This window comes from Aedes aegypti, chromosome 2, assembly GCF_002204515.2.
Source record: "Aedes aegypti strain LVP_AGWG chromosome 2, AaegL5.0 Primary Assembly, whole genome shotgun sequence".
NCBI classification, from domain to species: domain Eukaryota; kingdom Metazoa; phylum Arthropoda; class Insecta; order Diptera; family Culicidae; genus Aedes; species Aedes aegypti.
This window is the reverse complement of record NC_035108.1, coordinates 178,857,651-178,988,039: the sequence shown is the minus strand read 5'-3', so window position 1 is coordinate 178,988,039 and position 130,389 is coordinate 178,857,651. Positions and strand designations below refer to the sequence as shown.

Below are 130,389 nucleotides of genomic sequence, written 5' to 3'. Positions count from 1 at the left end.
CGTTCTGGAGGAGGATTGGCCGCATAAGTCGCGTGGCGCAGTACGGAATCCTCAAGCTGGATGGATTGGCCGCAACGAAGGACGGGATCTATCGGGAACGTAGGCGATACAGGACACTGGATGGCAGCTGGCTGGTCAAAGGAGCTCGTGGACAGGATCGAAGTCAGGAGGAGCTCGGATGGATGACGGAGCATGTACGAAGTTCGGAACGAGGAGGAGTTTCGAGACAGGAAGAGACGATCGGGAGTCGAGGTTGCGACCCTAAGGAGGAGTGTTGGAATAGAGGTAGTGTCGCACCTCAGGTAGAAGAATCGTCGGTTGAGAAGCATGCGTCGTCGTAGGTAAAAGTGTGGATGTTCGTTGAGAGAGGTATGATATTTGTGTAGGATATTGAATTGTAAATGTATACCTGGTTTGAATAAAGAGAGTTGCAGCTGATTGAGGTATCAGTCAGTTAGCTGCCCAGTTGAAGGAGACATCTACTGTATTGTATTTCTTTATGATTTGCAATCGGATGTGGATGGGCTAGCCTCGCTAGGATCTGCGTGGTCTTAGCGGACTAGCTCTTCAACAAAGAATAGTGGGAGAATGAAAGAGAGAACTAGTGGCACGCATCAATGATCTGCGCCACCTGAGTAAAATCCATCTCATTGGGTTAAGATGACACGGGAGACCGTGTTATTTTCCCTATCTTTTTGTCTCACTCTAACAATTATCATCTAAAATTGCAGAAGCAAATCTCTATAGTTTTAGTGAACCGATTTAAATGAAAATTTAATGGGTTGTGCACTATATACATACAATTATAGTGATAAATTTTTCGCATCGATATATTGAGTACACGCAAACAAATTTTGTTGTACAATCTACCGAATCCATGGTAGAATTAAAAACTGCACCAACGATTTTTAACCGACTTCAAAAATCTGTTAAGGGCTTATTCACAAATTTCATAACGCTGAAGGGGGTGGGTGGGTGTCCTCCCGATGTTACGGCTCATACAAAATTTGTAGAATATTCATACAAAAAGCGTTACGAAGGGGTGGGTGGGTGTCTAAAATGGTCATTTTCAGCGTTATGAAATAAATGAATGAGCCCTAAGTTTACTATAATCTGGTGAAAAACACTGAGCAGTGCAGTAAATTTGACTATGTTCATAGTAGCATCCACTACAAAGCATTGTATTTCAATCCGTGACACCCACCGTACAACACAGTGTGGTAAAAAGCATGATGCTAAACTTCTCAAATCAAGAATGTTTTTAGTCAAAAATACTACAACTCTGGTTAAATCAACAGAAGAAATTTTCTTGTGTAGTGATGTTGACTATGTTTTGGTAAAGTTAACAGATTAATGTAGTCGGTTGGAAATCGTTGGTGCAGCTCTTAATTTTACCATGGATTCAGTAGTTTCTACAATAAAATTCATTTCAGTGTAGTACTTGAGATTTGCTTCTACAAATGGAGAGGGTGAATAAAACACCGTCCCGTGCGGCCTTAAGCGAAGTATGCACTTCAACAGAAAAGTAATCGCCTATCTCGATGCGTGGGACATTTCTTGCAAGAAAAGGTCAAGAAAAGCATTTTTCTTTGATCGCAGTACGCTGTTGAAAAGAAATGTCAATTCAAATGGAGCTCACTGTAGGAAATTTCTTGAGCAGAAATTTTTACTTTTCTTGAGCGGAACAGCATACCTAGCTTTAAAGGTTGGTTTGCTATTGACAAGAAAAGGAATCGCCTATCTCGATGCGTGGGAAATTTCTTCCAAGAAATGGTCCAGAAAATCACATTTTTCTGATCGCAGTATGCAGTTGAGAAGAAAAAATGTCATTTCAAATAGGGCTCTCTGTAGAAAATTTCTTGACCCATTCAAGAAATTTCTTTGCTTTTCTTGAGCAAAACAGCATATTGCGGCGCTTATATTAAATTCACATCCAGCGGCGGCGGTAACGCGCAGAAGATATGCGCGCAATTCAAACGCAACGTCAAAACTCAAGTAGGCTTGTATTTTTTCGTTCTTCATGGACGCAAATGTTTCAAATTTGCTAAATCTGAAACATTTGGTGATTTTCATTATCATTGCGACGGTATATCGACATTTTCAGATAATCACATTACGTGGATTTATCATGCAGAGCACAATTCTTAGCTTAAGGCTAATACAGTGGAGATTCGCTCGTTGGGGGTCCGTAACACCCAACTAACATTCACTCATTTAACAAACACCATTATGGCAGTTTTATCCAGCATCATGTTTTATAACATTTTAATAATTTCCATGGCCAACCTTTGTTAAAGCATTGTTCACACAAATTTGGAGAAACTTTAGAGCATGTCGTTGAATACCAACTTTATTTTTCAGCTTTAAAAACGTTTCAGAAGCATTTAGTTCAGCTTTTATACGGCTGGTCTAAAAATAATTAAAGACTAATAAAAACAAAAAAAATATTTTTCTAGGCACTTTATAAATGTAGTGTACACTATTATTATAATAGTACAACAATCTTATTTAAAAATCGCCTGTATGCTGGATTCGAACTCGAGACCTTCCAATCGTCATCGGTATGCCTTGCCATCTGCGCCATCCTAGAATTGATGATAATACCGTCCAGTGCAAAATATAAACTTCCCATAGCTGAATATTGACCATGTTCGAGCTTCTATTCGACAACGTCTAATCAACACATGGTACGCTAATCTACAACTGAACAAGCATATTATTCAGCTGCTGTTTAGTGCTGATCCAAGCTGAGTTCAGTCGGCTATTTTTAGCGCACAGTGAGAAAATTTATGTCGATGTTGGTCAAAATAATGTTTATTTACACAAACTAAAAACAGTCTGAAATGATTAATCTAATTTCATAATAAGTTTTAGTTTGTTCAAAAATGATTAATTAACTTAAATTATTTTATAAATTATAGTTTGATTATTTTTTTATTTGTATTTTTCATAAACCTATTACATATGCATTGAAATAAAAGTTCTCTGTATGAATATATTTGAATCTTTGAAGGGTTAGTCCTCAGAACCCACCTGAATAGAAAAATAATCGAATATATATGCGATATTTATTTTCGGAAATGGCCAAGTAAATCATTTTTCTTAGAGCGCAGTATTTATTCAGTTGTGAAGAGAAGTCATTTCAAATGTAGCTGGCTATAGAAATTTATTTAATCAATTCTGTCAAAGAAATTTCCATTTTTCTTGTACGGAAAAACATCCCGAGCAGGCGAAAAAAGCTTAGCAATAGAAAATATAATGTGGATAGCTTAAAGTGATATTAACTTCATAGATATATGATATAAAATATCTGGAAATGATATCTAAAATAAACTACTAGAACAAAATTGGCATGTCATATTTAGATTCTGCAAGATTTTACCAATAGCTGCGAGCTATTCATTAGATCTGCGTACATCAAATTTTTCATAGGTTTAGAAGTTCCAGGAACAACATTTTGATATTGTCTTCAGATATTTTATCTCTTATGTCAATCAAGTCAATATCACGCTTTGTTTGCAAGTACTTTGCTCCTACTCGGGATACGTAGCTTAAATGTTTATTTTTTTTTTTTTATCTTATCATTTATTTAGCGGGCTCAAGCGCTCTTAGGCATTACGGAGCCGGATTCTATTGATTTATTTTACAAAATCATATTTGCTTCTTATTATCTAGGTTAGTTTTGGGGAACCGTAAAACTCGCGGTTTGGTCGAGGTTAAGGAGAACAATCATTTTTGGAAGGGATGGGAATTTTGGGTTTACTTGTTGATCTTCAACAGCAGCATATTGTAGTGGCGTTATTGGTGCTGATCAACGCAGAGTGGACATGACGACAACCTGTAACGGTACAAACAAACGGGTTTCGAGGGAAACAAGGTGGACATCCAAAAAACGGGAAGGGGTAAACGAGGTGGACAAGCGGAACAAAAAGCATATTATCAAACAAAAACGTCGATTTGCTTCAGAAACTTGTAAACAAGTAACATGTAGTCAAAGTCCAGTCTACCCAACACATCTCTAATGTCTTCCTTGTCTGGTTTTCCTCGGGCCCTGAGAGATATACATAGATTTGATCTGGCAATTCCGTATTCGGGACAGTACCAGACAACATGGTTGATGTCTTGGTAACCAGCTCCACAACCACATCGATTGTTATCTGCGAGCCCTATTCGATAGAGATGCGAGCCTAACGAGTAGTGGTTGGACATCAGCCGACACATTATCTTGATAAAGTCGCGACTCATGTTCATCCCTTTAAACCACGACTTCTTTGACACCTGCGGGAGAATGGAATGTATCATGTTTATTTTTGTTTTTCACAATAATTCTGCATTTCTGGAGACTGACTATGTTTATTTTCTGAACAGCTATTTCAAAAGTTTTAAGAAAGCATAATTTATGAGCTTTGAAATGCATTCGGAACTCAACACGAATTTCGGATATTTTGTCCATTTTATGAAATTGAGCTATAGAGTGATCGCTTTTACAAGGCTTATTTATTGCTGAACAATGTGTTTGTTAATCGTCATTTTGGCCTCTATTGGATCAACTGTTCTTAGGGCTTATTCACAAATTTCATAACGCTGAAGGGGGTGGGTGGGTGTCCTCCCGATGTTACGGCTCATACAAAATTTGTAGAATATTCATACAAAAAGCGTTACGAAGGGGTGGGTGGGTGTCTAAAATGGTCATTTTCAGCGTTATGAAATAAATGAATGAGCCCTTATAATATACTGAAGCTGAATTAGGATTTTATAAGATACTTATTTAGCTCTTATTCATGCTTATGTTAAACATGTGGGAATAGCTGAAGTGCGACGCAAGTAAAACGTTAGTTCGTCTTCTGAATATCCTTTTATACATATACATTTGTTTAGTGGAATATTGGCTTTTTAATTGGGGGAAACATGTCTTGTTCAGCTCATTTGTAGAACAATCTTGACTAGTCGAATGAGAATCTTTGGAAACGTTTAATAAGTGGCGATTCAACTTTTGTTCATTCTAATGCATAACGTTGAACATTGATCAAAGTTTGTGTGGAAAAAGCACCTCAGCTCTTTATAGAGCAAATTTTTTATTCAGCTGCCATTACCATTATTGAACAATAATTAAACATGCATCACAGACAAACAGACGTAACACTTAGAACAAATCTCGATCAAAATCATAGTCACGAGGACATGTACGCCCAATGCTAAAATCAGCATGTTTGGCCGACGGGCCAACAGATGGTGGTAGTGTGTAAACGTCAAACACGAACAAAAACGAAGCAAGCGCTGCGGGTGGTGGATTGGCCACCTAACATAATTTTAATCGACCGTTAAAAAGGTGGCCGATGGACAATGATGAGAGTGTGACGTCTGTTTGTCTGTGCATGCATGCTTGTTTGTGGCTCTGAATTGTTAAGCCCCACGCACAATGTGAGCGGCAGCGCGGCACAGCGGCATGACGGCGGGCCCATATTGAGCTACACTCTGCTTGTCAAGTCAATGTTGAGAAGGATTTAGTCAACATGGGATTGATAAGTGGGGTGTGGATCAAGATGGGCGTGCCGTCATGCCGCTGTACCGCGCTGCCGCTCACATTGTGCGTGGGGCTTTAGTTGGGCATGGAATGACTCGATGGATGGATGTTCGCTGGTTGGCAAATATTCCAACTATAAAGCACTCGAATGTCAAGAGTATATGTCAAACTGACTTTGACGTCTGAGCAGCGTCGCATTGAAGTCTCCATATACAGAACAAATGTATATGTATATGTGCGAATCGTGACGTTTTGCTCTCCCGATGCGTGAGTCTGCAACATTTTCACCAGCTGTCAGTCGTTCCAACTAACGAGTCGGATTCGCTAGCTGGAAGGCAGTCGTGTTCCAAACAGCGAATCCCCGCTGTAGTGAGCCGTGTGCAAAAAAAATGTTCATATGAGCCAAATTTCCATCGAAATAAATAAAATGGATAATAAATCACTAAAAATCGATGAAATCCGAAAAAAATCTGTAATAATTCATCGAATCGATAAAAATCGATGGACATCCCTAAAACTCGAATGTCAATTTTTTCCATTTTGGCGTTTGTTTTGTTACACTTTATTTTTTATTTGTGACCGGCATTTCTGTTGAAGAAAATTCGATTGCCGGACTCCGCAAAGTGACTACAAATTGATAAGTGTCCAACTGATTGTGTGAAGTGAGTTTTGTTGAGAATCGAAATAGAAGAATCATTAAGAACCATGTCTGCTAAATTGCAGGAAAACGAGAAGCCTGCTCGACTGGAGACGATCAGTCGAGCCTGTTGCCACATCTGGAATCGTGGGACCGTACACTGAGCCAGAAATTGCGTACGAATTTCATAAGAGAACGCTTGTGAATTGATTTCTTGACTGGTTTTCTCTCTTTCATAAGATTCTTATGAAACACAAAACGTCCGATATTCACAAGAAATTCTTGTCGTTATCATTAGAGATCTTATGAATATCTTTATTTTCCTAAATTCAAAGAGCGATTCTCTAAATTCATAATGGTCCTAAAGAATTCCATAATTGATATCTATGATCCTTCATAAGAGTATCTTACACAGCAAAAAAAGTTGTTGAATATTACATCGAAACCGCTGCAACCAAGTCGTTCCCTCGGTTGTGTAATATTACACAGCTCGACGTACTCGCGGGCTATTGGTGTAATAAACGCGACCGATGTAATTTTCCCGATGTAATATATTCAATGTACACAATTCGATGTAATCGATGCGATGTAATAGGAAAGCTATGTAATCTAAGGGATTTAAGCAAAAAAAAAAAACGATCGCAAATTCTGTTCAATGGCTGATTGAAATGCTTTTTTATCCTTTTACGCTCATAAATTTAATCTTCAGGTTTTAAAACATTGTTTACTTTAATAAAACAGTATCTTAATAACTTTCATTAGAAATAAAAGGATAAATAGCATTTCATTCAGCCATTGAATAGAATTCTTATGTAACCAGATACATAATAATTGAGAAGAAGAAAATGCGTTGATTTATCATATTCTCTTTATTTTTTACTATTTATTATTAACATGATTTTACACGACAGATCGACGGCCACCTGGGTCATATTTCCAAATGGATGGATATAGGCCTGAAGGACAAATACAAAATATACTTGTTCCCTTAAAGCAGACAATGGAACGGGCAGTACAATTCGATCAGGAATTCCAAACTCGTTAACCTGTCAAAAAAAAAATAAAAGAAATATTAGATGAATATAGAACCTAACATTTACGTGTTTGAAGATAAGTAAGCTGATAACAAAAAATATTATATTTAAGTACTTCCATTTTCTTGTAGAAATGCTAATAAAAAGTTCTGGAAGTGTTCCTACAAGAACTCAACCAAGATTCTTTTCGCATTTTTATGAGGATTTGTTTAGGAACTCTAGCATTCATTAGAAATTCTATAATACTTCTTATAGCCTGTTTAACATTAAAAAAATGTCTTGAACGTTTTATTAACCCCTCTACCGACAGCTTCCTTATTTTACCACAAAAAATATTCGATAACTTTTTTATTTTTCGATATTTTTTCACACGCCCTCAAAAAACGCTTCTATTTTTATAATCTGTGTCAATATTGATTATTGGTCATATGCTTTTGAAGATATTTAGATGTTTAGGGGATCGACATTCGCCATATAAAAATTGTTTCCCCATATAAAATTTATTTATTTATAATTAAAATGTGGGCTATAGTGTGATCGAAGTATTTTGGACAGACCGTTACACCAAAGACAAATTAAAGACCACCATGTCCCTTGCAGTTGCTCAAAATTTTATGGCTCATAAGGTAATCTAGAATGCCGTGAAAAGTGTACTGCGATCTGTCAAACTTGGGTACCTTTTGTACTACCGAGGGACGAAATGCAGTACTAGAAGTGGTACCCAATCTGAGCCCGAGTGTGACGGACCTGTTACACGTACATAATTTGACCATTTGCGGTAAAACCAAATGGAGGTGGCCAAATTATACACTCGTAACGTTCAGTCCAAAATACATAAAACACCCTACAATGTCAGGTTATAAGGAACTTCTACGAAAATATCATGGAAATCGGTTGAGTTGTCTTCAAGAAATCTAAAAATTACAAAATTATGTTTTTTTGAAGATTTCAAGATTTTTATACGGCTAGAACGGTACCAGAAACAAATATTTTCATTACTCCAAAACTGTTGCACCAATTTACTTATTTTTTCACATCAGTCTCTCATTGAAGTATTGTTTCGAGTATCGAATGATCGAACATGAGAAAAATTCGGTAGCCTGAGATATTTACGTTGGTTATGGATAAACGTCGGTCCCCCAAAAAATTTCGGAATTTCTCCGAAACCAGATGACCAATGATCAATATCGACACAGATTCTTAAAATAGAAAAGTTTTTTGAGGGCTTGTTAAAATAGAAAAGTTTTTTGAGTGAAGCTGCCGATAGAGGGGTTAAAAAAAAACAGAACGCACCGTAAGATTTTGAAATACGTAATTAGGACCTTGCGCATGAAACATTTATTTTGTTTGCTTTAACGCCGGTTTTCTAAATAACGCATAGTAATTGCTCAAGATATTTTCCTGGAAAGTTCTTAGTAAACTTTTCCGGTCATCCAGGATTTCACTGGATTTTATATATTACAGGGTGTCCGCAAATTATCCGTACAAACTTTAAAGACATGGCTCTATACAATCAAGCATTATAAACTCAATATTCTTGCTTGGTTTTCAACATTGGCTTATTATATTCTTAAGAAGTAAGTTTGACACATTTCCGATTTCAAATAATTGCAAAACCAACCCAAATGTATTGAGGTGTCTTAAAGGGAGCTGTTTTCAGAGCTTTATTACGGAAGAGAAATGTCCATAGAACTCACTGGATTTGAACCGTACATTTTTTTTATTTTCAGTCTAACTTGAAGTCACTAACCTGTAGATTACTCCAAATAATAATAGGACATTTGGATTCATCTCTTTTAGGTGTTAGGGATAACACATCTCCAGTATGACTAGCGGCCCTCAGGATAAACGTCTCCGAAAAATTTAAATTTGCCTATTTCAGTAACAAGCAATCATTTCGATTTTTTTTAAAGTTGTATTTTGTGTTAACATATAGATGTATTATAAAAGGTACATGGAGATTGCTTTTTCATTGCTTTCAATGCGAGATCATCTTTCCAAAATTTTGCTGTTCGGATAATTTGCGGACACCCTGTACATTTATTATTACATTATTTAATATTACACAACTAACTCGTGAATGCAAGAAATATTGTCAGTGAAGACAGAATCAAGTTTTCTTATATTTCAATATTTCTTTATTTCTTCCAATCACGAAAAAAATCGCTCAAATAATCATCACACGACGAAAAGCTAGCTGAACACTGGTCATTTTTACGTGTTGGTGTTCGAGCGACACAGGCAATTTCAATACGTCGCTGGACTGCTCTTCCACGCCTAATTGTCCCATGTTCTCTGTAAATCTTATAGACAAATATGAGGAGAACGGCAGTAGAGCACTAAACGGCGAAGCGTTCGCCAGTCCAATGACGCGATTATTGAGCGATGTTGCAGCATTACTTGGATGTACTAATCCCAACAAAGTTTTTTGTTGCGGACTCACAGAAGTACCATCTGGATTATTTTCTCATCATCATATTCCGCCAATTGCCGCAAAAATTCTGTACGGAAAATTTCAGCGAACTCTTCACGGAGCTTCTTTACAAATTCCTCCGGGCTAATTCATTTAGAACCTGCAATATTAGATGAAATATCAGTTACAAATACTTTATTATTTTTAATATCTATTCAAGAGTTGTAGATTTTGAGATTCGTATGTACATAAATATTGAGAGAAAAACATATATAAAATTTAAGATAGAATTTGTTTAAATAAACACCTAGGTTTAGCGGATACTTAACTATTACTTTCATACAAGATTATGGTTTTCGAAATTTACAAGCATTCTTTTTTTAAGATTTCAAATGGATTTTTAAAAATTTAACCACAGCTAAGGAGCTATCAATAGGAAAATGTCTAAAAATTTACATATTTCTCAGATAATTTCAAGTAAACACTTTGCATTCTGTTCAGAGTTCCTCTGAACTTTTCGCACGATTTTTTCCTATCAAAAAAAAAACTTTTATAATTTCACCCTTAAGCGAAGTATGCACTTCAACAGAAAAGTAATCGCCTATCTCGATGCGTGGGAAATTTCTTGCAAGAAATGCTCAAGAAAGGCATTTTTCTTTGATCGCAGTACGCAGTTGAAAAAAAAATTTCAATTCAAATGGAGCTCAATGCAGAAAATTTCTTGGCCATTTCTTGGGCAGAAATTTTTACTTTTCTTGAGCGGAACAGCATACCTAGCTTTGAGCCTGATTTGCTACTGAAAAGGAATCGCTAAAGAAATTTCCCGCCGATTCCTTGCAGAAATTTTCTACAGCGACTCCCATTTGAACTGACCGAAAAAAAGCGCATTCTTGATCGATTCCTTGCAGAAATTTCCCATGCATCAAGATAGGCCTAGAAATTACTTGTCAGCAGCGAATCAGGCTTTAAGCTAAGTATACTAAGTAGCTATGCTGTTTCGCTCAAGAAAAGTAAAACAAAATCTTGACTCAAGAAATATCCTAAAGAAAGCCCCCTTTGAAATGACATTTTTTCTAAACTGCGTACTGCGACCAGAAAAACGTGATTTTCTGCACCATTTCTGGGAAAAAAAATTCCACACATCGAGATAGGAGATTCCTTTTCTTGTCAGTAACAAACCAGCCTTAAGCCTTTTGGTATAACAAGCCTACTTGAATTTTGACGTTGCGTTTGAATTGCGCGCATATCTTCTGCTGGATGTAGATTTAAAATAAGAGCCGAAATAAATTCTTACATAGGAAAGTTTATAAAAATCTGGAAAAAAAATCCTACAATACATAACGATTATAAATTATACCAAGGTTCGTCAAACATTCAAAAAAATCTTTAACCTTCACAAGAATGTTTGTTTTTTTTTTCAACTTTCAAGAGTGTTCAAGAATTTTTAAACAATCGACTAAAGGCTGTTTTTTAACTAAGGTATCTTAGTAAGTTATACATCTTTGAAAGAAACGAGAGAAGTTTCAATAGAAATTTGATATTGATTTCTGGTGTATCTTCTTTTTTTGGCATTACGTCCTCACTGGGACAGAGCTGGCTTCTCAGCTTAAATGAGCACTTCCACAGTTATTAACTTAGAGCTTTCTTCGCCTAAGTTGCCATTTTCGCACTCATTTATCGTGTGGCAGGTACGATGATACTCTGTGCCCATGGAAATAAATTAAATTTCTATTACGAAGAGACCCTGGACCGACCGGGAATAGAACCCAGACACATTCAGCATGGCTAATTTCAATAGTAATTTCCAGAAAAGAAATGCGTGGAGTATTTTGAGCGGAATTTGTTTTCTATTGTTTTGGACAGTTGCTATCAGAACCCATGAATTTCTAGAATTGGTACAGAGACTTACTTGTGACGTAGTTTGGGGACGAAGCTCTCCAAAACTGAACAAAATGCAATGTGTTCCGAGCAAATGCGCTTTTTTTCACTTGTGACTTAGTTGGTGCGTATGTCAGGTATTTCTAGGAAAATCTCTATTTTAACCCTTTTGCTTTAACGCTCATGTTGTATGTAGAGCACTATCACTTTTCGACGAATTGAACAAAAACGAAAGCAGTTAAATATTATAAAGTAGGGTAATTTTCCTATTATTGCGGTATGAAAATTTAACGCTCATTATAAATTCAAAACTCTATTTTCTATGAATATTATAGATGGTGGTGATAAAGCTAATAATGAAAAGCTTGTATTTTTAACCGGTCCCTCTTTCTGCGGAACTAATATCATAATACAAACAAATACAAATAAGCGTGAATTTTTAAGTTAAAAACCAAAACATTCATATGCTGCGGATATATTAGTTTACGATGGATATAGTTACATGATAGACGTTGAATTTAAAAAAAATGTATATGTTTTTGAATAAGCATATACTCTAATAATAGGACAATGAAAATAGCTTTTTGCCTATTATTGCGGTATATGTAGATTATATTAAAAAAGTCGAAATTTCAATAGTCAAAATGACTGTTATTGATAAAAACATTTTTTATATTATTAGGATACTATTTTGTGACATTGTGTTATTTATAAATTTATACATAAAAAAATCTGTAATATTTACCCTGTCGTTTCTCCTATTTACAAATGTATTTCAAATAAACACAATATTTTACCGAAAAATTACGAACACTGAATGTAAATCGATACACATGCCAAAAATGCGTTGAAAAACTAAGATACAAAATGATTACAGAGAAGCAATATTTTAAAATTGCATTAATCAGAATCAGAAAGAAAACCTGCTGGTTTAGACATAACTTTTTCTTCTTCTTCTTGGCATTTACGTCCTCACTGGGACAAAGCCTGCTTCTCAGCTTAGTGTTCAATGAGCACTTCCACAGTTATTATCTGAGAGCTTTCTTTGCCAATTTTGCCATTTTTGCATTCGTATATCGTGTGGCAGGTACCCCAAGCAACACACATGTTATAATTGAGCATTATCAACTCATATATGACCTGATCTGGTCATATAGCAGTCGAAAATGCTCAAATATAACATGTTTGCTGCTCGGGACGATGATACTTTGTGTCCAGAAAAGTCAAGGAAATTTCCATTACGAAAAGATCTTGGACCGACCCGGAATCGAACCCAGACACTTTCAGCATGGCTTTGCTTTGTAGCTGTTGACTCTAACCACTCGGCTAAGGAGGGCCCCTGGTTTAGACAATATGAAAAAAAAAACTCCAGGAACTCTTCGAACAATTCTGTCTGCTGATTGTCACTGGTTGAAAATAGGAACATTAGAGACCTTTTGCTCTGAAAAAGGGACCGAACGATGACCGTAAAAGAGACCCATTAGAAACCACAGAATCAAAAAGAAACATAACAAAAAAAAAAACAAAGTTTGATTCCTCATTGAATCCGATCTGATTTTTTTTTAATATTTCTCAGACTTTTTTGGAAATCCCTCGTGACATTACAAATATCACTGGATTTCTCAAAATTTACTGTTAATTTCATCAACAATTATATCAGATATCTAAATCTTCACATATCTTCAGAAGTAGATTGTTCTACCGATTCCCTAAAGGAATTCATTCAAAAATTTTGTTTCACAAACTTTCAAGAATTTAACATGAAATCAAAGATGTTGTCCTAGAAATCACACAAATTTTCGTAAGGAATTTCTTCAAAGATTTTTATTATTGCAAAAATTGATAACCAGAAGAGACTTCAATAAAAATGGAAAAGAACAGAGACGTTCAAACATAAATATCAAAATAATCAAAAACCAAAATTCATGAATTCGCGTAAAAATAAATCCTTGCCGAATGCAAGAAATGATATTTGGATTGAATATAAAAAATATGTATGTTCTGTCAAAAATAGAGACTTTTTCGAGACCTACATCTCAAAATAATGACCAGTAGGAGAATTCCGGCGCGTATTTTCTTCGAAGAAAAGAAAATTTTATTGTTGGTACCTAATGGACGAAAATTTCTTCTCTTCGAAGAAATTGTTCGCTGGAATTCACCTACAGGTCTATGAAGAAGATCTTCTACCCGCCTTTTTGAGATTCCTTAAGGAAGTTTGTTGCCGAAGAAAATTTCAAAGATTTTATCCTGCATTTTTTGCGGGAATGTCTACAAGCAATAGGGTAACGACTGTTTTTTTCGTTCTTAAATACTAGCAGTTGGCGCCAGCGGCAAAAAGTACAGGCAACAACCTTTCGAACAATCAATTTCTCTCACTGGCCGCCAAGCAGCGACAGTGATGTTTGTATTCCACTCACTGATCGCGATACGCTGGAATCTCAAATTTCTCGAACTACCAATTGAATTCTACTTAAGAAATTACTCAACAAATGTGTAGAAAAACTGCAGAAGTAATCCCAAACGAATTTCTCTAAAAACTGTGCGAGTATTTTTAGAAAGAAGTCTTGCAGGAATCACTGGAATATCTGCTAGAGTAACTACCTGACATATTGGCGAAATAATTAGTGGAAAATCTGTGGAGGAAATCCTGGGAAACTTTCAAAGTAGTCCTTGGGATAATTATAGGAAATAGAATTTCTTAAGCTTTTTCTCGACATTTTTGGAGAACCTATGGAATAATCGCGTATTGAGAATTGTATGGAGCTTGCAAAATATCGGACTAGGATTCACTGCAAAGAGAAAAAAGGAAACAAGTGACTAGTATATTAAGCTACTTGTATCAGTATTTTTTAGATACTTGCATCAAAAGTGATTAAAACTGTAAGAAGATACCTGTACCAGCCATAGCTTACACTTTGAGAGCTTCTTCAAGGCTTGAATTCTTAATTTAATCGGGAGACCTTCATTCCCTGATTAATGAAAAACTGGTTTTATACGAAAGTCTTAGGCTTCTTCCAAAGATCTCACTAGAAAACATTAGAAGGTTTCGTCAAGAATTCATAATGGACCTTCAAAAGAATCTGCCAAACAATATTATTATGAAATTTCCCAAAACATTGCCAGCAGAACTCAAAATAAAATTATTTTTAAGCGATGAATTCATCAAATAATCTCCAAATAAGTTATCCTTTGTTAATAACTCTCTAAGATCCAACCCCGCCTTAAGACGAAGTATTCTTTCAGATTTTTTGTAAATATTTATTTAGTAGTTTTGAATTGGAAATAATTATTTTTCTGATTAATAGGTTGGACTTTAACATGCATATCAGGAAAGTTTTTTTTATGATTTTAGAAACATTTTTGTATGCTCGAAAATATTTGAAAAATTGTAATATTTCATAAACTTTAAATGCCTGATTGTGATTTAAAGTGTAATATAAAAATTAGTACAATTAAGATTCTTCCACAATCAATCTAACAAAGAAAGAAAACCTGGTGGAATTAAATTTAAAGGCCGATTTGCTGCTGAAAAGTAGTCACTTATGAAATTTCTCACCGATTCCTTGCAAAATGTTTTTACAGCGACTCTCGTTTTAACCCTCTAATACCCAAATTTTTAATTTCAATCTAAATATAATTTTTCGTTATCTAAAATCGTTCTAAACACGTTTTGGACAATGATTTATTTTTATTCGCGAATTTATGATTTTTGGTTTTTCATTTTTATAATGTTTGTTTTTGAACATCCCTATCCTTTTTCACTTTTTCTTAAAGCCTCTTCTGGTTACTGATTTTTGGCAAACAATAAAAATTCCAGTTTTTAAAAAACTTTTGAAAATATTATTTTTTGATTTTTTTTTTTCTGGAACATATTTCATTTTCCGTGTAACTAACGGAAAAACAGATTTGAAATTATTTTAGTATCACCAAGCTCTTATGTGATCGGTTGATTGTAGAAAAATATAAAAGGTACGATTTTTTTATATTCCACGTCACATGAACCCCAGGCCTTTGTAGGTTACATAAAAATACAATTTTTCATTTTTTTAAATACAAAATAGTTTCAAAAGTCATAAAACACTTTCCTTATATGTGTTATGAGCCAAAGTTTAAGCCAAAAATAAAATCATTTTGATTTCCGAGCTACGAAATAAAAAAACACAAATTCCTTGCATAAATTTTCTACAACGATTCCCGTTTAAAGCTAAGTATGCTGTTCCACTCAAGAAAAGTAAAAATTTCTGCGGAAGAAATGGTCAAGAAATTTTCTACAGCAAGCTCCATTCGAAATGACATTTCTTTTCAATTGCGTACTGCGATCAAAGAAAAATGCTTTTCTTGACCATTTCTTGCAAGAAATTTTCCACGCATCGAGATAGGCTATTACTTTTCTGTTGAAGTGCATACTTCGCTTAAAGCCTGATTCGCTGCTGACAAGTAGTTTCTCGTCCTATCTTGATGCATGGAAAATTTCTGCAAGGAAACGATCAAGAAAGCGCTTTTTTCTGATCGCAGTACGCAGTTCTAAAGAAATGTCAGTTCAAATGGGAGTCGCTGTAGAAAATTTCTGCAAGGAATCGGCGAGAAATTTCTTTAGCGATTTCAGTAGCAAATCAGGCTTAAAGTGACATTTATTTTTAACTGCGTACTGCGATCCGAAAAAGCGTTTTCTTGGGCGGTTCCTCAAAGGAATTGCCCATGCTTTAAGATAGGGTGAGAAATAACTTGTCAGCCGCAAACCAGGTTTAAAACTGTTCTTCCGTTAGGTACACGAAAAATAAAACATGTCTTAGAAAAAAAAAAATATATAAAATCATATTTCTTAAAGCACCGTAAAGCCTAATTTTGTTTCTGTCAAAAACCGGTAACCAGAGGAGGCTTCAAGAAAAAAATAAGAATTGATAGCGATGTTGAAAAATAAAAATTAGAAAAATCATAAACAAAACTCATTAATTCGCGAATAAAAATAAATTATTGCCCAAAGCGAAAAATAACGTTTAGATCAAAAATAAAACTTTGAGTATCAAAGAAATATTCCAAGATTTTTCCCGAGCACTCAACATTAAAGAAGTCTGCAAGTCGCAGACGCAATGAAATAATTTACTGGTTTTACCTACTAGTGAATTTTAAGAATTTTCCTGTTTTTCTTTTTGCAAAGTGCTCTTAAATATTCTGTTACTACCAAAAGTGAATGATTATTGCTAAAATGTTCTTATAAAAGTCCTAAACTGCCCCGTTCTCATAATTGTCCCATGTTCAATGTGTTTATATACACATGGGACACATGCAAACACTCATTAATAAATCATTAATAGTTTTCTGTGTTTTTATAAATCACAAACAGTTAACATATATTTTTTTCAAGTATTCTCGCGGAGAAGCTAAGCACTCATCAATCATTTAGAATGATTCTAGTAATTTCATATATTTTGTAAACATTTTAGATTGTGAGAAATCGATTTGAGATTTAGATATTTTGATTCCCTTTATTTTACATTTGCTAATTACCTATATTTTCCCGAAGTGAAAGTAATTTTGAAGGGTTATACTGCCGTGAATCGCAAGTCAGTCCCATCTGCATTTTCGTCAAAATTGAGTTCAGTTTTAAACATATATTCCAATGCCGTTTTAGCTGTACTAATGAAATAAAATAATTTGTTCGGAAAAATGAGGAAAAAACAGCAAGTCAAATTGTCCCATAATGAAAAGTAACCGCATATCAGTCCCACTACAGACTTTCGCACCGTGGAACACAAAAATGTAACTTGTTTTGATCATCTTTATATTTTTCTCGGAAAGATATTGTAGTGAAAAGCAAGTTGTGAAAGTTTCATTAAGATTGGAACATGTGCCAATTCTCAGGATTTTTTTGAATATTTGTATGAAAAACGAGGTTGCAAACTTCACAACCCATTTTATCAATGCCTACTTTTTACAGATGGGACTGACTTGCGATTCACGGCAGTATAGCCGTACTATGCAATAGTTTAACCAGAATCATTAGGTCAGAAGATAATATCTAAATTTTGAAATAAAAAGGTTGACATTGCTTTGAAATTTACCCAATATCTAATCAAAACTACTAACGACAGCGATCAATTATCAAAACTCATCGCTCCTTGGAAAATATAATCCAAAGCCCAAGGTATTAAGAGACTTGCTTTGAAATAGAGACAAAGTCTCCAAAAAGACTTGCTGCCAGCCTGGAACTATTGAAAATTAAGTTATTGAGGTATTAAGTTGAAGATTCATCGAAGCCAAAACACGAATTTTCAAGAGCACAAATGCAGAAAACCAGACAACAGTTTGCGCTGAAAATTTAACTCACTGTTCACCACCAGCGCGTGACAAATGAGTTAAATTTTCAGCACAAAGGGTTGTAAGATTCTTTAGATTAGTTCTTCTTCTTCTTCTTCTTCTTTCTGGCGTTACGTCTCTACTGGGACAAAGCCTGCTTCTCGGATTAGTGTTCTTATGAGCACTTTCACAGTTATTAACTGAGAGCTTTCTTTGCCGATTGACCATTTTTGCATATGTATATCGTGTGGCAGATACTCTATGCCCTGGGAATCGAGAAAATTCGAACCCACGACCCTCAGCATGGTCATGCTGAATAGCTGCGCGTTTACCGCTACGGATATCTGGGCCCCTATATTTAGATTAGTAGTGCTCTTGAAAATTCAAGGATTGGCCCCGATACATTTTCCACCGAAATGCTGTTAACAAAAGTTGTATTTGAATCATTATATTTGCAATCTGAGGCAACTAATAGTCAAGCAAGGATTGACGGCAATATCTATCTATAATTTAATACAAGTATCATTCAAAATTTAAGAGAACACCTAGCTTTTGTCAAAAATTCACTTTCAATGTTCAAAAGAACTGAAAGTTTTTTTTTCGAAAATTGAAGGTATTTCCCTGCTGACTACCTTACATGATATGCAAAAACATACAGACGCTGCCACCCACTTTCCTCCTAACGCAATTTCCCAGCAGTTTCCAATTGAGTGAAGCTGATTTTTCGTTTGTGATTGAGGCATATATAGTATCAACTTATCACCTACCAAATATCACTAGAATAAATTAAACGACAGCTGAGAAATCGCGGTGGGCGTAAAATGGGTGGCAGCGTCTAATAGGAGACTTCCTAATCTTCTTGGCATTACGTCCTCACTGGGACAGAGCCTGCTTCTCAGCTTAGTGTTTTTATTAGCACTTCCACATTTATTAACTGAGAGCTTTCTTTGTCAAAGTCGCCATTTTCGCATTTATATATCATTTGGCAATACTACCAGGGAAGTCAAGTAAATTTCCATTACGAAAATATCCTGGACCGACCGGAAATTGAACCCAGACACCTTCTGCATGGCTTTGCTTTTGATGGCAGCCCTGCGTCATTCAGCATCGCGCGCCAATCGAGTGTAAAAGGAGCTGACTGAATGAAGCTCAAAAGCAGGGATGCCAGGTTGGAAGACATGTCTTCCATTGGAAGACATTTGAGTAGTGTGGAAGACATTTGGAAGACGGAAGATTTTTGGAAGACTTTTCACAATTTGTGAAGACATTTGGAAGACAATTTTAAGTTATTGGCATTTTAACAATTCCTAGATTTAAAAAAATATGTGAGGTTGAAAATTAAAGAGATGCTCTATCTTTAGCTATCCCTCTCCGAATTCCATTGATTTCTTTAGATATTTATCTGACAATTCGGTCAAGTATTCTTCCAGAATTTCTTCTATTAACTCTTGCAGAGATTTGTAAAAACATTTTAGTAATGACTTTAAATATTATTCCAGAGGTTCATCAAAGGTATTCAGGGATTCCTACAATCATTTTTTCTTTGATCTGTCTCAGTGATACAAATTCATAAAAAATGTACAAATATGATTTTTTCTGAGATTGCTACAATCGTTGCTTCTTAAATTATCCCAAGGGCTTTCGGGATAACTGTCAAGATTTTTTCCACTGGTTTCTTCGGAAACTCCTTAAGAATTCCTTCACCAATTGTTTCACAATATTTCAAAAAATATCTGCAAAAATATCCTTAATAAATTTCAGTGATATTATTTCAGATTTGTTTGGGAATACCCTTAGGTATGTTTCAAAGGAATCTGTGGAGTACTCTAGATACTTTGGAATGAACCTAATTGTAACCATCCTAGTAAAAATCCCGCAGAAATCTTTTTGCTAATTAATCAGGAGATTTCCTCCAGGAATGCCACAGGGGACTTCTCCCAGGAACTCCTCTAGAGTTTTTTTTTTCCTCTGGCGATTTGCTTTTTTGCTTCCTCCGGGGCTTTCTCCTGAAATTCATTCGGAGATTTTTTCCGGGGTATTTCATCCAGTAATTCTTCCGGAGATATCCTTCAGAGTTTCCTACTGAGATTTCGTCCAGGAATTCCTTCGAAAATTATCTCCCGGATTTCCTCTAGTGATTCCTCTAGCAAGAATTCCAATATCAATTCCTTCATGGATTTCGTCCAGCACTTTCTCCGGAGATTTCATTAAGAAATTCATCAGGGTATTTCCTCCAGAAATTCCCTCAAAGGTTTTTTTTTAAAGAATTAATCCGGAGATTTACTCCAGAAATTCCTCAGGAGATTTGCACCACCGGAGACGTCTTCAGAATTTCTTCGTAGTTTCTTCAGAATTAACTTCGCAGTTTCTCTAGGAAAGAGCCCTCAGGATTTTTTTTTTCAGAATACTTGGCGGGAATTCCTTCGGAGGTCCATCTGAAACTTCTTCAAAGTTTGTCCGAGAATTCTATAGTAGTTACTACGGGAATTCTTTCGAAGCTCCACCGATAACTCCTATGGGTTTTTCCATGGATTCTCATAGAATTCTTTCAGTGTTCCTTCAGAAATTCATAGGATTTTCTGCATACATTTCTTGGAGCTCTTTCAGGATTTCCTTCAGAGATCCTCCAGGGTATTTTCCAGAGTTTTTCCGAGATTATCTCCATAGTTCCTTTAGGAATTTTTCGAAGTTTTTCTATATGCGGAATATTTCGTAATTCCTCCAGGAATTGCTTCGAAGCCTCTGCAGGAATTTCTTTGGAGGCCCTCCAGAAATTTCTTCAGAATTCCTCATGGATTTTTTTTTCGGAGTTCTTCATTGAATTTCTTTGAAGCTCCTCTGGGAGTTCCTACAGATTTCATTCGGGAATTCTTTTGGAACGGGAATTTCTTCGGATTTCCTCTGTATTTCTTCCTAGATTTTTTTCCGAAATTCTACAGGAATTATTCATAGTTCCTCTAGTAGTCCACTTCGAATTATCCTGAAGTTACTTCAGAAAATTCACTACATTGCCTCCGAGAAATTCTCCAGAGTTCTTCAAAAAAATTTCAAAAGTTTCTTTGGGGATTCTCTGGGGATTTCATTATGAAACTTTTGCAGAAATTCCTTAGAGGATTTTTAGGAGAATTTGACGGACATTTCCACCAGGAATTTCTCCGGGGATTTTCTCCAGAAATTGCTACCAAGATTTCCACCGGGGATCATCAAGATCTGCTCCGGGTATGTTCTCCAGGAATTCTTCAGGGGATTTCCAATAACAATTCCTTCGGGGATTTTGTCCAGCAATTCATTTATAAATTCCTCCGAAGATTATCTCTAAAAATTCCTTCTGCGATTTTTTCAGAAGATTTATCCGGAGATTTCCTTCAGTTTTTTCTCTGGGGATTTGCACCAGGAATTTCTCCGGAAATTTCCTCCAGGAATTCCTCCTCGGATTTTCTCCAGGGATTTCCTCAGGAGATTGCCTCTAGGGATTCCTTCGGGGATATAGCCCTAGAGCTCCTCAGTGGATTTTCAATAGCATTTTCTCCGAGGATTTCGTCCAATATTTCCTCTTAGGATTTTTCAATGAAATTCTCCAGTGTTTCCTCCAAGAACTTCTCCGAGGATTTCCTCCAGGGATTTCCCACAGAAAACCTTCGGGGATTTTTTCCAATAATTCCTCCAGGGATTTCCCACAGAAAACCTTCGGGGATTCTCTCCAAAAATTCCTCTGGGAATTTTGCCCAGAAATTCTTTCGGGGATTTTATTGAGAAATTCGTTCGGGAATTTTCTTCAGAAAATTCCGCTGGGGATATACACTAGGAATTTCTCCAGAGATTTCCTCCAAGAATTTTTCCGGATGTTTCAACAATTCTTCCGGGAAAATCCTCAAGCACTTCTCCGGGGATTTTCGCCAGGAATTCCTCAGGGGAATTCCCATAGCAATTCCTCCGGGGATTTCGTCCAAGAATTCTTCCGAAGGTTTCAAAAATTTCTCTGGAGATATCTCCAAGAACTCCTCCGGTGACTTTCTCCAGGAATTTCTCAGGGGCTTTCCAACAGCAATACATTCGAGGATTTTGTCCAGAAATTCGTCTGCAAATTTTATTAAGAAATTTATTCGGCATTTCCTCCAGAAATTCCTCCGAGGATTTCCCTCGCGAATTTCCCCAGGAAATTTCGCCCGGGAATTTCACCCGGGAATTTTCCCCCCGAGAATTTCAAAGATTCCTCCGAAGATGTCCCCCAAGAACTCCTCCGGGTATTTTATCCATTAATTCCTCAGGGGAATTCCAATAGCAATAGCTCCTGGGATTGCGTTCAGAACTCCGCCTGGAATTCCTTCGGAGCTACAATTTCGCTTCTTCCAAGCATCACCAACATGTTTGTTTTTGTGATCACGTTTGAAATTGATCAGATAAAAAAAACACCGCATGCGCGGGCGGTTTGGTTTATGTTTACTGGTCTAATTAATTTTGACGTATTTGGAATAAATTGGGACCAAAAAATGGTCCACCGTTTAAGTTGCCCTTAAGTTACCATGATAATTGAAAACTTCAAAGTGGAAGACATTGGAAGACATTTTTCCGTGCAATTGGAAGACATTGGAAAAAATCACCTGGCATCCCTGCTCAAAAGTGAATGAAAGAAGGAAATGAATAAAGCTCATTCAAGTATTTTGCCTCGACCTGTAAAGACGTGTTTTACTGTTCTCTCTGCTAATTTACCCCTCCAATAGGTTATGGGCCTGTGAAGTAGCCATTTTGTTTTTGTGCAAAGTGAACACGTTCAGACAAGTCGTGGCGCGTTTGTTGGAATTTTTCCGGAAGTGTTAAATTCAACAAAAATGGAGAAAATTGGTATCGCGAAGTTAACGAACGATAATTACGATTCGTGGAAATTGGAAGTCGAGTTTTTGTTAGTGAGAGAAGGACTTTGGAAGTATGTCTCGCCGGGAGTGAAGCCGGAAGTGGCTGCTTCGGGTTCGAACGTCGCGGAACTGGCTGCCTGGGACGAGGGAGACCAGAGAGCGCGCGCGACGATCGGTTTATTGCTGACAAAAAGTCAACACGGGCATATCCGGAATACGAATTCCGCGAAAGCAGTGTGGGACAATTTGGAAAAGCAGCACCAGAAGAAGACGCTTACGACCAAAGTGCATTTGCTCAAGCGAATCTGCGACATGGAGTACCACGACGGGGACAACATCGAAGAACACCTGATGGAGTTTGAGGATTTGTTCGAGAAGCTGGCTAATGCTGGAACAAAACTAGACGAAGATCTCCAGGTGGTTTTAGTGTTTCGAAGTTTGCCTGGTTCGTTCGATGCCTTGACGACGACGCTAGAGAACCGAGCCGATGATGAGCTAACGATGCATCTTGTGAAAGGGAAGATCATAAACGAAGTGCACAAGCGTCGTGATCCGGCGGTAGTGGATTCGGTTGTTCTCAAAGCGGAAGACAAGAAGAAAAACTCAGTGTGTTTTTTCTGCGAGAAGCCCGGTCATAAGAAAGCAAACTGCAGCTTGTGGCTGAGGCAGAAGAAAGAAGAAGGTGACAGTAGCTCAGCAGTGAGCAGGCACAGCGAAGTGAGAAAAGTGTCGAAAAAGCTCGCGAAGGCGAAGCTTGCGACGTCGCGATCGGAAGAATTTACTTTTCTTGCCAGAGAGTGCGTGACGAATGGTTGTGTCGTCAATTCCGATGTGAACGTAGAACCGAGAAATAGTGCGTTTGTTGCCAGTGAGTGCGCGGCGAAAGACTGGATCGTCGATTCCGGTGCGAGTTCGCATATGTGCGCAAATCGGAAGTTTTTCGTGTCGTTCAATGAACCGCGGATGGACACTCCGAAATCGGTTACGGTTGCCGACGGTAAACACGCAGCGGTGAAAGGCGTCGGATTGTGCCAGATTTTTTGCATCGGAGGTGGTGGCGCAGAAACGCGAATTTTGTTGAGTGAAGTGCTTTTCGTCCCTGATCTCGACATGAATCTCGTGTCCGTTGGCAGGCTCGTTCAGAAGGGAGCGAGCGTAATCTTCGACAAGAACGGATGTAGAATTGCGAACGGTGATAAGGTTGCTGCTATTGCGCCGTCAAGCAAGGGTCTGTTCCATCTTCAAATGGTTGAACGTGCTAGTGCAGTTTCGGATCAGTGTCATACGAAAAACTGCATACACGAGTGGCACAGGAAGCTGGGACATCGTGATACTCAAGCTATCCTGGATCTGGAGCGGAAAGCTTTGGCAACAGGCATCAAGGTATGTCACTGCTCTGTTCGTTATTCTTGTGAACCCTGTTTGGAGGGAAAGATGGCAAGGCGACCATTTCCTAAGAAAGTGAGGCGTAAGTCGAAAGCGGTGTTGGATTTGATCCACAGTGACTTGTGTGGGCCGATGAAAACGGCCACACCTGGAGGTCGTCGGTATTTTCTTTCGCTGATCGACGACTACAGCCGCTTTACCACTCTATACATTCTTAGGAAGAAGTCGGATACCGTAGACGTTATCCGAGATTTCGTACGTTTGATGAAAACGCAGTTTGGTAGACCCCCGAAGATCATCAGATCGGATCAAGGAGGAGAGTACCGCAGCGCAGAGTTGGTCAAGTTTCTCAAGCAGGAAGGAATTCAGCAGCAGTTTACGACAGCATACACGCCACAGCAGAACGGAGTTGCGGAGCGCAAAAATCGTTCGCTGGTGGAGATGGCACGGTGTATGATCATCGATTCTGGGTTGCATTATCGTTACTGGGCCGAGGCGGTTAACACGGCCAATCATCTGCAGAATATGTTGCCAACGAAACCGGTGCAGCAGACGCCTTACGAGATTTGGCACGGTACGAAGCCGGACATGAGCATGATCCAGATTTTTGGTTCGGAAGCTTATGTGCACATCCCGAAGGAAAAGCGGACGAAGCTGCAATCGAAGGCGACAAAATTGACGTTTGTTGGGTACTCCCAGCAGCATAAAGCGTGGCGTTTCATCGACTTGAAGACAAACGAAATCGTTTTCAGTCGTGATGCTCGTTTCTTGCCGTCAAGTGATCGAGAGATTCCGGATGCAGTCGATGACGAAATTTTCGTGGTGCCTCCGGTGAAACCGTCCAGCAACATGGAGCATGAAGAGTCGGACGAGTCCGATGAAGATTCCGAAGATGAGCCGGACGCAGATAGTGACGATGAGGAAGAATTCCGTGGTTTTGAAGAAGAATCTTGCGACAATTTGGATATTGGTTTTGAAAATCCAGCAGATCGGAGTTTATATGAAGATGCCAATGGCAGTGTTGTCTCTCGACAGGACGACGAACTAGTTTCGATCCAGAGGCATTTGCAGGAGGAGCAATTCGCCGTTACACCTCGTCGGTCTGGAAGGTCAACGAAAGGTATTCCACCTGAACGTTACGTGGCGGATGGTAAACTGGCTCGGAGTCAGCAGTGTGAACCCCGAAGCTACCAAGAGGCAGTGAGTGATCCTGAGAATGGCCATTGGAAGGCTGCCATGAACGACGAGCTGAAGTCATTGCGGGAGTGCAAGGCCTGGGACTTGACGTCGTTGCCGCCAGGAAGCAAGACCATCGGATGCCGCTGGATCTATAAGAAGAAGCAGGATGAGCAAGGTAAACTAGTACGATATAAAGCGAGATTAGTAGCGCAAGGTTTCACGCAACGATATGGCCTGGACTACGACGAGGTATTCGCCCCAGTCGCGAAGCAAGTCACGCTTCGTACACTGCTGACCATCGCTGGACGAGATGAGATGCAGGTCAGGCACGTTGACGTGAAAACTGCATATTTGAATGGCGATCTCAAGGAGACCATTTATATGCGGGTACCACCCGGACTACGAGTTGAAAAAGGACAGGTGTGTCGTTTGCGTAAGAGCCTATATGGTTTGAAGCAATCAGCCAGGGTTTGGAACCAAAAGCTGAATGATGTTATGAAGCGACTGGGATTCCGGCAGGCGGATGCTGACCCGTGCTTATATGTGCGGAAGACGAGCGGCGGCACAGTGTATATCCTGGTGTATGTGGATGATATGCTAATCGCTACATCACGTGATGAAGACTACGAAGGAGTTGTGAAGGCTTTAGCTAGCGAGTTCCAGATTACAACACTTGGTGAAGTGAAACATTTTTTGGGAATAAGAGTGACGCGGAAGAACAACGCCTACTGCTTGGACCAAAAGGCTTATATCGACAAGTTGGTTGCACAGTTCGGACTTGCGGATGCTAAGGGATCAAGGATTCCTATGGACGTCGGATACCTACAGCAAAAGGAGGAGCTGGAGAGTCTACCAAACAATGAGAAGTTCCAGAGCCTTGTCGGTGGTTTGCTGTATCTATCAGTAAATACCCGGCCAGACATCGCTATTAGTACATCCATTCTTGGAAGGCAGGTAAGCAAGCCAACGAATGCGGATTGGACGGAAGCAAAACGGGTTCTGCGCTACCTGAAGTCTACGAGTGATTTGAAGTTGGAATTGGCTGTAAACAGACAAGAACTTCGAGGATACGCGGACGCAGACTGGGCCGGAAATGTTAAGGACCGAAAATCGAATTCGGGCTACCTGTTTCAACTGGGTGGTGGCCCGATTTCATGGTGTGCCAGAAAGCAATCGTGTGTGGCACTTTCATCGACGGAAGCGGAGTACATTTCGTTAGCTGAAAGTTGTCGGGAGCTGCTTTGGCTGAAAAAACTATTGAAGGACTTCGGGGAGCCTGTACAGGAACCAGTACAGATCTTCGAAGACAACCAAAGTTGCATCAAGATGTTGGAGCAGAATGCAGGACTGAAGCGTTCGAAGCACGTGGACACCAAATACCACTTCGTGAAGGATTTGGCTGAAAACGACAACGTAAATGTAACTTATTGCCCATCGGCGGATATGTTGGCGGACATTTTTACGAAACCGCTGAACAGGGTAAAATTGGAGGACATACGCGAGAGGATTGGATTGCGATCTCTGCGCGATGAGGAGGAGTGATGGCAGCCCTGCGTCATTCAGCATCGCGCGCCAATCGAGTGTAAAAGGAGCTGACTGAATGAAGCTCAAAAGTGAATGAAAGAAGGAAATGAATAAAGCTCATTCAAGTATTTTGCCTCGACCTGTAAAGACGTGTTTTACTGTTCTCTCTGCTAATTTACCCCTCCAATAGCTTTGTAGCCGCTGACTCTAACCACTCGGCTAAGGAAGGCCACAAATAGTCTAATAGGAGACCTGACTAATAATTAACAAGGAATGTAGAGCCCATAGCACACTAAGCTGAGAAGTAGGGTAAGACCTAAATTGATCGTAACGCTAGATAAAAGTAGATGTTAAGGGAGAGATTAACATGAATAATTACCCTCATCGCTGGAATTAGGTTCATTAGGTTGCACATAGGCAACGCACTAAATCGTTATGTGGAACGCCTACCCCGGGTAGAACCATCCGTTCCGGCCTGTGATTTTCCAGCTCCTTGAAATTGCGACATCCTTCTGCTTCTCGCCAAAAAATATACGTCGATTGCAAGGCCAGCTTCACTAGAAAGCCATCGTGTAGCGCGGATCGGAAGCGATCACCACACCGACGGTGCAAAACAGGTCGAACAGATTCTCCGACGCAATCCGCAATCGATTCGTAGATAATGTCACCTGCATATAGTTGCCCCTGGCCAGACTTATTGCACTGGCGGAAGATCCTGAATGGGCTGTGAAAGCGGTGGCATCATAATGAATATGTACTCCGGGGACACATGTGTGGTTAATCTGTCCGGATTGCTGGCACGGCTCCCTTCCAACTGTGTTGTTGCCGCTGGTGCTAACGTAGATGGTCAGCCTAGCACCGGATGAATGCAGCTTCTTCCTGGTCCTGTTAAAATTTAATGTAAGAAAAAAAATCATGTTAGTTTTTGGTGCATTTCGCTCCAACGACCGCTGGGTTATTTCATTTTAACCACCGGACGATCGAAATTCTGATCCCGTCGTATGGTTTACTTTTTCACTGAAACCCATACTTACCACAATTAATACACGTAATCATGGCCTGAGTCACTATTTTTTCAATTTTATTATCAAATTTTTGTGATAAAACCACTTAAACACAGATTTAAACGCGAACAGCTCCAAAAAACAAATGGCGCCGTCGTTTCTCGACTATCAAACAACAACATGCGGACAGTGTTGCGAGATTTATTATCGCATTGAGATGGAATGTGAAATAACATCGGTTTTGTGTAATATCACTAAACCATGTCGGAATGATGTGGTTGCAGCTGTTTATGTGTAATATTGTTCGTGTTTCATATGTAAATATTACACAAGACCAACGTACTGCTGAGTGATGATGTCATTTCAATGTAATTTAAGGGCAATGTGATATCACACCGCAGTTGATGTTATTATGCATCTGAAATTTGTGATTACATTGATTTTTCATTACGTCGGCATTATTACATCGAGTCATATTACATATTTTTTTGCTGTGTATGATATTATACCTATTTGTATTATGAACGCAATGATCGATGGAAGTTCACAAGTTTTTCTTATGAGTCTCATTAGATGCTTCTTATGTCTTTATTCCAAAAGAATTTCGTATGAAATTCTTACGTGGTTTTTGATAGGAAGTCGACTGTTTTTCACAAGTGTTATTAATCATTGTCATACGCGCGCTTATGAATCTCAATCGTGAATATTTTGTTATTAGCATCTCTCCACGTAATCCATAAGATTTCCGTATGAAATTGTTAAGAAAATCGTACTCCATTAGATTGTCTTATGAATGCCAATGATCAATGCGTTTGATATCCGAAAAGAGTTTCTTATGGAATTATATCTGTCTATGTAATGAGTGTTATTTCATAAGTCTGTTGTGGAATGTTATAAGATTCTCGAATGAAGAACAAAATACTTCTTATGTCGTTATTCCATAAGAAATTCTTATGTACCTCATACGTCCCGTTTCCTCAGTGTATGCTCAAACTGCCCACTATGGACGTTACTTCGCAGAAAACGCAAAATGTCTACGGACGCGTGAAAAACTACAATCCCTTTCTGAGCTGGGCCTTCGGAACGACCGAGGATGTGGTCCACCGTGCCAGCATCTCCACCCGCTAGTGCACAAGTTCGACCGCCCAAGGTCCTCGGCAAGGTCAAACACCGAGAAGGTGTGTGAACTGCAACAGGCCTCCCAGCAGAAGCCCGCCTCTCTGAATGAGCTCTCCTGGAAGAAAGCCAACGAAGTACTAGCCTCCCAGTACGGAAGCATCACCGGGAACGGCGTGGACATCACCGCTCAGCTGGACTACTACTTCCCGAAGTGCGAAGGCGACGATGAAGATGATGACCTGAGACGAGACTCGCGGAGACGGTCTTATTTTTCTGTGATTGCTGAGTTTTTTTTCTTCTTCCACTCTGTGTTTTCATCGTTTTCATCAATCACGCGATTCAGATGATGACGCTCCAATCTCGGTTAAGAATATCCAGCCCTGCACACCGTTCAGAGCGTAGGACGCCTTTCCAACAAAGTTGCCTGCCGCGTCTACCGCACTGTGTCCAAGCAGGTGAAATCCGCAATGAAGATGTCAAGGAGTACTTCGTCACGTTGATTACCGTCCTCCGCCTGACCCAGTACCTCAACTTCTTGAACGACAAACGGCAACAGCAGACCGTGGAAAATCAGTCCGCCCCTGCTGCTAGTTATAACGGAATGGATGTGCCATCGAACAAATAGGTAGTTTTCAAACAAGAGTCTCAAGCATAGCCCGAATGTGTTTCCTTCTTCTTCTTTCTGGCGTTACGTCCCCACTGGGATAGAGCCTGCTTCTAAGCTTAGTGTTCTTATGAGCACTTCCACAGTTATTAACTGAGAGCTCTATGCCAATGACCATTTTTGCATGCGTATATCGTGTGGCAGGTACGATGATACTCTATGCCCTGGGAAGTCGAGAAAATTTCCAACCCGAAAAGATCCTCCACCGGTGGGATTCGAACCCACGACCCTCAGCTTGGTTTTGCTCTGAGAGAGACTCGCGAAGAGGAAAAATATCAACGTCATATGCAGCCCAGATTCCCCTCTCACGAAACGTCAAATGCAGCCCACCGTTTTTATGGCTGAAAAAGTGGAAAGTATTGTGTTCAAAGTAAACTGTTATTAAAACCCTCAGTCGGCGGAGCAGTTTTTTCCAAAGTTACTGATAAATCTAAGCAGAAGATTAATTATTTCAAATGTCTGCTACGTTTGCTGGCATGAAATTTCACTCAAACGGCTATTTATGATTCGATGTGTTGCAAACTCAATCATATTTTGCTGAGAGGTTCATGTGAGGATTTGAACAGCATGCGCATAATTGGTATAAACACAAAGTGGAATAAGAAAAAAACTCAGCAATCACAGAAAAAGAAGACCGTCTTCGCGAGTCTCGTATCAGGTCTTGCTGAATCCAGCTTTTTAAAACCGCTAATGGCTGCCATAACGAGGCTCACTTTCTGGTAGGGATGGGGCTTTTTGACGTTTGGCTTGGGTCATTTCTATTGAACGGATCCAAGCCAAATGTCATATCGTTTGACCCCTACCAGAAAGCGAGGCTATTTGCGGCAGCCATTGGCGCTCGTAAAAAGCTGGATAGCTGCGCGTTTACTGCAACGGCTATCTGGGCCCCTTATCAATGATGATTTTTTGAGAGTTGTTCTGGACGCTAGTCGCTATGAGGAATCCAGCTTTTTACGAGCGTTAATGGCTGCCGCAAGAAGGCTCTCTTTCTGGTAGGGATCAGTCGATTTGACGTTTGGCTTGGGTCCGTTCAATATAAAACGACCCAAGCCAAACGTCAAATCGAATGATACCTGCCAGAAAGAGAGCCTATTTGCGCCAGCCATTAGCGCTTTTAAAAAGCTGGATATAAATGTTAGTAGTAGAACGCTAGTAGCGTTGTTGTCACAAAACTGATTTTAATTATTCTTACCTTTAATTATGGTTTTCCATTGTTTGTTCAATGCCTTGTCGTTGTTTTTGTTTTTATAATTAATTTGACACTTTGATGCCCGGTACTCAGGCTGTCAGTTCGTGGCAAACTAGATGTTGGTAACACGAACAGCAGCGACATTAGCATTCTTAGGTTAATGCTTCTACTCTATGAGGTTAGCGGTATAAGTTGCTAGTAATGGTAGAAAAAAGCCTTGGTTCTGAATTCTCTTCCAAATAGTGGATTCTGCGCTCGTGTACATACACGGTACATGCCACCAACACTACTTAAAAATTGCTGGTGGAAAATATAAACAAAGATCAGCTGTTCCCAGCAAAATCAAATGGCAGCATTTTCAACCAGCAGATTTGCGCATGTGTTCGTGACACCGCTCAGCGAGAGCTCATAAGGGCCTGTTCACAAATTTCATAACGCTGAAAGGGGTGGGTGGGAGTACTAGGAATGTTCCTGGCCACAAAATTCGTGGAATATTCATACAAAATAACGTTACGAGGGGGTGGTTGGGTGTCCAATATGGTAATTTTTGGTGTTCTGAAATTTGTGAATGTACCCTAAAAATAACAAAGATGTGCTTTGAAATATTGGTTTGCTGTGGAACTTTTCTCTACGGGTCTTGTACCCTTTTCAGAAGCTACCTGGCAAGAAAAAATTACATGCATATAAGTAATGCATTTGATACTGCGATAGAGCAGTTTTTCCTAAAGGGGGCGTATTATACCTCTTCTTCTTCTTTTTCTTCTTGGCATTACGTGCTCACTGGGACAGAGCATGCTTCTCAGCTTAGTGTTCAATGAGCACTTCCACAGTTATAAACTGAGAGCTCTCTTTGCCAAAGTTGCCATTTTCGCATTCGTATATCGTATGGCAGGTACGATGATACTCTATGCCCAGGGAACTCAAGGAAATTTCCATTGCGAAAAGATCCTGGACCGACCGGGAATCGAACCCAGTCACCTTCAGCATAGCTTTGCTATGTAGCCGCGGACTCTAACCACTCGGCTTAGGAAGACCCCGTATTATACCTGTTTACCCCATATCAAAATCTGTTTTAGCAAGCTCTGCTTGTCGTAGCATGCCCCCAAGTTACACTAGAGAGTAATCTCACTTCCGCTTCATACAACAACTTGAAGTCCGGATCTACTAGAACGTTGTGGTAACCAGGACTAGGAATAAAGTTGTGATCTGAATCGGCGAAGTTTTGCATATTGCCAGGCTAGCATACCAACAAAGGGTTTTCGTGCTACGCTGCGACTGCAGCGGCCACTGGCACTTGTTTACTATCGTGGGGGAAAAAACGTCAATTTTCACGACTGATGCGAAGACGCCGACACAGACAAAGCAAAGATTTTGATTTTCAATCGCATGTAGCTCATTATTGAGATTTTTGGGATAATTTCGGATTTTATCGATTATTATCAATTTACTGTGAAAATTACTCAGCAGAATACACAAAATGAATAAAAATTATTAAAAACCTTGAAAATCGATAAAATCTAATAAAATGGATTTAATCTGTGGATAACCTGGGAAATCAAATGAAATAGGGTCGTATCGCACGAAAATTTAAACGAAATTGATTAGTGTCGTTCCCCTAGGTTTAGCGTTGAAACAACTCAGATTTGAGTAGATCCGCGTTGCCTTGTAAATTTCCTCTCATAATAAAATACCCATAACTGGGTATTGTAAGTTTACCTATTTATGAGTAGAGCCTAGTTTACCCATAAAATGAGTGTTTGCACTTTTCGGCGATTATGGGTAAACTGTCTTACCGTGTAAATAGTATTTTTCATATTTTAACCGTGCACCGTTCACCATTCCCAAAATGGGTATTTTTTCACCCATTTTTCAGTGCGGTCGCGTTTTTTACAAAGGGTAAAAATTTACGCACCCTAGTGAATAGGCCTTTTCATGTGACAGATCTGTCTATGCATTTGTTTACATCGGTGAAGGACCGGTGATAACACGGGCCTATCATTTTCATAGAAGAAATGTCAAAGTGCTTCCCCATCAGCTGATTTGAGACGTCATGTGTATAGGCCTATAGGCCATTTTTTGATGTTTGTTCAGGTTTGGGCTCATTCATTTATTTCATAACGCTGAAATTGGCCATTTTGGGCACCCACCCACCTCCTTGTAACGCTTTTTGTATGAATATTATTAAATTTTTGTATGGGCCGTAACATCGTGAGGACACCCACCCAAGATTGATTGAAGGGAGGTTCAGTGATCTAAGCAGTCAGTGGGTATGAAGTGAGGTCAGCTACAGGGGAGGTGAAAGTGACAGCTGGTGACCTGGCTTGCTGGCGAGTATGTTTTCATGTATCGTTTCTATGGAAATGTTAGGGACTGTTTACCACAGAAAACAAATCCTACTGGTAAGTGAAAATTTTCTCCCGCATTTCTGAGTAACGTTTACCTTCTTCGTGTGTTTTAGAGGATGTAAAATTGCAAGTGTTTTATTTATTAAAGTGAGGAAAAGCTAGTAGAATGCTACATTTCTTCTATGACTAGTGAAATGAAAAGCCGAACGAAACGAGATGGAGTGTGGCTGTGAAAAATGTTTGGAGGTACGTCTTGAGTTAACACCCTCAAACCAAAACAAACTCGCCAGCTGTCACCTGGTATTTCAAAATGGCGAATTCAACATTCTGACACATTGAAGTACCTCCCTTATAGATACCTTGCACCCACCCACCCCCTCTACACGCTAAAAAAAATATAAGCTAGATAGCTTAAATACCATTCTAAAACCATATTCGGTCTATTCACTCATTGCGGTGCATTTTGGCGCATTAAGCTTGGCTAGTATAAACGAATTGTATATAAGATAATGATTTTTTGGGAATTATGCCATTTAATGCATAAAAGTTTAAAATCCATCACACGGGATAATTAGCCATTTTTGAATACTATAAACAAAAGCAAAACAATATGTGAGAAGGTGTTGTTTTGTGCGTAACTCATCTATATATTTATTTCAATTTTATATTATATATATCTATAGACAACTGCCTCTGTTGCTCATCGTCAATTCATCTTCCAGCTTCGTTCAAGATCAATATTGTCCATATTCTTGTCGCATTCGTTTCCGACTTGCTCACAACGAACCGGGTGGTGCTCTGCTACAAAATAAGTTGAATAAGTTTCATGTATTGATTACTAAACACATGCAACAAACGAACTTACCTCATAGCTGCTATATTTCACCGCTTCCTGTGGCATCTTCTCTGGAATGGAAGTTCGAATGGATTTTCAGAGGATGGCTGGACACGATTCGCGAATATAATGGAATAAGGCGGTGACTGGTGATCCATTCCGAAATATGATGTTTTATAGAAAATGGTTCACGTTCCTGCTTACTTCTAACAATTTTCACTTGAAAAACTGCAGACTATCACAAAAAAATTGGGATTAAACAACACTTATTGACTTCGCAGCACCAATCTGGAGTTCGCCGGTTGGACTTCCGAAGCGAAGTTTTGAACGAACTAACTGTCATTGCTCTGCCGGCTTTGCTTTTATCTCGACTGTTTTAGAAAACTATCCAACATCACGTCGACGGAAGAAGTTTCACCACAACGGAGGATTTGTCAGTTCGAGCGCGCCAAAATCCTTCCGATTGAAAATGTGTTGGCGGTGCTTAAGGTGCAACTGTTTGCTATCCATAAATGATGATCAATTTTGTAGTTTTGGGGATGTGATATCGGTTCTACCGGACATAGATGAACTGAAAGTGTATCAACATGCCTGTTGTTAGCAAGCATATGATCCGGATAGATCACCGAATGATCGATATGATATAAAACAGAAATATTTTCTTTTCAACGATAGTTTGAACATAGATTGTTCATGGATGCCACGATGAGTCTATCGTGTGTTACCTTAAGTTCGTTGATAAAGAAGAGGAAATTGAGCGAAGTTCTTTTTCTGAATTTTATCGGGATGCACAATACTATTTATAGAAGGCCGCGAAGACATTTTCAGCCGAACGAAAAGAGATTCTATTTTGGATAAGTATTAAGAGTAGCGTGTTTCTTTTCATAAGCACAACAAAAATTAAATCATGAATATGCATGATGAAGTATAAAATAAAATATTTCGATGATTAATTTTTAGAATTCTCAATGATTAGAAGAGGATTATATTAGAAAAATAATATATCAAATACTAACTAGTATTTTCAATTTTCTCCGTGTAGCGTTATGAAATTTGTGAATGGGCCCTTTGGGATATTTTGTTTCCAGTGTGGTCAGTGTTTGACATTTCTGAAGATGTCAAAACCCCGCGGTGCCTCGATGCGACCCTGTTCAATTTCTGTCAACAAAGATCGTCGTTGTCAAAAACAAAAAAAAAATTCTCCGTCGCCAAAACGATAAAACGCCATTTTGCATGTGCCGCAAAAGTTTGATGAAAATGTTTTCGTGTTCGAGAAAATAGTGATTTACTGTGAAAACCGATCGCATATCATTCTTTAGAGTTGCTTCTCGAGTGAACTATGGTCTAACCGGTGGATGTACATCGGATTTGAACAAAATACAGTGTTATTATCAGCAGCAAGTGAGCGCGAAGCAGTAGAAGAGAACCGAACGAAGATTTTTCGTTTTTTATAACAACTCGATGGAAATTAAGGAGAAGAAAGTTTGAAGTTTAGTTTAGCTACAAAGTACATCCTAAAATAACCAAAATGATGTTCACGGTAAGTCGAAATTGCACTGTTTTTCTTAGCGGTTTTAGTAAAACACAAAGTAAAAGGGGGTATAGGGTAAAACAAACATTTCCAATAAATCAGTCTGACTTCTGTCAGAAAATTGGGAAACATCCATAAATTACGTCTCGATTTAAAAGAGGTGGGAGAATTGTGGATTACGCTTGGAATCATCTATAGATATACGGTTTCCATCCATACACAAATAGTTACATAAGGGGAGGAGGCTTTAAAAATTGTATTACTCAAATTTGACGTGACATGTTTTTCTTTAATTTTCGACTTAAAAATAATTGACTGCTTACTAATTACTTCCCTGACTCGAATAATGATTGTTAGTAATAAGTTTACGTGACGTTAAGGTGAAGATGAATCGAAGCCAAACTTCAAATTTTCAGGAGCACAAATCTGGAGAACCGAATCCGTTTAAGGTGAAACTCCTTTGAATCCACTTCTTCTTCTTTCTGGCGTTACGTCCCAACTGGGACAAAGCCTGCTTCTCAGATTAGTGTTCTTATGAGCACTTCCACAGTTATTAACTGAGAGCTTTCTTTGCCGATTGACCATTTTTGCATGTGTATATCGTGTGGCAGGTACGAAGATACTCTATGCCCTGGGAATCGAGAAAATTTCCTTTACGAAAAGATCCTCGACCAGCGGGATTCGAACCCACGACCCTCAGCATGGTCATGCTGAATAGCTGCGCGTTTACCGCTACGGCTATCTGGGCCCCTTTGAATACTATATAAAAGTAGTGGTACACCAAAAATATTCTCCTATTTGTTGGTAATAGTGAAATCATAATTGATAAGACGTTGTTGCCAGTAACCGCTACTTCAATTTGAGTCTTTTCCCCTTCGACTAAATCAGATTGCTTGATGTCGTACGTAACCATCAACGTATCTGACAGCCCTGCAAGCGAGCAGCCGGCGTAAAATTAGAAAAATAAAAAAAGCGAAATGCTGTGATCACCAGCTTGTGACCAATCGATTAAGTTTTCAGCTTAAACGGATGTTAAAAATTAAATTTATTTGGAAATTACACTCAAAATAATCCAAACGTCATTGTTACGTGAAAACATACGTGGTTTTTTTTCCCATCGCACTTTCCACGTAGCTCTTACGTGCCCAGAATGAACGCATGAACTTTTGAACTTCGTCCATTCCACCGGCGCTACACGTATGAGCTACGTGGATTTTCCGGTAGCCTTTACGAAGCGTTTCAATAAGACCTAGATGGTTTTGCATTAAATTTAACTGGAATAAAGACCAACCTTATCTCTAATAGGCTTTGGAAGAAAACTAATTCCCAATTGGAAAATGTAAACAAATCTAAAAGAATGTGATATTTTTATATTCAATCTGAGCATTTTGAATCCTGTTTCCCTAATGTTGTGAGTATGTTCTGTCTTGTTGTAGCTTTCGCGTGCTATAATTGATAGAGGATATAAATCAGGTATAAACTATGAAGTATTGCAGGGATTCTTCGGTATTCAAAGCATATTTACTTTGAAATAAATCTAACACAGGGTTTAAAGTTCAGCAGCTTCTGAAGTTCTTCAAAAATCAAGCGGGCGCCGTCTTAGGATTTGCGCTCAACACCGAATGTACGTACAATATGCAGATGTCAAAATGAACTTAGGCACCTACGAATTTCACGTAAGTGCGATAGGTAACTTCAGTGACAATTACCGAGTCACTATTTGGTGGTTATGAATGGCTCAGTGATCTTTATCTTAGTCAGATGAAGTGGAGGCAAAATGATTTTTTAATGATTTTTCACGTAGCAATGACGTTTGGATTTTTTTGAGTGTAGTAATATTTCATATCCAAACTAGTAATCCTTTATAAGAGAGATTCGCAGAAGCTGACATTTCTGTCAAAGTGTGAGCCAATCGAGCAGCGAGAGCTGTCAAAGTGTGAGCCAAACGAACATGCGTTATGTTTGTTTTGAACTTTTCTTGAGGAGTAATGTAATCCGCTTGAAATTATTTCGATAAAAGTAATTTTGCATGAATCAAAAATATGAAATATTTTTCATTCTTAAATTTTTGTCAATGCGATTTTCATTTGTTCGTTTTTTTCGACTGTTTAGATCTATAACAAAACAAAATACACTTTTTAGCAATGAGGAAGTCATGTTCGTGTTACAATATTATTCTCGACGTTGAGCAAAATCAGCACTGCTAGTCTGTTGCCAAATCATTCCATTTTACTTCCGCTTATCTCTCTATAAAGGATCACTAATTGTGCATCTGTATCCTTGGAAAAGGGATCAACTGGGGCCAATGATTAACTTCAAGCAGTACTGTTGCTTATTCGTGTGAACACTATCAAGTCTGAAAAGGGAGAGGGACTGTTTCTTTGGTGCGATGTTGGTCACAGCCTACTTATGTGATATTTGAATGTCTGTTGGGTCAAATTACCATGTGCGTAGACTACGCTCGGAGGGCATGGTTAATAAAGCAGAAGCCTTTATATTCAGCGGTCTACACACAGTCAAACGATCTATGTAAATGAATGCTGCACAATTATGATGATTCCTAACGTAGACAATTCAATTCTTGAAAGTCAATCTTATCAAAATTGTATATTAATCTTTGTTCTTTGAATGATCTTGAGTAAAAATCTCAAACTGTTAAATGATGACATTGAAAGGGGTTGATATAATTTCACCCTTTTCATTAAAATCATGTAGAAAAAAAGGGTAGAAACAACTAATCTTCGTTTCATTTCAAACAAAATCTTTGGTTGAAATTTGCACAAACATGTTCTTATTTTGATTTTACTTTGTGCCGTGGTAGAATAAAATTCTAGGTGGTTTTTGACGTTTGATTTCCAAACAACAAAAAAAATTGAAATACAGTGATACCTCCATGAGTCGATGTTCCATGACTCGATATCGACTCATGGAACCATACTAAAAAGAAAATTTCATGGTTACTATGATGGTCCCTTGAAGCAGCTTTCCAAAGGATTGCTGTTCCATTGCTCGATATTTCCATGAGTCGATGGTCCCTTCAATATCGACTCATGGAGGTTTCACTGTATGTTGTTCGATTTGACAGCAGTAAAAACAATCAATATTTTAGATTGTTTTAAACTTAGAAAAGCGGTTTGAAGGACCACAATTTCATTTTGGAACAAAGTTATCTCTTATTTGTTTTCAGCAATGTTTTTGTATGAAATCCTGCTTTGCTTTCATTTTAAATATTTTAATACAAAAAAAAGGAATTGAAGAACATAAATTTATTGTTTTTACTAGTTGAAAAACGCTATGGATCGTCCCAAATGACAGTTCCGTTCACGCTCGTATTACCGACTTTCCCGGTGAATACCCTGGATATTTTATACACACAAACCCGTCGGAACACTTGATGAACAAAACGGATAAATAATCATTCAAATCGGTTGCCCCGTTCGGAAGCCATTCCGTGACATACAAACACCGCTCCATTTTTATTTATACATAGATAGATATTGCTACATACTGCTGCAATCATTAACAAATTAGTAATTCATTTTATAGGCAGCTTTCAATGTAGTCCGTTTAAACAATCCTTTGACCCATTCGTCATTTGCGTGATATCGATGGGAAACGTTAAATTTTCCGGAAAACATTATCTGCAAAATAAATAAACCTTTGATATTGTATAACAATATGTAAATTTCACAGATGAATCAAACTTCTTCCTGGGGAACTTGAACAAAAGGAATCTGAGATATTATGAGAAGTAGCGTAAAAGTCACTATTTCTGGAAGCGGTTGTGAGATTAAAGGTTGAACAATACTCCGATAAATAAGTTATACTTACCCAATTATACACACATGTGACAATATCGTCCCTGTGATGCTACAATTAGACAACTCGAAATTTGAAAATTACTTGACTTCAATATGTCATAGCATCATTCTTAATTATATCTGCAAAACATCCACAACTCAAAAGCATGTGACTCAGAATACACAAGGTGAAATTTATTTTCATTCATATTCTCTGAGATTAACCATCAACTTGTAAAACGGTCGTGTTTTCAAAGTGGTACATCTCCAAAAATTGATTTTCAAGTTATCTAGTTGTAGCACTAAGGAGACGATATAACACCATACATAAACTAGTAGATATCAATAATATTGTTCAGTATATCACAATAAATAAGCTTTAACGGTTTACTTTTTAGGTGTCTCTGGCAGTAGATCGCTGCAAACACGAAGAACAAATCAAACTAAATATTTAGTTAATCTTCTATATAAATAAAAATGGAATGGTGTTTGTATGTCACGAAATGGCTCGAGAATGGGCTATAGGATATTAAAAAATCGCTCATACTTATATTCCTGAAGTGTTCCGACGTGTTTGTGTGTATAAAAAGTTTAGGATATTCAGCGGGAATGGTGAAAAAACGGGAGTGAACGGAACTGTCATTTTGTATGGGACGTTCACAGCGTTTTTCGGCAGCCTACTTGATGGCAGGACGAAGTTTGCCGGGACCACTAGTTTCAAAAAAAAAAAAAAAAATTGGTTAACTCCTCCAAACTAAAAAATTGGTTTGATTCAAACTTCTATTCTGCTTTGAATTTTCTGAAATCTCTACAAATACAGAAAACCTAGTTTATGGCAAAAGTAAACTAGGCTTTGGTTAGAAATACACTAATATTTTAAATTGAAACAACTTCGACCTATTTCAAATCAAAATGAAAATCCAGTTTAAAACTTCACAACTTGTTAGGTTGATTCAAATAGAACTATGACTTTGTAGCAACAGATTCAGAACAACCAAATTTCTAGTTTGAAAAACAAAAAAAAAAATATTTCAAATAAGCTTGATTTTTCTCCGGGAAAATCTTCTGGACAATCGGAATTTTGTTGGTAGGGATTTAGCAAGGTGTCTACTACCTGGAAAAACCTGGAAAACCTGGAATTTTATTCAACCTGGAAAAAACCTGGAATTCTCAGGGAATTTCGATCACAATCAGGGAAATTATGTTGAGGCAGTAATTCATGATAGAATATGTTCACGCCAAAGTATTTTTGCGTCATAACTCAGAGCTATCATTAATTGCCAGAAAACTCTCTTCATTCGAAAAAAATTCGGCTGCGCCGCTCTCCAAATACTATATCAGCTGTTTAGTGAGGATACATTCGAGTAAGAAATTTCATCAGCTTATCAAAACATGATCTAAATTTATTCGGTGAAGAATTAACATGTCTAGGGCTGGTAGCAGGTTTCTAAAAAGTCTCTATTTTTGATAAAGGTGTCTGAAGTCTCTATTATGACCAAAATAGTCTCTAAAGTTTCTCTTTTTCCTTAACTTGCTTGCAGATAACTGATATGCAAAATTTCTTCTCGTATTTCTCGAGAACAGATTCAGGAAATATCCTTATGGTTCCTCCAGAGATTTTACCAGGAATTCTTCAAGAAATTCCTTTAGCATTTTTTTCAAGGCATGCTTATAGAAGTTCCTCCATAATTTGCTTTAAGAAATCCTTGAACATTTCAACGTAACTACCTCTAGTAATTTTCTCAGGGAGTACTTTGAACAAAGACTATCCTGGGACTTCCTCCAGATATTTTTCACTAACTATTCAACGAGTTCTACAGTCGCTAATCTAAGAGATATCCAAAGTTTCCGACAGAATTTCTCCCAAGAAAACCCGACAAGAATTTCAACGCCATTTCATCTACGGTTATTTCAAAGAAAAGATCCAAAAACTTCTCCAGGGGTTATTCGAGTGAATATATTAAGAAAATTTCAAATAATTCCCTCCATTAGACCTGTGTTTCATTATTAAGTTTCTTTACATTTTTTTCTAGGAATTTCTCCAACATTTCATCCAAGGATTACTGGAGTTCATCCAAACATTTTTCAATGTTTTTCTCAAAAAATTCCCATGGAATATTGAAAAGCTCATTTAAGGTTTTACACAATTTAATACCACAGCATTTTTTCCAAATCCTTCGATTGTAGAAATGATTATTCCTAAACAATTTTCTAGTAATTTCATCCTGAGTTCCAGGAGATCCTTTGCAATATCCCGCGAGATATTATGATGGTTCTTTTTTTAATTATCTTAGTAATAATCTTGGAAATCTTCTAAAAGTTCTTCAAGAGTAAGTCTTCCTGAAAATCCTCTTTCATGTGGGGGCCCAGATAGCCGTAGCGGTAAACGCGCAGCTATTCAGCAAGACCAAGCTGAGGGTCGTGGGTTCGAATCCCACCGGTCGAGGATCTTTTCGGGTTGGAAATTTTCTCGACTTCCCAGGGCATAGAGTATCTTCGTACCTGCCACACGATATACACATGCAAAAAAATGGTCAATTGGCATGGAAAGCTCTCAGTTAATAACTGTGGAAGTGGTCATAAGAACACTAAGCTGAGAAGCAGGCTTCGTCCCAGTTGGGACGTAACGCCAGAAAGAAGAAGAAGAATGTAGGGTGACCTAAGAAATTAAGAAACTGTAACAAAAGATACCCGTAAATTTGCCTTAGGAATGCGTCACGAATTTTCTCAACAATTTCTTAGCTTTCTGAGAAATTTCTTTCAAATTTCCTTGGATAAAACTCCTGGAACAATGCTTGAGAAAAAAAGTTTTGAAAACTTCCTTTAGAAATCTCTAGAACTAATAGAGGAATTTCCGAAGAAATCCTAGGAGTAATCTCTGAAGTAATTCCTGAAGGTATCCTCAGAGTCAAAATCTTATGAAAATTCTGAAGAACAATTTTGAAGAAAATTCTGAGAAATCCGTGGAGACATCTGGAGAAGTTTCTGGTTGAATATTACAACATGTTTTAAACGGGAGTCTTGGAGGATGTTCTAGAAAATCTGATTGAAGAATCACCGGATAAAATTCTCGAGGAAAAGAGCTTTTTCAAAAAGTATCTGAAATGATATGTGAATGAAAGCCTTGAGGAATTTTTTGTGATATTTTTTGGAGGAATTCCTTAGGAAAATTTTTGAAGAGTGAAATATATATCAATCAAATATAGATATATAGATATCAATCCATCCTTCTCTCGTAATGTCGTCGCAATACATCAATGAATGTTTGTCTTTTACTGGCATATACCAGATGTGCTTGTATGTCGTCGTAATGTCACAAAAAAAATGAAAAAAAAAAAGTTTTAAAGATAGGGGAACTTACGTATTCTCGGCAGTCTTAGTCGATGCCGCGCTTCTTTTGTAATTTTCTCCGACATCAGTAGATAAATTCCGTGTTTGTCTGTTTACATTTATGCGTTGCTCAATCATTCCATACCTGCCAGTAGTGTTGGTTTGGATGCTTAATAATTGTTTTGCGCTGAAAAAACGAGCTACACACGAGGTTACCAATGCGGCTTCTAGGGCGTTATCTCATGTTATGTGAGAGTTAAATGTTATACGGTCGAAAGTGATTACCCAGGGGCTTGATAATCCGTATTTCTAGTATATAAAAAAAGATCCGACATCCAAAAGTTTTACGAATTGTTTTGTGTTAATTTAGATGGGTATATGTCAACTTAAATATGTAGCAGATGATCATTAACACGATCGATTCAATTTGAGATATTTTAATGAATTTGGCATTTTTGATGTTATCATATTTTGTTGCTAATACATCGGTAAACTTAGTATTTATTGTAAAATATTGCCACGTATCCAAATAAGGTTTAATTTTGCGAACATGCAACTGTCTTAGTTATCCAAACGACCGATGGAAATGCATGGTACATAATTTGTACTAAAAACACTTTAAAGAAGACACATACTGATGCTCTTGAATGTTCCGTTCAGTTCACAGAGCTCTTACAAACGGAATAAAAGACATCATCCTTGGCAAATACGATTCATTTGAATAAAACTTAGCTTTTGTATTGTTATCATCTTCACATTGTAATATTGGATATTTTGGATAGTTTTAGCATGCTTTACATAATGTTTAGAAGTGTATAAATAGCTATTAAATCGAAAACACTTTAAAATTTGTCATTAATTTGTTTTAGACAAAATTAGAGTATTTCTTGAACCTGGAATTATTTTTATAAAACCTGGAAAAACCTGAAAATATCAGGGAATTTCATTTCGGTGAACGAGTAGACACCCTGTTTAGGCAAGGATTTAGGCAGCTGTGAACGACGAGTATACAACGTGTAGCGGTCGCTCATTGATTGTTATTTTGCTCTGATCACATTCAATATCCATAAATAAATGCCTCCTGGCGAAATAAAGAAAACTGAATTGAGTAAATTGTTTGAAAAATTACTGTACTTACTCATTTTTTATATAAGAAATTCCACAGGAATCTCTTATATAACCGATTGTTTTATGACGTTTTCTGTATTTTTTCGGCTCCAAAATTCAATTTCAAGTAGAAAAATATGCCACAAGTTCAAAACTACAGATATTTTCTGTAAACAACATCGTTACTGATTATTCTTCGCGACGATGGGTTTTAGTGAATAAACAACCAAGCATTGAAGTTTTGGATTATTTTGAGTGTATAACGAAAAATGCCGCCGGCAATACACTAAAGTTTTTATGTGGTTTTTTCTATGTTTTTATCATGTAAAAAACCGCCTAATTAAAAAAGCGACTTACGTGATTTTTCACGTAGCATTGAGGTTTAGATTATTTTGAGTGTATCACGAAAAATCCCGCTGGCAATGCACTAAAGTATTTTACGCGTTTTTTTTACGTAAAAAACCGCGTTAATAAAAAAAACAGGTTTTGCGTCGTTTTATGAATTAACGCGGGGACATCGATCGAGGTAAAAAACGAAGTTATTCACGGAGAAAAAATAAACACAATCAAATTTTAGCGATTTTCAAACTAAAGTTTAGGTTGAATTTTGCGCAAACAAAATTTTAGTTTGATTCAGCCTTCTACGCTGGTTAAAAAAAAAAACAATATTTTAGTTGGTTTTAAATGGTTTTATATTTGAAAGCAACAAGCAACCACAATTTGTTCTGAACAAACAAGAAATTGGTTGCTTATTTTGACATTTGTAAAAGAACCAACACTTTAGGTTGTTAATTATATTTTGAAATTACTAATTGTTTGAAATAAACAAATCGTTGCTTGAAGGTAGGTTTACTGTTTTTCGTTCCATATTTGTTTATATTAAATAGGTTTAATGATAATGAAATTAATAAACGCTGCATTAAAAAATGTATTTTTTTAAAATTACATTGCATATTTGTACAAACATGTAATGATTTTGATCCACATTTACGTTTACATCCCGCGACCTTGGTTTCGTACAACGATCCTGCTTATTTGCGTAAATATTGGATATTGAAGCCATATCAATGTGTTTCTGTGAATGAAACATAAGTTTTAATGTTTCTGTATCAAATTCCAAATACTTAATGCATAAATAGCTTTCTGCATCTTGAGTAGTGATTGAGTGATCTTTAAAATGGTGGTTCAGATCGTGTTGCTTCGTTGACAGCGTACTATGATATTAAACTTTAATCCTGTTAATTAATACGTTGTTTGATTTTAGAATCCAAATTCAAAATGTTATTTCTTTGAGCAATTAAAACAAAAAGCAATCTATTATAGTTTAGCATTGCCTAATTTCATCTGCATATTGAAAAGAAAAACAATCACCTACAACACAATGCACCGAATTCCGTTGATACTGAGCACACAAAGCAATATTCAATTTTGACGGCAGTGAAAAACAACAACCTACACTTTGTTAAAAAGGAAGTAAACATTGGTTAGAAACATGTAAAGCAGTGATTCCCAAAGTGGGCGAATTCGCCCCCCTGGGGGCGATTTTCAGGTCCAGGGAGGCGAAAATTTGTAAAATGGAATTTGGGGGGCGAAAATACTAGAAGGGGGGCGAAAGTGGAAGAAACTGAAAACTTCGATTAATTTAGAGAAGAGATTAAATTTATTAGGAGATTGATTTCTAATAATCTGATGATTCCACATCTAAATCTTTCCCTCTATTTGTTTGTATCTTTCAACATTTTCGTTAAAATCAGGATAGACAAAACTTGGACACACATTGTCAAAGACAAAATATGTTTGTAAAACATCTAGTTTTTTAGCATAAGTGTTAAAATTCGCTATAAATTATGAATTGGAAACTGAATTTTCCCAAAACATAACGTATTAATACTATATTGTATATTTGTAGTCGGAGATGGTATGAAAGAGTTCTTAAAGTGATCAATTTAATTTAACTATTTATTTTTTTTAGATATTGGTTCAAGTATCTAAATTTAATAAATAAATGTTTTATGTATAAAAGAGCTTCAAAATTGGGCAACTAGTGTTACGATTATTGACAGGTCCTCACAGGAAAAGTTTTCGACAAAACTTGTTACTTATAGCACAAACTATTAAATAAATACAGAAAATTGTGTTTGCATAAATCAGGTGCCAATGATGAAACTAATAATGACCGAGGACGTAAATCATGCAACTAAAAACATATTTGAAGAATTATCGGATAAAAACCTTTAAGATTTAAAAAACAAAATCTATTTTTTAACAAGAAATGTTCTTACATTGTAGTTAACAAGGCAATGAAAAGTTTTTTTTGAAAAACCAATGTTCTTTTTAAGGTTATGGAGTTTTTAAATGGTCAAACATGTATTTCTTAAAATTTCTATATTTTGTTTTACAATTTCAAAAACAACATATTTAATAAATCAAATTACTAAGTTTCGAAATTTAGAAAGTCAGTCTTATTTATTTAGTGCAGTGGGGCAGTAGCATGTAATACACTTAGGTTGTTTGCTGTTATGAATTACTTATCAGCACACCAATAAAAAACGTCGTTTATTGAAATTTAAGAAAATCTATCATGATGATATTATGCAGATCTTCAGATAGTTTTAATGATACAAGAATATCAATGAATATGATATGTTTATTAAGCTTCAAAACCACATATGTTCGAAATTTTGACATCAATAAACTTGATAACTAAACCAATTTTTGATATCTTATGATATTGCTGTGTGCGTTTGAAAAGCAAATATTAAATGCGGGAGCACCAAACGCGGTAAGATTTTCTACAAGAAATGCGATGGCAAAGAAAGATTTTCTTGCTAGGTCGGCCTTGATTTTGATAATCGTTGCTAGGTGTGCTTTGATTGATTTGTGTTACCGCATTTGGAGTACATTTGGTGAAGATTTGCACCTCGAAGGCAAACAGCAATAATATATTGGTCTGAATTTTAGCAAAGTAGAGCGTCTAATATAAATATTTCGAAAACATATCAGGGGGGTGATTCCAAAAATATATTGGCCTCAGGCGGGCGAAAGTCAAAAAAGTTTGGGAAGCACTGATGTAAAGTATCAGTTTGAAACAAATAAAATTTTATGGAACACAACATAATTTCTTAGTTTGCCATCAACCATAAATCTATTTTGTTTCAATAAAAAATTGGGATTTGCATCAACAAAAATGCAGTTGAAAACAACCAAAATTCTATATTGAATTTCAACTAACGAAATGGTTGTTTCAAACTAAGGCCGTTTTTCTCCGTGTTCCCTGAAGTTTATTGAAGATTGTTTCGGGAAGAATACTTGGATAATTTCACAAGAATCAAAAGATTTGCTCAAGTATCCACCAAGGTTTACACTGAAAACTGATAATAACCTCAAAAAACATTTTTTCAAGAGTATTGTCACGTATCCAGGTTAGGTGAGGTCTAGGGCTGTTCAAAATGAAAAAAAATGTTTGAAAATCCAATCTCCCATATCTTTCTTACAATCCTTAGCATAAAAATAGTGTTCTGTGAAATTTTCAGCTTCCTAGGTGGTGATTTAAAGGTGGCCCAAAAACGGTGTAGGTTTATATGGAAATTACTATAGAGAAATTTTGAAAAAAGTTCCATACACGTTAGTACTGGAATGTAAGGACGAATGTATCATCCCAAAGTAAAAACTCATTCTTCAAACCATAATAAAGAATTTGCTGAAGAGAGCAATTTAATCCGACGGATAGGAGAAGAGATATTCATGAGTTTGTTAGCTATTATTTAGCTTTATCTGGTATTATAGCCCTACATACAGTGCTGTTCTGAATAATAGCAGCGCATGTCGATTTTCATACAAAATGCTCAACTTTGACATGCTGTAGTTTTGTTCCCTTTCAAGCAATCGAGTTGAAATTTTCTCCACAGAACTACAAATATGCCCAATTTTGTAAACACAAAATTTCAAAATTTTCTAAGCCCCTGCCGGAAAGTGAGATACTAGGTGAAATTGTTCGAAAAAATAGCAGTTTTAAAAATTTGAATTTCTGCTTGACATTATAGTTTAAAATTGTATATCACTTACCATTGGAACAATCTCCTCCTACTTATCAAACTTACACCTATACCGAAAATGTTTAAAATATTTGTAGAAGAAAAATTTTAAAATGAAAAACTGCTATTTTTTTGAAAAATTTCGCCTAGTGTCTCACTTTTCGGCAGGGACTCAGAAAAAACTGAAATTTTGTAGTTACAAAATTGATCATATTTGTAGTTCTGTGGAGAAAATTTCAGCTCGATTGCTTGAAAGGGAACAAAACTACAGCATGTCAAAGTTGAGCATTTTGTATGAAAATCGACATGCGCTGCTATTATTCAGAACAGCACTGTACATCTATAAAAATCCCAAACAAAATTAGCTCAAAATGGATTTGTTTCTTCAGCAACTTCCTTCATTAACCCTAGATCGGTCGCATGCGAGTACTGAGTACACACACCTTGAAAAAAGCTCGCTTTTCATACACAGCTCAAGCGAGGTGGCGCTGGCGATGGTTAAATGTGCGACCGCTCTTGAGTTAAGACTTGAAAAATGAGTTTTCACTATGGGTTGATCAGTTTGTACTTTGCATAGTAATTTCCATATAAACCTATACCGTCGTTGGGCCACCTTTAAATCACCACCTAAAAAGCTGACAATTTCACCGAACACTATTTTTATGGTAAGGATTGTAAGAAAGATATGGGAGATTGGATTTTCAAAAGTTTTTAAATGTGAATCGCCCTAGTGAGATCGTCTGGAAGCAACTATATTGTAAGAGATTTGCTAATGGGCTTAAGTCATGGAAAGCATTGGAGCAAAATTTTTCCTTTGTCTCTCCGAAAAACCCGGTGAGATATCATTCAAGAAACAAAAGATCGGAATTATAGATCCAAAAGATCTACAGATCAGTACAGTTTATTCATACATTTAAGTGGATTCAGCGACTGGTTTGAATGAGAACTTCTTCAAATATCTTTAATCCAGCCGATAACTCATAGATTCCCGAGGTGTTTATTGCGATTCTCCTCAAAAATATGCGGTCTATCATGACAACTTAAAGTAGAGATGTCATTTCCAAGTGGTTTAAAACAATTATGGATATAAATGAATTAAATGGTCTACAATTGTAGCAATAAAAACTTGTATTTCCAATTTCAGGGCACAAATCAACAGCAAGATACACGCTTCAGCGATAAAGAGAAAAAATTGTTGAAGCAGATGAAATTCGGAGATAATCTGAACAAGCGTGTTGATATGTCCAAGGTTAAACTGGATGTACTGCGCCCATGGATCAGCAAGAAAATTACTGAAATGCTGAATATAGAGGACGACGTCATCGTAGAGTTCGTCTATAATCAGTTAGAAGAAGAGAAGTACCCATGCCCCAAAAAGATGCAAATCAATATGACCGGATTTTTGAACGGGAAGAATGCAAGAGTTTTTATGGAGGATCTTTGGGCATTGCTGCTGTCCGCCCAGGAATCAGAAACAGGTATTCCTGCGGAATTCATAGAGCAGAAAAAAGATGAAATAATGAAACGAGAAGAGGATTCCAAGCATCTGGAAGACACACGATCTCGGCGGTCCCGCAGCAGAGGAGGCAGTCGGGATAGAGACGATCACAAAAGATCCAAGAAAGAAGTTCGTCCCATGTACAAACCGGAACCGGAAGAATACATGGATGAGGAAGAAAAAATGATTGAAGATTTCATTGAAGCTGAAGTTCCTATTTCCAAGGAGAAAGAACCTAAAAAACTAGTGGAAGAAGCTAACGCTCCTGTCGAGAAAGATCCTTCACCGGAGAAGAACGTTAAGAAATCGCCTGAAAAATCGAAAGAAATTACCAAATCGGAAAATCCTTCCGATAAAAACCGTCGCAAGTCCCGTGATCGTTCACGATCACGTGATCGACGTCGATCGCGAGACCGTCGCTCGTCACGAGATCATAAATCATCCAGGGATAGAAAATCATCCAGGGATCGAAAGCCATCGCGAGATAGACGACGATCGCGTTCAGCTCGTCGATCATCAGATCGTATGAAGAAGCGAAGCCGCTCACCAAGGGATAAACGAGACCGTGACGGACGGTAAGTTGTATACTGAAATAAGCTCTCTTATGCCTTGACTTATGTTAAGATGATACTATTTTCATAAAACAAGATTTGGGTCTGAAAATTGCACTCATCCTTAGTGATCAAAGGAAGCAATTCTTTTGAAACAAATAAAATAAAATAGGGTAAATGTTCCAATGGTGAAAGTAATAAGCACGATCAAACCGCAGTGCCGGGACGAACCTAAAATTTTCAAAATGCTTGTTCTCAGCAATGCTCCAACCGATTTGCGAGATTGGCTTGTAATGAAGCAGAATAGTTGTTCTAACTCTCAGCGTTAGTGCCGTCCTGCCGAAATTCTTCCGGTCTTTTGAAGATGCAAATATGTCTGTGTTTTTCCCCGTTTTTCACGCTGAGCTGACCAAATAGCTCTAGTTCTTAAATGGATTCGTCTCCCAGTTAGCCAAACCTTATCAGAGAGGTTACGTTCAGTGAGGGGATGATTACACACATCTTGGGAATAACTTGGCTCCGATGTTTAACAACCTGGTTTTCCGGAAAATCCGGAATAGCCTTGAAAATGGTCAATTCGTAAAAGTCGTCCTAGCCAGCTGCGGTTTTTTGCACTTTATCTGAATTCATTATCAAAGCGGATCATGTCAGTTATTCATGGACACAAGTGGCCACTGTAATGACCTCCATAAGATCCGAAACATACTTAAAAATGGTAATTTCGTGAAAATCATCCTAGATCAACGAGAATTCATAATTATAGAACTCAACGGAATATTTGAATTGTTTATGGGCATAAGTGGCCACTATGATAGCCTTCAAAAGAATATGACCATGGTTACCTTTAAACGTTCGTACTATTGCTCCTGTCCAGCACATCTCCTGCATCGCTACGATGCCGAAACCGTGGGTCTTCAGTACATCGGAAAGTATGCGAGTACTTCCTATGAAGTTGAGAGATTTGCAGTTCCACGTACCGAGTTTTCAATCGCTATTCCCCGGATAGCTGCAATACTCACGCAGTTCACTCACATTTTGCTGCTCATAAGCCAGAAGTTCAACACATGTTTATTGAAAGTTCTATAAGTAGCTATCCATATTTATTAGCGCTAGGGAACAACTCTAGCTTCGGTTCTCATTTCTCAAGTTCTTTCGGATATCCTACTATAAGTAGGTCATTTAAAAATTTAAATGTTTAACACTTCGGATTTTTTTTTCCTTTTTGCCTCAGGGCGCAATTGGTAATCTTGTATCCTGCGTCTGGCTTCGTACACCAATTACGTAACACTATAAAGATATGGACGGGTTTTTCCTGAGTGTTACGAAGACCATTGTAACAATAAGTGTAGACTTTCCACGCTAATGTAACGTTACTGAAAACCCAAATTTTCATTGGAGTTCACTTTTTTTTCTGGTATATTATTCTATTGTAGCAACCGGGACAACGATCGTAAGCGTTCACGAAGTACATCGCGTATCAAGAAGCCCTCTATAAAGGAGAAATCTACTGGTAAGAAATAATCGGTACTACTTTTAAGCCTGATGTTGTAACTATTTTTTCGTATATCAGACAACGGATCTATTTCAAAACTTCAATCGAAGTTGATGAATATGGCCGAGGGGAAGAAAATTTCTCCGGCAGCCAAACGCCGCAGTCGTAGCCGATCCACGTCAAGATCCAGATCTAAATCACGTTCTGTCAGCAAGAAAAAGAGCGTGAGTCGTTCTCGTTCGAGATCTAGATCCAGGTCAAAATCTAAGTATGTACAACATGACGTAAATGATAGTGTAAAATGTTGATTGTATGTTTTTTGTTAGGCCTAAAAAGGGTAGAAAATCGCGTTCTCGTTCGCGACGTTCTCGGAGCTCGGATTCATCACGTTCATCTTCCAGCAGCCGTAGTGGAGATAGAAAGAAAAAGTCCAAAAGTGGCAACAAAAAACGCAATGGTAAAAGCAGAAGCCGCAGCCGGAGCAGCCGGAGCCGCAGTCGCCGTGATACGTCACGATCGCGTTCCAGATCACGTAGCAGCCGATCATCATCACGCCCTACCAAGAAAGATGATTTCGAGATACAGAAGAAGGAAAACAGTATCCAGAAAAAGCGTCACTACCGTTCGAACAAGGATTCTTCGGACTCGGAATCAGATCGTGGCGGACGCGCTCCAGCCAGGAAGGATCGCGGTGGGAGAGATCGACGATCACGCTCGCGAGGCCGACGTGATGGGTCACGAGGCCGGAAAGACCGATCACGTTCACGACATCGTTCGAGATCTCGCAACAGATCTCGATCAAGGAATCGGTCGCGTTCTCCAAAACGCTGGTCTCGATCACCTCGCGGAGGGAGAGGACGAAGCAATCGGTACGTAGTTGAATACTTACTTTTTTATAGTTTGTTCATAAAAATATGCATATTTGAGACATTTACTGCTACTGGCTCTCCGTAACTTATTTTATGTTTTATATTTTCAAATGAACCATCATTTGATCTTGCTCCTCGTTTTTCTTTCTCTTGAAAGTGTTTCCTTAAATATGCGTACCCCCCAATTCCTTCAGTTAGAAAAGAAAATGCAGAATTCTGATGATGCATTGAAGGGACCGATCGTGTTCGGTTTCCTGAACCGATTCGTAACCGTTGCTGGCCATTCGGGTGTTCACCTATCTGCAGTATTGGTACGATGCCGTACGAATACTTTATGTTCATCATTGCTCGCAGCCGGTTTGGCCTTCAGCGGTGGATGAAGCCGGAAGCTGGTTATCCGAAAGAAAGATCTTGAGCAATCCGAAACGACGCCTATATGAAGTAGACATGCGTTTTATCACACGTAAAAATATATTTGGAGCATCATTCATCGGGACGACCTTCAACCTCATCTTGGATTACGGAACCTTCTGGCCATTGATGACATCACAATGAAAAACTACATTATATCACTTAATGGCGTCATCGCTGGCTGGTTGATCCACATTCTACGACTCAGACTGACATCGGATTCACTATGGACATTGCAGATATTATCCGAAACGGTATCATCAGCGAAGCCGATCGTTTAACCGAGGTGCAGGCAGCAACTCCCGAGACACTTAATTCTGTTTGGTTTGATGCCCGCACGCATTCTGATTATCCTCCGTTTCAATGACATGATGATGAAAATGAAGATGATTTGAATAAGGAAGAGGTAGGCCTGTAAGTTGGGCTCGTTTGAGCGATACCAATTAATCGAATAACCAAATAAAGATTTAAACAATTTAATAAAATATGAAACTCAATTGATATATCTAGCAAAAGATGTATTTTTGCCATCTAGGAAAACCATCGTTTATCGTCGTTCAGGTCTTTGGGATTAATGAGCTGAAGGACCAGCGGACATCGTAAAACAAGTTGCAGAATCATAAAATGAATCACGTGAATCTATTCCTATATCTACTTGACGTTGCAATTTATTTCTAAATTTAAACATGAATTTTATTCTCCGTATTGCATCGACTAAAATTCTAAACCAGGGGCATTACAACAATTCCTATAATGAGCACTAACAAAATTTTGACAGAAACAAATTTTTAAAATCAATGAAACTTTCATTCAAAATTTGGGTCACCCATGTCAAATCGGTCAGTCACAGAACTCGACCATCGTTCGTTGCAGTAAATTTTGCAAATGTTTTCGGTATGGTAGAGTAAGTATTCTCCATAGATAAATCGATCATATTGACTCAAAAATAACTTTTGAAAATGGCCTATGCATGCAATTTTTTCCAAACATTCTGGTTCCGAAACTGTTGGTTTTAGAGGAAAATGTTCTATGGATAAGTTTTAGCCGTTTGGGCTAAAAGAGAAATATATAAGGTACCGCGGGTAAGTGGGTAAATGGGGTAAGTGAAAATAATTGGTATATTTTACTGAATATGTGAATTGACGTTTTGAACTCATGCGTAAATCTATGAGGCCATACAGAACGTTACGATAGGTAAGAGATTCCTGAAATTTTTCAACTATTATTGCATAATAGAGCGAAAGATTGTTAACCTAACAAATTGTAACATATTATCGGCGTGCAGTCTTATTTTAATATTTTCAGTGGAAAAAAGTTGCGGAAAAAAAATCTATTCTACTTCTAAGCTGTCCTCCCTGACAGTTTCAAAATGCAATAAAAAAAGTTTTAAAATTAATTCGACGTAGACCTAAAAATAACTAAATTGAATCACTATCAATTTTCTTATCACGTGGGGCAAGTGACAAGTTGCTCATTAGAGATTGAGTTTGTGTTTTCTTTTTAGGTATCTATAAGTAAACAAGGTCCGCAATCATCATAGAAAAACAGAACGTGCTGATAATGCAAAAAAAACACTATACACAAAGCGTTAAAATCAGAGAACTTCTCTAAAAGAGGTTGCCAAACATTACGATATTAATATGTCTACTTCGGACAGCCGCTGAAAAGGAAGACGTTGATTGAAAAGTTCAAATATAAGAGAACGCACGAAATCTCGAGTAAGGTCTATATAAAGCTAGTTCAAAGTATAAAAATGGGGTATACTTAATTGAAGGATTCCGTTTAATTTCTCCCGAAGAGTTATCCGACGTCATATTCAACTTTCTTAAAAACAAATAACTTCTTCTTTCTGGCGTTATCCCTCCCCTTGGTTATGCGACCTTGCCGCGATGGGAGGGCATAATCCATTAGCCCATATGATGGAAACCAAAGGCGTAACCTGTAGTGGTGGTATCACATTTTGGCATTTTTTGCTTAAAGCCGCGTCATAATTCATATGGCATAGACGCAATAATATCTCGGATGTGATCCAACGGACATTCTGCGTCATTGATAGAATTGATGCCCATTTCAAATAATTAATCTATTCGAAGTGGACATTAATACTATTAGTGACGTTCAGTTTGCCTTTTGCTAACCAGAATGATCCGTAGCCACTCTTACTATTAGCTAGCTAGATACATCGTTATCATATACGACGTACTTAGGAACTCTTAGGAAAATGACTAGTAGATTCACTGAGTAGAAATAAGTGGCGACAATCTTATTTTAATATGGTTTTTACATTGCCATAATAAGAAATACCTCTTTTGTAACAGCGGTATAAATAATCTAATTCCAGCTTCATTTTCGCAAAATTTACAAGTAGAAAGTAGGCGTTGTGAAGCATTGCATTTGCCACCGAAAAGTGAATCTTGTAGGAGACTGTAATAGAAGCCTAAGGTAACTTTATTCTTCAATATTCACTATAAAAATGTCTATGGAAAGTAAGACGCTGAGATAGATCATTAGGGTACACTTGCTAGTTTCGAAAAATTGTTGAACAGACAAGGAAAGCGACTTTTTTCTTTAAGGATATATGAACGTTATGCCCAATAAATACTTTTAACAACAAAAAAATGAAATTAACTAGAACTACTACTAAACAGCCTAATTTTGTTAAGACACTTGACATTTAAGACTCTAATCTTACGTAAAAGACAATAGTAATCAGAATAGCACTTGAATGACAAATTATTCAAAACCATTTCGACTAGACAGTATTAGTAATGCACTACTATTTCAAACAAATTCTACACTACTATTTCAAACAAATTCTAATGAAGCTGCTGATTTTCATAATGCTTCCTTTACTCAGAAGCAAGGGAATATGGGTACTTTTCAAAAACTACCACGTCACAATACTAATAAAAAACAGTGTTCATGTGGGCGCCATTGCCTAGTCCGTCTGAGTATTGGTCCTGGTAGAGGGGAAACTTGGCAAAAGCCAGACCGAGGGTTCAGCCTTGACAAGTTAAGCTGTCAGGCAGCTCCAACTGAATACCATACAAAAAAAAAAAAAAAAAAAAAAAAAAAAAAAAAAAAAAAAAAAAAAAAAAAAAAAAAAAAAAAAAAAAAAAAAAAACTTCTTCTTTCTGGCGTTACGTCCCAGCTGGGACAAAGCCTGCTTCTCAGATTAGTGTTCTTATGAGCACTTCCACAGTTAGTAACTAAGAGCTTCCTTTGCCGATTGACCATTTGTGCATGTGTATATCGTGTGACAGGTACGAAGATACTCTATGCTCTGGGAATCGAGAAAATTTCCTTTACGAAAAGATCCTCGACCAGCGGGACTCGAACCCACGACCCTCAGCATTGTCTTGCTGAATAGCTGCGCGTTTACCGCTACGGCTATCTGAGCCCCAAAAAAAAAACAAATAACGAGCGGAGTAAATTTTACAGAGCAGAAATGTAATTGCTGTCCCATGATGTAATAACTAACATTGAAAATGTTGTCTAATCATTTCTACTTAGAAAATTGAAATAACAAGAATTAAATTTACTTTGTTTACATGTTACTTATGTTAAAGTTCATTGAGACGCCTTAACAAATGTTAAAGTTAATATAAATCGTGAATATAACTGTTTTTGAATTTACCGTGCCAGTACCATATTATAGACAGCGCCATATTCAGAACGGTCCGTTCCTTATGTTGAACATTCATTGTTTTTGTATCCAAAATAGTAAACTGTCAGTTCGAAACATGATTCATTGTAATATTTCAAAACTAAAATACCGTTTTGACTCATATTCCGAACACTTAAGGCCAACAGTGACTTCAAATGCAGCTGATTGGCATAAGTTGGCTAATATTTGTGTAAAATCCAATCTCCTCACAAAGTCTAACTATTAGCTGTTGGGTGACCAATAAAAATGTTTATTTAAATAGTTTTAGTATTATTTTTACGTGAAAGTATGAAACAACATTTTGATTCGAATGCCGAACACTGTGTTCATTCTGTCTCATATTCCGATCACCTTGATTCAAATTTCGAACAGCACGAATAAATTGCATTCAAATGAATAATTTCGCAAATAAATTTATCTGAGCTTGTTCTACTAGTCTCAAACTAAAGAATCATCACTACTCCCACGGTATAAATTATATTGGAAACGTTTGAATTGAATTGCAATTGACTATCATTTCCATGTTATTTGGTGACATATTTCAGCGAAACATTTCAATCAAATCGCTATACAAAAACTGAGTGTTCGGAATATAAGTCTGTTCGGAATTTGAGACAAAACGGTACATGGTTAAGTTGTTTTTTCAACAAATATTATACGTAAAGTTCGTTTGCTGTCCATACTAAGAAACAATGTGTGTTCATAATTAGGACCTTTGATGTATATGGCGTCCATAATTATTAGGAACATGCTCGATTTTTCAATGTTGGTAGCCCTGAATTTCTAGGGGCCCAGATAGCCGTAGCGGTAAACGCGCAGCTATCCAGCAATACCAAGCTGAGGGTCGTGGGTTCGAATCCCACCGGTCGAGGATCTTTTCGTAAAGGAAATTTTCTCGACTTCCCAGGGCATAGAGTATCTTCGTACCTGCCACACGATATACACATGCAAAAATGGTCAATTGGCACAGAAAGCTCTCAGTTAATAACTGTGGAAGTGCTCATAAGAACACTAAGCTGAGAAGCAGGCTCTGCCCCAGTTGGGACGTAACGCCAGAAAGAAGAAGAAGAGCCCTGAATTTCTATAGTTTTCAATATTTTGACATCTAAAAACTCAGCCCGATTAGTGAAAGTCTTTCACTAGGTGGGCTACAGGTTTAGTGCAACGAACGAAAGGTGACTTTACAACTTGATGATAAAATAAGAATCTTGAATATATTGTAAACCATAATGTTTATCATTTTTAGAGTTACAGTCAACTTTCCCTTACTCGACGTTTTGTTTCTCGATAGTAACAGTTGAGAACCATAATAAAAGTTGTTTTTCATGGCTACCTGAAGGCCCCTAGGATCTCAGTTGTACTGGTTTTGTGTTGATGTATAATCAAAACGTATTTATCTTGACAAAAAAAAGACAGAATTCTTAGAAAAAACTTTTTTTACAAATGTGTCTTTCATGAAACATATTGCCATACTGCCTGTCGCATAAAGTTGAGGACATCATTGGGGATAACATTTCTGATTATACTGCTACCTTGTCCACGTTCCGGGTCAAAATAAGAATCGCTCACCCAAGTCAGATGTCGGATCGTCCAACAGTGTCCCTCTAGTGGTCAGTGTAGAATCAGAAGCTTGTTGATAGATTCATTGTCAAATCCCTAGAAATAGGACGGAGAGTCTCGGATGTTTAATTGATGACTCTAAACACAGTATTAAAAAGTTTTACTTTTCAGCATCAATTGCAATGGATTACATGCGTGCCCTGATTCGCTACTCGTCACATAGTAACGCACTTGCGCTAGTGTCTATGCACGAAAAATCGCTAAAAGTTAACGCGAAAAATATCTGTATGGCGAAATGCATCTAACGAACTATTTCTCAAAATTGGGACTATTTTCGAAAAAAATATTTGGTACCGGTTGTGCATGATGATGATGGCTATCACGGCTATCAAATATTTATTCGATTAAAGCTTTCATTTAAGAGTAATTTGAAGTTAGATGCCTTTCCTCATACAAAATGAAACGAGAAAACTTCTGCTGATCAGCTGTGGGCAAGAGCAAAGCAGGTAATCCATTGCAATTGCTAGGCAAAACAGTAGTTTACGGTACTAGTTGCAGAATGATGATATTTACAGCACGAGTCGTAAATTTATCCTAGGAGGCTTGCCGAGTACACTCAAAATAATCCAAACGTCATTGTTACGTGAAAACATATCATATCATAGGTAGCCCAGAATGAACGCATGAACTTTTGAACTTCGTCCATTCCACCGGCGCTACACGTATGAGCTACGTGGATTTTCCGGTAGCCTTTACGAAACGTTTCAATAGGATCTAGATGGTTTTGCATTAAATTTAAGTGTAATAAAGACCAACCTTATTTCTAATAGGCTTTGGAAGACAACTAATTCCCAATTGGAAAATATAAACAAACTTAAAAGATTTTGATATTATTATATTCAATCTGAGCTTTTTGATTCCTGTTTCGCAATTTTTGTGAGTTAGGTCTGTCTTGTTGTAGCCTTCGCGTGCTATAATTGATAGAGGTTATAAATCAGGTATAAAATATCAAGTAATGCAGGGATTCTTCGGTATTCAAAGCATATTTACCTTGAAATCAATCTTACGCAGTATTTAAAGTTCAGCAGCTTCTGAAGTTCTTTAAAAATCAAGCGGGCGCCATCTTAGGATTTGAGCTCAACACCGAATGTACGTACAATATGCAGAAGACCACTTGAGGGTACCGTGACATGCTCTAATTCCGTGTGTTGCTTAATACCGTGTATTTGGGAATTATGTGGATTTCTAGCATATTATATTATTTATTTTTCTAAATGATTGTCACAAACGCTAGCACATTAAGTAGTATTTAGAAAGCCATGACAAACTTGAACTAAAGTTGCACACACAAACAAGCAAAAATAATGTTAGAATGTAATCGCCTGGTGTCAATACACGGTATTAGGGCACGGTTGCTTATGTGTTCCAAATACCGTGTTTCAGTTATAATTCCAAAATGGCGAAGTGAAATATATATTTTATTTCCCGAATCAATATAGAATATAATATAGAAACTTGGGGTCTTCATTAAAGTTATTCTGGAGGTGAAGCGCTATCTGATGGTACCTTATTTAATTCGGAATTCGACCGTTAGGTGGTACTAGTGGGCATGTAAGTTTTACTTTTGTTTTGCATATATTTCAGGATCCTGGCTATTTAGAAAGATGTCGTCTTCGGCAAAGTTGTTTAGTATGTTAAGGACTATCATTTTTCGAGCTAGTTGATTCAAAATTTTGCCACTAGGCGGCGCTAGTGAGCATGAAACTTTTGTTTGCAGATATCTCAGGAGCCTGACCACTTAGAAAGATAGTGTCTTCGGCAAAGTAGTTCAGTAGCTCTTGGGCTTTCATTATTTGAGCCAGAAAATAGGGTATTTTGCCACCAGACGGCGCTAGTGAGCATGAAATTTTTGTTTTGCGGATACTGCAGGATCTCGACTTTTTAGACAGGCACCTTCGGCAAAGTTGTTCAGAAGCTATCAGGGACTATCATTATTTTGCAAAATCTCGAACTTTAAGGATTAAACAAAGAAATAATTTGAGCTACTGAGCAACTCTGCCGAAGACACCATCTTTCTAAGTGATCAGGCTCCTGAGATATTTACGGAACAATTATTTTATGCTCACTAGCGCCGCCTAGTGGTAAAATTTTGAATCAACTAGCTCAAACAATGATAGTCCTTGAGTTACCGAACAACTTTGCCGAAGACGTCATCTTTCTAAATGGTCAGACTCCTGGGATATTCGCAAAACCAAAGGTGTTGTACAAAGTACAACGCGCGACTATTCGCGTTACAAAAATTCGCGCGACGACCGAAAGGTTAACAACATCAACTGTAACTATGGTTAAAATTTTCAAAATGGTTCAAATCATATTTTTTATGCAAAGTATATAAAACGGTCTACTATATAAAACATAAAAGACTTGAAAATAATCATACGTTATTTTTTTCTGATCGATTGAAACTTGATTTTTTTTAACCTCACGGTAATAGAGCATGTCACGTCAGAAATTATATCGGAATGCATTCACCATTATTTTACAATTTCTGAAAAAAAATGTTGTGTAATGATTCATTACCCAACTCAAACCAGTTGCGTAATGAATCATTACAGCACTGGCTTCAGTTGCGTAATGACTGATGCATACTTCAGTGCAGGAAAGTAGACCGTTTCATGACAGATTGGCGTGATGAAAAACAGCCTATTACGATGAGAAGTTGCAAAAACTACCTTTTACAACTTTGAAATGCTTTAGTAAATGCAAATACAAATATTGGTCTATAATTCATAAAAAAACACATTCCAAAAAACTTTATATCAAAATTTAATATACAAATTTATGTGTGTTTTTGAGCTAGACACTGATTTCGAACATAAAAAATCTTACACATAGACTAGTTTAGTAGAACTTTAATGGTTCATTTACTATTAAATTTATTGGGCAATTTACTGCTAAATTTAGTTTCTGTACATACATTTTAACGTTAATTATTTCGCAAATCCTAAGCAATAAAATTGGTTTGTATTATTCTCAGGTACATTCAACTTTCGTTCGTTTCACTAAAACTGTAGCCAATCTGGTGACAGACTTTCGCAAATCGCGCTGAGTTTTGAGCTGTAACATGACTATAAAAAGTTCAGAGAAACCAATATTGATGAATTGCATCTTCAGAAAGCAACATTAGCATTCGCTTTAGGTAGCTTTGGCACACCAATTAAAACATAGCCTATATGAAGATAGTGTAACGTACAAAATTTTACAGTTTGTATTACATTAACAAACTCAAGATTTTATCAACATATTTTGTTATTATTTGTTTTACAAATTTTGTTTGAAGCTGAAAATAAAATACTCATGAATATCAAGACTTGTTCCAACAAGAATTCAATTAGCTTTTTGTTTTCGATTTGTCATTCATCTCTAACGATGTTTTTTATATAAAATGGAAACGAGTCTGTTTATGAGGTTCATAAATAAATTGTTAGGCGGATTGCCCTGCAATCGAATTAACAATACCCACAGACATACAGACGTGACACTGAACAATTTTTCATCACTTATGCTTTCAACCATCATTTCAATTTTATGATGTTCCATAACTAACAACTAGATGTATACTTTTCCTTTGTGTTTAACTTTTCACACTAGCGCCTTCTGCAGGCTTGTAGCACATATTTCATGCAACATAGCTCTAGGTACCAGATGAGGATGTGTGAAATCGATGATGAGTGTTGAAAGAAATCGTCCCAAGTGTCATGTCTGTTTGTCTATGCTATATTTTTTATAAAAGCGAAAAATTCTATTCATTGATCTAATTATATAAATATTTCCAGACTTTCCGAATCTTAATTAAATCACACAATAATTTTATCAATTTTTCCGCAGTTTTTTTGTTTAGCTAATTAGCATTTTGATCTGCAATCTCTTTACAGCGGCAAATATAGTGGCAGTGGAACTGGTAGCGGCGGTCGGAATACCAGTGGAAATGACAGCGGTACCAATCGGCGCCGTTCGCCCATCCGTGGCGGAAGAGGCGGCGGTGGAGGTGGGAGTAACAGTACAGGCAGCTTCGCATCACAGTCTAGACGCGGCGAAAGCTCTCCATCCCGTGAGTACAACCACGGAAACCGTCGCCCTTCAAGAGAGCGCCAAAACAACCAATGGCGGCGATCAGACGAACAACCGGTTCCTTCAAGGGCACCGATGGGTCCGCCAGCTTCTAGGTTCGATGATAGAAGAGCTAACAATAGTCGACCTGCTACTAATAATAGCAACAGTAATAGTAATAGGGACATTAGCCGTGAGCAATCAGATGCTAGACGAAGACCAGGCGACCGTAATAATTGGGATGATGATCGAAAAGGATCGATGAACAAGTCTGACGGGGATATGACTTTGGATTCGGGTGAATTCTGGGATGATGGTGGTAGTGCACCTATTATTTCAGAAACCAAACCAATAAAGGAGAAGAAACCTACTGTTGATGTTGAAGAGAGCAGAAAATCATCTAAGAAGCACGAAGCTCCTAGACGGGTTGAACCAGTTAAGAAGGAAGTTGTCAAAGTTGAAGAAAAGAAACCGATTATTAAAGCGAGGTATAGTAAGAGTCTATCAAGAACTCCTTCGCCATTCCTCAAACCACATGAACGAGTCGCTGTGGCAAGCTCTAATGTTGGCAGCACTTCAAACAATACCACTGCAGTCGCCACGGTTTCGACTCAAAAAGAGGAGAAACTCGTACCAAAACCAGCAGTGACAGCCAAGGTAAAAGTAAAAGCTAGTAGCAGCAAGAAAGATTCCAGCGATAGTGAAACCTCCGAAAGTAGCAGTGAATCCGAAGAAGAAGAGGAGAAGAATTCGCGGAAGAAAAAAATTAAAAAGAAGCAATCTAAAAAACGTAGACATTCGTCATCTTCCAGCGATGAAGAATCCTCGGAAGACAGCGAAAAAGATGAAGAACCTCCGAAGAAACCCACAAAACAGGACCTGGCTGCTGCAGCTCTTCAAGAAGAGCGCAGGAAGAACGCATTGAAGTTGGAAAAAGAAAAAGAAGCCGCTGCAACAGCAGCTGCCGCTGCCGCCGCAGCTACGGCCGCAGCAGCTGCTGCAGCAGCAGCAAAAGCCAGAGAAGATAGTAGAAAGCGAAAACGAACGATTAGTTCTGAATCTAAACCTACCGAAGAGAAAAAGATGATATTGAAGGAAGTTAAAGCAAAGAAAATTGAGAAACCATCTTCATCATCATCGAGCGATTCAGAATCTGAACGTTTGAAAAAGAAGCGGAGGAAGGACAAGAAAAAACGCGATGCTTCTGATGATAGCTCATCTGATTCCGACAGTGTGAAGAAGAAAAAACATAAGAAACACAAGAAACACGCCAAAAAGCATAAGAAACACAAGAAACATAAGAAGAACAAAAGCAAACAGCGTGACAGCAGCTCCTCCTCCTCTGAAGATGAGGGAGACTTACGCGGCTCTGGGGGCCCCATAATAAATGATGATTTAGAAAAACAGTTACGGGAAAGAGCTCTCAAATCGATGAAAAAACAGCAAAGTATTTCCGATTAAGGCTTATTTAATGACATCTCTAATGGTATGGTAAAGTTTTACGAGTATATTGCGTAAATTTTAAGATACACACTTAAACGTAATTGTTTCTTAATTCTGTATCATATTAGGGAGAGCAAATACAACTCAATTGTAATATTCTTAAAAAAAAACAATGAGAAAACTTTGATTCATATAAAAATGTTGTAGTTTTATAAGGACATCTTCCCTAGTTTTCAAGATAAATAACAATTGATTTTATGGGTGACAAAAATAAATATCTCTTGATATTTACCTAACTGTGTTTATTATCATACAAATGGAAATTAACTTTCTTTAAATTCTCTAACTTTGGTGAGGATAGTATTCGAGGCAGAGCGCATCGCGTATAGAGTTTATACATCTACGGTAAAATCAAATAAGAGTTTCCAAAAAATACACTACCCGCCAAAAGTATGGACTCGTTTCACCGAGTATTGCAATAGACATCTTGAATATTGTAACACCTCCAGAAAAGTTTAGAAACAGAACAACAGCAATTACAAGTTATTCTAAACTTTTGATAGTGTTGCAATATTCAAGGCAAACACTCGGTAAAGCGATTCTATGCGTTTAGCGGGTAGTATATGTATACGCATAACGAACTGCCCAAGAGATATAAGCTACTCTGCCTCTGTGTGGTCTATTCTGCAATCTTAACCAAGTGTATTTACTGCGGAGCAACCAGGCCGATTTGCAAAATTGTTCAACATGCTTTGGAAATATTTATAAAACAATCTAAAACATCTTCAGAAGGAAACCATCTAGATTTAAACATAAACTAAATATTGCTTACAAATAATCTATTGTAAAACTTCAGCATAATAACACATACCTACGGAGAAGTCAAGTAAATAAAAATTTACATGGAGCAGCCGTTTTTCATTTATTTATATCTGAAACTCTTCTATTGATTACACTCACTCAAGCCGATTTTCCTGCATAAGCTATGTGGATTCTCATAGGGTGATCCAGACTTGTATAAAAAAAATTGATTCTTCATTTTTCTGGAAAACTAGCGCCAGTTTTGTTAACCCTCTCTTTCCCATCATACTCCACACTCAAAATAATCCAAACGTCAAGGCTACGTGAAAACACGTAGTTTTTCTCCAGCGCACTTTTCAGGTACATAATAGCTACGTGAATGATGAGTGCCGGAACTCAATTCCGCGAACCTCGAGGTCATTAAGATTTCACGTAACAGCTACGGTATTGTTTCGATAGTTTTCATGGGCATGCAATAATGGTTTAGATATACTGCTTCGCGTTAGAAAATGTATTAACCAAGGTGCGAACTTTGATTTTTGACCAACTTCGCCGCGTCGCAACTCGATTTTCAATAGCGCACATGATGCACACGGCGGAGGGCATAGATGCGCACTATAGCGAAGTGACTCGCGACGCGGCGAAGTTGGTCAAAAATCGAACTTCGCACGTTGGTTCATGCATTTTTAGTCGCGAAGCAGTATATTAGATAATATCCAGTCGATCAAAAACGACTCGACTGGAGTCATTGTCGACCAAAAATTTCGCTCGACTTGGCTCTGTCACTCGAGTTTATCGACAGTGGACCTTTGCACGGGTTCATTATTTGACGTTTTAGCGGTGCCGTGTTATTTATGTGACCATGGAAACCAGTGAATTCGGCACCGCTCAAACGTCAAATTAGTGAACTCGTGCATCGGTCCGTTGTCACTCTATGTGACTGGATTACTATGGACCAATGCACGAGTTCACTAATTTGAAGTTTGAGCGGTGCCGAACTCACTAGTTTCCATGGTCACGTAAATAACACGGCACCGCTCAAACGTCAAATAGTGAACTCGTGCATAGGTCCATGGACCGACGCACGAGTTCATTAATTTGACGTCTGAGCGGTGCCGAATTCACTCGTTGCCATGGCCACGTAAATAACACGGCACCGCTCAAACGTCAAATAGTGAACGCGTGCATTGGTCCATGGGAGTCGACGGGTGACGTCTGAAATATGCATGCTTACTTTGATCGACAATGACTTCAGATGAGTCACATGATTTCGCTCGAATTACAAAATAGACCCCATAATATAAAAGCACACGTTTATTGATTTGATCCCGTTTGTGATCAATTTATACTAAAATGTGTTGTTGCCTCAACGATACGTTCCACGCCGGCTGCCTGAAATCAATGGAATGTTAATAAACTAAAACAAAAGTACAATAGAAGATCTTACCTTAATTGTTGAACCATAGAAATTCGATTTATTCACTTCTTTTAAATAAAAACAAAATGCACTAAACTGGAATGCTATAATTTCTACTCGATGTTAAGGTGATTATAGAATGATGCCACATCTCAAATTTTCAAGAGCACAAGACTTGAGAACCAAACAGCGCTCTACGTTGAAAATGTATCCCATTGGTGACCACCAGCAAGCAAGCAATTTGATTGATTTTCATCGCGAACTGTTGTCAGATTCTCCAGTCTTGTGCACTTAAACATTTAAGGTGTGGCTTCGTTTTATAATCACCTTAATCACCTGCACCAACTGTCAGAGGGAAACTGCGGGCAATACTCGGCGTGACGCCTACGTCTAGGAATTTCTTAAGTGTATGATAAAAAAAAGTTTTTAATTTTCGTTTTTTATTTTGTTTTAATTTTATTTTGATAAAATACAAACATTATTTTATGACACATTTATCACATTAAAATCATGCGTTTTCCATTGAAATGAAACAAATACTTGCTGTTCGTTGTTTTCCTGGCATTCTGACATAGAAGTCGATGATGGTGATTTTAAAGGTAATGACTCAATAAAGATTATAGAAGCGAACAAATGGATAGATGTAGGTAGGTAAAAGATTTTCGATAGAAATTAGTATTTACAACATGTAGAAAAATAAATTGAAACTATAACCGAAAAAGTAACTATTGGAACGATGAAACTAAACAGTGAATTAAAAAGTTCTTCGTCATTCTTTCTCTTGCTAATAGCTGGCATATTACTTCGATCAATAAATAATTTGCATGGGCACTTTTTCGTAACTTATTTCCTAACAACTAACAAATCATCTATACACATTTTTGTCATGGTTCAGAGGTGGCACTCATTGATTCACGTTTACGCTTTCACTACGGCACGCTTACCCAGCACTTTGGTCGCATGTACTTGGTCTCGGCTGTTGGTTACGGTAGCGTGGAAACCGGTGGCCCAATCCGCGTAGTAGTCGACAGTGCGCACGTTACCATCAGGTTCGACCAATGAGTACTGTCCACGAACGACATCTCCGTCACGTTCTTCCCGCTGGTGCTTGTTATCACCCGTCAATGGATCGTTAACTCCGTACTCGAAAGCATATCGAGGATGGTCATCCTAGAATGGACAAAAAAAAGTTAGTTTTGCAGTTCTTGAAACGTAGGTTCGCATTTGTTTACGTAATATTCCACATGTTTCTCGGCAACAGTTTTCACGATAGTTGCTGGTACAGCGGACTTAATGATTGTGGCAGCTGGTGCAGCGGCATAGGAGGTGGTGATAGCAGGCACTGCAGCAGCATAACGGATACCTCCGTAGTGAGCAGCGGAAACGGCTGATCCAGCATAGTATCCATGGGCGGCGCCGGGAGATGAGTATGCTGCAACAGCAGGCCCGGCAGCGTATTTTGTAATAGCTGGGCTCACAGAGTAGGCAGAATATGCTGGCGAAGCACTGTACGCAGCTACTGCTGGAGTAGCAACGACTTTCGAAACGGCTGGAGCGCTAACATAGCTGGAATACGCAGGTGCTGAAACTAGCTTAGAGAATGCAGCTCCGGTACTGTAGGAAGAAACAGCAGGTCCAACAGCCAGTTTGGAAACTGCTGGCCCAGCGCTATAAGCAGCATATGCTGGGCCGGCGCTGTATGCAGAGTAAGCTGGACTGGTGGTATATTTAGCAATGGCTGGAGATGACACGTACGCGCTTGAAACTGCAGGAGCAGCTGCATATTTAGCTACAGTGGGGGTGACATAGGCAGTAGAAATTGCTGGAACAGCAGCAACCTTCGCAATAGCTGGAGCTGAGACATATGAAGCAGAATAGGCTGGAGCAGCAGCGAATTTTGTGACAGCTTGAGAAGCATATGCAGCCGAGTAGGCAGGAACAGTAGCAATTTTGCTAACGGCTGGAGCAACATACGAGGCCGAATAAGCAGGTACAGCAACCTTGGTAATAGCTGGAGCAGCATATGAAGTCGAGTAGGCTGGAACGGTTGCAACCTTGGCAATGGCTGGAGCTACATACGATGCAGAGTAAGAAGGTACAGTGGCAACTTTAGCAATGGTTGGAACAGCATACGAAGACGAGTAAGCAGGTACGGCAGCAACCTTTGCTACGGCTGGAGCAACATAAGAAGTCGAATAAGCAGGAACAGCTGCAACCTTGGTAACTGCTGGGCTTGACACGTATGACGAATATGCGGGAGAAGACACTACCTTGGATATAGCGGGCGAAGAATAGTAAGACGATACGGCTGGAGTAGCAGAATATGCAGAAATCGCTGGAGTTGATACATATTTGGTAACGGTGGGAGAAGCATAACCAATTTTGGAAACAACAGGAGTCGAAACGTACGAAGATGAAACAGCTGGACTATAGGCATGGGCTGAATAAGGAGCATATTGAGTAACGGCAGGAGCTGCATACGTGGCAACCTTAGCAACGGCTGGAGCAGAGATATAAGATGCAGATACAGCAGGAGCGGCAGCATATTTGGTAACAGCAGGAGTAGCATAGTATGATGAAACTGCAGGAGTTGAAACGTATTTCGCCACCGTGGGTGCTGAAGCAGCGTAAGAGACTGCTGGAGATGCATACGCTACTTTTGCTGCTGGAGCATAGCTGGCATATGTGGCTGGAGCAGCATAACTAGCATATTTGGTTACTGGAGCAGCATAAGCTAGCTTAGATGAAGTTGAATAAGATGAAGCATAAGATGCAGGAGCAGCATACGAGATCTTGGTTGCCGGAGCATAAGCAGCGTAACTTACAGCTGGAGCAGCCACTGCCGCAACTTTAGCAACTGGAGCGGCATAGCTTACTGCAGGAGCAGCATATGCTGCCACCTTTGCCACTGGAGCAGAATAGGTAGCATATTTGGTAACTGGAGCAGCGGCAGCGTAGCTATAGGCTGGCGAGCTAACATATTTGCTCACAGCTGGCGTAGACACATAAGAAGATATAGCGGGAGTAGCTGAGTAGGCCGAAACAGCTGGAGTCGAGACATAAGATGAGTATGCTGGTCCAGTTGATACAACTGTCTTCGCTGGGGGCAGGTATTCATTGGAAAAATATGCTGGCGCAGCAGAAACTACTTTGGTTGTTACAGCTGGAGCCACATAAGCAGGAGCAGCAGAAATGACTTTGGTGGCAGGAATCACTGAAGCATAGGATGCAGCCGAAGATTTGTCTGCATAAACTACACCTGGGGTAGCAGCAACAGTTTTGACGGCAGGAACATAGCTTGAGAGCTTCAAATCGGATCCAACTCCATGAGCAGAGAATGCTGGAGAAGCCTCGTACGAGCTATACGACGGTCCAACAGAAGCATATTTCACTGCACCACCTACAGAATAGGATGAAAATCCGGGCGTGACGCTTACGCTATTGATGGCTTTACCAACGGAAAGCTGAACTTCTGGTGCGGGGTAGGCGTAGCCATGTCCACCTGGTGGGCAATCCGGCGCTGGATTCGCTAAACTAGATGCTGCTAAAGCTACAATCAAGATTGTAGCAAAAAGCTACCATGCGAAAAACAGGAAAAAAAAACATAATATTAATAATCTGTCTCTATGTGCACTTGTGTAGGTCGACACGTGACGTGGGATGGGTGTGTAAAAAAGTGCATTGCAACTGCTGATAGAATTTGTATCACGTTTTTAAATGATCTAACTCAAGGAATGTGAACAACCTTGCATCTATTACATCATTCAGTAGTGTCAAATGGCTTGGGATGAAAATATGGACAGCAAACGTTTGTGCGAGCAGTGTAATGGACTATGATGATAGGCTTATGGGTTGATTGGAAATCCGATTTTTTGCAGACTGTGTGCGCTGCTTTCGTCCTATGCTGATCATCGCGGTTAACGAGCTGGTTTCGTAGAAGTCAAACCAAATTGGAGCATACACGATTGGTGGCTGACTGACTGGTGTGCATTGCAAGCGTGTGACAGTCCGCAGCGTGATATTTCAATTAGTGTTTTTATACTATTTATGGATTATGGAGGGAATGAACAAGTGAATTTAAACTACATCAATATCTGGCGTTGCAATCGAGTGCAGTCCATAATCTTCAGTGACAATTTACGAATCAAAATTGTAAATTTGTCTCTCTATCATAAAATAGCATTATTTGTATCAAAATATAAATCACGCGTGTAATGTTCAATTATTTGATTGATTATTATTCATAGATGATTAACACGATTGAAATACCATCTAGTGGTAAGAATAGTAAAAATTGTTATGTATTTTCTTTCAAACTTTTTACCATTTGAAATCACTATATATTTCTATACAAACATATCAAATGCTAACCTATGCGTTCTTAGCGTTTTTATAGCCTACAAATACCTGGGGTGCATTTAATGTGTGATACAATTGATTTCCACAATACAGTTGTTGTGGAAGCGATGTAGGTACGATAGGCAAACAGTTTCAACACTAAATAAATCGCACTCGCTCTTTCCGCGTGTGTAGGAACATGAGATGGATGGATCTTCTTCTTCTTTCTGGCGTTACGTCCCAACTGGGACAAAGCCTGCTTCTCAGATTAGTGTTCTTATGAGCACTTCCACAGTTATTAACTGAGAGCTTTCTTTGCCGATTGACCATTTTTGCATGTGTATATCGTGTGGCAGGTACGAAGATACTCTATGCCCTGGGAATCGAGAAAATTTCCTTTACGAAAAGATCCTCGACCAGTGGGATTCGAACCCACGACCCTCAGCATGGTCATGCTGAATAGCTGCGCGTTTACCGCTACGGCTATCTGGGCTATCTGGATGGATATGGCACAGACAAACAGACGTCACACTCTCACCGATGTCCATCGACCACCTTTTAAACGGCCAATTCAAATATATGGTAGGTGGCCAATCCACCACCCGCAGCGCTCGCATCATTTATGTTCGCGTTTGACGTTTACACACTACCGCCATCTGTTGGTCCATCGGCCAAATACACCGATTTTAGCATTGGGCGCACATGTCTTCGTGACTATGATTTTGATCGCGGTTTGTTCTAAGTGTTACGTCTGTTTGTCTGTGGATATGGGTTATGAAAGGGGTCCTCGTGATCTGTAGGGATTTGAATTCTAAACTTATAACCAACTCAGTTATTGGGTCACCAAGTGATTCGGTAGCTTAGTTGGTAAAGCGCTCGTCTAGCATACAAGAGTCCTGGGTTCGAATCCCAGCTGAGCAAGTGGATTTTTTTTTATAATTTCACCCATAATTTGTCCATCTTTACCACGCGTAATGAGTTAATTAATTTCAGAGTAAGGTGTTATCGCTTTGCGAAAGTGGCTAGGAGGCCATCTCAAATGTTTGTAAACAAAACGGCCAGCCCTTCCTCACCTACCCTGTCTGATTTTCTCCACAAAGTGAACATAATGGAACACCTTAGAGAAATGAACCTGCCTTGGTCTCAACAAACATGACGTCCCATCCTATCACAGTTGTTAAGCCGCTTTTCTGAATTATACACATCAGTGTTGTAGCAATTAGATTAGTTTTTGTTCGTAATTCGGTCAAACGACCCGTTCGGCCAGATGGAATTCGGTCAATTTTTTCAAAAACATTCTTCGAATTTTATATACTAAATTTTTATTTAAAGTTGTGACATTAAAAAAACACACTAAAAAAGCATAGCTAATTTCCTCAGAATTGTATAGACCAAAATTTTAGAGCAAGGTGTCATTAGAATCGTAATCTTATGTTCTTTAAAGAGCACTCACGGAAAAATCTGAAAACTATTCAAAATCAATGAAACAGTCATTCAAATCATCGTGCAAAAGTTTGGGTTCACCCTTCAGTATGGTGTATCGTGCAAAAGTTTGGGCTCACCTGAACTTACTTAAAACACGAAACATCTGTGAAATCTGAAATCAATCATGTACGCACCATTGTTTGCGTTTGAAAAAGCTATGAATTATTGGACTCGGTTGAAAAATGGTAGAGATATTGACAAAAAAATATTTGCGTGCGGCTCAGGTGAACCCAAACTTTTGCACGATTTGCAACATACCGAGGGGTGAACCCAAACTTTTGCACGATAACTTGAATGACTGTTTCATTTCGACTGATTGAAACCATTTTTGAAAAGCATCTCTTAGGAAGATGTTTCGCGTGCTACTTGGGTACTTTTGTCGAATGTTACAAATATGCAGTTCTGGGCAGAAGGTACACTAGACTTATGCAAATTTTGAAGTTTTTGCTCCCCTATGCTTAAACGATGTCAATTATGATGCAAATGATCCTCCCAAAAGTGATTCGGAAGAAATTTGGTTGTGCACAAGCTATTTGAAGTTTATATGGAAATTACTATGGAAAAGGCAAACATTTTGTGTTTAGTCCTCTAACTGCTCGTCATAATAATCTATGGAAAAGTGAACACACCCATCTCATGTGAAAACTTCCCAGTTACAACTTTGACGAAGACCACATTTCGATGGGACGTAAGGATAATTTGTTATTTTTGATAACAAAGTCTAAATCATGCTGAGATGATCATTCAATTACTTTCAGAGCAACACTGCTTTTATGCTGTAGAACATACTAGCCTGGATTACTTTGATCTATTCTTCCCGCCAGGAGCGCCACTGTTGCCTGCCGAACAGTTGGTGAAGCATGCTACATGCAAACCAACTTTATGATGATGAATAACACTTTATCCTGACGTCCAATCAAAAAGTGGTCTTCGGCAAAATTGTAGGTGGGAGGATTTCACATTAGAAGAATTTGTTCACTTTTCCATAAAATATTATGACTAAGAGATAGAGGGCCGAACACAAAAGATTGGCGTTTTCCATAGTAATCTCCATATATACTTCAAATGGCGTGTGCACAGTCAAATTTCTTCCGAATCACTTCAAACTTTGGGAGGATGCTATTTACCATAATTAAAATCGTTTGAGTATAGGGGAGCGAACATTTCAAAATTTGCATCACTCTAAGGTACACGCAAACAAATTTATTTGTTGTATTATTTACCGAATCCATGGTAGAATTAAGAGCTGTACCAACGATTTTCAACCGACTACACAAATGTATAAAGTTTACTATAATCTGGTAAAAATCACTGAGCAATGCAGTAAATGTGACTATGTTCATAGTAGCATCCACTACAAAGCATTGTATTTCAATACGTGACATCCACCGTACAACACAGTGTGGTCAAAAGTATAATGCCAAACTTGTCAAATCTAGAATATTTATAGTCATAAATACTACAACTCTGGTTAAATAAACATAATATATTTTCTTGCGTAGTGATGTTGACTATGTTTGGTAGAGTTCACAGTTTAATGTAGTCGGTTGGTGCAGTTCTTAATTTGACCATGGATTCAGTAGTTTCTACAATAAATATTTCAGATTAACCAACACGACATTCAACGCATTTTGTTCAGCTTGTAACAATAATAAATTGTGGGATATTTACGGAAGTTCTTACATAACTTAGCATAGGTAAAGAAAAACTCACGATTGGCAGGGTTGGACATTAGTCGAGAATTGTCGGCTGTTTGGGCACGTCAGGAGTTAATCATCAATATTAACCTTCTTTTGCCGAGCAGCCTAGATAGCCGCGTAGTGTCGGTAGCGGTTGTTTCAACTGGCTAAGAATTAACACTACGGACTGCCTGTTCCGGTGGTAAAAGTCCACCTCACTCGAATAGAATCAGTCACGAGTTGACGAATTGGCATGTATCAGATGAGGAATCATTATCTGATCATCGCTACATCTTCTTTGAACATTCAGAACTGCGCAAATTTTGCGTTTTAGGAATCCCCGGTCAACAAACTGGGAACTCTATATCGAATTGGTTGCGACCAAATTTCATGGATATTCTCCGTCCATTGACAATCTAAGTGATTTGGATGATGCCGTTGATACTACAACATCCTACATTATGGAAGCTTTTGAAGAAGCATGTCCTCTGCGGTCTGTAAAGACTACAAGAGGGACCCCATGGTGGAATTCCCATCTGACTAGGCTCAGGAAACAATGTAGAAGGAGTTGGAACAGACGCCGTTCAGCTGGATCAGTGTCGTTCAAGTCGGTTCGCAAGGTTTGCAAGAAGGCTCTTCGTTCTGCTGAACGATCTGGATGGAAAAACCTTTGAATAAATGTTTCCAGTTTGAGTGAAGTCAGTCGACTGAACAAAATCGTTTCAAAATCTAAGGATTTCCAAGTGAACGAAATTCGCTTACCTAATGGTGACTTTACTTCTTCTGATGAAGAAGTCTTAGAATGTTTATTCAATACACACTTCCCCGGATGTGTGGACATAGCATCTACGGATGAACCAAATGTCTTTTCGTGTAGTTACTGTTGTATACCCTTATTATGATACACCTTGAAGTATGTCTGTTAACGAACAATGGTATCCATTCGGCTGAGCCGAATAGCTTCTTAGAAGAACACGAATAAAATAGAGTTTAGTCTGATTTACAACTTGAAACGTTATGGGTGTTTTTATTTTACAGCTACACAGTTCGAACGAAACGTGTAAATTTCTGAGACATATAATGCACATAATTGGAGCGTGGAATATCATGGATATTTACATGATATGTCATGTAATCTTCAACTATATGTCATGTAATTCAGCAGGATTCTGTGTGATTACATGACATGTAACACATTTTTACATGATTTACATGACGTCATGTTTACATAGCATAAATGAAGTTTACATGACGTGTAAACTTCAATATTTTTAACTGTGTATCACATTGAGCTTTATTTAATTTATAGTTGGTTTAACATTCAATCATAGTTTCGTTTATCCTTACGTTTTGAATTTCGTTCAATCTAAATAAATGAAATACTGAATCGATTCAATGGGCACTTAATAGTTTGCTCCTTTCAAATCTCCAGGAGCAAATGAGGTTTATTCTGTGCTGCTCCAAAAAGGATTTGAGTTTATCAAGCATGTTTTGAAAAAGCTACTTGTGAGCAGTTTTGCTACCGGCCAGATCCTGGCGTGATATTACTGTAAAGTTTATCCCGAAAGTAGGACGTGCGTCGTAGTGAAGAGTTTTAGACCAATCAGTCTGACTTCTTTTCTTCTGAAATGTCTGGAACGCATTATCGACCATCACATCCGTGATGTTTATTTGGCAAACATGCCTCTTCATGTGAATCAACATGCTTACCAATCTGGAAAGTGCACTGTGACTCTTTTACACAAAATTGTATACGATATCGAGAAAACATTCGCTAAGAAGCAATCCTGCTTGGGTGCTTTCTTGGATATTGAGGGTGCCTTTGATAACGTGTCTTTCGATGCCATATTGGAAGCCGCACGAAACCATGGGCCTACAATGATTACCAATTGGATTCATCAAATGCTCAAAAACCGACATTGCGTCAAGCAGCGACTCGAAAATTGAGTGTTTGCTGATGCCTTCAAGGAGGAGTCATGTCACCACTTTTGTGGAATCTCGTAGCAACTCAATAATAGCGGTTTTCCAACTTAGGGATTTGCCGACGACTATCTAGCTTTGATAGTTGGTATGTGCATAAGCACCCTATTCGACCTGATGCGAAGTGCTCTTCAGGTAGTCGAGAGTTGGTGTCGCCAATATGGCCTTTCGGTTAACCCGAATAAAACATCTAATTGTTCTTTTTACGAAACCGCGATGGAATTCGACCTTTACATCTTGTTGGCACTGAGATTAATGTAACTGATCAGGTAAAGTATGTCGGATTCGTTCTAGATTCCAAACTTTCTTGAACACCTCACATTGATTTCAGAGTCAAAAAAGCTTGCATGGCCTTCGGTCAATGCCGGTGAACCTTTGGTAAAACTTGGGGCCTCAAACCCAAGTATATCAAATGGATTTACACAACAGTTGTTTGATCAATATTGGCATATGGATGTCTCTGCGGTAGCAAAAGGGCGAAGTGAGAACAAACCAATCAAAATTGGGCCATCTCCAAAGGATGTGCTTGATTGCGATGTCTGGTGCGTTCTCTACAACTCCCACAGCAGCGCTCGAGGCTCTTCCGTGGGATAACCCAAATTTGGGTTAACTGGTATGTACCTATCATTAGGTTATTTTCATTTGACAGCGGCAAAAAAAAAATCTACCCAGCGTTAGCTTTCGAAGTCTCCGTGTTGGGTTAAAACAACTTAACGTTAGCTAAACTCGAAAGAACACAAATTTGGATTATTCCATTGAACTTCGACGCTGGGTCGGTGCGTCTCTCTCTGTTTTTGACAACATTGCTGTTGCGAGAGAGGCAAAACAACCCAACCGTGGGTAAAAACTAAATGCAGTTTACCCAAATTTGCGTAAAAAGAACTTATTTTTTGGGTAGTCTGATTTCTCCGTGTAAGTGATGATAGGAAGTTTTTCATACATTGACTGCTTAGATTGCTCAATTTCTGAGCAAATGTGAGTAACTCAGAGTTGCTTGATGCGCATAGCCTGCTCAAAGAGATGCTGTCCTCCCCCTTGGTTTGACAAAAACAAGAAAATTTTCATTATGAAAAGATCCTGGACCGACCGGAAATCGAACCCAGACATATTCAGCATGTCTTTGCTTTGTAGCCGCGGACTCTAACCACTCGGCTAAGGAAGGCCCCGGCGGAGATAAAGCTCTCTGAAATTGACCATGTTGTATGGGAAAACGGCTTTGGTGTATTTTATATGTCCGATACTGTATGTCATGGTGATAAAAATGCTTTTCAAGTAAGGGACTTTTACTCCAAGTGATATTTTGGCGCTCTAAAGAACTTCATCTATTCTGATGCCGATGATACAGATACATAATAAAACTGATAAGTACCATTATTACAGCAAATAATGCAAAGGATTTGATTTCAAATGCCTGAAGCACGTTTTACTGAAACCATCAAAAACACTTGGCGCAGTCTGTCTGAACACCGACCAAATATTATAGAAATCGATTGTCATTTGGAATAGTTATTGATATTTGTTGTTTTTAGATGTGAAAATTATAATTTTCGCTCGAACTTTCATTGCATGGATCAACTTACAAATAAAACTTTATTCTTTTTTATGTAAGAGTGTTTCTATAGAAAAAAATCATTGAAATTTACGTCATATGTGCTCGACATATTAACACCTCTACCGGCAACTTCATTTTTTACCGCAATAAAAACAATCTAATCGCGGTAACTTTTTTGTTTCTCGGTATTTTTGCACCATTTTTTCACAAGTTTTCAAAAAACTTTTCTAGTTCAAGAATCTGTGTCAACATTAATCATTGGTCATCTGGATCCAGAGATATTCCGAAATTCTTTGGGGGACCGACACGTAACCATTACACACGTATATATCTCAGGCGACAGAATTTTTAACGTGTTCGGATATTCACTCTTCGAAACAATACATTAATGAGAGTATGTTGTGAAAAAATGAAGCAATTTGGTGCAGCCGTATTTATGTAGCTGGTACCACGCTGGCCAAATACAAATCTTGAAAACATCAAAAAACCTCATACACCCGATCTGTTTTTGCACGGAGAATGCGTACCGTGTGAGATACTGTTGGCGCCAACTGTTAGCATTTAAAAATACAATTTAAAATAAACAGTCGTTACCCTATTCAAAATTACAAAAAAATGTGCAAAAAAAGTAACAACATTTCTCGACGTTTCGTGCAAAAATAAGGTTTTGGTGAAGAAAAATGTATGGAAACTTTTTTTGCACGGCCGTGTAAAAAAATCCGTGCAAAAACAGAATTGGGTGTATCGTAATTTTCAGATACCTATAAGAATACTTAACCAATTTGTATGATTTTTTCAGAGTAGTTCCTTATTACATGGCATTGTATAGCCCACATATATTTTTTTCGATAAGTTGACGTAAAACAAAATGGCCGCCTAAGGCATTTTATATGGAAAATATTGGTCCCCCAAGGAACATTGCACAGTGGTCCAGAAATCAGTTTTACGCAGAAAGATGCATTTTGAGCTATAGAATGAAATATTAGACGAAAACGGTCTTTCACAAAGTTGTATGTATTAGTTAGGATCTTAGTTAGGTGTTATTAAAAATTAGGGTGGTCCACGGTTTCATAGAAATGGTGTAACTACTTTTCTATTTGTAGAAATTATATTATACATGCTTCAGCAAAGTTGTAGATCATTCAATTTCAAGCAACTTTACCATAAACGTTTTTTTGTGTCTCTTTTGGCAAACACAAAAAAATCTTTTTACGGCATTCAAGAGACAAAATAACATTGTATATTATTTTTACAAATTACAGATGTGTTATTTTTGCAATTCTAATGAAATGCCCTGAAAAACAAAGGATTTTTAGCAGGATAACTTCAATAACTTTTGAACTAAAATAGATATCATCAATATTTTTGCATGAAAATTTGCGTTTTCCTAAGTTCATAGACGACTTTGACGAGAAATTTGAAATAAGAATGATAGGTCAATAAAACTATTTTGAATCATCGCATATATATTTTCGTTATTTTGCATTTTGAGCATGAAAATGAAATTTTAGGCAAAACTTATCTTCTACAAAATTGTTTTTAAATATGTAAGCACTTATTTGCTAAAATAATGGTATATACTCTTAGAAAAAGTAGTAGAACATCAAATTTTGATCAACTTTGCCAAAAAAAATTTCTGTAGCTCAAAATTGGACCAATCTAGAGCATTTTTCCCCAAGCATCGTAGGGTGGTCCATCAAAAATAAGTTTTTCAACTCGGGTTTTTAGATACAGTCAAACGTCCATGAGTCGATATCTCAAGGGACCATCGACTCATGGAAATATCGAGTTGTGAAAACAAATGCTTTGGAAAGCTGTTCGAGGGGACCATCATAGTAACCATGAAATTTTGTTTCTGATATGGTTCCATGAGTCGATATCGAGTCATGGAGCATCGACTCATGGAGGTTTTACTGTATTAACTTCTCGTCAAAGTCGTCTATGAATGAGTTTTAGAACTTAGGAAAACGCAAATTTACATGTAAAATGATTGTTGATATCTATTTTAGTTCAAAAGTTATTAAAGTTTTTGTGATAAAAATTATTTGTTTTTACAAAAGTAACACATCTGTAATTTTTCGATATAATATACAATTTTATTTTGTCTTTTGAATGCCGTCAAAAGATATTTGCCCCAATCAGATGTTTGCCCCAATCAGAGATATTCAGAATCAAAGTAAGCATGTTTTTGTAAAAAAAAACAACAATAACTCCCAAATGGAAGGAGATAGCGAGTTTCTTCACTCAACAAATTAAGCATTTTTCAAAGCTCTAAAAGTATTTCATTGACTGCATTGATGAGATATTTTAATTGAAAACGCTAGAGCTAGAAAACCAGTTTTGTTTGGACCACCCATTATCACCGTAGGAAAAAAGCTCTAAATCGGTCAATTTAAGAGATACAAAAAAAACTTTTTTGACAAAGTTGCTTGAAATTGAATGGCCTTCAACTTTGCCGAAGCATGTATAATATAATTTCTACAAATAAGAGAGTTAGTTACACCATTTCTATGAATATATGGTCCACCCTCATTATTAATAACACCAAACAAAGGGCCTAACTCATACAAACGACTTTGTAGAATACCGTTTTCGTCTAATATTTTATTCTAAAGCTCAAAATGCATCTTTCCGCTGCTTTCCGGACCGTAGTGCATTCGAATATCTTTAAAACCAGATCACCAATCAACTATATCGACACGGATTCTTAAATAAGAGGAGTTTGTTCAGTGTTGTGAAAAACTCAATTTCTCACAACTCACGCTTGAGATTTTTCAAGCGTGAGTTGTCAATCATGCAACTCAGCAGTAAAAAATCATGGATGAGTTGGCTCACCTTTTAACTCATTGTCTCGTATTTCCACAGTTTACTCACACATGGCAATAATTTCTTGTTAGTCTGGTAAAATTATGTTAATCCTTTCTAACGTAAATAACAACATTCGGATTTCACGAGTTTTTGCCGGGTTTTGCGACTGAATCATTTTTTACGGTTTGAGTTGGTTGAGTTGAATTTGCATCAAAATCTCAAGTGTGAGATTTGCGAAGCAGATATCTAATGAGTTTGCTCTAACGGGAGAGCGTATTGATTGAGATTTTGAGTGTGAGTCTATCAACACTGAGTTTGTTAAGAATTTGTGAAAAAATGGTGCAAAAATACCGAGAAACAAAAAAGTTATCGCGATTTGATTTTTTTTCTGCGGTAAAAAGTGAAGCTGCTGGAAGAGGGGTTAAAACAAGTAAAATGACGTAAATTTAAGTTAGAATCACTTTAAACTGAATATTGTTCTGGTTATAAAAATCAGTCAATTAGGATGTAATTTTACAAGAATGACGTATTTTTAAGTTTAGGTGGGGCAAAAGTTTGAATTAGCAGGGCCAAAGTTCGAGCCATATATTATCTCGCGAAAAAATGCAAATAATTTAAAATACATACATTACCTTTAATTTTAGCGAAATATGCTCAATAGTGTAAAAAGAGTCAATACAATTTCACATTTTGGAGTTTTGTGAAATAAGCGCTATTTTTGAATATATTACAATTAATCCTGTTTTGGGCAATGTTTTGATAAAAATTGTGTGTATTTTTCTGCAAACATAAGTTTATGACTTCAATAGAGTACCTATGCCTGTCATAATAGTACACAAACTATCGATGTGTTTCAGCCAGCAAATTTTTGCCCCACACTAGATTCGTACTCTTGCCCCTTATACGTATACTTATTGGGCAAAAGTTCATTTAAAATAATACATTTTATAACTGAACTGAAACTAAAAATGGGTAAATATTTTAACACAAGTCAAAATTGCATTAAACTAATGGTTTCGGAGATGTGCCTCCCAATCCTTCTATACTTTATTGGCTAGGTTAAGATATGTACCTTATGTTTTCGTTTTATGCCAGAATTGAATTAATCAATTACCACTCCACCACAATATAGTTCATTTTGACTCAGTGACTCACTCAATTGAAGTTCACTCAAGGCCCTTTGATACAGTTCTCACGGTAGCAGTAGATCAATTATTCAAAACAGTTGTAAAATATTCATTTATCCATTTGTCACCACGCACTATTAGATCACATTTGAACAACGCCTACCAGAGAAGGCGTCAAACCTGTGTTTAGTGTTTGCATGCAATGTAGCCAGCTTATTTGCTCAAGCCGGAATCTGCAGGCGGAATACATTAGGCTGAGTCAAGCTTTGCGGCAACAAAATTGCAGCACTGCATGATTTGCATTTCCTGTTTGTTGCAGCTTATCCACGATAGAACCACCGTAAGGCGTGTGCTTGCTCCATCAACCTGTTCAACCGACGACAATTATCATACCTGAGAGTTTCGCTTAGATCCTAGAAGCCGTAAAAGCGTGTATCATGCTTGATATTCTGTGACTTTACCAGCACGGGGTCTGCTAGCATGAGGCCAGTTAGACGCGTGCTCCAATCCGAGCTGGCAACTGGCAATCTGTTTCATGTGTCCGTTTGCCAGCAATGCGCGCGCTCCAGATATGGGTAACCTTTCAGCTGATCGTGTGCAATCACTGATACGCCAGGTCGGTACCTAGCAGTGTTCCTAAATGGTATTGTCAGCGCCATGTACGCACCCTCTTAGACGCCTTACACAAAATATGTCCACAATCACTTTTGAAATTGTTTTTGCTGTCCACCCTAACACTGACCTTACAAATATCACTCGCTTGATTTTTTACGCGTTAGGGAAGCTGTCGCTTTGTTATGTGGATCAATTAGTCCAGTCACTGGGAGTCAACTGCCTCCGAAGTAGTTCATATCACTTGAGTTTATGTGTAGCAGCTGATTTTTGCACTACCATGTCCCAAAGAAGTCACGTGTCGATCATGAAAACTAAAGGTTCATTGAGTTTTCACTGATCTTAAACGATGTAATAGATAGGTTGTTCACATTATCCTTTTTTTATGCACTTTAGAACGTTCTTGATAAGCACTTTGTCTTCTTTGTTTTCCTCATACTTTTCTTCTTTTGCAATGTCCTTATGCTCTTCGCGATCCTGTTCTGCATTCTGTATCCTTAAACTCACCTTCATGTTGATGTAGGTAGTAGGTTCCACAAATTTTCAGCCGAAATTCGATAACGCACTTTCCACGCACGGATAGTACCCAAATCGCCTAATTCCCGATATCGAAAGGATAAGTACGATCGACGGACGAAATACGAAACTAACGTAAAAAAAGCTCTACATTAACGTAGAGCAACATTAAACTACAACTGATGGCTTGGCCTAGCCCTCTAGTTTCTTATATATACTAGTACACCGTCACCGGCAACAGAATCACAAAATATGCCGCCAAATGTGCGAAATGCGTCGCGACTTTACTGTACTGCACCACACAGAACATGTCCCCTCCGCGCACACACGCACAAACGAGAACACCCTTCCCAGCCACCGGGGTAGGGTTGTGGTGGTGGCGGGACTTGTCGCCGAGGTCCTCGTGGTCAATAGCCATAGAGCGTGATCGCAGATCGCACCCTCCTGCCACCCTCCAGTCGAGCTTAAACAGTTTGCTCCAGTTGTTCGGATTTTCACGCGCAATGCGATCGTTCTACTCTGAGACAACACCACTTGTTCACCCCGAGTCTCTAACCTCAACCAGTGGCAAGCGGTGCTGATCGCGACCCGAGCCGAACGAAGATATCCTGCACTTTTTTCCGCCAGTGCTGTTGCTAGGAACTCCAGCAAAAGGAATGATGTCTAGCATTTGCTTCAAACTGACTTGTGGAAGTCAAAAATTTTTGTCATTGATGAGTTTAATGTAACATCGTTCATGGATTAACTCGCAAAGCAATTCCAATGACAGAATTTTAATTGATGAGTGCTCTTCAGGATGTTTCTCAATTCAATACTCTGATAGTCCTAATTGTTCTTCCTCCTCTAGAAACCCATCTACGCTCTTAAAAATAATGAAAACTCACTGTAGACGTTATTCTGGTTATGACTAAATGATACATGTTGTAAGTGATGGAACGACCCAAAAACGTGCGCTTGAAGATGTATTGAACAAAATATGTAACTTTACATGTTGAAGGATACGAAAACGATCTACATTTGCAGAATCAGACGCTCACGTAATTAAAATTCGACACAGATTTACGTCATTCGGCTCGCTTCTTTTATGTGCTGAATTTTCATTAAAAAAAATCCGCGTGATAATATATGGCTCAAACTTTTAGTCGCTGATTCGAACTATTGTCCCACTATGGGCCAACAATTGTTTCCAAGCATTTATGCAAAACTACAACACAATAAAGCATCTATACCATAGGCCTAGCTACGCTCTTACATGAAACATAAATCAGATTTCAGTTTCATTTTGCTCCATGTAATGAAAATTCGACTGAAAATTACTTTTTCACGTTTTAAAACAACAAATAGCCATATACTTTCTCAATTGGAATCGATTTCTATAATTCTACTTGAATAGCTTTAGAATCACCATTACATTTACAACATTAGTTTTTGAATTAAGCTAGAAATCTTAAAAAGAAACTCTTGTTCCACTCGAACTTTTGCCTCACTTTATTCTATTATACAACATTTTCACATCTGACTTACCGGGATTACGTTGGGGATGTCAAAAATCTTTGTTTGCGGATGACACATGTATCTCAGCCAAAGAAGGAGGTCTGCGTGTCATCTTGAGTAGATTGCAAAAAAGTTTTGATATTTTTTCTTCATACTTGCAAACTTGGAAGATTTCTCCTAATACTTCCAAAACTCAACTTATAATATTCCCATGTAACCTGCAGATAAACATATTGTCGCAATGAACAAGTTTTTGATCTTCAACAAATTTTCAGGCCGGCGTTGTTGTATGATGTATCAATATGGACTAGCTGTTGTAATATTTGGAAGAAAGTTCTCGGATGCGCTACTGCGACCATTATTTAGGTCTGTTGTGACGTTACCCGTATCCTTAGTGTAAGTATAGTGCATGTCGTATCACTCCATTTTCCATTGATAGGTAATGAAGCATCGATTTATGAACAAGTTTTGTTTTGATTTCTCAGAGATCGAATGTGATGAAAAGGCCCCGCTATTTACACCCTTCATAGAGACTTAAATCTCAGCGAAGGCGCACTCCTTAGCAAACATAATCGATTCAATTTCTAAGGAACCAAATCGGTACTACTGATATTTGACCATGCAACGGAACTCTAGCCCAATCCTTGTTTCGCTTTCAGTCTAGTCCCTGAATAATACTAGAAAAAAAAGAGCTTTTTGCTAGCAGCAAAACCGATTCAAGCTAGTAAATTTGTCTAGTAATCAGCATTCACGTGAGTCTTTGAATTACCAGTACTTAACAGTCCTTGTTGAGTAAATACTCATGATCAGGGAATCAATTGTCACCCAACACGCAGCAACAAAGACATTGTAATCTTCAAATTACTAATCTTCAATTATTGTTGCAACAATTTTATACCGTGACACTAGTTTATCACCACTTGAACAGAATATGACAATGATCGCTCACTACGTGCGCAGCGATTTTCTGGGCTTCGCATTGCAATTTTTGGGAATATTCTCCGTGTTGGTAAACATTGCCTCATTATCGAATAGTATCCATAAAACAAATTTGGTTTTGTGTTTGAAATATCTGATTAAGGCTAAGTAGCCCGTCTTTCATTTTGGCAACAATGATGACTTTTCAGCTTGCATTTCAAAGTGATAAAACTTAGTCTTGATAGTTTATATTGACTTGAAAATGTATCACTGTACACGCTAACATGCATAAATTATGATGATACTTTTTCAGCTGTGTCAGTGCAAAACCAACTGATTTTCTTTGATTCGAAATCGTGAGATGAATTAGCAACAATCATCAACAACGCGTACAAATTTCAATGACGGCCTACTTCGCCATAAAGTTGGGACAAACGGTTGTGAGCAAGCTTGCTTTGTTGTTTGTTTTTCGTCTGTTTTGATGACAATTTGATTCACTGCTCATGATTGTTATCCTGGCTTCAAGTGTAGTCTCTGGACTGATGAACTCCGAGGCTTTAACCATCTGCTAGGTAAAAAAGATTTAATTTCAGAAACTGTTGCCAGTAACAAGGACTTTGTACTGCGAATCCTTGAATTATCAGATCATATTACCCTAACCCGACAAACAAGATGAGACTAGGGTTCAAATTGGCTGATCTTACTCCGTAACGTACCACGAAGAGATGATCTACCCGCGTTACGGGTTAATAAAAGCTTAATTTAGTTTTACAAATTAGGGGGTCATGCACAAATTACGTCACGCTCCAAGGGGGAGGGGGTCGAGCCAAGCGTGACAAGCCTTATCCGGAGGACTCATGCAAAAAGTGTGAAAAAGGGGGGGGGGTGGTTTGTTTTCAAAAAAGTTGAAATTTTGCGTGACATAATTTGTGTACCATCCCTAGATATAAGAAATGAATATATTGTTTGCATTGGCGTAGTTAGGTTTATTTCTGGAGGTGGCCTAGGGGAGGGGACTTACTTGTTTTACAGAAGTACAGTCAGTTCTCCTATTAGGCACATGGTTGGGGGGCGTTATAGGAGACCCAGGGCTTATGAGATTTCATCACTTTGGGGGTGTTCTTGAATATCTCGTATGCCAAAAGAGATAGCACAGTACTGTCTCCGGCGAAGTTTCAGTGCTAAGTACGATCTACCTTTAGGAGTTGAGGATCATCCTTTTAGTTGAGAACTTGGCCGATAGGGGCGCTTTTTCTGATTTGCACTATATGAACCATGAGGGATAAGAATGTAAAATTTTGTAACTTATGATATCTCTAGATTCTGATGTTTTGGAAGGTTTGGTGTCTTCGGAAGAGTTGTTCAGTAACTCAAGGGCTGACATGTGGTGGTTATTCTGATATGGAGTTACGCCACCAGGTGGCGCTAGTGGGCATGGAATTTTTGTTTTGCGCATAGCTCGCTACGAAAAAGATTCAATCTTTTTATAATCCGGTCAAAACTATTTCAAGAATTATAGCAAAAAAAACTCACATGGAATGTCCTTTGTTTTTCTTCCTTGATCTTTTCAGGTATTCAGGCATGTGCTTTGAATAGATTCCTCTTAGAAATCCTACGGGAATTTCTTCATGCATTATGTTTGTACTTTTCAGTGCTTGCTCCAAGAACTCCTTTACCTGTTTTCACTGAGTTTGTCCTGAGATTCCCACGGAAAATCGTTCTCAGACTTTCTGATCCCACCTGAAAATTTCTCAAAGAATCTCTATTGAATTGCTTAAAAATCCCTTGAAGAATTCCGCCAGAGAACGCATTTGAAATTATTTTAATCATTTCTCCTGCAATGGTACTTCTAGGTACTTCTTACATCTAAATTCTAATTGATAGTTTAAAGTATCCTCCTGTATTATATAATAATGTGTTTATAATTTTCAGGATTTTTTAAGGATTTGTATGTATGTATGTATGTAGGTAGCCACCAATCCTTGCTTGAGTCTTGCTCTGCATGCGGCTCCACTCAACAGTAAGGTCAAATTTTATTACCAATCTGCATTCAACATATCACTGTATGAAGGGCCAAAAGGGGGGTGGCGGACCCGTAAGTAGAAACACTTACGCGAAACCCGCGGGAAATAGAGAATCTCCTTCCAGCCATATGATCCAACAGATTGAGTATTAGAATTTGCAATACTTGTCGAGCTTTCCACGGAAAGGTTTGTTAGAAGAAGGGCGCGTCAAATCTTTTACAACTGTTGGAGAGAAAAGTACTTGACGCGAACGACTAACACTTTTCCTCCTGACTCCGATTGGCACTCCACTTCATTGTCCAGTTGTAAATTCAATGATGCCCTGATGCTCCCTCCCTCCCCAAAACATGATAAATTCAATTATAATGATATGTTATATAGTAGAACAGATTATAATATATATAATAATATGATAATAAAATATGAAAATAAAATGGTAATCACAATAAAATATGACGCAGTGAAATAGTATCTGAATGCATGCAGTATTATATCGGCTGACATATATTTTTATTTTAAATATTTGTTCTACTGATGATATTATGCTGGTCGAGAGAAGAGTGATAAAAATAAACAAATAATTTGAATAAAACTAGAAAATCAGCGATTTGTTAATAAAGTTTTCAAATACATCAAAATCAAAATTCCAGCTTCCATATGTTTAGGGAGGACAAACAACGCTGTAGACTACTGTAGTAAACAAGGACAATTACATTAAAGTCATTTTTAAGTAGCAGCATGTAGTGCAAGGATGTTATGGCACATTCCCCTAGACCCTATTACATTGTCCATCTGTGACTTCTCTGATGCCCTAATTCACCCTCTCAAAACCCAGCATATAATAAATGAAATAATTATAATAAAATATATAAAATGGAATTTCTAGTTGTATGGTGCAGAGCTACTTGGGCACTTCCATGATTCACTTTGGCATGCGGAGTTTTTCACAGCCGAATTGTCTGAAACTTTGCAATAAGAAGCACTTCAAAACGATGCACATTGTGGCCAAACATGAGCTCAGTAGCTTTGAAAAAAAAACCCACTGCCAAAGTGAATCAAAAGTGCCAAGATTAGGATCCGCCTCCCTATGTGATATGAATATAGATGTTTCAGAATTTCCATTCTTTAAATGTGATGAATTGAACCTCATTAGGTAGTCTACAAAATAAGGACGAATTACAATTTCCGGAATAGAACGACATGCTGAAATATTAATAGCAGTGATTATTTTAGTATCTCCGATGACTCCATGATGCTTCTGGAAATTATGCCAATGAATTAGTATAACAAACCAATTTTAAATAAGTAATTCGTACACCTTTAAACACAATAATGTAAAGTATTGAAAAAATGTAAGAAATCATGTAATAATTCGATGATTTGACCTGGAATCGTTGAATGAATGAATGAATGAATGGAATCGTTGAAAGGAATGAAAGATGATTAATATTAAATAAATAATAACATATTGTTCCAACAAGCCTGGAAAAAAATACAATGACAATGTTTATACTAAATGTTTACAACGGATTCCTGCAATTCTATATTGCAATTATATATCCTGAAAAAAAAGACGTGAATGAAATATATCGTTTTCAGGTGCTTTTCGATGATCATGGAAATGGTGCAGAACATCTGTAATAAATTTTTGATTAAATAGTTTAAATTTGCAACTTAGCCAACGACTGCCATTCTCACATATAATTATAATGAGACACTTACGCGGAACCCAAGGGAAAAAGGGAATCTCCTTCCAACGTTATAATCGAACAAATAAAATAATGAGATTTGCAATGTTTTTCTAGCTTTCCACGAGATGGTTTGTTATAAGGGCGCATTAAATTCATTTCAACAGTTGGAGATATGCACCCATCTACAAAGATGTGCATTTCTCCCCACACTCCGGCTTGCACTCCACTCCATTGTCCCGTTGCAACTTCAATGATGCCCTGATGCACTCTCCCAATTCTCAATATATTATATAGCGATAAAAATGCAATATATATTATTATAGAAAAAAAAAAATGATGGTATTTTATGGAAATGATTGGTTCATTAAATGTAGGTACTGGGAAAATCAATTTGTGTTTTTACTGTATTGTATGTTTGAAGGCTCCAATATTCGCCAGCATATGAAGGACAGTGAAATTAAAAAAAAATATGTTTGACTCTGTTGTAGATGGCTGCAATGATAATTAAAGTGAATGATCATTATTTTTATTGTGAGTAACGAATATTTGTCGATGATCAGTATTTGCTGTTTTGATTTGAATCCGTAATGCAAATCGCTGTAAAATATTATGAAAAAAAACGTACAAGAAATTGTTTGTTAAAAGTACAACTGTTGAAGTATAAGAACCCCTCTACTAAGGATATTGTGATATCTTCTCTCCTTGAATCCGGTTGGCAATCACTCGTCCAGCTACTGATCTACCATCCTTAACCAAGAACATTAAATAGTTTAAAAAGTATGACAAATGTATAAATGTAGGATAAAAATGTATAAATATATAAATCATAGACGTAAATGTACAAATATATAAATCTATATAATAATCAAATATAAAAATATAATGCCAGACTATAATAAAACAATATAATAATAACAGTTAACAAATCACGTCAAATAAATATTCAGTACTTATTTCACATTGTTTAGAATTGATTGTTCGTGTTTCAATAAATGGTTATTTTTTTTGTTTGTATTTGTTCGACTTGTTATGTTATGCCGAGTTAATTGCAGTAATTAAGTTTTAGTATAATTTGAAATTTTAACTCAATATTATGTCACTTTGTTTTAAGCTGGACGAATGGATAATAACAATATGAACAGCATGTTATTTAAATTCACATTTATAATCCACCTTCTTACCACTTCATGTTGTCATATTTCCTAGTGGAATTCTGAAAAAAAAGTTTGTAGTGATAATGTAACGCATATTGTTATAATAAACATATAAGAAAATTGATTTCTCCGTCAACCCGTGCGCACTATAGTCCTATTGGAATTTCCTACGATTTGTGATATAAGAAATTGCACGATAAATTGAAATTGTTTGATATTATTTCGGCTGTCTATATCTTAACCTATGAAATATTAAGCTTATGGATTACATGAATCAATCAAAACGTATATTATTTTTAAAACATAAGTACAAGAAGCATTCATATAAAATATGTGAATCATTGAATATTTTATCTTTGACTTCAAATTAATGACCCGTAGAATTTTTCAAGCGTGTTTTAATTTTAGGAAGCCATCTAGTGGTGACTAGGAAATTTGAGCTTTTTAAGATAGAGCTTTTATCCAAGTCACGACTATGGTATTTGTGATAGATTACGTTATCATAGCTTGAATGTTAGTAGTAGTGTTGGGTTAAATGAAAAGTGAGATATAAATCTCACACAAACCTATAAATGATATTCAACCAATACTTAGCTATTTTTCAGATTTTGTCTGTGGAGAAGCTGTAGCAACCGTCGTAGCAAACACCTCAGCTGTCTTGCACATTCACATACCATCACACGCGGTTTCCTTTTCAAAAGCTTTTTTTTCGGAACACTTATGGCTTCGTTTCTGCTCAATTTTTACTTTAATTTTCTGTAACCGTGTAATGGAATAATTCTTCTCGTTTTCGTATTTAAGAACTATATTCTAAATCGCGACTAACTTTTCACACCACACAAGAGATCTTTATTTTGCACAATGCGAGCCGCCACAATCAATGCAAACCGACCGGGAAACAGATGAAATACGTGTTACCACCACGAAAGCACGAACTAGGATTTCAGGATTTTTTAAGGATTTCTCCAAAAAATAGTACAAACAATTCTAGGTGTCTCTCCAGAAAATCTTAAAAATCTCCAAGTAAAAATTCATTCCACGATTTCTTTAAAGCGATTGTTTGAAAAAAGTCGCAGCATAAATTATATAGACTTCTCACAAATATAATAAAATGACTGTTGCAGATGTTATTTAAGGATTTCTCGTAATATTCCACAAGAATTTAATGAGCAATTATAAAGAATTCAATTGGGAAAATGTTATTCATGATTCCTCGAAAAGTTCTCTGCAAATCTATCTGTATTTTTTCAACGATAATTATTTTTTTTTAGATTGATCTAAAATCTCTCTGGAACATATTTTTATCTTTCCAAAAATGCCTAACTACGAAATGTTTTCCCAATTCCAACATTTTTATAATGTTCCTTGCGTTACTTTCAAATGCTTTTACAAAAACTTTTCCACGAAAATACTCAAAGATTTTCCGTGTAATTTGTTCAGGGATTTCTTAGAGAATTATATTTTTGTTTCCCTAAGATTGCTCAAAAAAAAAAAAAATCCAGAGATTCATCCAAGCATTATCCAGAGATTTTTTTGCTTCAAACCGCAATAACGATTCTTTTGAGATTTTTTAGAAGAAATTTTTTATCAGATGTACTAAGATTTTGCAATTCATTCTTGAACTTCTCAAAAACAATTCTCCAGAAGTTCCATCAAGTATTCTTTTAGTTTCTAGAAATAACTCTATTTTTTGCGAACATCAGAATTCTTGACATGAGTAATTCTCGCTGAAACCACGCCGCTATCGGCACCCGTTAGTTAGAATTCCAATTTTATGTCACTGATCGTTAGTATATGCTAAAGGGTGGTCCTTTCGGTTTTCTCAAATTGGTGGACCCCTTGTACGCCTAGCTAGTTAAACAGTTTGCGAAAAAGCCAATTTTTTTTGATAAATCTTAGGTATTTCTTCACGTGTTATGTCTCATATTTCCCTTGAAGCACATAGCAAACTTAGTGGAATCGTATAGAAAAAGGATATAGCTTTCATCTGAGACTAAAAAAATATTTGGCGGCCATTTTGAATTTGGCCGCCATCTTGAACTTTGTTAGAAAACCCGTTTTTTCACTATTAGTGCACCGCTCGCTTAGAATTCGAGGTCAGAATCAGAAAGCTTTTTTTACCTTATTTCGAAAAAAAGTCTTTTTGCAACATTGTTTGTTCAAGAACTTTTGTATAAACCAAATCTTTATCCGTAAAGAAATATAGTCGACTCTCCATAACTCAATATTCAGGGGATCATCGACTTATAGTATTATCGAGTTTTAAAATACAACGACAAAAAATCCCAAAATCGAAGGAACAAATTCCTGTATCTCCAATACATATATGATCACTTTTGTAAGAAAGCAATATTATTTTGTTGATAATATTTTACAAACTAAAAAAAGTATTGAATTTTCGCGACATGTTCAAAAAATTACGTTATCTTTACCGACAATTTTTTGTTTATTTTCATGTTTTTCAACTTTGATCGCAAATAATTAGTCCAAGTTTACCCGAATAAGAAGGGTTTTATGGAGAAAAATTTACCGCACAAGTGGCATTGACTAGTGGAGATATCGAGTTATAGAAATATTGACTTATGGAGAGCACGATGTATGGAAATATAAAGGGAAATCCATCGAGTTATAGAGTATATCGAGTTATAGAATATTGAGCTAGTCGACTGTAGTCGATCAACGACTTTGGAAGGAAAGGGGTAATGATAATAAAGACTAAAACCCGCAAAAATTGATCGACTACGTTTACATATTTTGAAACTAAAAAATTGTTAAGGTGTTAAACAAAATCTGTAGACATGATTGTATTGAGAACTTAAACAATTATGATATTTTGACAGAATAATGTTCTGCATGGATAAATGTCTTAGGGCCGATTTCTTCACCTTCGCTTAAGCCGTAAACCACGTTTACCCATACGACTAAACCAGATTTTAGGCCTAAGCGGTGGTGAAGTAACCGCTTATTAGTCACTTAGCAAAATAATCAATTTTAAAGCATTAATAAAAAAATCATCATGTTCAAACATTACCATTATTTGAAAAGCACATTGTAATCAAGAAACATATGGTGAAATATTAATAAATAATTCCAATATACAACATATAAGTTATATTTTTTATATAAATTCCATTATAATTAAACAAACGTATAATAGAAAAAAGGATTTATTTGAAATCATGTACAGTTCCAAGCCTGAAAACTCCAACGGTAACCCTGCCTACATTACTGCACTTTCTCTCATTCGGTGTAGGATTCTGTGCCAGTCCATCAACGGTGCCGGTTTGGTAGTTCAACACAGCTCACTGACAACAACCCCTCATTAGTAGGTAGCAGGCAGGTATCTTACTACCAACACCGTCAACTTCCAGTACTAAGAATGTCCCCACTTGCGTGAGCCGAGAGCACGGTAAGATTTGATACAGTTTATGGGTGTCTTACTACCGCCGACGATGCTGTCGACGCGCAGTGGTCCGGATTTGAAAAAATCATGACAACAATTCGGCTTTCTCAATATATTACTATTTTTACTCATGAAAATGTTTTGGAACATGATTTAGGGTAGAAGACTCTATTTTGAGCATATTCACCATTTTTGATTCTCATTGAATAAAATGGGGCCTTCCTTTGCCGAGTGATTAGAGTCCGCGGCTACAAAGCAAAGCCATGCTGAAGAGATGTTTGGGTTCGATTCCTGGTAGGTCCAGGAGTTTTTTGTAATGGATATTTCCTTGCCTGCCCTGGGCATAGAGTATCAACGTACCTGCCACACGATATACGAATGCGAAAATGGCAAATTTGGCAAAGAAAGCACTCAATAACTAAGGAAGAGCACGTTGAACACTAAGCTGAGAAGTGATGATGCAATGCCAAGAAGAAGAAGAAGCAGAAGAAGAAGAAGAAGAAGAAGGAGAAGGAGAAGGAGAAGAAGAAGAAAATGACGATGAAAAATATATTTCTACATAAACTCTCGTATGTCTCAACTAGGATAACTTGCGTATTTTTGACAGTTCTGTTCTCTTTCTCATAAGGGTTTCTGTCGACCAATTCTTCTGAAATTTGGCAGTAACATGCGCTTATATGGTAAAAATATTTGAGCCTAATGGGTTTTTAAAACCAACCCAACAGCTGCCGAAATTGTTATATTGTGTCACCCTATCTAATAGTGTAGATAAATGATTGTTTTCGTTTTTCAAGTAAAAACTTTGTTGGGAAATTGAATTTTTGCTAACATTTTGCAAAACTGGACCTATGGACTGTGCGGCGTCGGTCTTTCGATCCCCGCGAGCCATTTCTGCCTGTGCCCTTCTTTCCGCACTCGTGAGAGAGTTCAAACGAGAGTAAAAGGAGAACGCCTTTTGGTTTGGTTTGGAATCGTAAGTAAATACGTGAAGTCGTCGTCATAAAATAAGGGTAATCGCTATACCACAGCAACCAGCAAGGTAGTTCACCGGATCCAACTGTAAGCGGACAACTGGTTCATAAAGCTGCGCTCAAGTTCCACTTACAATGAATGCTTTGTATGGGATAGACTCGCATCTTGTACTTAGTCATTGCAGTTGAATTTGGACAACGCAAATGCAGTGAAGTTGTTTTGTTACCGAAGTCACATGATTTTTTTAAGAGGTTGCTTCGTTGGGTTAATAGATCTGATGTGTGGAGTTTAAGAGTATGCGATATGGATTTTTTCCATGTCGATACGAAACGAAACGATACGCGGAATATCTTGCGCTGATAATGACGAAACGAAACGAAATTTAAAAATGTTTCGTGTAACTCGATACGAAACCAAATATCTCACGGAATTTTTCGAAACGAATCGAAATTTTTGAATTTTTTCCGCGGAATACACGTTTAAGTTTTTTTTTTCTTGTCAAAAGCTGGAAATTTGACAATAGGCATAAAAAACGTCTTTTTATATCCTCTACCATATGGAAACCTTAGCGTTGCTCAACGGAATCCTTACATGTTTTGGTAAAACTCTTTTCTGTTTGTTTGAAATCTTCTTAATAACTTTTTAAGTTTCATTTCAACATATCTGATACTCACACAAGGCAATGAGTGGGTTTAAGAGGAAAATAATCATCATCATTCTACACATTTTCTAAACCAGTTATTTTTGCTCAAAATTGAAGCAACGTTCATGAACATCTATCATTGCATTACACTTATTATATGTAATACGATGATAGATTTTCATGAGGATATCTTGAAATTTGAACGTAAAAACTGTTTATTTTTGATGATAGCTGATGATTGAATGATGGATTCTTGAGCCTTAACTTAAATGTAGCAACTAAGAAGTGGGTCGAAAAGCAGTTACAAACATTCAAAACAATTTTAAAAATATTGAGAGGAGTCCAAAATTAATTTGATTTTTAGAAAAGCCTTACAATTTTTTTAATCATGTGGATATGCTAATATATACCATAAAACATGGAATAATGGTATTCATTTTTTTTTTTGCTGTACTTTATGCTTTGTGGCTTGAATGAATGTGATTGGGGACACAAGTCGATAAGTGATCATGAAAACACTAAACTGAGAAGCAGACTCTTCCCCAGTTGGAACGCAACGCAAGAATGAAGAAGAAAAATAAGTAAAAGAGAGGAATCACTGGAATATTTGCTTTAGTATTTGCTGGAGTATTGAATTAAATTAAATTTTAAAAAATCCATCAACACATACCTAAGAAATCAATCAAGATAAATTTGAAAGAACTGCAAAAGTAATAAACTCCAAGAGATATTGCGACAGCAACATAACCAGGATTGCCTGTTGGGGTAATTTAGAAGTTCCTAATAAATTTTCTGGAAAAGCCTTGCATAAACTGTGAATTAATTCTTGGAGGGATCAAATCTGGATGAATGCAAACTTTAAGAGTAAACCTTGTAGAAAATACTGAAGGTATTTCTTTTATTTTGTAGAGCAAATACTGGAGAAATGATCCTATTCCAAAATCTGTGAAGGAATTTCTTGACGATTTCTGGAAGAAATAAGGATTGTTGAAATTATCTCATTTTCAGATTCTTTGTTTAAAACTGACTACAAAATCACATTTTCACTGAATTTTGAGCCTCGAGAGTGTTTTAAAAATATTTGAAAATTTCGAAAAAAAAAAGTTTTGAACCTGGACTACATAGCATAGAGGAACCGCAAATAAGATTGACAATTGCACCCATGTTCGTTCAGACAATCCGTCTTTCAATGAGCTAAATTTAATGTTTGGCTTATTTTTTTCCTCGAGATCTAGATGTGCGAAAATTGAAAAAAAAAAAATAAAAATTGTTGCGCTTTTCTATTGTGAAATACCCTAGGTATACCACCAAACTTGAATCTAAATCCGGAACCAATTTTGATGGTGCTTGCAATGCATGAATCAAATTTATAACTGATTTGTGATTTTTACTAAAACAAATCATCAAAATCGATCGAAAGATGGCGAAACTAGAGAATTTTGAAACTTGATGTCGGTATTGAAAAGGTTAAGACCTTTGCCTTGCAGCATTTGGCTTCCAATACTTGTAATGATAGATTATCAATATTCGCATTTTTTTTAAATTGGGGGTCGTGAGGAAATTATGTCACGTTATAAAAGGAGAGAGGAGTTGGTGGTGTGGTACAACGTGAATAAACCTAGATTCATTTTTCGATATAAAATAATGTATGCATCTTCCTTGTTTAAGGTGAATATAAAACAAAGGCATACCTCAGAATTTCAAGAGCACAAATCTAACAAACCCGACAGCGGTTCAAGCTGAACACTTGATCGATTGGCCATCGAGTAACCAATCCCTGGGCAATCCGCAGCGAGGAATTTAGGGCAAATGGGCGTTTTTGGAAACTTTACAACTGTTCTGGCAGCACGGACGATGACAACCGGAGCGGTGTGCAGAATCCGACTGCACAATAGATCGAGAGCTACCTAGAGAATCGGAATCATAAAGGCCAGTGAAGTGGATGAAACGTGCACCACATTGTTGAGCTCTATGAATTTGGCACACGTACGATTTATTTCTATGCATATTATCGAATCTGTGATAGGAATAATGCATTACAATAGATTCTTAGGTTATCAAATTAATTATGCACTACTGATCATTACCGGCGCTATTTAGCAAACCACTTCAATATTTGATTCCAAGATTTGCACCAAAAATATATTATTTTGATAATAAGAAATCACTTCACTCGATAATATGCATAGAAATAAATCGTACGTGTGCCAAATTCATAGAGCTCAACAATGTGGTGCACGTTTCATCCACATCACTGGCCTTTATGATTCCGATTCTCTAGGTAGCTCTCGATCTATTGTGCAGTCGGATTCTGCACACCGCTCCGGTTGTCATCGTCCGTGCTGCCAGAACATCCCCCGCCCCGTGGATCGACGGGAGGGCTCTCCGTAGATCCGCTTAGCTCCATAACAGCCAGTTTAACAACCGGACGCTTCAACTTACCACTCGCTGTTCTTACAATCACTTGACGGATTCTTCCGTCCTTTCCGGGAAAGACCTCATCTACAATACCTCTCGTCCAAGATCTTCGTTTACCTTCCGCTACGTACACGAGGTCGCCGACCTTCAGGGATTTCACCTCATTTAGCCATTTAGACCTTTTGTTGATTGTAGGGAAGTACTCTTTCGACCATCGCTCCCATGCGACGTCCGCTAGCTGTTGTGAACGCACAAAACCGCTTCTAAGGGCCTGTCCTAGGTCCTCTGGTGGTTCCAGCGGTTCATGTGCGCCGGATGAGCTGTTCAAGAGGAAATGGTTAGGCGTTAAAGCCTCAGGATTGTCCAGCTCTTGCGGCATATAAGTAAGTGGTCGAGAGTTGATCAGCCCTTCAGTTTCGACCAGCGTAGTCCACAGTATTTCGTCGGTGAGTTTTCGGCCGTCTTCCAATGCGGTCATGGCTTCCTTAACGCTCCGCACCATTCTTTCCCACACTCCGCCCATATGGGGTGCGGAGGGGGGATTGAACGACCATTTCGTCCGCGCATCAGTAAAAGTACCGGCACACTCCAGGTCGATTCGCTCCACCTGCTTCTGCAGTTCTCGACTGGCACCGACAAAATTGGTGCCATTGTCAGAAAAGATCTCAACCGGTGACCCACGCCGACGGGTGAATCTACGAATTGCCATAATGCAAGAATCGCTCGACAAGTCATAGGCAACCTCTAGGTGGACTGCCCGAACAACCATGCACGTAAACACCACGACATATCTCTTCTCCTTGCGCCGACCTACGGAGACCTCCAGCGGTCCCATGTAGTCTATTCCGACGTAGCTGAAAGGTCGGACATTGGACACCAATCGTTGTTCCGGTAAAGGTGCCATTCGTGGAGGATGAGGCTTGCATTTATTCACCTTGCAGGACAAGCAGTTCCGGGAAATTTTCTCCACCGCCGACCGTAGATGTGGGATCTCGAATCGCTGGCGAACTTCGTTAACAACAGTCTCTTTGTTCGCGTGACCATATCTGTGATGATAGTGTTCCAGTAGCCGTTGAGTAATCGGGCTGTCCTTAGGAAGAATGATTGGAAATCTTGCATCGAAACTGGCGTACGCAGCATCAGCGGTTCTTCCTTCCATTCTGACTACTCCATATTCGTCGGCAAAGGGAGAAAGTCTGTATAACGGACTGTATTTCTCCACGGGTGTCCATTTGTCAATCGGCTGATCACGGTTGTTCATCAGGGTTCGGACTTCGTCTGGATAGTATTCTCCTTGAACCATCCGCCAAAAAAAACGTTCAGCTTGTTGAAATTCCTCCTGCTTCAGTGGAACGACCTGCGCCGCTACTGTCCGTTTCAGTAGCTTCTCTTGATTTCTAGTTACGGGAATAGCCTCTATCGGGTGTCCCGCGATTCGCAATCGGCAGTTGCTGATAAACCGGTACACGCACGCGACGGTTCGTAATAGAATAGTCCACTTGGAGATTCTGGAAGGATCGATCATTCTTATGGGCACCGAAATATGAGCGAGCAAATATCTCGACCGTAGTTCTTCTTGCGTGTTGGCCTTTACGCGTTGCTGTGGCCATAGATCCTCTGGATGGTACAGGAACGCGGGACCTTTGAACCAGCTACCGTTCGAATCAGGCTCTGTGTCGTCCACCCATTTTGTCAGGCAGTCAGCTATGTTTTCCTTCGTTGGAACCCATCGCCAGTTCTCCGTTTGGGTCAGCGACCGGATCTCCCCGATACGATGAGCAACAAACTGCTTGTACCTCCTGTGATCCGAACGTATCCACGAAAGAACGGTCGAAGAATCCGACCACAGATACACCTTGCGGGGCTTCAGCGAATGGTTTGTCATAACGGTGTTCAGCAGTTTCGCTCCTAGCACGGCTGCTTCCAGCTCCAATCGGGGTATCGACAAGTGTTGTAGAGGGGCTACTCTGCTCTTGGCCATGATCAACGTGCAGTGCACTCGTTCGTACTCGTCCGTTATGCGGAAATACACCGCGCAGCCATAACTGACCTCGCTGGCGTCGGTAAACACATGACACTGCAACGACTTATAACAGCGTGGATCTACATCACCGAAGTAGCATCGTGGAATGCTGAGGTCTTTGATACCAGGCAGCAATTTTACCCAGCGCTTCCAGTTCTCGTGCTCGTCGTCCTTCATTTGCTCGTCCCACTGTATTCCGCTTCTCCAAAGATCCTGGATCAGGGTCCTTCCGTGGATGAGATACGGCGCCAGCAAACCCAAAGGATCGAACAGGCTCATTATGATCTTCAGAGCCATGCGTTTCGTTGGTCGCTTTCTTCCGGACACGTAGGGAAGCAGCTGCTCTCCTAGTTCCGTAGAAAACGTCAAAGTGTCCGATGCTGGATGCCACAACATTCCTAAAACTCTTTCCCATCGCTCTTCAACACTTGATTGCAGGATTCGCGTTTCCACGACGGCACTTTCCCCAAGCTTCTCTAACACCTCCGCGCTGTTACTGACCCAGTTCCTCATTTCGAAGCCTCCGTGAGCGTGGATGGTTCGCACTTGTACGGCTAGCTCCGCAGCTTCTTCGGGAGTGTCGGCGCTGTCGTAGTAGTCGTCCATATATGTTTTGTCTTTAATCGCCGCCGCCGCTTGAGGAAACTCTTTCGCCCACTTGTCAGCGTTCACTCGCAGCACATGCTGCGCAACGCATGGCGAACATGTGGCACCAAACATTGCTACGTCAGCGATGTAGACTTCCGGTGGCTGTTGGGAATCGGAGCGAAACAGGAAGCACTGGAAATACTTGTCCGACGTTCGCATACGCAGCTGCAAAAACATTTCTCGAATATCGCCTCCGAATCCGACGCGCTTCTCGCGAAATTTGCAGATCACGGACGGAAGCGATACTAGCAGGTCTGGGCCCTTCAGCAATTGGGAGTTGAGAGAAATGCCATTGACTTGCGCCCTTGCGTCCCACACCAGCCTCTTCTTCTGCTTTTTCGGGTGAGTTACCAGGCCTAGCGGTAAGTACCAAACCTGTCTTCGACTGATCTCTATCAGTTCTTCCTCGGTGGCCTTGTGTATATAGCCCTTCTGTACAAAGTCGTTGATCTGCTGATTCACTGCATCGCGCAAACTCGGATCTTTCGCTAGTTGAGCCTCGAAACTTTTCAGTCGCTTCATTGCCATCGGGAGACTATTGGGTAGTTTGGCGTCATCGGCTTTCCAAAGTAGAGCAGTTTCATATTTTCCGTCCACGAACTTTGTAGTGCACTCTAAGATTTCGCGAGCTCGCTTCTCGTCGGTGGATTCCAGCGGAGGTGTTGACCGGATCATCGAGTCTTCTAGAATAAACTGCTGCCGAACTAGTTCGTTCAACTCTCGATCAGCGCCACAGTTGCATTCGTGAACGTTGACGAATCCCTCCTTCGCTCTCCCATTTCCAACCGGTCCATAGACAGACCAGCCTAGCAGCGATTTCACGGCGATTGGTTCTCCGGGGCGGCCGACACAACTATCCAATGGAGCGAAAAGACTCAGATTTTCAAGTCCGAGCAGGATCCTAGGAACAGCTTCAGAGTACGACGGAACAGGTAGATTTCGGAGGTGTGGGTACCGCTCCGATAGTTCCTTCATGGCCAGACTCTGGTTCGGAAGCTTTAGCTCCTCAACGGTGTGCGCGTTCTTCAATGCAAAACGACGGGGTAATCCTTTTCCCGCTATTTCGCAATCAACACGCTTCGAATCGTTCTCGTTCCTCATTACGCTCGAAGTCCAAAGCAGCTCTAGGGGTTCAGCGACACCGTTCGCTCCAAGCTGCCGCGCCAAGCCAGCCTCTACGAGTGTCAATGAAGACCCTTCGTCCAAGAAGGCGAAAGTCTCACATTTACGGTTCTCGTTGAACAATGTAACCGGAATGATCCTAAACAGGACCGACCGCTGCGGCCGCTGATGCGTATGGCACTCCGACGCTTGGGATTGTGATGGACGTTGCTCTTGCTTCGGACGATGAAGAAGCGGGTGGTGACGATCTCGGCAGCTCCCAACGTTACACCGAAATCTCGATCGGCACCTCCATTGGCCGTGGTCGAACAAACAAACCTCACACAGTTTCCATCGTTCAACGGCCTTTAGGCGACCGTCCAGGCTCAATTTCTGGAATTGTTCACAGTTCCGTACGCGGTGGTCTATCTTGCTGCATATTGGGCAAGGCTGTCTCTCTTTGCTGCGGCTTTGCGAATCAGCGACCTCCTCATGGGCGTACACGTGTCCCTTCTCCTTCAGTTTGTCCCTGTCGACTCTTGAAACTGCCGACTTCTGCTGTATTGGCATCGTGACTTCGCTGGCGTCGTTCACCAGCTCCTCCATGAACATCCCGAAGTGCCTAAGCGTTGGATCGGCGTGAGCTCGCTTAAATCTCGCCCACTCTAGTTTGATGGATGCTGGCAACTTCTCCACTAACTCGCCAAGCAGCGTAGGATTCGACAAATGACTTCGAAGGTTGGCGGCCTCCAAATGATCGCACAACTGTTGCACCGTCAAACCGAAGTTGATCAACGAATCCAATCGTTCCGGTTTCGGTGCCTCTGCCCGGTGTACCTTGTTCAGCAAATTCTTCACCAGTAGTTCTGGTCTACCGAACAACCGGCGTAGGGTATCCATTATCGTCCTCACATTCTGAGGAAACATCAGCTTCGTGACGACGGCGTCTCTCGCTGCCCCTCGCAAGCACTCCCGCAGCCGGATGATATTTTCCACGTCTGTGAAGCCACACGCAACGTTGGCCGTCTCGAAACTGTGGACGAATATTGGCCAATCCTCCGGGTCGCCAGAGAACGTGGGCAACTTCTTCGGCCAGATTTGCCTTGCCGCTATCTGGTTGGCGTTCGGCCCCGCCCCGTGCAATCCTGGTCGCATTTCATTCATCGGGCCTTCTAAGCATCCACCAAGCGCTGGCAGCATATCAGCATTGAATCCGGCTTCATTCCGGACGGCACTAGGAAGATAATCCTCGGGTTGCATCCGGTTTCCGCAGCCTTCACGGTTCCCTTGGAGGTTAGGAACTCCTACCAGGGCGACGGGTTGCATCTCGTTCCCAAAATCTCCACGCTGGTTCGGGAAACCGAGAGGTGCATTAAATCTCAAATCTTCCACTTGGCGATCGTTCTCCAAGTCAGCTGGCTGTTGCTGAATCGGTCCGACTACGGATGGTGGTCGAGGTCTATAAGATCTTACCACGGATGGCGGTTGAAGTCGATTCGATCCTGCCTCGATATTCTGCAGATTGTACTCCGATTTGTGCGTTACACTATTGTCGTCTTGAATCGGTTTCAACTTCTGCTGGTCCTGCAGCCAGGCCTTCGTTCTAGTCCGACTACTAATGGGACTGGAATTGTTGCTGCTCTCTTCGTCGGCAATTTGCTCCTTCAGATCGAACTTGTCTCGCAGATACTTCTCTCGCATCGCTAGTTCCTTGGCCTTTATCGCATGTTCCTGCTCCTTGAGCTGCTTCTCCTTTTCAAGACGGATCCGTTCCTCTTCTACTCGCGCCCGTTCATCCATCAACTTCTGCTCCTCCAATAGTCGCTCCTCTTCTAATCGCTGCAATGCCAATTGCGCTCGAGCTTTGGCGGTAGAAGTGCTGGATTTGGTGGATTTCTTCTCCCCGTGGGTCGCTACAGTTGGGACTTCTGGATTCTTTTTCGGAGTGATTACGCCACTCGTGCCGGGAATAGGAACAACGACGGTAATCGATTTCTCGGAGGTTTTCGACTGCTGGGATGCTTTCGATTTCTCCAAATCCTTCTGGCTGGCGGCACTTGACTTCGGGATCTCGCTCGATGCTGCACCGAGGACAGTCAAGCTAGCCGACTGCTTCCTAACTCCCCTTTTCTTAGTACCGGTTGGTTCGGCAGACGGTTCGGTTTGGCAAGTGCTACAGACCAAATGTATGGATTACGGTACAATTTTTTGAAAAGAAGTCTAATAAACAATTATTTTTTTTTAGCTTTGAGCTGCGCAAATTGAAACGCTGCTGCGAGATTTCTTTTACCTATCAACCAACAACAACGGCAGTGCAGTTTATCATATCCTGCGGACCAGTCAATACTACAGTCATCCCACAATTATGGATAGCACATAGAAATGGATCTAAGTTGGTTTAAACGGAGAATATCTCATCAAATAGAGTAGCAATTACGCAGAACCCATTTTACCTACGCGAACCATAAATCTATACAGCATCGCAATCAACAATAACATGCTTAAACACATTTGTTCCATTCGTAGGAAATAAAATGTCATACATATGCCTAGAAGCGTTGATTCATATTTGTGGGGCATTTAAACCCATACCACAGTTATGAATCTAAGATAAGACGATTCCTAAAGAAACGCCAAAACGTATGCTTTCATTAGCACACCATTCGTTTGCCTCGCAGATAATTTGCTGTTATAGTGTTCTGATCCATGATATGAGACGATTTGATCCATAATACGGACCCATTTTTGACTGTAGCTGCTAGGAGTAGAAGCGAACGCTTTGCTTTTTTTGTTCGAAATTTAACTCGAATTTCGCGAAATTCCGTTTTATTCCGTTTGTTTTCAATTTTCCGTGGAAATATTTTAACAATTTGGCGAAACGAAACGAAATAGCAAAATACAAATTTCGCCAGTGCGAGTTCCGTGGAATTCCGCGGAATTTCGTTTCGAAGCGTATTTGACGGAATCATTCGGTATTTCGCATACCCTTAGTGGAGTTTATGGTGTTATGCTTAAACAGAGATTTACAGTAGTATTAGTAGATGCAAAAGATAACAAATAACGCACTGATTGAAAATTTGTTGGGGGAAATGGCTCAAAAATAATTAGATGGCTAAATTCATAAAATGATTCTTAGATATATGTAATCTATGAGTATTCGTCGGCTAAACATATCAAGTTTTGCTACTAGAAACCTTGTAGGCGAACATAACCTTTTCGGGTGTCTTAGAGATCAATTTATAAGTCTCAAGTAAATTTTGGGTTACTGAATCCATTACTGCTCTCATGAATGCTCCAACACATCACAACTTTGTGCTACATATCCTCAAAATTGCAGAAAATATTGGTTTTATTGATGTTTTATTGAAATTTGAACTGATATTTTTAGCAGTTCAATCCACCGATCATACAAAATAGAACTCAAACATTTGTATGCCACCAAACTATGTCTGGTTCAAATTGCACGGTTTAGCATCGATTTTATCGGATTTTGAACATGCTTGCATCCCTCATACAACATCTGTCGATTTGTAGTGTGTAAAACCTAAATACTGATTTCTGTAGCACGTTAAGAACATAAAAGCAAATTAAGAACACAGAAAAAAATCCGTTCTCGTATCCGTGAACAGCAGTCGTGAACTCGTCAACAAGCAAAAATGAATCGTGAACTAGATCATGTTTAAGATACCGCGGGGCAAGTGGGAACGAAAAACACGATAGTTCAAACAAATTGTTCAATAAAATTTTCAAATGTCAATATTTTCCAAATCCAACAACACAATCACATTTTGGCAACATATTTGCTGGTGTGTGCATGAAACTGATCGAATAATTTCGAAATTGTGAAAACCTTGGAAGAAAGTTTTTGAATGAGCCATTGGACGCAGTTACCTCGTTAAACGGGGCAAGTGGGACACATCCAGTTTCATGCGTCAATCCACATCAGTAAGTCAACCATTACAATAATAGGATTGAGAAATCATAGATATTTTATTTTAAGTACATATAGGGTATCCATCCAACCATAAAATACGTAACGTTTTAGGAAGAAAACCTTTAATGAATAGTATGTCACCTCACATTTAATATTTACTGAAAATTCCTCAATAAAAGTTTAAAGAGGAATTAAACGTGTTCAAAATATATCATTTATAAGCTGTTAATTAAAATGTAGCACATAAACAATCAATAATTGACGAAATTGTAAATATGTTTTGTTATTATTTATATGCATGGCAGAAAACCACTAAATGGGGTGTAATTGTTTTCCATCACTACTTAATTTGGTAGAAATAACAAAAAAAGTTCAAATAAAATAGAAAAGTAATCGTTCTCATGATGCATTTCAAATTTCATCTTTGTGTTTGTTCAATTTTGAAATCGTATTTCAAAAATAATAAAAAAAAAAGAATAATTCCACTTTTCTGCTCCCTTTTATGCAATTATGCAATTTGAGAATGATCTTTTTTGATGAAAATCATTTGTTTGAATGTTTTAGTGCTACTCTCTAGGAAAATGTATGAAACGTATACGAAAAGTTTTGATTCTGGTTTTTGTTTTAATAGGTCCCACTTACCCCGGGTACAAACATATTTTGGGGTAAGATAGACCATTTAAAATTTCATATGAAATAAAAACAAAATACTGGTTTACCGTTAGCAGATTATAATAATACTTAAAATTGTAGCTTACAGATGGAAATTCGATTTAAAACACATTTATTTTTTATGAGTCAATGCAAGACGTGAAACGTGTGACAATTTATTATGCAAGTTGAAAATGGCGCTGAACTGACAACTGTTACATGAACCACATGGTAATAAAAATAACAATATGTTTAGTACTAAATACATTCCTTGTCATTGTATCTTCGACTTTCTAGAAGAATACCCCCATGAAAAACTTTTCCTAAGTGAGCTATGACGAAACGCCCCACTTACCCCGGATTCTCACTTGCCCCGGGGTACCTTATGTGTAAACATGATGGTAGTTCACGGTGTACTTTTGACAGTTCACGTTTTCCAGAACTCTTTTTGAGCGTGAACATAAGCTGCAAAACGTGCATGCAAGTTGACAGAAATAGATAAATAATGCATTTTTAAGAGCCTGTGCTGAGCATATTTGAAAACGGCAATAGATTTACTGGCCTCAAATTACGTGTAACGCGTTTTTTGAGCTTGGGACAAAAAACTTGTCCCGCAGTTATGAGCGTCCACAGTTATTAACTGAGAGGTCTCTTTGTTTAATGATTAGTTTTGCATTCACGGTAAGCTCGATGTTACCTTTATACCCTGGGAAGTCGAGACAATTTTCAACCCGAAAAGACCCCCAACCGGTGGGATTCGAATCTGCTACCTTCAGCTTAATCTTACTGAATAGCAGAGCGTTTACTGCTAAAGCTACTTGAGCTCAACCTGCATGTGTTAATTCTTTGTGCATTGATTACTATGGTCAATCACAGAGTAGCAACATTTAATTGTACGGTCATCATGTCCATACACACTTAAATTATTTCACCGACCTCAGTAAAACTTTTCGCCGAGAACTCAACAGCTGAGAATTCGGTAATTTTCAATGCCGAATCTCGGTACTTATTTTACAGAGATTTCGGTAATCCGAAATTTTTACCGAGATCTCGGCGAACGTTACAGAGATTCGGTAAACGTTTACCGAGATCTCGGTAAATTTTTTACCGATAATCGTTAAATTATTAGCTGTTGGGTTCTCAGCGAATCCGTTTAAGTGTGTAGGTTTTTTTTTTGTAGATGATTTCATCGGCTTTTTTCGGTGAAATTAACATTAAAACGTAGCATTTACCGAACGTTTCGACCTACTTATGAATTTGGTCATCCTCAGCGGTTTCTTTGTAACTCATTAGTACTAAACCAGGGAGGAAGCTTCAGAATCATTTTCAAAATTTTATTTTGAATTCTCTGCAGAGCTTTCTTCCTGGTATTACAACAGCTAGCCCATATTGGTACAGCATACAACATAGCTGGCCTGAAAATTTGTTTGAATATCAAAAGCTTGTTCTTAAGACAAAGTTTTGATTTTCTATTAATAAGTGGATAGAGACATTTTACATATTTGTTACATTTGGTTTGAATGCACTCAATGTGATTTTTGAAAGTAAAATTCTTATCTAGCATGAGCCCTAGATACTTAACTTCATCTGATAAATTTATTGGAACCCCTCTCATCGTGACAACATGTCTACTTGAAGGTTTCAAATAAAGAGCTTTTGGTTTATGTGGGAATATTATTAGTTGAGTTTTGGAAGCATTAGGAGAAATCTTCCATTTTTGAAAGTATGAAGAAAAAAAATCCAACTTTTTTGCAATCGACTACAGATGACACGCAGGCTTCGTCCTTTAGCTGTTATTGCGCTTCAATATCTTATATTTGACGTTATATATAATAAATGACATTTCAATTTATATAATGACAGCTCGTCCCGTAGTAAAATTTCCCGGGGGGTGATTCAAAAGTGATTTCGATATAAACTTCAAACGTGTTTTTAAAAATAGTTCCTTTGCATGCAAAATTATGAAACTTTGGATTCTGGCTCAATTTTAAACGTAGAATCAGAATATGTAAAAAACAGGATACTCCTAAACAAGCCAATTAGCCACAGAACCGATTCTGCCAATGGACGTATTAGCTTGTTAAAATACGAAATAGTTTGAAACATCGTTTAAATTGCTTCAAAATAATAAAATATTACATTGAACACAAATTCAAAATATACCATGTCCCCACAGTTATGAATAAAACAGTGTTGAGTCCAACCTATAAAATTCAATAAAACAACATTGAAAACATAAAATGTTAATTTAAAGGTACGAATTCAATCGTTTCAAATTGGAACTTCGATTAGTAAACTATTTTTAGTGTAATATTTACTTAGGATTGCATTAAAATAAAAAAAATCTATCAGTGTCTGAAAACCATGTTATGGATCAATTTTCATATTATGGATCAAATTGTGACATATTGGGGGAAAAGCACCATTTTTCGACCTAGCACTAATTTTCGACCCATTCATATGATTTTGGCCTACTTTGTATGAAAATCCGAAAATTGGCACAGATTTCTTGTAGGTCAAAAATTAGTGCTTTTCCCCTACGGATCAGTGCGCAAAATAAAGAGATTTTGAACTCAATGCACTTGTTTTGCATGATTTGGCGAAAGTTAACAATGCGTCACATATCACTGTAAGAAACAGCAGTGTTGGAGCTGGAAATAAGGGTAAAATGCCCTTTTATAGGCAGTAGAGAAAGGGATTAGGAATGGATCAATAAATAAAAGCTGAAGACGCTTTTCAGATAGTTTATACTTTCGAGACACCCTGCTATGATTATTTAACCATCATAATTGTGCTTATTTGGAAGCGTATTTCATCTCTAAATAAGTTGCTGCTCAAGTTTCATATTTATTGTAGATTTTTTTTAGTGATACTGCATTGTAGTAACTGACACTATTTTCGCTCAATACCGAATTTATTACCCATTTGTGTTTGCTAAAAAATAAAATTCACAAACCTTGATGTTCTATGAGTTTTATTCTTAGTGCTATTGCTTGAAAATGTCGAATCCGAAGCTAAACATGGCACAAATCTACATTTATTGGAAGTGATCCATAACCGTGGTAACTAACATTTTATGGCCCATGTTATGGATCACTAGTTAGAACTACTAATATTCAGTATTTAGAATCAACAATCAAGAAAAATGTTTTCCAAAGATGAATTTATACTAAATCTAAGCGAACAAGCATTTTTTATGCTATAACATTTGAATTTTAGCACCTGTGGGAGCTTATGAATGCTGACGGCACTTCTTACAGAAAACGACCATATAATGGTAGCTGTGTGGTACCAACTAAACATTTGTCGAAAACACCCTTTTTAAGCGGTTGAATGTTTTGCTTAGCATTACAAAAGGTAGAAGATAATTAGTAAGACTTGGCAAAAATATGTTTTACGTCAACGTGTCTGTTTTTAGCGAGTTCTCCGATGTTGAACGCCAAAGTGATCCGTAACTGTGTGGGCATGGTATCACAACTAAAGGAACAGTTTATAAATAGTGGAGTTATTATTTTTCATTGACATGCTTTTGGAATGTAATTAAATCAATTTTTTTTATTAAGTAAATGGCCGTTATTTTCCGTTTCAACAATTACATTTATACGCTGCTGTTGTATTTTGTACAACACTACCTTCACTATTGGAACATTTACTACCTGATTTACAATGGATTTTTGTTCCGAAACTCGATAATTCTATAAATCAATGATCCCTTCAATATCGACACATGGAGATTTAACTGGTCTGGTTAGTGGGACAAGGTGGGCGGGCGGTTGCGATCCACAGTTTGAGTAACTATGTTCTAGCTGTAGTTGACGCTAAAAACTATCTGTGAAGGGTCTTATTGCCAGCAAAATCACTAGAAATTTTTTGAAGAGGGAATTCAGGCGTATTCACCGGCAAATCCTCCAAGAATAACTTCAAAGATTCCTTAAGATAACAACACACTCTGGATATTTTTTTTGAGTTCCTCTATAATTGTTTTTTTTTTTTTATCTAGAAGATCTGCGTTGAAATTAACGAAAATGAAAATAGTTAATCCTTTGAAAGACATGCGTTTTTCGACCTCAACTGTAATGCCGTCTTCAGTATCGTGTACTAAACTCGAATCGAGTATAGTACACGCCATTGATAACGGGCTTATAGTTGAGGTCGAAATACGCGAAATACGCGTATTTTCGATTTTCCATACAAAATGACCAACTTTGGTAAGCTATATCTCAGCTATTTATGGACCGATTTGAATGAAATTTTGGCAGAACATCAGTTATAACTTGAATATCAACATATATTTTTGAATGATTTTTCCACTCACAAGTTTAAACGCAGTAACGGTTTGACTAAAGTGAATTTTTTGACGATTTTTTATAAATGACATAACTAAACATATTGAGGGAATAGCTTCATGGTATCTTCAGCAAAGTTGTAGATTTCAACGAGATGAACAACTTTGCTGAAGACAATTTTTATGTAAGGCCATCAGATTTTGCGATAAATAGTTTTGAATTTTTTTGTCAAAAATTACACTTTAGTTAAACCGTTATTACTTATAAACTCGTGATTGGAAAAAAATTCAAAAATATATGTTAAAATTCAAGTTATATCTGATGTTTTGTGAAAATTTCATCCGAATCGGTCTAAAAATAACTGAGATATAGCTTACCAAAGTTGGTTATTTTGTATGGAAAATCGAAAAAGTTGCAAATGTTTTGTCCAATACGGTATAGGGGAACTTACGTATTGTCGGCAGCCTAAGCAGCTGAACTTTTAAGAAGGCAATTTTACGCAACAATGGAGCACAACAATTAGCAGGAGACACCTGAACTACACTTGAGCACTCTTCGTTTATTGATTGTTATACATAAAACACTATTTTGTTCTCTTAATCTTCTATTTTTCCTCACCAAAGTCACGAGGCACTTGTTCTTTTATCGGCAATGCAATTACTATTGTCGGCAACAAAAATGTTCACTTCGGCAATCCAAAACTGCGCAAAAACTAGTTTATGTATTGGTAACATTTCGTATTTGTTGACAATTCCTGAAATTAAACGTCACTCATTATGTTCTACTCGTTGAAAGGGCCAATGCAGAAAAATACAGACTACACTGAGAAAAGAATTGCAGTTAGAAATAAAATAGCGGAGATTCAAATTGAATACACAACGTCACTAAATTTATGCAGACTAAGGCGCCGTCCACATATTACATAACGCTCTAGGGGGAGGGGAGTAGGCTCAAACGTTGCGGCTCAAACACATTTTTTTTTCATGCAAAGACCGTTGCGGAGGGGGGATGGTCGAAAATTGTACATTTTAACGTTATGTCATAAATGGACACTGCCTAATTTCATTTTCATTTATTTTATCGAATAAATTTTGTATTCAATCTCACTATGGCAGCATTTCGGCTTTAAAAATTGCCATGTCATGGTAATAAACTTGCAGCAGGTGCGAATCCAACCTAGAAGTTGCAGCGTGACGTCATGGTTAATTGATTCATAATATTGTGCTCTGCAAGAAAAATCCACGGAACGCAATTATCGGATTAGGTACTTGAATTTCAGAGTTGCGTTTGAATGAGGTGCATGCATGCTCCTATTTGCTACTCGCACATACGCTACAGTCTATTTAGGGTGCGGCTTATTTTTCAAAAGTTCTCAAAATCAAAAATTCGTGTACTCTTCTGAATTCGAATCATATTAGTAGAGAAACCTCGAAGTTTGAGCCAAAAATATTAAAATTTAGAGGAACGTCTTGGAGGTGAATTTTCAAGTTATAAAAAATGGCCTTCAGTGAAGTCATCATAACTTCGGTAATTTCAGCACCATTACCTAAAAAATTATTTTTTTTGAAAACTTTGTAGAACATCAAATTTGTGTGAAATCAAAACTAGTTTCAATAAAAAGTAGTTCACTCCAATTTTTTTTTTATTTTACTGAAAAAATATCTTTGTTTGACCATAACTTCATGAATACTCAACCGATTCCAAATCTTTTTGCATGGTTTTGAAGCTTATTTAGTTGTGTTCAAACTTTGCATACACCGCATTTTACTGTTTTGACCAAGTTATTCAACATTTTAATTTTTATCAGTTTACAAATATTCTCAAAGCTGAAACTGGTTTTCCTTATTTGTTAAACCTTTGAAAAGGACTTGGCAACATTTTTTAAATAATTTCGAAACAATGATATATTTGCACATGTTGAAAAAATACACTATTCAACTTGTAATTCAAACAAAATGCTTTAGAAACATAAGTTTTATATGAAACATGTAATATTCGGCAAAAAAAAATTTAAATAATCCAAAGCAATTCGATTTTTTCTTTAAAAAATCATGTTTTGGGTAGTTTTTGTTACAAAACTAAGCAAGGTCCTTGGTTCGATTCCAGGTTGCCGCGAAAACTATTTTTGTTTTCAAATTTCGGTTCCATGACGTAAATTTATGAATTTCAATCCAATTTCTTGTGGCGAATTTTCATATGGCGTTCCTATGTTTATCGATAGTTCGTTTTCCTGAGTGTAGTTTGTTTGGCCCAATGTCACCTTCTCGAAGGGGTGAGTTTGGGACAATTTTCAAATGATTCCTATTTAAAGGAAAATAATCAGATTTCAATTATTTGTTCAGCATTTGCAACGTATTCTCATATTTAACCGAACATATCAAGTCAAATTGCGAAAGTTATTTAAAAATAAATGAGAACTTACGCATTTTTGGCCAAATCTCACCCCCAACGATGGTACTTGCATAGTTGTTTTCATTTTTTTTTTTAATGTCAAGAATTTCACCGTGAATTGAACTTAGACAAACAGACGTAACACTTAGAACAAATCTCTACCAATATAATAGTCACGAGGACATGTACGGTAGTGTGTAAACGTCAAACACGAACAAAAACGATGCGAGCGCTGCGAGTGGCGGATTGGCCACATACCATATTTTTGAATCAACCGTTAAAAAGATAGTCGATGGACAATGATGAGAGTGTGACGTCTGTTTATCTGTGATTGAACTATTCACTGACAAGCTGAATGGCTCGATATGGTTTTGGTCTGTAAAGGTTGCTGCCCTTGAACGCTCTATCACCAAGTTATAACCGAGAAAATGAATGGTATTACAGTCCAACCTCTTTTTACGACCGTTTTTTTACCGACGGTTCGTTTTACGACCACTTTTTTACGACCGAAATTCAGATTAACGACCGTTTTTATAAATTACCAATATCTTACAAAGTATTCAAAATAGAGGATCATGATGTTGAGCAAAATTGTTCAGTAGTTCAAGGGCTAGCACCACCATCACTGAATTGTGGAATTCTACCACTAGGTGGTGCTAGTGGGCATCAAACTTTTGTTTTGCGGATATATCAGGATCCTGGCCACTCAAAAAGATGGCGCCTTCGGCAAAGTTGTTCATTAGCTCATGGACTATCATTATAAAAGCTACGAGATTCAAAATTTTGAGAAGCTCAACTTTGCCCAAGACGCCATGTCTATGTAGTCAGGATCCCGCAAAACAAAAGTTTCATGCTCACTAGCGCCGCCAGGAGGCAAAATTTTGAATCGCATAGCTTTAATAATGATAGCGCTTGAGCTAATGAACAACTTTGCCAAAGACGTCATCTTTCTAAGTGGTCAGGATCCTGAGATATCCGCAAAACAAAAATTCTACGCTCACTAGCGTCGCCTGGTGGCCAAATCTCGAATCTCTTGACCAGAATAATGGTAGTCCTTGAGCTACTGAATAACTTTGCCGAAGACGTTATCTTTCTAAGTGGTCAGGATCCTGAGATATCCGCAAAACAAAAATTCTACGCTCACTAGTGCCGCCTGGTGGCAAAATTTTGAATCTCATAGCTTTAATAATGATAGCGCTTGAGCTAATGAACAACTTAGCCAAAGACGCCATCTTTCTAAGTGGTCAGGATCCTGAGATATCCGCAAAACAAAAGTTGCATGCACACTTGTACTGACGGTGACGCAATTTCACTTAAGCAGTGTTGCCAGCTACGACAACATTTTGAACTCTTCGTGAAAAACTGGATTACAGTTGAAGAGTATTGCTATGTTGCTAAGCATTCTATTTTTCTGTTCCGCTCATGTTTTATGGTTTTGATCTTTTCTTTATTCTTCTTGAACAGTGCTGCCAGCCACATGAACATTTGTGATTCGGCCGACTGTATAGCACGCAACACTTCCTTCAACTTTGGTCAACATTCGATACCGTCATCTTTGAAATTTTATGGTATTTGCATATCACACCCCCATAAAATTGGCTCTTTTTATAACAATCGAGCAGTGTTGCCATCTTTTACCAAATTATGAAAACTTGAACGGACAGTTTGGAAAGTTCTCAACCCATGCTTCAACTTTGCCGAATATCCCGAATCAGTATTTCCGCATATAGACGTTGCATTTTTCAAAAACATAATTATTACCCAGATTTTTTTACGACCCCCCGATAACGGTCGTAAAAAGAGGTTGGGGTGTATTAAAAAAAATCTGATTGCGATGTCCCAGGATTTTTTTTTTTTTTTTTTTTTTGTTTTTGAATATCACTCTCCGAATATGGTTCGATCAGCTAATTCGGATCAAAATCCAAACCTTGCCAGTAATTTTTAAGGTTCATATTCTTCTCAGTGTATGAGAAAATCAGAATAGACCCTTTTCAAATCTGCTCACTTTTGATTTGACACAATTACATCATCCACTGATTGCCTGTAGAACAACAGGAGTGTTGCCAAAATAGTTAACCTATTAGAAGACGTATATTTTATATGTTTCTCAGTATTTTGAAGTTTATGCGCTACAATCTTCAAATAAGGAAGGCATTGAAAGACTCAATTATTACCCATGCATGCTTTGTTGCATAATTCCAATAAATTAATTAGTTGTGTTCGATCTTTTCTGTGAATTTAAATCGTGAATAATAATTACACCGCAATTAAATATGGTTTTCTGGCAACCTGGTGCAGTAATAAAAAGTGATTGCCGAGGAAAACAAAGTTCATTAATTTTTAGTTGTGATTTGAAGCATAAAAATTAGGTTTTTTCGAGTGCTTTATAGACCAATCAAAAGTTTAATTGTGCATAAGTGATCGGTGCGTAGATTTTGTAAAAAAATTGGCATTGGAGCGGAGAATTGGACCTTTCGAAGTGGTGAGCTTTTCCTAAGCTGTTCTTCTGTTGTTCTGTTCGGCAGCTCACGAATGACGATGATTTCGTAAGCATTTATTTCATTTAATAATTAAACCTATGTTATATAATATTTTCGTCAAGAATGGGATTTATATGGAAGATTATAGTTCAAGGAACATGTTGAGTACATTGAAGGTAACCCTTGTTCCGTAGATAAATTCTAACAAGGACGATAAGTTAGTGTTGCCGAAAATACCCTCAGGGTGCCGAAGCCATCATTTACCCTATATCGCGTTCATTAGCGTACGACTTGACCGTACTGTAAAAAAAACTGTTGAGTGTTGTTCTTAGAAAGATTCTTAAGGAATACATTTTGCTTTAGTGTTGGTAGATACCTTTGCTGCAAAATGATAGTATATAAGTCACAACTGTTGTATGAAGTGCAACAACCCGAATGTTAAAAGGTATACACGGTGTCTTTGTGGAGTAAGTTTATTACAAAAAAATAGGTAAGTCTGAAATTTCGAACTAAAAACAATTAGACTTTGCTCTTTCATTTGCGACTAAAATCAAAAAAATCGGTCGGGGGGTCCAGAACATTTTTTTTTATTTTGTGTGAAGTACTTATGCATATGTGTTTTTGTACCGACGTACCAAAGACACATTAAAGACCTCCATGTGTCTTGCAGTTGTCCAAAATTTTATGGCTCATAAGGTAATCTAGAATGCCGTGCAAAGTGTACTGCGATCTGTCAAACATGGGTACCTTTTGCACTACCGAGGGACCAAATGCAGTACTAGAAGTGGTACCAAGCTCGAGTGGGACGGACCTGGACGTACGTTTGGAGATACGGGACGAACTGCAAGGTCAAACCATTTGCACACCTTGGCATGGAAGGTAAAGTTGTTCTTGGTCAAATGAGCTGTAATAAGCATAAATGACATATGATATACGTATAGTCGCAAAACTATCTCAAGCGTCATTTAATTATTTTCCACGCGTACTTAAATTGGTTATAATGATGTAAAAAGTTACTAGAGAATATTTCTCGCAAAACTTATGATCTCATCCTAAGGTGAAGATGCATCGAGGTCAAACCTCGAATTTTCAAGATCACAAATCTAGAGAACCAAGTTTGGCAGATCGCAGTACACTTTTCACGGCATTCTAGATTACTTTATGAGCCATAAAATATCGGGCAACTGCAAGGGACCTGGCGGTCTTTAATTTGTCTTTGGTATGGCCCATAAAAAATGCGAAAATCGTCATATCATGTTTTATGGTAGTTTTTACATGGAAAATGTGAATGGAACATAAATATTATTCATTACTTGTATTGTTTAATCTATTTAGACTAAGTTTTTCGCTTTGGACATGATGTTTATCTGTTACTTTCACCTTACCAGAGAGGAAGTGGAAACATCCCTTCAAATTTTATCATGCGGACGTCGGGTTCAATATCTGTGTGATGAAAGCTTCTAACACATCAACGATGGCGTGAGATTCTTCACAAGCCTTCTCTACAGCATACGTGCATATCAAATGATAGAATTGATTTATACCTGGGTCATTGGAGACTTAAACATATTTTCGAAAAAATGGCTCATTTTGGAGAGCTTTGATTGAACCCTCATATAAGTGTGACAAACGGCTCCGTTTTGCTCAAAATCTATGAGCTCGTATTGATATAAGTTGTCTCTAACCGAAGGAACAAATTCCATCCTCAAAAATCTGTTATAGGCCTCCTTATTTATTTTTATTCAACTTTAAAAAAAAATGAAGGCATATCAAACCTATAAGATGCAAATGCCCTCAAAACTATGACCCTAGCAAAATATTTTATTGTGATCATGAAAAACACGTTCTCTAAATACTCCACCATCTTCTGATACCAAACAAACTAAAATTTTCAACAATAAAGTGTGTTTTTTGAAGGTAGAAAGTTTATCACCAGAGTATACGACAATCAGACGCTGTTTCTAGTTTTTTGGCGGACAAAACCTTTGAACTTCTTTGCTTTATTACATTATTTAGGACAGTAAAAAAATTGACAACAATTGTCCTGGATAGCAAAGTAATGTCAGAATATACTACAATAATCAGACATAACATTCACTAGCAAAAAATTTGAGGCTAAAATGGGGTTGGGATTTTTGTACATGTTTGCAGGGCTATAATCCCATATTAAGCTAAATATTAGCAAACAAACTCATGCATATCTCTTCTGCTATCCGTCGGATTGAATTTATCTCTTCAGCAATTTTCTTTATTATGGTTTGAAGAATGAGTTTTTACAATGGGATAATAAGTTTGTACTTACATTACAGTTCAAGCGTGTTTGGAACATATCTCAAAATTTCTTCATAGTAATTTCCATATATGTAAACCTACATTGTCACTGGACCACCTTTAAATCAGCACCTAGAAAGCTGAAAATTGCTGAAAACACTATTTTTATAGTAAGGATGGTAAGAAACATATGAAAGATTGGAATCTCAAACATTTTTAAAATTTGAACCGACCTTATGTACATAAACACATAGATACGCAAATTGAAACATATGAGCAAGTCTCTCGAAATCAAACAAAAAAAAAATTACTCTAGACCCCCCGACCGATTTTTTTGGTTTTTGCAGCAAATGAACGCGAGAAACCTAGACTTTATTGTGGCGAAGTTTCAGACTTACCTATTTTTTTGTAATAAAGTTGTTCTACGAAACACACCGTGTATAACATGCCAAACCGACATTGACTCTCTTTACAAATTCTAATATCTTGAGTTGTTCTTAAAGATTTTTTGTCATGCAATATAACCATTACCGACACCTTTGAACATTGCCAGGTATCGCTGACTTCTGGTAAAACAGCTATTCCATTCATTAGTAAACAATAATTTTCTTCACTTCAGGTGCCCGCTAGGTATATGTACGTTCTTGAGCGGTGATTGAATTCCTAAGGTGCGAATCGAATGTGCCTCGACTTGCGCTTTTCAAACTACACAAAAGCTATGATCAATCAGCGTAATGGCCAATTGATCGCTGGCGTCGTTTGAAGTTTGATTTTTCTGCTTAATAGGCATTTAATGCTGTTGAAAGCCAAACTCGGTGAGCTGCTCATTTGAGCGTCTAGATTTTTCATTGTGCGTTGATTTGCGGTCGTGTCAATTTGATTTGTTACAAGAGGATACTGCTGTGTGTTGAAAAGCGCCCCAAGTGGTTATCGTCATTGCGCCGGAGCTTACCAGTGGAAGTAACCTGTTCACCAGGCGGTAGCTTTGTAACGCATCTGGGCAATCAACAAAGTTTAGTGACAACATTTTTTGCTCTATTAAATACACGCATTCACTAAATTGTTGCAATGCTCAAGTCGTCATGGGCTATATAATTTGAAATCTGTTTGGACGGACAGATGCTGATTAATTTCATGCTGGGTTATTTTTGATTTGCTATAATTGGAATGCTTTATATGGAAGGTGCCATCCACAAATTACGTAAAGCTAAAGGGGGAGGGGGAGTAGGCTCAAGCGTTACGGCACATAAAAAATTAAATTTTCATACAAATAGAGTTACGGACGGGGGGAGGGGGTAAAAAATTTCAATTTTAGCGTTACGTAATAAATGGACGCTGCCAAACTGCAAATGCAGTAAACACGTTTTGTTTAATTCCAAAGTCCCGAGCATCCACGAAAGGTTCAGTTTTGTTTCGAAGGATGGAAAGATTATGATCATACGACAATCATGACCTATTCGGATATTCTAGAGCATTTTCCAATTTGAGGCATTTGAAGCCGCCCGTCATATGGGCGTTACCATCCTCCTCCCCAAGTAACACCAAATACATCTTTTTGTGCAGCATTAACGATATATTGTTATATTGAAGCTCTATTTGAGTATTACATAACATCTTGTGTTATATATGAGCTATAGTACAGTATTCGAAAAACATGTCATGCAAAAGCATGAATTAGAAACAAAACAAACGGTCTAGGTATTATTATAGCTTCACGAGCGTTAATATAACTTTTTTAAGATTTAAACCGCACATGTTTACGTTATCAAAACGTATGCGCTAAAAAAGTATTTTGAACTAGTTTTCAATAACATTCAAACACCATGAAGATTTATTAACATCAGGCAAGTTGTTCATATTGACCCGGGCCTTTCTAACCCACTCCCGTATGACGATCAAACTATTGAATCTTAATTTTTAAGGTGACAAAAAGACAATTTTCAGCTGGTATAAACTTTACAAACCATTTTACACCTATCAAAGCGGAAGCTATCTAAGCACTTGATGAAAATAAAAAAAAAGTTCTCAATGGGTCTCGAATACGTAACCTTTGGATTCAGAAGTCAACACCTTTCACTACACCACCAAGTAATGCATAGTGGAGCCGAGATTGTTCACCAATATGAATGCAAGCATTCTATACAGTAGCACATGCTCTGTTATTCTTTGAAGTCCATCGTCATCACAGCTAAGCTTCAGCGATTGCAATCGATGTTATTCGAGATTGACATATGATGTATTACAACAGTATTATAATCCTATTGAAAAACATCTTGTGGTGAAATACAGTCATTGTAATGTTTGATGATTACAAGTTGCCTCACAACGTTCAATAAAAAAAAATATGTTTCTGATGCGTATTGAATACGTTGATTATACAAGTATATGACTTCATTACCTTTCTTTAAAATGAGATGTTAAGTAAAACGTCAGTAGCGCATTATGAACACTATGAGCCAACTTGATGGTTTGAGATGTATGCATGTTATTTTTACGTCTTAAATACGTTGTTCAAACAAACTATACAAGCGCTTCAGTTGCCATGTGGCACGTACGAATGCAAAGTAAAAATTTGCCGGGGGCAACATTGACGGTCCAAAAAATTTCCACGGCACAGTATATAAAGTCGTTTGATTTAAGCTGTCCGAATGTTAATTTGAGAAGTGAGCGCAATAAACACATTGTGATTATTTACAAGTAGTGTGTTATTCAGGGTAGTTCGATTGATATTAATGTGGATGTTACTTAGTAACATGATTTTCATAGAAAGTTTAGAATATTTAATCGATAAACATCCGAACATTTTTTGACGGCACTGCAGGCTTCGTGAGGAAGACGCCATATTGTGTTACTGACATTGGAAATTGATCCGCTGAAAAATTCTATGATGGCACACATATTTTAAGGATAGTTTGTTTTGTTTTTCCATTTCATTGAGGCGCATGAATTTACAATTAATAAAATTGTGCATTTCACAATCAATCTGGAGCCGTTTGTTTGAGTAGTTTGAGGATACTATTGGGAATCAACAGAAGAAAAGTTAATAATCACCATAAGCAATTCGTGAAGAGAAAAAAAATATTCGCTTTCATTATTTTGATTTTGTTTTGAACTGATGCTATCAAAAACAAACATAGATCTAATTTGTAAAACAATACATCTTCTTAGCTTCAATATAACAAATAAGTATTAGTGATGCTATGTAATACATCTTTAACATATAATTGTATGTTCTAATGATGTATTGGGAAACATCTTCTATGACATGAAAGATGTTTTATAAGCCACCGTTTTTTGCGCTGTTTCGGTGATATAAGTGTACAAAATATAGTTATCCATATTCACCACAAAACATACCAATTTGTATGACTCAAGTATTTTATTCATTTATAAAACAAGTTCTGTTACTTGGGATCCTTGTACAGCATGCATCTAGTAGTCTTCAGGCAGTCCGTGCCAACGTGACCTTTTTCACCACATTTCTTGCAGTGTTTGGACCTGTCCGAGCCTTTGCAGTTTAATGCCCGGTGGCCGAAATCCATGCATCTGAAGCATCTCTACGCCGAATTTGTCTCCCAAGGGATGAGTTTCAGCTGGCAGACCGACCATCCCACCTTGACCTTACCAGCCTCGATGAGTGTTTTGGCTGCTGCGACTGGTAATCGGATCGTTGCTATTTACATACCCGTACGCTCTCCTCAGCCGGATGGACTGCGGTACTTCTTCCAGGTTGCATTGAGACAACAGTGCACCCCTCACGTCGTCTTCTGTTGTGATCTCGTCCAGTTCTCTACATTCGATCACTGCCTCCAAGGATATGGCTCTCACATTTGCCTCGTTCCTGCAGGCCGAACTCTTGATTGACGGTTCTTTTTTTAGCTCAAAGAGCATATCACCTTTCTGGTTGCGTCTGGTTCTAACCACGTTTTCACCCAGCTTCTTCAGCTCTAGATACTCCCTCATTTGTCTCAATGACAAGAGCATCGCCCTTGAGAGGTTCAAGACGAGATGACCATCGCTTTTCTTTCTTCTTCGGTTCCTTTCTCTTTCTGTTCTTCGAAATACGTGCTGAATTCTTCTCCTTCTGACTTTTCACGGTGCGCCATTCACTGCCGTTATTCTGCTCGTTGACGCACTTATTGTCGCTTCGCTGCTTTTTGGAATCTTCCTGTTCTCTTGGTGTATTCCTCGTTCTTTTCTCTAAGCGGGGTGTCGGATTACTCCTAGGCGACTCCTGTGAAACTCCTGTGGCTGTTGCATTCACCAAAATCAATGCCTTTTCAGCTTTTCCGCACTAATCAGCAATTCCTTCTGTTCGCGTTCTGCGGCTGTAATGGCGGACTTGATGCTCGTGACCAGCTTGATCCTGAGATAGACATTGTTGACAGTTAATAACTATGGAAGGGCTCATTGAACAAAAATGGTCCCAGTTAGTGAAAATGCCTTTCGCTAAGAGATTTGAGACCACACAGCAAAAAAATCTTAAATTTACATGGCACGTAAACTTCTATGATAATCATGTTAAACGAATTATAACTGAATGTTCAACCATAAATAATGTAAACCGTCTCATTGCATTCAAAAATGCTTGCAATCTTGAGTGAAACTGAAACATTTCATGATCTTACATCCAACATTCGCCAATATTGCATGCTTTCTTCTCGGCTTTCTTGCATCTTGAAAGTGAAATTGAAAACAAGAATGCTCGGTTTACATGATTCTACGCCGAATATTCTGTCATATATAATGCACATGGATGAATCGACGGCCTGTCATTTGATGTGCATTATTTATGATTGAATTTTCAGCGTGAAAATCATGTAAACCGAGCCGTTTTGCATGCAACATTCTTTAAGATAAGACGTTTCGTGCTCAACATTAAGGATTTTGCTAGCAATGTTGGATATAATAGATGTGTTTGTAGGTTTTATCATTGAATAATACATGAGAACTGGCTTTGCATGATTGAAGCTAAAATTACGTTACGTGTATATCTAAGATTTTTTTTGGTGTGTGTGTATTCCTTATGGCGTGTTCAACAATTAGCAAGCATTTTCACCGTTCAACAATTGGTGAATTACCCTAGTCGTTCGATTGTTGGACACGAAAAAAATGAGAAAAATTGGCCGTGATCTTAGTAATCGGTTGAAAGGACGGAATAATTTATACCGTGTCATCAAGAATTCACTACTGGTGGACCACCTATCGAACTTTCAAAATCTTTTCACGGGCCGAAAAAAACGCTCTTGAGGGTTACATGTGGTCCGCGGGCCGTAGTTTGGTGACCACTGTTTTATTCGAATACAATCATTAAGGTATCATTTGATTCGTTTCTTTTGATTCAACAGTAGAAAAATTGCTGCGTGATACCAAATAAGGGTATTCCATACCATGAAACTTCCAATACTTACTAGCTGAATAAGGGATTAATGAGCCTTGCATAAGAAATAAAATACCAAAAATAATATGCATAATGCATGAACACCATAATCTATGTACACCAACTGGTATTCGGATGGGGTATTTCAATACCAAAATGATACATGATAGATTTGCATAGAAGTGATTTTTTTTTTTAAATATTATTTCTCATATCAAAAAACAATTATACATAGCTGCTTGTAATGCGTTTCTGCTTAGGATTGTTGTCAATTTAAACTTTCTTGATCCAAAAACTTATAAATTTGTAAAACTTTTCTCTTATCATACAGGAATTTCCTAAATATTGTACAGTATTGATCACACTGTTGCCAATCTGTCATCTCCTTACAGTCAAGTATTGTATGGATGCTACGGTCTCCTAGATAATTCACCAATAAAATGGAATTTGACTTTCATTGATTGAATCCAATTTTAATATAATTTGCTCTTCAAATAACCAATGAAAAAGTCAACTGCCTTGCCTGCCTCGGATCAGGCTGCTTAAGTCATTGCACTCCAGCACAACTCACAAGTAGATATTCTATCATGCTTCCAACAGTAGCCACCACCTTTTGCCGGTGAATAGATCGTGGCGACGGATGGTGACTAAGCAGTCGTTCTCTGACTCTTTGGCCAACCTGATGCTGACTGATCGGAGATTAATGCAGCCGTGGACATATGCTCGAGTTTCGCAACATCACACCAATAACCAAAGACACGCACGTTTCGAATTTAGTTCCAATAAGAAGCACGCTCTAGTTCTAGGCTGTCAGTGCTGGAAAATCTCTAGAGGTTTATTAATTAATGAATAAATAATAAATCTAATTAATTATGCTGACTGATCGGAGATTAATGCAGCCGTGGACATATGCTCGAGTTTCGCAACATCACACCAATAACCAAAGACACGCACGTTTCGAATTTAGTTCCAATAAGAAGCACGCTCTAGTTCTAGGCTGTCAGTGCTGGAAAATCTCTAGAGGTTTATTAATTAATGAATAAATAATAAATCTAATTAATTATACCATTAGTATATGTATGTCACACAGCTGCGTCGCTACTGCTGTTGCCTAGGGTGCGCAATGTAAACGCAATTTGAAGGCTGAATTGAATTTGTTGCGGTAGTGCAGGAGATAGAACGAGTTTTTGCTTCTTTGGCCGAGTTCTAGTTGGTTTCGATTTCGGTACACTTAAGTGATATAAATTTAGTTAGCGAAGCATTAGGGAAATGAACAGTGCATTTAGTTATTGGAAAATGCATGACTGAAGGCTTTTTTTTTATCATTTATCCTTTTTATCTTTTAATCCTCGGTAGTGATTTTTAACTCGTTTGGAGAGTGATTTAGAAAAAAAAAAGATGGATGAAAGAGGTCGAATATTGATATCACAGCAACTAGCTCTTCACCGTCCAGAGTGTTCCGCACCTCAGGGCTTCAGTGAATACAATACCGTCGAAGTGCGCTGTTTTCCCAAAATCCGTAGGGGAAGTGGAACAGGGGTGGTATATCGTTATGATAACATCACAGACAAACAGACGTCACACTCTCACCATTGTCCATCGACCACCTTTTTAACGGTCGATTCAAATATATGGTCAGTGGCCAATCCACCACCCGTACCGCTCACATCGTTTTTGTTCGTATTTGACGTTTACACACTACCGCCATCTGTTGGCCCGTCGGCCAAACACACCGATTTTAGTATTGGGCGTACATGTCCTCGTGACTATGATTTTGATCGAGATTTGTTCTAAGTGTTACGTCTGTTTGTCTGTGATAACATATTCCTAAACCTCCGTGCTAAAAGTTACGTCTGCTCGTATTTTCAAACGTGGTTTTCTAAAATCTTAGATTTCGTTGATATATTCACTTCAATTGACCTTCGTATCAACTCGAACATTTTGATTTATGCTGTTAACAGGGATTGAATCCTGAGAAAATTGAGAGAATCGCTCACGTATCGCTCTCTGTAACTATCATAACATGCTGCACATTATGAGAGACTGTTTATCGTATACTGCTACAACTTTGATCAGATTGGGGGGATAGTAGTGCATGATAAAACCCCTCTAAACATGATCCAAGCCTGGGGGACACTATTGCTATTGGAAGTTCGTGGATTGTTTATCGTGCCAGTAAAGAAAAACCCCTATTCCAACGGTAAACAAGCGAGAAAAATGGATTTTATCATCGCTCTCTCTTTGGGGCTCTCGCTCGCTGCTTCCATTTATCAGACTTGTTACCCCTTGCGATACAATGACGATCGTGGACCGCAACAGATGGTATGTTTTTGTTTGCTTGCTTTGATCGTGCTTCATACTCAAATGAGAGCGAATTCTGCAATGCCTGGCTGTTAATAATCCGTGCGTGATAAAAACATGATTGAAATTTGATGTGTGATAGAACTAATCAAATTCCTCGTTTTTCTATCAGAAACAAGATGATTTTTTAAGGTGTTCGTTTTACCACCCCTTCCCCTGCACTTCATACAAATTGTTTCATTTTAAACTTACGCATTTCCACGGTACTATCAAACGGAATGACTTGCAATACTTGAAAATTTACTTTTTTATTGATCTGTCAAACAAAAAAATCAAAACAAAAGAAAAATTAGAATTTTTGTGTAATATTTAACGTTTATTTTGTATCTAATATATGATAGGGCTGAGATGTGCCGGGATAAGGATGGGAGCATCTTGACGGACGGACGCGAGGTGACCGAAAGGTGAAAGCAGCACTACGATGAACACCTGAATGGCGCAGAGAACACAGGCACAGAAGGTCAGGACAGCGAAGGCGATGGCTACGTCAGCACAGTGGACAGCGGAAACCAACCAGCTCCCACGATGGGGAAAGTTAAGGATGCCATTCAACAGCTCAAGAACGACAAGGTCGCTGGCAAGGATAGTATCGGAGCCGAACTCATCAAGATGGGTCCGGACAGATTGGCCGCTTGTCTGCATCGGCTGATAGTCAGAATCTGGGAAACGGAACAGCTACCGGAGGAGTGGAAGCAAGGCGTTATATGCCCTATCTACAAAAAGGGCGGCAAACTGGAATGTGAAAATTATCGTGCAATCACCATCCTAAACGCCGCCTACAAAGTGCTATCCCAGATTCTCTTCCGTCGTCTATCACCTATAGCAAACGAGTTCGTGGGAAGTTATCAAGCAGGTTTCATCGACGGCCGCTCGACGCACGGAAAAGATCTGGTCTTTTCCGTGCGGCAAATCCTCCAGAAATGCCGTGAGTACCAGGTCCCTACGCACCATTTGTTCATCTATTTCAAGGCGGCATACGATAGTATCGACCGCGTAGAGCTATGGAAAATCATGGACGAGAACAGCTTTCCCGGGAAGCTCACAAGATTGATCAGAGCAACGATGGACGGTGTGCAAAACTGCGTGAAGATCTCGGGCGAACACTCCAGTTCGTTCGAGTCTCGGCGGGGACTACGACAGGGCGACGGACTTTCGTGCCTGTTGTTCAATATTGCGCTTGAAGGTGTTATGCGGAGATCCGGACAATTTGTTTGCTTTGCGGACGACATGGATATTATTGGAAGAAAATTTGAAACGGTGGCATAAGACCGGTAGTCCTCTATGGGCATGAGGCGTGGACTATGCTCGAGGAGGACTTGCAAGCTCTTGGGGTTTTCGAACGCCGAGTGCTAAGGACGATCTTCGGCGGCGTGCAGGAGAACGGCGTGTGGCGGCGAAGGATGAACCACGAGCTCGCTCAACTCTACGGCGAACCCAGTATCGTGAAGGTAGCTAAAGCTGGAAGGATACGCTGGGCAGGGCATGTTGCAAGAATGCCGGACAACAACCCTGTAAAGATGGTGTTTGCTACGAATTCGGTCGGAACAAGAAGGCGTGGGGCGCAGCGAGCTAGGTGGATTGACCAGGTGCACCAGGACCTGGAGAGCATGGGTCACAGGATGGAGAGAAGCGTCCATGAACCGAGTGAATTGGTGTAATATTGTTGGCGAGGCTTTATCAAGATAATTGATGTAAAGCCAAATAAGTAAGTAAGTAATATGATTGGGTTCTGCATTTTGCTTTACATAATTATAGAACTTTTTGATGAAAAATGTATTAAAAATGTTCAAGTCCGTGGTTGAGTAGTTTTTGTATGAGTTTTAATACTTCAAATATGTGAGTAAGAATATTTGACAATTGTTACCAATTAAAAGGGGCCCAGGTAGCCGTAGCGATAAACGCGCAGCTATTCAGCATGACCATGCTGAGGGTCGTGGGTTCGAATCCCACTGGTCGAGGATCTTTTCGTAAAGGAAATTTTCTCGATTCCCAGGGCATAGAGTATCTTCGTACCTGCCACACGATATACACATGCAAAAATGGTCAATCGGCAAAGAAAGCTCTCAGTTTATAACAGTGGAAATGCTCATGAGAACACTAATCTGAGAAGCTGAGGCTGTAAGTGACATGATGGTCAATTTTTAGTTAGCTTCAAAACCGGATTTCTAAAAGCTTCAAAGTTGGATTTCTAAAAGCAAGGTTTTTGTCACTTACACCCTTCGCTTCTAAACCCTTTATCTGTGATCCCAATCTGTAAGCTAGCCGGACATTAAAAGCACAGACAAACAGACGCAATAGCTAGAAAAATTTTCAATTAAAACATAATCACTCGATCAATAATGCTTTATGCTAAAACACTATGTTTGACCAACCGACCACTAGGTGGTGGTAGTGCGCAAACGTCAAACTCGAACAAAATCGATATGAGCGCCACGTGTGCCTCTTTGGGCAACTATCAAATATTAGAATTAAGCGCTATATTGCTGTACGATGAAAATAATGCGAGTGTTACGTCTGTTTGTCTGTGGTAAAATTTTAGCGAGGAATTCATATTTTAAGATGACGTTTTCACTAAGATTTTTGTGATCGAATTTTAAAATTGTTGCATATCACCCCGTTTGACGGAAAACAATTTCTAGTTGTTTTTAAAACTTACTAATTGCAATTTGTAACGAAATCGTCACCAACATGACCACAGATAGAACTTACCTGATCTTTTAAAACCCCATTTGTGGTCTTGGTACTCTCGTTGCGCTAGCGGCGTGTCAAGTAGATGATTGAGTTTGGGTCTTGATCTAGTCTCTGTCCCCAGCTCCTTTCACTTTTAATCTATATTTCTCGTTCTGTGTGTACACATATTTCTCACCGCCCTGCCAGCTTCATCTACCGGTGCGGTTTGGTCAATCCTGGCCACGATTTGAACCCGCATAGCCAACCCAATGATACAGGTTTCAACGCGTGTGCTACGCGTTCGAGTCAACCACTTTTTCATGATCTGTGCCCAGCCCAGGTCTCGATACCTATTTGCCGTCACTTCCAACCCAATCAACCCCCTGACTGCGTGCTGTTCGGTTCTAATCGTTAAAATATAGCTTTTCAGATTAACGTGAACGACAGATGTGTTTCTTTGCGAAAATACAGTATTGGACAATAAATTTGCATTTTTTTCTTTTTAATACAAATGGTCATCTTCGGTGGGCTGGGTCTTAGTTATGTATGGACCGATTTCAATGAAATTTTCACTGCAGATCAGAATTAAAATAATATATATTTGGGTAAATTTCTATTTACGAGTAAAGAAAACAACAACGATTTGACTAAATTTATGTTTTATTAAAGATTTACACTGAAAGTGTCTTGAGCAAACTTGTTCATCTCCTCTAAATGTATAACTTTGCTGAAAGTACTATGTAGCTATTTCTTTAATATTTTAAGTTATGTCAATTATCGAAATTTGTCAAAATTTCATTTTAATTACATCGTTTTTGCTATTGAACTCTGTTAAAAAACAGGAAAATATATGAAAAAATTTGAGCTATATCTGAGGTGCTGTAAAAATTTGATTAAAATTGTTCCATAAACAACTTGAATCTAACTCTTCAAATCTAATCATTTTATGCAGAAAATCGAAAAAAATGCAAATACATTATCCAATACTGTAAGCGGTCTACAAAAGGTGCTATCGGAACTTCTTAATGGACCGCATACGCCAAAGTCTTTCACATTTCGTGGAAAAATCTTTTCGCGTCAGACAACCAGTGAACGAAATTCTGCAGCAAGTACATGTGTGAGAAACAAATTGAACTGCATGTCATTGCACATTCCAATGCGTGCGTAAGTAAATATCTGCCTGAAGCTACTCGTGATTGCATAACACTTGTTACTCAGGTTTAGAAGATATACGCGATTAAGATATGAGTTCTAGGCTGCGAGATCGAAAGTGATCCGCCCAGCACCTTTATTTCCTACGAAGAACTAGCCCCTGGCGCAAAATGTCTGATACCAAGCTTTGCAGTAGATGGTTGCCACACCATGTCACAGTAGGGTAAACTTGTATAATGCGCCCTAATGGTGTAAAACGCCCCTCAAATTACCAAGCATGCTTCAATGATTTGAAAATCTATCGTGAAAGACGCATTTGTCCTTGCAGAAATATTTTCATTATATGGAAGGGGTGCCTTTCATACCCACGTACCCTAAATAACACCATCTTTCTTCACGCCCGGTTTAATGAGCGATTATCGAAATCTGCTTTAGGCAGAAATCTGCGTTAAAGCGGTTCATAAAACGGCAATACAAATTTGGACTGAAAATTCTAGCGATTTAACTAAGGGATTGTTCATAAACCACGTTCTCTTGTTTGTCTTGGTTTCCTCAACACTTCTTTTACGTGATGTTGAAATATTTATAAAACCATGTGAATCTTGAGCTTTGACCAAAACCAGCTGTTAGTGTGAATGTAGTTTATGAACGACTCCTATCGTCCATACCCGTGGGTGCTTACTACTGGTTTACCGCGCTTGACATGATATACCTACCTCCGATCACTACACGCGAGGTCGCTCAATAAAAACTATATCATTATTGATTATGACATGATAATTTATGTCTATAGTCAGTTTCAAAATTATTTGGCGTTAGGCGTTTTTGCCGTTTGAAGTCCTACATCTAATCAAAGTACTTCGAGCACTTTCGATCTTGGACTAATGGACTTGGACTATCTTAATGCTTGCCACACGATATACGAATGCAAAAAATGACCAATAGAAAGTTCTCAGCTAAGCTGAAAAGCAGACTCAGTCCCAGTGGGGACGTAATTCCGAATGTCCAGTTCCCCAGAAATCCATTTCTCAGTATGGATTTGAAACACTTTTTGAAATAGTTCTTTACAAATTTACAGTAACTCACAATGAGTTGTTTTGAGGTTCTCGTTAGTGTCAGAGAAATGGTCCATTACCATCGAACAAATGGTTACAACAACATTGGAAAAGGTGTAGTCTCTTTTCATACATTAATTATTGTTAAAAGGACGTCTTGGAGGCTAATTAATACTCAAATCATTTAGCATAATTCGGGATAACACTGATCAGTTATTTTATATTTCTACAAATTTTCATTCGAAAATGAAAAATATTGAAAGTTTTATATTTATGAAACAAGTACTGGCACCCATAGCTCGTGATTGTATATAGTGGTCATACTATTACAGGTCACCCACCATTATGGGCCATTGTCATTTGAATTGCCATATGACAAGGTGACCTATAATAGTGTGGGCAGTGTACTGTATTTGATTTTCCAAAAGATTTAAGTGTTTTTTTTTAATTAGCTGATATGATATGACGATGGACAGGCTGTGGAACCTCCAACGCTAGATGAGGTAAAGAAAGCTATTAACGGGCTGAAGAAAAACAAGGATGCTGGGAAGAATGAGCTCCCGGTCGAACTTTTCAAACACGAAAATGAGCAGCTGCACGAACATCTTCGCTATATCATTTCGAAGATATGGAAGGAAGAACAAATGGCTACTAGTTGGTTGGATGGTCTCATCTGCCCTTTTTTAATATTGTTACACATACAAGAAATGTAAGGTAATGCTCTCTAGGGGCCCTGATAGCCGTAGCGGTAAACGCACAGCTATTCAGCAAGACCAAGCAGAGGGTCGTGAATTCGAATCCCACCGGTCGAGGATCTTTTCGGGTTGGAAATTTTCTGGACTTCCCAGGGCATAGAGTATCTTCGTACCTGCCACACGATATACGCATGCAAAAATGGTCATTGGCACAGTAAGCTCTCAGTTAATAACTGTGGAAGTGCTCATAAGAACACTAAGGGCCGATTTCTTCACCATAGCTTAAGCCGTAAACCACATTTACCCATATAGTTAAACTAGGTTTAAGGCCTAAGCGGTGGTGAAGAAATCTGCCCTAAGTTGAGAAGCAGGCACTGTCCCAGTGGGGACGTATTGCCAGAAAGAAAGAAAGAAGAATGAAGAAGAAAGGTAATGCTCTCATAGATTATTTGTATTGAAATGTTACATTTTCTGTATAAAAACTTAACGTACCGTCAAACGGGGTAACTTGCAACGCTTTATATAGCTTTGTCAAAATAATTTGAATTTATCCCACCGTTTATTTACTTTATTGCTGTAGGTGAAAATCGTAATAAATGTTTGATCGTATAAATATAAAAATGTGTATATAATTTCGCGCTACAACACTAAAAAACCAAACCGTTTTTGACTACCCTTAGCTAAGAATGTTAATGCGCACTCCATTGTTCAGGGTGACCACCGAACCGGAAAAAACGGGAAAAGCGGGAAAAAGACGGGAATTTGATTCCACCGAGAAATAGACGGGAAAAACCTGGAATTTGAGATGACTATCGGGAAAATCGTGTTGAACGAATATTTTGGAGCTATTAATCTACAAACCAGAAGTTGTAGAAAATCGTTATATTTGAATATCACATTGGATTGCATAATTTTTTTTAACGATTCAATTTCTACTTTTTACACTATGCTCCTAACAATGTTCCACTTTTCTCA

The 130,389-nt window shown here is 38.1% G+C and overlaps 2 protein-coding genes and 1 pseudogene across 3 annotated transcripts; 2 read left to right on the top strand and 1 right to left on the bottom strand.

Annotated features, from left to right (window-relative positions):
• The first annotated feature begins 28,713 nt into the window (after positions 1-28,713).
• On the top strand, positions 28,714-29,528 carry LOC110675443 (annotated as a pseudogene).
• A 5,525-nt stretch (positions 29,529-35,053) lies between these two features.
• LOC23687946 (serine/arginine repetitive matrix protein 1) lies at positions 35,054-64,191 on the top strand. 2 transcript variants are annotated; one of them, XM_021843278.1, is made up of 6 exons: positions 35,054-35,421; positions 48,828-49,756; positions 51,166-51,242; positions 51,303-51,492; positions 51,551-52,093; positions 61,667-64,191. In XM_021843278.1, exons 1-6 carry the CDS (start codon positions 35,410-35,412, stop codon positions 63,300-63,302), a joined length of 3,387 nt encoding a protein of 1,128 aa, XP_021698970.1. In that variant the 5' UTR covers positions 35,054-35,409; the 3' UTR covers positions 63,303-64,191. The 2 variants fall into 2 exon arrangements, with proteins under 2 accessions (XP_021698970.1, XP_021698971.1); XM_021843279.1 differs by lacking the exons at positions 51,166-51,242; positions 51,303-51,492; positions 51,551-52,093.
• A 1,734-nt stretch (positions 64,192-65,925) lies between these two features.
• Positions 65,926-82,128, bottom strand: LOC110676231 (paternally-expressed gene 3 protein). The gene is made up of 3 exons (XM_021843277.1): positions 81,591-82,128; positions 66,735-69,077; positions 65,926-66,672 (listed from the first exon to the last, which is right to left on the bottom strand). Exons 1-3 carry the CDS (start codon positions 81,594-81,596, stop codon positions 66,421-66,423), a joined length of 2,601 nt encoding a protein of 866 aa, XP_021698969.1. The 5' UTR covers positions 81,597-82,128; the 3' UTR covers positions 65,926-66,420.
• Between the last annotated feature and the right edge of the window lie 48,261 nt (positions 82,129-130,389).

What these genes read in the sequence shown, in the direction of transcription:
- LOC23687946 (XM_021843278.1), top strand. An exon ending in TATAAAGGAGAAATCTACTG is followed by an intron (nt 51,243 to 51,302) that starts GTAAGAAATAAT and finishes TTCGTATATCAG; the next exon opens with ACAACGGATCTATTTCAAAA. An exon ending in GGGAGAGGACGAAGCAATCG is followed by an intron (nt 52,094 to 61,666) that starts GTACGTAGTTGA and finishes ATCTCTTTACAG; the next exon opens with CGGCAAATATAGTGGCAGTG.
- LOC110676231 (XM_021843277.1), bottom strand. An exon ending in AGAAACATGTGGAATATTAC is followed by an intron (nt 66,673 to 66,734) that starts GTAAACAAATGC and finishes TGTCCATTCTAG; the next exon opens with GATGACCATCCTCGATATGC.